The 144,179-nt window shown below is 33.2% G+C and overlaps 7 protein-coding genes, 2 long non-coding RNA genes and 1 pseudogene across 11 annotated transcripts; 6 read left to right on the plus strand and 4 right to left on the minus strand.

The window, feature by feature from the left end:
- Positions 1-934: 934 nt before the first annotated feature.
- On the minus strand, positions 935-2,695 carry LOC131627797 (F-box/kelch-repeat protein At3g23880-like). The gene is made up of 2 exons (XM_058898653.1): positions 1,419-2,695; positions 935-1,230 (listed from the first exon to the last, which is right to left on the minus strand). Exon 1 carries the CDS (start codon positions 2,672-2,674, stop codon positions 1,421-1,423), a length of 1,254 nt encoding a protein of 417 aa, XP_058754636.1. The 5' UTR covers positions 2,675-2,695; the 3' UTR covers positions 935-1,230; positions 1,419-1,420.
- A 7,099-nt stretch (positions 2,696-9,794) lies between these two features.
- Positions 9,795-11,949, minus strand: LOC131627798 (F-box/kelch-repeat protein At3g23880-like). The gene is made up of 2 exons (XM_058898655.1): positions 10,580-11,949; positions 9,795-10,145 (listed from the first exon to the last, which is right to left on the minus strand). Exon 1 carries the CDS (start codon positions 11,875-11,877, stop codon positions 10,582-10,584), a length of 1,296 nt encoding a protein of 431 aa, XP_058754638.1. The 5' UTR covers positions 11,878-11,949; the 3' UTR covers positions 9,795-10,145; positions 10,580-10,581.
- Positions 11,950-14,847: 2,898 nt separating this feature from the next.
- On the minus strand, positions 14,848-18,323 carry LOC131627817 (F-box/kelch-repeat protein At3g23880-like). The gene is made up of 2 exons (XM_058898680.1): positions 17,017-18,323; positions 14,848-16,284 (listed from the first exon to the last, which is right to left on the minus strand). The coding sequence occupies exon 1, from the start codon at positions 18,255-18,257 to the stop codon at positions 17,019-17,021; it is 1,239 nt and encodes a 412-aa protein (XP_058754663.1). The 5' UTR covers positions 18,258-18,323; the 3' UTR covers positions 14,848-16,284; positions 17,017-17,018.
- A 7,841-nt stretch (positions 18,324-26,164) lies between these two features.
- LOC131627818 (uncharacterized) lies at positions 26,165-34,876 on the minus strand. 3 transcript variants are annotated; one of them, XM_058898683.1, is made up of 11 exons: positions 33,943-34,876; positions 33,735-33,833; positions 33,420-33,622; positions 33,028-33,221; positions 32,724-32,829; positions 30,543-30,835; positions 29,080-29,493; positions 28,915-28,996; positions 28,571-28,720; positions 27,164-28,486; positions 26,165-26,461 (listed from the first exon to the last, which is right to left on the minus strand). In XM_058898683.1, exons 1-11 carry the CDS (start codon positions 34,002-34,004, stop codon positions 26,313-26,315), a joined length of 3,075 nt encoding a protein of 1,024 aa, XP_058754666.1. In that variant the 5' UTR covers positions 34,005-34,876; the 3' UTR covers positions 26,165-26,312. The 3 variants fall into 3 exon arrangements, with proteins under 3 accessions (XP_058754666.1, XP_058754665.1, XP_058754664.1); XM_058898682.1 differs by having other exon boundaries at positions 27,164-28,720; positions 28,915-28,993; positions 33,943-34,875; XM_058898681.1 differs by having other exon boundaries at positions 27,164-28,720; positions 33,943-34,875.
- Positions 34,877-47,483: 12,607 nt separating this feature from the next.
- On the plus strand, positions 47,484-49,597 carry LOC131627799 (large ribosomal subunit protein uL5c-like). The gene is made up of 3 exons (XM_058898656.1): positions 47,484-47,883; positions 48,137-48,337; positions 49,073-49,597. Exons 1-3 carry the CDS (start codon positions 47,620-47,622, stop codon positions 49,418-49,420), a joined length of 813 nt encoding a protein of 270 aa, XP_058754639.1. The 5' UTR covers positions 47,484-47,619; the 3' UTR covers positions 49,421-49,597.
- Positions 49,598-53,428: 3,831 nt separating this feature from the next.
- Positions 53,429-60,615, plus strand: LOC131627820 (CAAX prenyl protease 1 homolog). The gene is made up of 14 exons (XM_058898684.1): positions 53,429-53,567; positions 53,767-53,914; positions 54,069-54,153; positions 54,237-54,332; positions 55,085-55,150; positions 55,319-55,417; positions 55,622-55,735; positions 56,821-56,931; positions 57,042-57,104; positions 58,609-58,701; positions 59,081-59,194; positions 60,049-60,120; positions 60,264-60,329; positions 60,417-60,615. Exons 1-14 carry the CDS (start codon positions 53,537-53,539, stop codon positions 60,531-60,533), a joined length of 1,275 nt encoding a protein of 424 aa, XP_058754667.1. The 5' UTR covers positions 53,429-53,536; the 3' UTR covers positions 60,534-60,615.
- An 8,423-nt stretch (positions 60,616-69,038) lies between these two features.
- LOC131627821 (probable serine/threonine-protein kinase At1g01540) lies at positions 69,039-72,768 on the plus strand. Its single transcript, XM_058898686.1, has 7 exons — positions 69,039-70,094; positions 70,939-71,043; positions 71,161-71,283; positions 71,382-71,552; positions 71,669-71,798; positions 72,073-72,282; positions 72,375-72,768. Exons 1-7 carry the CDS (start codon positions 69,502-69,504, stop codon positions 72,534-72,536), a joined length of 1,494 nt encoding a protein of 497 aa, XP_058754669.1. The 5' UTR covers positions 69,039-69,501; the 3' UTR covers positions 72,537-72,768.
- A 5,506-nt stretch (positions 72,769-78,274) lies between these two features.
- Positions 78,275-79,505, plus strand: LOC131627822 (uncharacterized). The gene is made up of 3 exons (XR_009291567.1): positions 78,275-78,558; positions 78,883-79,028; positions 79,138-79,505. It is a non-coding gene; the product is annotated as an uncharacterized LOC131627822 (long non-coding RNA).
- Positions 79,506-95,372: 15,867 nt separating this feature from the next.
- On the plus strand, positions 95,373-95,762 carry LOC131627816 (uncharacterized). The gene is made up of 2 exons (XR_009291566.1): positions 95,373-95,473; positions 95,558-95,762. It is a non-coding gene; the product is annotated as an uncharacterized LOC131627816 (long non-coding RNA).
- Positions 95,763-99,891: 4,129 nt separating this feature from the next.
- On the plus strand, positions 99,892-105,654 carry LOC131627777 (furostanol glycoside 26-O-beta-glucosidase-like; annotated as a pseudogene).
- Positions 105,655-144,179: the final 38,525 nt, after the last annotated feature.

Consider the following 144,179-nt stretch of genomic DNA (forward strand, 5'->3'; position numbering starts at 1 on the left):
TAGAGGGGGGCGTCGTCGCAGGAATAGGGGGCATTACCGACTCGTGAACCGTCTACACGACCCATTAGACAACCTCAATGTGGATCGTACCATGGTCCACGTGGCGCGCAATAAGATTTTTATTTGTATCGTTAATGTATTTTGAGTTGTTTTTCATTTTAATGTATTTTGTGTTGGTTTTCAATTCAATGTAATTTGTATTTTGGTTATGTTTAATATATTGGTATTATATTTGCATCTTAAAAGATATAAAAAAACAACTAAAAATGTAATATAAAAAAACAGAAAAAAAAAAAGAAAAAAAAAACAGTTGAGAAAAATACCAAAAAAAAAAAATAGGGGGGTGTTGTCGCCAGGGGGGTGGCGACAACACCTAAAGGAAACAACATAGGCGCCAGTGGGCCTGGCGACTACTCTTAAGCCCACAACGTTGTCGCCACCCCCCCTGGCGACAACGTGTTATTTGTAGCAAAAAAATGACATTTTGGGAAATATTTTGAAAATCTTGTTATTTTTGGAATTTTTTTAAAAAAAATGGTTATTCAAAAAAAAAATTCTCTATATAATGGTTCGGTTTGGTTCAGCTTTCTGAAAGAACCGAACCATAAACAACCCTAATATCTAACAGGCCGGACCCATTTTGTGACCCTCAATCTTATAGCACACTTAATCATCTAATATACCATAGGAACATGGTGAATTGAACACTGGTTAGTACATAAGTGAATTAGAAATACTAACAAGAATAGATGAAAGTGTCAGTTGTGATATCAAACACAATAATTAAGGCTCTGTTTGGTAAAATTAGCTGATAGCTGATAGCTGGTAGCTTTTAGCTTGTAGCTGATAGCTTTTAGCTTGTAGCTGATAGCTTTTAGCTGGTAGCTGATAGCTGATAAGCTAATGTGAGTGTTTGGTAAATTAGCTGTTTCATTAGCTGATAGATACAAAATGACATTAATGACATTTTAATTAATGAGGATAATAATATAGGATTCCTTCTTCAAATGGTACAAGTCAATAAGAGTTATGCGTTTTTCTCACCAAGGTTTAAACAGAAACAAAAAAGTAATAAACATTGCAATGTAGTAATTTAATTTTAAAATCCTAACTAATTCAAATCATATTCCTTTGAATCCATCCTCCTTAGGCAGACCCTGCCTTAGCTGCTCTTCTTCTAAGCTTTTTAATTTCCACATTGTCTTAGTTGTTGGCAGTCCTTCTAATTCTCTGCAATCCCACACATGAAGTTAAGGAATATATTACTGTCATTTGCTGATACATAATAGATAGCCATTCAAAAATACAATCAACCTCACCAATAATAAAAGTAAACATTTACACAATTGATACATATGAAAACAACATATATAAATTAGCATAAACTCAAACATGTAAACTATGCAAGAGGAACTTACTTTCATAAAACTGAAACTAAGCTTTCAAAATAGTCCTCGTCTGTGCAACTGGCATTGTACATAGTTGTATCATCATTAACTGTTCTACTTGCATCAATTTCTATTTGCTCCACTCTATTATCTCTCCAACTATAAATAATCTCTTCAGATTTTATACCGCTTGTTATTATCAATGAATCACCGTCTTTAGAAAGGAATAACGGCTTCCATTGATAATAATATTTTAGATACTTGTCACTAAAGTCATAATCGATTTGAAGATTGTGATAACTAATTTTAAAGAATTGAGCCCAAGAATCTTCGGCTCCAAATTTTTCCATCTTCCATATAACAAAATAAGGTTCCTCGTTATGATAAGAAAAACAAAGATAACCCCCTAACACCCTAACAGTTGGCTCTGAAGGAGGAACCTCTTTGAAATCACGAGGCAATAAATACTTATTGCAAGTCTCCGTTCTCAAATCAAGCGAAGTGATAAAACATTGTTCAGCGGTAATATCCTTATAATTATACCGAAGATTATTTTGAATAGCAAACCAGTTAATAGTGCTTTTGAGATACACACCAGATCCCGAAATTAAGTCCAAATTCAAAGGATCAACAGGAAAACTTCCAATATCTCTCCAAACAGAATCACGAAAAGTTAGAATTCTGACATTACTTTTTAGTTCACGTTTACTATAACGTGAGGCCACTACCTTATAAGTTCCTGTAGAATCATCAAAACCGGAGTTGAATTGGTAATAGCCATCATCAGCGAGAGTATTGAGAAATAAGCGTAAGAATCCGAATTTTGGAGACGTTGTCTTGGTGGCTGGGTTCCATAATCGAAACCAACACTCATAATACTCGGGGGTGATGGAGTTACCCTCTAAACATATCAATCCATTGCACGAACCAATTAAACGGTAATTGAAGTTTTTCACCAAGTAATAAGGATCAATTTCAAGGGCAAAAGAGGGATTATCGATTAAACTGCATAAAGAATAGGGAATGAAAGCTTCATCAACGTCATATTCATCGTCACTGCCATAGGGGGACTCACCTGGGATATGTAGGTAGTGATCGGCCTGTAGTATGAATTGCGGATTTCGTGCTGCTGATCTCTTGAGATGAAGTTTTACAAAATTGGGATCGGAAACGAGATTATCGTAATACTTGCTAACGCATCTGAATCGCAGAATAGATTTCACGGGAAGAGCGGATAAGATCTCGCTAACTAGATCGTTGGGGAAAAACTTAGGTGATAGAGCCATGTTTGTCTAACGTGAATTTTAATGTTTAATTAATATTGTGAATTTTAATGTAATATAGAGAATTTGGTAATCATATAAAATCCATTGTATTTTACTTTAATTATTTATCATTGAAAATATATTGTCTGGTCAATAAAATATATAATTATTATTCTTATTATATATATGTTACTAATAATTTAAATAAAGAATTTTGTCTGTAAAATTCTTATTAAAAAAATTGTATTGCAAATAAAGAAGGGAGATGGGAATATAGAATCTTACCTAATAAAAAAATATTAAAACAATGACTTTTGCTTTAAACAAGAGGTTTGGAATGTAAATGATATAGTGTGGAAAATCAAGATTTTGGTGTGGAGATGGTCTTTCTTTGGTGATATTACTTATTCCAATTGTAACTTTAACGATTTTTGTAAAGACCCATTGTCTTTTTTATCGTGATTGTAATTAGTTTGTAATATCCTTTTTGTCGGACGTGTTCCGGTTTTGTGTATTAAGGTTGGAGAACCCTTAGTTCTTCCATTAATATAATTCTTGCTTACAAAAAAAATAGAATTTAGAAACAACATTCGTACATCACGTGCATAATCCAGCGAACCACCTATTCTGGTTTGGGTCGAGCAAGCCCAACCCCCATATTACAATCGAGCAGGTCCAATCTCCCATCCAGGTCGGGCAGGCCCAATTACATTAGGCCCAACAAAGGCTGTTGGTAATCGTTGTGGAATCAAGTCCAACGCGAGGGATTCAGGTAACCGCCTCCGATCCTTGCACGTGCTCACCCAGAATGTGGAACCACCTACTGACGCAGCCCTAACACAAGGGGTTCTGGCAGTTTCCTAGCACGTGCGCATCCAGTTGGATCTGGCCCAATTAGGAAACCTTGACCCATCGCTGGGGGCTATAAATAGCCTCTTTCACTAGAGGGTCGGGTATTCATTCTCTCTAAAACCTAGTACTTGCTCTCTCTGATTGTTTTTTTACTTTGGCATCGGAGTATCTTGCAGGTACCCCCTCCTCAATTCATCAAGTCCACCACAGCTGACCTTGACGATCCATTCTGATCAGGTAAGATCACCACATATGATGCAAATTAAAATATAAATAAAATAATATAATAGAGAATTGACGAGCATCAAACTCAAATTCTAAATACGAAAAATGAACTCATTTGTAACACATATAACAAATTCATTAACAAACAATTCACTTAGAAATTGCAACAAAAGAATCACAAACATTTTTGAAAAACAATTAATCTAAAATCACAACATACTAAAGCAGATTTTAAGACAACGAACTCGAACTAGAGCTATAATCCACGAACAACCCACGGTCCAAAAAAACCTAAAATCATGTGACGCGCTAGGGACAACTAAATCTTAAAACCTGCAAATCTAAACAGATCAGGAACCAAACAAACGTTTGGTGGTAAAAATGTCGACTTGCATTGAAGAAGATGGGTATGTAAGCACCAAAAGTATTAGATAGCAACGACCATTAACATTGAAAGAAAATAATAATTAAAAAAAATAAATACTCTAGTAACCTTGAACTTAATTGGATATTGATATTTTTGTTCAATCAAATACTATTATTCAATCGCACATTATTTTTTATAATTATTTTATTTTAAAAAAAGAATTCAAATTTTAAACCAATTTTTAAAAAAAGGTAAGGATACCCATTTACTTATTATGGATATCTAAGAATTTATCTAATAAAAATTTAAATTTATTTATAAAAGAGTGAGGGAAAGTTAGAATCACGATAGCCAAGCCCGGCCCTGTGCCTGTGCAACCAGTGCCACACTACAAGGCCCAAATGTCTAGTGGGCCTCAAAATAAAAATCTACATAGTATAGGAATTGGGATGTAGATGGTGTGGTGATATATACTTTTGCTACTTCTATCACGACACCCTAAAAAAATAAAGGGAAAAAAATCACCAACTCAAGCTTAGTTAACTTGGCTCATCGCCCTTACCATAATATACCTTTAAGTGCTTAGTGAAAATGTGTTGACATGAAAGATCGAATTTAAATAATCAGTCTATTAAAAATATACAACAACCTATATTGAAGTGCAAACAAAGTCTAGTACAAAAAAATTCTAACATCTCAGGTGTTCGTAAAATATTTTATAGGAGGTGAAAAAAACCTTTGAAAATTCGAAATGTCATCTCTAAAAATGTATCTCCGAAAATACTTTATTTATACTTGAACGTTAAATTTAAATATTCAGTGATATTTTCAGATATATATTTCCGAAAATATTCAAATTATACCAACTTGCTACATGAACTATTTCATTCTCCTCATTTCACCCCATAACCAAAATCCTCTAAAAAAATTGAAGCTAAATTCCCCCATATGTATGGATAAGGTCAACACTCATTGGAAAAGACTATGATTTGAAGACTACGGTCCGACAAATGACGGTACATCGAGTATAACCATCGTAATTGAGTTGGAAGTGATCATGGATAATTTTTCTAAAGCGGATGACACTATGAGATTGCACGTTAAAGAGCAGCTGGGGAAAATCGCATATCTAGAAAGCATTGATATGAAACCTCCTTCACAACCGGTAGAAATCAAAGATGCTCCTAAACGTATATTTAATTTGATAAAAAAATAAAATTAATATTCATATTTTTAAAATTTTAATAATTAATTTATTTAGTTACAAAATTATCCTTATGACAGTCATACATATTTTTTTTAAATTATTTATTAATATTTTTAATTTAATATCAAATTAATTTTTATTTTTATTTTGTCATATTTAATTTTTTAATTTAAATTATATTTTATAGGGGTAAATTAGTAAATCATTTTCTTATCCTATCCTGCCGAATTCTAACCCAGCTCATATTCAGGATAACAATTTGAACTAGTGAGGCAGGATAGGATAAGTTTCAGGATTAACTTATCATATCCTGTTGTGTCAGCAAACACTGGATTGAGATAGGATATGATACATATATCCTATCATGTCTCTTATCCTGCGCACCAAACGGGCCCTAAAGTTACGGTGATTAGCTTTAAGAGATGGTGGGATTTCGCTTGATCCCTAATAAATTTTTGAAAGAAAATTAATGAAAAGGACCATACTTTGTACACCGTAACTCTCCGCGATTCATTGGACATTAACAAGCAAATACATACACATTTTGGGAACATATAAGTGCATATCCTTTGGTTAAGTTCGCCAAAATTGTTTGATAACCTTCTTTGTTACTTCATCTACACTTAAATCACCAACTCAAGCTTTGTTAACTTGGTTCATCGCCCTTACCATAATATACCTTTAAGTGCTTAGTGAAAATGTGTTGACATGAAAGATTGAATTTAAATAATCAGTCCATTAAAAATATACAACAACCTATATTGAAGTGCCAACAAAGTCTAGTACAAAAAAATTCTAACATCTCAGGTGTTCGTACTCGTTGTCTGTGGCAGCAAATAAGGTGTGCTTGTATAGGGCACAACATCTACTGGCTTAATGGACTGTTGTTGGAAAGTAAAGAAATATAAGGAATCAAAATGAAGCATTTTCTTAAAAGGAATTTCTTAAAATATTTTATCGGGGTTGAAAAAAACCTTTGAAAATTCGAAATGTCATCTCTGAAAATGCATCTCCGATAATACTCTATTTATATTTGAACTTTAAATTTAAATATTCAGTGATATTTTCGAATATATATTTTCGAAAATATTCAGATTATACCAACTTGCTACATGAACTATTTCATTCTCCTCATTTCACCCCATAACCAAAACCGTCTAAAAAATTGAAGCTAAATTCCCTCATACATATGGATGAGGTCAACACTCATTGGAAAAGACTATGATTTAATGACTACGGTCCGACAAATGACAGTACATCGAGTATAACCATCGTAATTGAGTTGGAAGTGATCATGGATAATTTTTCTAAAGCGGATGACACTATGAAATTGCACGTTAAAGAGCAGCTGAGGAAAATCGCATATCTACAAAGCACTGATATGAAACATCCTTCACAACCAGTAAAAACAAAAGATACTCCTAAAAAGGGAAAAAAACACACAAGATGACAATTCGACAAAGCAGACTCCATCTTATAATAAAGTTGTTGATTCACATTTCTTGGATTTTCCAACCACTAAATCGCAAACAATTGTTTTTAAGAGAGCTCGCATTTTCAAACCACCTTGTACACCACTTATTAAAAAACCACCACTTACACCTCTGATTAAAAAACCACTAATCTCACCACCACTTATCCACATTGATGAGATGTCGCTTTTTTATGCACAAACACATTGAAAGAGTCGTAGATGTGAGGGAGATGGTAATTGCAGATTTTAGGCCGTATCTTGATTACTTTGTAAAGGAGATGAGAATCACACTCTTGTGCGCGAAATACTTATTTCGGAGTTGACGGCGCATAGGGAACTTTACACGCGAATATATGGGAAAAAGGAAGAATTCGATAAAATTCACAATGCTCTTTTTCCATGTGTTAGCGGTTCCACGCCACCTGTAAAGTGGATGTGCTTCCCTAAAATGAGTCATCTTATAACAAGTGCATATAATAGGCTGTGTGTCGATCTTACGAGTTTTGGATTTTCGGAGATGTTTTTTCCACTTCGGAGTCGCACACCTCAAGACAAATCCGGCTGCATCATTTGTATTGGGTATCTTAGAGCGCTCAATTTTGTTCAAGTTTATTTGAAATCGAGGCGTCATATTCCGGCTACATCAATGGAGTAGACAACACATTCCGCAAAAGAGGCGGAAACTTGGCTGGATCATTTTTTCGAAAGGATGACAGAGTTCACTAAATTGACGGGGCTTGAGAGAGAATCAAATAGGGAGAAGTCGAAAAAAGAACTGGTTTTAGATTTAAGCGGTGACAACTCGTTCCGTACATTTTAAAATGTAATTGAACCATTTTTTGTATGTATTATCGTACACAATATAAATTATATACGATTTAATACATATATAATATATCTATTCAACATTTTCTTTTATCGATCTAATATATCTATTAAACAAATTCTGGTAATGGTTCAGCATAATTAGGATATGTATATCCAAAAAGTTTTTTAGAAAAAACAATTAGGGAATGCTTCGGATATGCATATATGAAAACTCATATTTTCGTTAAAAAAAGGGTGAATTCGGAAGTGTATATCCGAAACATTACTCTGACATAAGATAAGAACGATTGGATCCAAATTGCTCTAAATCTTCTATAAATAGGGTTTCCAATCCATTTCTTCAACATCACACACACCACAAAACTGAGATGACACAAACATATTCTCACCTTGCTTTTGTTTACTTCAATGATGCGAAGCTGCCGCTTCAATATAGGTTTTCCGATGACACGCCTCTCGCCGAGCTGATTACCATATTGAATTCTCTCTTGCAATATCCAGAAAATCGGAAGATGGTCAAACTCAAGTATTATTCACCATCACTTGACACTGAAGGAAAGGTATATTTCACACAGTTTTCACTGAAGACGAATGACGATTTAAAAGTTATGTGAAGTACTTTTCACCGATACTCGACTAAGGATCCGATTGAAGGGGATGCGAAGATTCAGAGATCAGGAGAAGATGCTATCAAAATGTTGCATCGTCCTCGATTACCCGTTTATAACAACATGTAATGTTAAACTTTTGCTTCAATATCTATGTAATTTTGACTATCTATGTTAAATTTATACTAAGTTGCTTTGGTTTTAAGGTTCTGTTTTAAATAGCATTTCGTGTTTATTCCGGATATGTACTTCCGAAACCTACCTATAGGTCTATTCAAAAATTCATCTCCGAAAAACTCTAAAAAAATAAAATGAGGTGCGTTTGAAGATACATTTCCATGATTTCAATGAAGTATGAAGGCGGATTCTTATAATAGTTTTGATAATTGGTGTGGAATTGTAAAGCGCTTATTTGGAAGTGGTCTTTTATCGGGAAAATTACTCATCCCAATTGTAATTTCTATGAGTTTAGCAATAACTCATTGTTTTACTTAAGTTAGGAAACAATCAGTATGTAATTTTCTTTGTTGGCTTGTTGTCTTTGTACTTTGGTTGGTTGGTTTAATATATTTCTTGATTTAAAAAAAAAAGGCTAAATTACAGTTTTGGTCCCCCTGTTTTAGGTTTTTCATGATTTTGGTCCCCCTATTTTCTTTTTAAACAGTTTTGGTCCCCCATCTCAATTTTGTCCATGAACAGTACATGTCCGTACATGAACAGCGCATGAACAGTTGCATCAAAATTGGGATGAGGGACCAAAACTGTTTAAAAGAAAATAGGGGGACCAAAATCGTGAAAAACCCAAAACAGAGGGACCAAAACTGTAATTTAGCCCAAAAAAAAAAAAGTGTTTTGATCTTTGGTAATCACAAAATTTAATAGGAAGGAAAAAGATTGGAAATGAACCATAAAAGTTGTGCTCCCTCACCCTAACGAATTATCTCTTTGCTACAAGATTAACAAGATTATAATTGGACTACATTATACATATACTTTCCTTATGGTCTATAAGCATCATGTTTCCAACTAAAAATCATATTGACAAAAAAGTTCAACTGCTAAACTGAAGCCAGACAATAAGTATAACATCAGCACGATTTTATCCTCCCTAGTAGCAGACAAGACAATAATCTTTTTGATACAAGTTTTGTACCGAAAAAGAAAAACAATTTGTTTTGCTCCCTGTAAAAGTTAGCAAAGGAAGCACGTTCATCAACAACAGGAATCTACTTTTTTTCTCCATGAAATAAGTTATGAACTTGTGGTCTAACAATGTTTAACACATGATGGCGTTTATTGTAATAATCATACAAAATTACCCTCTAGCTTCTTGGGTGTATTTGGAAACCATTTGACACAAATTTTCAAAAGATTCATCACTTAAAAGTAACAAAAGAGATGTAACTTATAGAAAAACAGAGAAATTTCGCATTGTTTCTCCATTGATATGGATTGTTTACTTGATCCAAAGGAGCATGCTAACTTCAACACTTGTTAACACATAACTTATGTTACATAAGTGAATTAGGAACACATAATAACTAAAAAAGTAGAATTATTCCTTCTACAACATGTACAAGTTAATAAATGTTACGCACTTTTTTTCACCAAGGCTTAAAGTGAGACAAACAGGTAATAAACATTGCAATGCAGGAAATGCCTAAGCCTTTAGCACAAGTTTTTGAATATGCAAACCAAGATAAAAAAAAGCCAACATATAAGTAATAAACATAGTTTTATCAAAAAAAGAGGTTTATAACAAAGTACATAAAAATTCATGTCCCCGGGTAACTGGACAAATTTCATTCTAAAATCCTAACTAATTCTAACCAAGTTCCGCCGAACAATTCCTCTTTCAACCCTGCCATAGTTGTCGTTCCTCTAAGCTCTTAATTCCCATACTATATTAGCTCTTACTGGTTATCCTTATTCTGCAATCACACACATAAAAATAACATTTTATATGTTAATAACAAATGGATGTAAAAGAAGGAATACATATTGAAAATACTCTCAATGTTTTTATGACATCAAAGAATATAATTTCACTCCTATAGTTCCATCTACAAAATTATAAAATTGAATACCAAGTATTAAGAAAAAGACATTATGTAATTATAACATGACGAGATGAAAGGTCTACCAGTTGCAATTGCAATACATTCCATAAAACTATTCCTATTCAAATAATTCAATGTGGGAATGTTGTTACTACTTATGATAATACTGTTTTGTAATCATCTAGAAAATAAAATCAATCTAACCAGTCATAAAAAAAAGAGTATTCACACAATTGGTAATTATGAAAATAATATCTACAAATTAACATAAATTCTAACATGTAAACAATGGAAGAGGAACTTACTTTCAAAAAACTGAAACTAAGCTTTCAAAATAGTTCTCAGCCGCGCACAAGGCATCATCCCTAGTTCTATCATCAGTAATTCTTTTTCTTGCAGTAATGTCTGTTCGCTCTACTCGGCTATTTCTCCAATTATAGATGATATCTTGGGATACCTCTTGATTGCAATGAAGTATCAGTGCATCACCATCTTCAGAAAGAAATAACGGAACAATATTAAAAATATACATATATCCGTCACTATATTGATAGTTAATTTGAAGATTGTGATAACTAATTTTAAGAAATTGAATCCAAGAATCTTGAACCCCAAACTTCTTCATCTGCCATATGATAAGATGGGTTTGGTTATAACAATAAGAAAAAGAAAGACAGTCCCCCAAGACACCAACATTTGGTTCATAAGGCGGCACTTGATCAAAGCCACTAGGCGGTAGGTATAGACGATATGTCTCCGTTCCCAAATCAAGTGAAACAATAACAAATTGCTTAACTGTAATATTCTTAATATCCATACGATGATACCATAGTTTATTTTCAATAGCCAGCCAGTTAATACTGCTCTTGAAATACACACCACAATTATTAACAGAGATTTCTGAACCAGCTCCAAAATGCAAAGGAACAACTGGGAAACTTTGAATATCTCTCCAAATATTATCACCCATACTTAGAATTCTGACATCACTTCTCTGTTCACGTCTATTATAACGCGAGGCCACGACCTTATAAGTGTCGGTTGAATTATCATAACCAAAGAGGAAATTGTAATAGCCATCATGAGAGGAAGGGAAAACGGAACTACTGTGAAATAAGTGTAAGAACCCTAATTTTGGAGATGTCGTCCTGGTGGCTGGATTCCATAGTCGGAAAGAGTACTCATAATACTGACGGGTGACGGATCTACCAACCAAACAGATCAATCCGTTGCAGGAACCAACAATATTAGAGCATCCTTTGGGTTGCACCAGGTATTTGTCATCGACAGAAAGGGTGAAAGACGGATTGTCGAGTAAAGTGCTTACGGAGTAGGGAATGACACCATAGTCACGCACATATCTATCATCACTGCCATTCGATGACACACCAGGGATATCAGTTACATGTTGGGTGATGAGTAAGAAGTGAGTATTTCGTTTTGCTGATTTCTTGAGATGCAGTTTCACAAAGGTGGGATCTGAAAAGAGAGTGTTCCAAAACTTGCAAACACATTTGAATCGCAGAATAGATTTCACATCAAGAAAGGATAACACCTCGGCGATGAGATCATCGGGTAAAAACGGCAATGGGGATGGAGGCATGTTTGTATATACTATAAGGATTCTCCAGGTTTGTATTTATATATAATTTATTTTTATGAAATATTTTAAAGGAAATTTTTTAGTACCCATGAAGTTAATTTGGGTATAGTATCTTTATTCATGGTTATCGAATAAAACCCAAAAAATGCACAGATTTATGAAAGTATATTTCTGAAAGTTTTTCGGAAATATATGCTTCCAAACTATTTTTTTCATTTTCAAATGAATTTAGGGTGAGTTTCACGACGTGGTTTATTATGAAAATAGTGTTTTCGGATATGCATTTTTAAAATTGGGTGAGCATTGATAGGGTATTTTTTCCATCATATAGGGTGCATTAAGAAATATAATTTATAGTGGTTAGGACTTGTCCACAGTGTCGAGAACCCTGTATAGTGATGTTACGGTGGTTTTAGAGGACATGCTCATTTGGGGTAAATGGTTCTATATATTTGTGTTGGAGAAATTCTTAATACATGATCTTGTAGGGGTGAAATAAACCTTTGAAAACCCCAAAATAACTTTCGGAGATGCATATTCGAACACACCATAAAGTGGTTACTTCATCTCCGAAAGCATCTTTCATGCGTGAGAAAGGTGTTTCGATATGCATCTGCGAAAACCTGGACATAATGATGGTTTTTTTTAAATCACCAATGTCGGCACGTAATAAACACAAAGATTTGGTACGTAATTAGGTTAAAACGATAATAAAAATGCAAATGAAAAATGATTCGAAATAAAAACGATAATAAACGAAATAAATTGGTTTGAAATACTCTAAAATAATACATAAATTGTTCATAAATTGTTTTGAAATAAAAAAAGGCATAGCTTAATACATATTCTTAATCCTCATCCTTTGACCCCTTCTTTACCTTTTGTATCCTCCCGCACTCGCTACCTCCATAACCATCCTCTCTATAATGGCCCCCGCCTCAGGACCGCTCCTCTCAATGATCCCTAAGTCCAAAGCCTACTACTTAATCAAATGCATTCGCTGGCAGATCGGTAAGACAATAGTGGCATGGCCATCCTAGGTCTACTAGTTCTCCAATATCTCATAGCTGTTCTAGTGGACGTCCAAGAGCATTTGATATCATGATAAGGTGTGACACTGTGTAGAACCATGTCATGTATCCCTCTACACAATGCCAATTGTTGGATGTCGGCGTCATCTGAGACTCGTCTCGCACCATATGATGCTCGCAATCCTAAAAGATGTCATCGAGATCCCGACGGTTAATAGTTTCGGGAGCAGCCTGAAAGGGAGATCTGGGTATGGTCTGCACATAGCCAAGTTGTCGGATGCATCACTCTGGAAGATACTTGACCATAGTGCTAGTCCCACATGCCAGCCACCTAGAGTATAATAAGATGGGTCGAATGGGATATTCTCCCTTTGATCCTCGAACAACGTCCTTATGATGTCACAATGAACAAATTATAATCCCAGAAAAACGAATAAAAGTCATGCAAGAACAAATTATTAATAGCAAATTAAATTTAATAGTTGGAATGAAGGGTAGCACCAGCAGTGTGCAAAAGCCTGTCAGCTACCTCGTCCTCTAGTTAGAAGCTTCATTCACCTTTTGGTATAGGTATACCAAACAGCCGGTCCCCCAATTCCACTCCTACATTGTATCCAAATCCATGAAGTACCGGAGATGGGGTACATCCATGTAGTTTTCACTTTTTTCCATAAAAATGAACGTGTCAACCAAGAACATGGAGTGACACCTCAAAGCACACTGACGGTGATAATGAACAAAGAAGTCATCCCCCTCGGTCTTGGAATATACTGTCGCAGCCAGGTGGTCGTCATGTAGGTCCATCAGGAATGAGAACTTGGCATGAGCCCCATTAGTCGAGGAACACTGCTCAAATGCCTTTTCTGGTTGAGCACCCAAATAGTCAACCTTCCATTCAGTGACAACTTCAACAGTGATCCGGAAGTGGTTAAGTAACCTCCCTCTGATAGAAAGGTGTAGCATGCATATGACTTCATCAAGTGTGATCTTCGTATCCCAATAGGAAAGTGGAAAGATAGTGTCTCCTTGTGCGATCTCTTGACAAATGCCCCCTACATGTTGTGGCTGATAGTAACGTAACCGGAACAACAAAGTCTGGCAAGTCTGTGCCAAGAATGGCCTCCCTGAACCAATCCGCATTAGGATGTTACAGATCAAATATTTTCTGCGTGTAGTTCACGAACTTTAATGGCAAGTGTTCCTGTAAAGATAACATATTTTTGCATTTGTCGTTAACATATTTGTGCATAGATCATTTAAATGAAAAAGTGTAATAAAAAATATACCTCTTCATCCCAAACATGCCGAGCGACATAATCATAATAATAGATCAAGAGGGCCCTCTTGGATACTCCGGTTTGTGCAGCATTTGCCAGAACATGAACCTCCTCAGGTGCTAGAACCCGACCGCGTCCTCGAACTCACGCAGACTGCTCAACTCTCTCACGTCGAGTGGAGGCATTTTGGCTTAGCCTGCCAAGTCTCAATCTGTTGAGGTTCTCAGTCATTTTTATGGAAAAACAAATAATCAATATTCAAAGGGAAAGAACAAGAACAAGTTTGAAAAATTTTAAAAAAATCAACTCAGGCATATTTTCGAAGGTGCATATCTGAAACTCCTCAGAGGGGTTTTCAGATATGCACTTCCGAAAAAATCTGCGACTGCCATTTTCACTATTTTCGGACCTTCAACCTAAATCACCCAAAAACTTCATTTTCACACCCAAACAGTCACATTTTACAAGTTATGCTTCAACACAATGAATTTAAATGATTCTAAATAACCTATTATACATATGCAAAGTAGAACAATGGATTCGAAAAACTTACTCAAACTTGGAGCTTTGAGAGTTGTTGAAATGAGAAGTTGATATGAGTTGAAATGAGTTTGGAAAGTATGGAAGTTGGATTTTTGGGTTGTAGGTATTTGAGAGTTTGAGTGTTTGAAATGAGACAAAATAAAGGGTTTGTGTCGTGTAAGTAAATTAACCTAATTCAGAGATGCATCTCCGAAAAGTCTCTGAACTTAAAATAAGTGGATTTATTCGGAGATGCATCTCCGAAACCCCCTAATCTTGACAAAAGGTTGTTTCGGACATTCATATCTGAAAATCCCCTCAAAATATATAATGTGGTGAGTTCGGATATGCATGTTGGAATTTTGGGGGTATTTTGAAGATTCTCTTAGTGTTGTGCGTTGGGTATATGAATGTGTGAGTTGTGATATTTTCTTCTTCCGCGAAGGAAGAAGTATTTATTGATGTCTTTATATCTAGGGTTTCCTCTGATAAAATTATTTTATCTTTTTTATTTTTTATTTTTTTCTTTAATTTTTTCTTGGTAAAAATATTCAACAACTTAATCTTCATATTTTTCCTATAAATTTTATTTTATAAAATACAAAAGTCTAAAAAAAAAATTTAGAGGCCTACTTTATTAAAAAAAAGTAGGCTCTACAGTATTAAAAAAACATTTTTAGTTTATTATATTAATTAAATAAATATACTTATTTTTATTATTAATTTTTTTTACGAGGACATAAAATAGATGGTAAATTGGTGAAGATCATTAAGATAGCTCTTCTAAATGACAGAGGATGGCTTCAGCGTTTGTATAAGGTGTATTACAATATTAACGCTCCAACGCCTAAGTAAAGTTATAGAGATGGAATTTACAAGTGTGTCATGAATTCTACTTTAGTGTGACACATAGTCACAAGGTAAGAATCGTCACTAGAGGACATGGCGCTAGATGTAACACCCTGATAGGTCCGCAAATATATAGAAATATTGTAGTATTATAAAAAATGTTGAATCCACATAGACCAATTGTCAAGTACCGTTATCTTTTGTCACTTTGTTTATCTAAAGCTATCGATTATGGTTTTAGTTGTGCAAAGGGAAATGTATTATACCGCCGCTCATGCATCATTGTTATCTTACACTACTATAATCAGACTTCACAGAAAGCTTCTTAAAACCCAACCTTCAGAAAGGGAAGAAGAAACATAGTAATCGAATTCTCATTCAGCTTCCATTGACATTCACTCAGTTAGTATTACTATAGTAGAGGAGAATCACATGAACTCAATTTAACAAAGAACAACCTCTAACTGTTTATATCTATTAGCATGAACATGGTTTGTAGTATAAGTTAGTTATTTGATAACACGGTCCGACATAAACCCTGTACATAGTTCTGAAATTATAAAATTTGATGCTAACAAAAAGTGCCTGAAAAGAGATGCTAAAGTTGTTGAAACTTGAAAATATATTTGGTACCCATATCCTAAAGGTTGTGTAGATCAGAGTTCAGCTTCCTTCTGATATGAATGACAAAATCATCCCCCGTGCTAGTGTATGAGCTCTCTGCAGTCCTATATTACTCGTTCCATATCAAATAAATTACTCATTTCGATTCATCCAAGACATGTCTTCATGATTTCACAAAATATGAATGCTGGCTTTTATACTAGTGTGGAAAGTAATACAATAAATTTTTATGACAATGGGCGGCTGAAGACCGGAGGAAAAGGGGCATAAATTTAAAGAATAGACGTATATCATTCTTATGGAAATAAGAATGAATAATTCTCAAGTACAAAATCCCTACTGAAATGCTAGTATGCTAGTTTAGGAAGGGAAAAAAAATGTAGTGAAAGATACTGCAATTTAATGTAGCCTGCAGAACAGCTATTGACAAAAGTTTCAATACTGTTTATCTTTATGTCAAGATTGTCTATTAAAAATGACATTGGTATAACTTTTAGAAAGAAAATATGTTGATTCAGAGACACGCGGGATATCAGAACCTAGAGGAAATTACAGGATTACTTTTTGTAATTCATTTCACAAAACTAAGTCCTATTCAGCTAAGTCCACATGACAATGCTCATCAGATCTTATGATAACTAAATAGGTGCATTTACCAACTGAATATCATATCAAATCTGTTCTTTTTCTTCCATCTATTTCTTCTAAACTTAAATGTGAAAACATTTAAGTTTATATTCAATAAAATACAATCAATCTCAACAATCATAAATGTGAAAACAACAAATACAGCTTAACATAAATACAAATATGTAAACAATGGAAGAGGAACTTACACTCAAATAACTGAAAGTAAGCTTTCAAAATAGCCATTGGCCGAGCACGACACAAAATCGATGGTTCTATCATCCATAATCTTTTTTCTTGCAGTAATATTTGTTCGCACTACTCTATTATTTCTCCAATTATAAAGAATTTCTTGGTATTCATGATTGCTTTTAAGTACCAGTGTATCACCGTCTTTTGAAAGAAATAGCGGAACCAATTCAAAATTATACTTTGTATCTTCGTCACTATAGTCATAATCAATTTGAAGACTACAATAACTAATTTTAAGGAATTGAGTCCAAGAATCTTCAACTCCAAATTCCTCCATCTTCCATATAACAAAATCAGTTTCCTTGTAGCAATAAGAAAAACAAAGACAATCTCCCAACACACTAACGATAGGAGCTAGAGGAGGCACCTCATCAAAATCAGGAGGCAATAAGTATTGATTGTAAGTCTCAGTCCTCAAATCAAGCGAAACAATAACAAATTGTTCAACACTAATATCATTAATATCGTTAGAATCATACCAAAAATGATTTTGAATGGCCAGCCAGTTAATAGTGCTCTTGAAATACACACCAACATCACAAGTTTGATAAGCTGAGTTCAAATACATAGGATCAACAGGGAAACTTCCAATATCTCTCCAAACATTATCACCCAAACTTAGAATTCTGACATTGCTTCTCAGTTCCCGTTGATTGTAACGTAAGGCCACAGCCTTATAAGTTCCGGTAGAATTATCATAACCAAAGTTGAATTTGTAATAACCATCATTGGGATGATGGTGAAATACGCGTATGAACCCTAATTTTTGAGATTTTGTCCGGGTGGCTGGGTTCCATAATTGGAGCCAGAAGTTATAGTAGTCGCTAGTGAGATTTTCACCAACAAAACAGATGAATCCGTGGCAGGAACCAATGAAACGGTATTCATAGTTTTTCACTGTGAAGTAAGGATCGACTTGAATAGAGAAAGAGGGATTCTGGATTAAAGTGCAGACAGAGTAGGGAATGAAACCTTCATCCACCTGCGAGTCATTGGAATCGCATAGGATTTTGATGGTGTGATCAGTCTTTAGTATGAATTGCGGATTTCGTTTTGATGATCTCTTGAGATGAAATTTTACAAAATCGGGATCGGAAACGAGGTTACCGCAATACTTACTAACGTGTCTGAACCGTAGAATAGATTTCACGGGAAGACCGGAGAAGATCTCGCCGATGAGATCGTCAGGGATAAACATCGCAGACGGAAAACTATTGTCTAGCTTCAATTTTGAGATTTGGAAAACTAATGTCTTTGAATTTGATGAACCCTTGTGCTTTTAAAATGTTATAAATTATACTCCGGGTCCTTTATCTTATTTTTTTGTAACAAGGTGGTCTTTTAAGTTTATTTCGCTACAAAGTGGTCCTTTATCTTAACAAATGTTTGCACCGTTTACCTTTTCCACAAACTCCATTCCAAAAACGCTGATGTGTCACTTTCCATTTCTGATGTGTCATTTAACTCTGGTGAATAGATATTTGTCACATGCAAAAATAGGATTATCCCTAATTTCAGATTAACCCTAATTTCAACTTGGTGATTGAACCCAGAGCTTGGAGACGAAGACGAAGCAACTAGAGACGAACACGAAGCGACTGGAGACGAATACGAAGCGACTGGAGAATCATAACTCGTGTGAGCAAACGAAGTTGACCTAGGTAAGAAAGCTGCATTTTAAGTTTTTATTTTGTGTGTTTGATTGTATGTTTAGGTGTAATGTTACGTTGATAGTAGCTTTGATGTGTTGATGTTAGGGTTTGTTGTTTATTTGATTGTTGGGTCTGGAATTTCGTACTGTTAACAGGTAATGGATGTGTTTTATGTTGATTTCTACCATGGGGGTTATTTTGATGGTGACAAATATGAAGGAGGGGAACTGACTAACTGGACGTGTGATGGTGATAGATGGAGTTACTTTGAGATCTTATGGGTTGTGAAAGAGATGAAGTATGAAGGGGTCCTGGAGATGTGGTATGACTTTGCTGGAACATTGAAGCCGTTAGAAGATGACTTTGATGCAATAGAAGCACTTAACTGGTCCAAGACTAATGGGAAGGTAAAAATATACATTGTCCACCCTATATCTCAAACTGATATAATAGTGAACCCACCTGAGGATGACTCCTACTCACAAGCAGATCCTCAAGTTGAAATTCAGCCTGAGGAAGACCAAACTGAGGCCCAATTTGAGGCCCAAACTGAAACCCAACCTGAGGCCCAAAATGATAACCAACCTGAGGCCCAAAATGATTACCAACCTGATGCCCAACAAGATGACCAACATGAGGCCCAAGTTGATCCACAAGCTGATGTGCAACCTGAAATCCAAACTGATAACCAACCTGACAGTGATGATAGTGCATTGGGGCACAGGTTTGATGACTCAGATGATGAGGTCCTAAATGATGGATTTGATGAAGTATTGGTAGAAGAAGGTGTTCAACCCGTAGATGAAATACTAGTAGATGAAACACCTGTAAGTAGAAAGAGGAAGGGTGGGAGACCCAAGACCAGTAAGAGAGCAGGTAGTTCCAAGAAACATAAGGGAAGACCAAAGAAAAAAAAGGTGTCTGAACTTGGTACAAGGGAAGTAGATGTTGAACCACCAAGTGATGAGGATGTTCTTGAATTTGGAGTTAGGGAAAGGAGTACAGGTAAGAGGTCGTGTAATGGTTTGTCAGATTCTGACTATGTAATTGAAGAGCTAGAAACTGAAGATGAAATGAGTAGTGATTATTCAGATGAGGGTGAGAAGGTTAAGCATCCATCATTTGTTGCTCCTAAGAATTTTAATGACTATAAGTGGGTCTTAGGAGCATTATTTTCAACAAAGGAGGAGTTTAAAAAAGCTGTTGCAAGTTATGTTGTCCACAATGGTAGGGATTTAAGGTTTGTCAAGAATGACAAAACAAGGGTAAGAGTGGGCTGCAAGGAAGGATGTGCGTGGGTTGCTTTGTGTTCTAAATTGCCTAATGAGGATACATGGCAATTGAGAACATTAAATGAGAACCACACTTGTAATAGAGAGTTCAATGTAAGGATGTTTAACACCAACTGGCTTGGAAAGAAGTTATACTCAACTGTTAGAATTAACCCTCATGTGAAGTTAACTGCTATATGTGAGAAAGTGCATGAGAAATGGAATGCTGGTATGAATAGGATGAAGGCTTATAAGGCAAGGAAGGCAGCACTCAACATTGTTGAAGGTTCATTCAAAGAGCAATATAGAAGACTATATGACTACACATATGAGCTGTTAAAGTCTAACCCAAACAGCACCATCGAGTTGAATGTACAAGCAACTGAACAACAACCTGAAGAGCATGTTAGCAGACCACTACTTCCAAGCTTTCATAGATTGTACATGTGTCTGGATGCTTGCAAGAAAAGTTTTCGTATTTGTAGACCAATAATTGGAGTTGATGGATGTTTTCTAAAGGGTAATTATGGAGGTCAGATACTTGCAGCAGTTGGTAGAGACCCCAATGATCAAATGTTGCCCATTGCAGTGGCTGTTGTTGAAGCCGAGACTAAAGACTCTTGGGCATGGTTCTTTGAACTACTAGTCCAAGACTTGGGGGGTCCAGAAATTTGCAAGAATATCACATTCATTTCAGATCAGCAGAAGGTAAATTTTCAAGTCCTTAATGTTTTTAAGTTGTCACATATAGGTCCCTCTGTTTTTTAAAATGTAACAAATGTGTTAGTTTTGTGATGTTTTTTATATGTTTTCAATTGCATTTAATTAACAGGGGCTGTTACCTGCACTAGAGGAATTGTTACCTGGCGTTGACCAGAGATTTTGTGTAAGACATTTATACAGTAACTTTAGAAAGAAGTTTCCAGGAAAACAATTGAAGGAAATCATGTGGAGGGCAGCCAAGGCAACATATCCCCAAGCTTGGGAAAGGGAAATGAGGGAAATGAGGAAGGTTAATGAGGAGGCGTACAAATATTTGTTGAAGGTCCCCCCAAGATTTTGGAGTAAGTCTATGTTTAAGTATAGTACCAAAAGTGATGTGTTAGTCAACAATATGTCAGAGACCTTTAAAAGTGTTTTATTGGGTGCAAGACAAAAGCCTATTGTAACAATGTTAGAGGAAATCAGAGGGTACCTAATGGGTAGATGGGCAACTAACCGGGCAAAGATAGAGGATTACAGTGAATCTGTATTACCAAGAATTAAGAAGGGACTTTAAAGAAGACAAGAAATCTCAAGGTTCTTTATAGCAAGGTAATTTTTACCCTTTACTAAATATATGTTGATGATTTATTTAAGTTGATATCAGTAATTTGTTGTATAGGTTGTCAGGTGACATGATTTATGAAGTGAGACATACAAATATGACTGGAGAGAAATACACAGTTGATATAAAGAAGTTTGAGTGCTCTTGTAGGAGTTGGATGCTCACTGGCATTCCTTGCTATCATGCAATTACTTGCATCCAAAGTAGATCTGAAAGCCCAACTGACTACATTCCCTCCTTCTATAGGAAGGATACTTACCAGGCTTGCTACCAACCATTGATTTATCCAACAAATGGGGAAAACTTATGGGAGTTGACACCATATCCTGATATACTTCCACCACCAACCAGAAGAGCACCAGGTAGGCCAAAAAGAAGGAGAAACAAGGATGCTGATGAAAAGAGGAATGATGCAACACATGTTTCAAGAAAGGGGCTGCCAAACAAGTGCTCAGTATGTGGTATGTCTGGACACAACAAAGCATCTTGTCTAGTTGCTCCAAGGCAATCCCAAACTGCCACCAATATGGAATCACAAACTGCCACCAATGTTGAATCACAAACTGCCACCAATGTGGAATCACAAACTGTCCAATCTCAACCAACCCAAAAAATGCAAACAAGACAGTCATCTCTAAGCCAGCCCCAAGTTAGTGAAGCCCCAACAACAAGAGTCTAGACACGACAAACCATCACAGTTGCTCAGTTTCTTGCAATGAGAAGGGCAAGACAAGGACCAACTGCTGCATTTCAGCCACCAACAAGCCAGAGACCAAAGCTAGCCATAAAGAGAAAGGGAAAATAGAATCTTGTTGGATTGTTATTTTGTATTTTGGATCTTATATGATTCTAATTCTGTATTTTGGATCTCATATGGTTCTTATTTTGTATTTTGGTCCTAATATGGATCTATAACATATATGATTCTTATTTTGTATTTTGAGTACTATATCAATGTATTATGGATCTACAACATTGTGGATGTGTTTCAATCTATTAAGTTCTTCTTTATGTTATTTTTTAGGTACCAAATATATGAACAAAACCTGGAAATTATATTTAAGATTGTAACAAAGCAGGACTATTTGTTTTAAATTTGTAATGTAGTAACATAATTCGTACATTGGTCAATGCAGAATGTTATACAAATACAACACAAAATATGCAGAATTGATATAATCATTAGCTTCATGTTTTACACTGCAGTACAATTTGGTTATTCATTCACCGTTGCTTGATCAAAATAAACATCAACCCTACAACAAGCAAAACTAAAAACATATTGACATAGACTTGTAGCTTCATCATTTTTATCATATTCTTCAGCATCTCATTGTCATCCTTTGCAGAGGCCCTTCTAAGCATCTTTATTTCTACATCTTTTTCTTCACATTTGGAACAATTGGAAATTACTGAAGCATGAATCCCTGGATTGGTTTCATCATTGTAATGGTTCTCATACCACTCAAAAAAGTTGCACCCAACATTATCAGGTTCACTCTGTTTAAAAAACATGAACAAGTCAAGAAAATAAGTTAAATATGACTCAAGAAAATAAGTTAAACTTACCACAAAGTATCTACATCCCCAAAATAGCTTCCCAAGGTTCCTTCCTTTCTTCTTAACTGTTCTAATAACTGCTTTGGCTCCACACGAACAAGTGGGTGCAATTTCATATTGAGAAGCACCTGAAATGAATGTATTAGAGCTCTGACTTCTTCGATTTGGACCGCTACTACCATATGAGGTCATTGATTGAATTTGGGGAAGTTAGGGTTCTAAGCAATTTGAAATTGGGGATGTTAATGCTACGTATTTCAGTCCTAATATAGAATAAATATTATAATTAATGCTTATTCGCCACAGTTAAGTGACACATCAGCGACGTTACTGCCACATAAGCGTTTTTGAAACGGAGTTTGTCAAAAAGGTCAAACGTGCAAACGTTTGTTAAGATAAAGGACCACTTTGTAGCGAAATAAACTTAAAGGACCACCTTGTTACAAAAAAAAATAAGATAAAGAACCCTGCGTATAATTTTGCCTAGTTATTATTACTAACATAGTAACATGTATTATACGGTGCATTGATGTCTGTCGCGCATTTATTGATATATTTACAAAAATTATTAAGAAATTTTATTTACTAAATTTTTTAGTACCTATGAGTTTAAGTTTGGTATAAGTACCTTTAGTACAAATTGTATTTAAATTTTAATTTATTTTAAAATGAAATAAAATACAAAAATGATGTGGTATTGAACTCCACTATTTAGGTTGAAGATACTGGTACTCAATTAAACTCAAGGGCAGTGTTTTAAAAATCGGACCGGACCGGACAGTCGGATCGGTCGAACTGGGAACCGGCCAGATAACCGGTCTGGTTCAATAGCTGGATCGGGAATGTTATTGAACCGGTGTGAACCGGTCAAAACCGGTGTAAACCGCTAAAACCGAGAAAACTGGCGGTTTTTGTGAACCGGTGGTTTAAATGCATTTTTAAATTTTTAATTTTAAAAAATTTTAAAAAAATGTCATTTTGACTATTTTAATTAAAAATTAAAATAAAAAAATGTTGTAGATGCGGTTGATTTTGTTACAGATGATTTTGATATTGAAGAAGGAGATCCCAACATTGAAACAATTTTTCTTTTATTGAAATTAAATTTAGAAGACAATGGAATTATTTTGTTATAAATTATTCAAATAAATTATGTTGCGATTAAACTTTTTTTATATTTTATAATTATGTACTATTTGATTGTGTGTGATACATATGTGTAAAATTTGAATTTAAATTATGAATGTGTGTATTTTTTATAATATGATGTTTTCAAAAAATGTAAGTACTAGTTATATTTTGTAGGGACTGATTCATCTGGTTCGACAGATTTTATACCTATATAACTTTATTATAATGACCGGTCTATTCAACCGAGTTATCTGGTTTAACCCGGTTTAGTCATGCGGTTCGACCAGTGACCCAGTAGTTCGACCAATAAACCAGTGACCCAGTACCCTCACCGGTTTGATGTCCGATCCGGTTTTTAACACACTGCTCAAGAGTACTGGAGTGTAAAATTTTAATCAATATGTTTTTTTTGTTTCATACCAATTTTACAATAAAAAAAATTATTTTTAATTAACTTATATTTAACTAACAACTTACATAATTATAATTTTGTTCTAATATATAATCTACTACTTATTTTGTATTTCTCTTAATAATTTTATAATTTTTTTATTTATAATTAATAAAAGACAATATTATAAAATTATATATACAATGTTTATTTTTTATGCAAAATTAGTCATACTTTATGTGAAATATTTAAAATAGTTTATAATTTGAGACAGGGTAATATTTAAAAAATCATCTACATAATAATTTATAATTTGATCAAATTCTTAATCATCATTCATTCTCCATTTTTAATGACTTATATCTCGATTAATTATTTACTCACCAATTTTTGAAATTGGTTTTATTTTCCATAATTTCATATAATGTCAATAAATATTTATTTCCTATTATTTTAAAGATTCTTTATTTTTATTTTTATCATTAATTCTTTTATTTTGTATTTTATTTGTTTTACGTGGTTCTATTGAGAATTTGATTCTATTTAGGATAGATTCTATTTTGAATTTTATTTTAAGATTTGATTCTCTTTTAAATTAAAAGATTTGATTTCGTTTTAGATTATAAAAGTTTTATTTTTGTTTTGATTAAAAGTCAATTAGGGTCTTCTTAAGCCCATTAAGGTTATTTTGTTTTTTGTATTTAAAGAGTTTTAGCGTAGTCATAGGGATAGGGATATCTTTCATATAATAAAATTTGAAGTTTTCTTTATTCTTGATGGACTCCAAAGCTTATCTGACAGGTTTTATGCTTGCAACCCTGTTTTTCATTCTAGGTCTAGCGTTTGTTATTTCTTTAGGGCTTCAGACTGCGTCAGTTGGTATCATAGTCGATTTCTCATGTTCTTTTCACATTCTGATTTGAAGGTCAGAGTGCTAACTTTGTATCTACACCCCCGCTTCGTGGCATCGAAAGTTCTCCTCCGCAACTTTCATAACTCTCACTTTTATTCCTGGTTCCATGAAGGAACTGGATCTTTATACTTGCTACTTATTTCGCATATCTCAACGGAACTGGATCTTTATACTTGCTACTTATTTCGCATATCTCAACGGAACTGGATCTTTATACTTGCTACTTATTTCGCATATCTCAACGTAACAAATGTTTGTATTCTATTATAATCATTCCATGAAGGAACTGGATCTTTATACTTGCTACTTATTTTGCATATCTCAACGTAACAAATGTTTGTATTCTATTATAATCAGAAATCGACCTATCGATAACAATGTTGAATCCTAATTTAGCAATCTATGTCGGACTCATTGAAGCATATATTTGTGTACAGCGGTATCATTTTTCTAACATCCAAATGGACATCATATGGTTTAACATTCATAGATACAATAACTTTAGTATGATACACCATAACTACAACTAACAAAAAAGAAGACAATTTAAATTCAACATTAAAACAATTCGAATTTCAATTTCCAAGACATTCGTAAAAAGATCCAAATTTCAAAATTCAGACAAAACGTTCATATTTCAGACAAAAATAAACCAGTTTTCCTCGTGCTGAGGGTAAAACCAAATATTAAAATCTGGACTCTTTTTTTTGACAAAAATGGTGGTGTCTCTACTTGTATAATAATTCCGTCCAAATTTCAATCTCCATATGCACTTCTATAAAAAAAAATCCATTCAACTTCAATTATGTGTATATCATGGGAGCACTATGATTGTCTGTTTGACAAAAATTGAAATGTCATGAAGATGAAAATTGAAGAGCATTCATTAATTACAACAAAGAAAAACAACACAGTAAACCCATTATCATCTTTCATGCAGGAGAGGGTTATAGATCAACATTTGGAGAATACAATCTAGTTAGTATACACATCAACATTGATAATACACTATCTATATCCAAACCCCAAGTCTAGTTCATGAATCCCCCCCTGATTGTGCCCTGAACTATGGATTGGCTTTGAGTTTGACCTAAGCTCCATCTCAAAAAGCCTCTGAAGTGCTTCTGGATGATTCCTTCCACCAGCAACTCCTGGAGCTAATAAAATAACCAAAAAACATATCAGGAACTGAACATGATTAAAACTGATGATCATTATTCACTTGTATGATCCTAAAGCAGTTTTAAGGCAATAACCTAACAATCAACAGTTTGTCAGGCAATTTATACTTCCACACCAGTGCCACTAGATTATATATAATCAGCTAAACACAATCGTGTAAACCAGAACAAGCAATAACTGATTAATACATTATCTGATGAAACTGTGCAACTGTGAATGTGCATTTGCAAAAGGAAAAGGCGAGACTGTTGAAACATGTGCAAGCAGAAAAGTATCAAACAATATAGTGATTATGAAAAATAAGTCGCAATCAGAATTACAAATGACCCGTTGTCAAACTCATAATTCATGTTGTCTTCAACTAAAGAATAAAAGATTATAAATGCTCAATCTAAAATACTAAGATCAATCAATCCCAATAAGCATAAAATACAACCACTAAATTCCTTGTCATGAAAAAAAAACTATAACCACTGATCAAGTATCCAAAAATGAATTGTAACAGAATTGATATATCAATTAATCCATGCCCAATAACATTTTTCTACAAGTAAATTATTGAAAAACAATTCAGGATTAATATCTGTCTGACTCTGAAGCTATAATAATAAATATAAAAAAATTATTAAAAAAAAAGAAGCAAACATAGTAGCAATGCATATCAAATAATGCTTTACCTTGCAATTGCATTCCAGGGCCCCCTAAACCAGGATGCTGCTGGCCATTAAATGGGAAGCCTTGCATTGGGTTTGGCTCCTGCATAATACCAGACATCGGATTACTGGGATGAGGGGGCATAGCCCCGCCCCTCGGAAAACCTCGTAATAGATGAGGTGGAGGAAGGTTTCCTTGCATATGCATCTGCTGTAACAGAGGGTGATGAGCAGGAGGATCGAACCCAGTTACAACACTGTTTGGTTGATGGAAAGGAGGACGAAGCATATTTCCTGGAAATTGACGGTTGGATGGAGAATCATGATGAACCATACCTTCAGAAGTTGCATGGTTCATATAAGAACTAATATGAGGAGAGTGAGAGTCCGGTTGATTAAACATTGGACCAATGTGATTCAACTGATGGGATTGGAGCTGTGAAGGTCGGTGGGCATTAAGATTTTGATATGGATTACCGGGTTCCCTTATATCATAAGGACCACGAGGGTACGCTTGACCTTGATTTCTCATCATAAGTCGTTCGTCTCTAAATGCAGAATTCAGAGCTGCCAGTTTTCTAGTAATCTCAGCAGGTGTGTCTTGAGACAAATCTGCCTTAGCTGAATTTCCAACAGATAAAAAGGTTTGCAGAGGATCGCCAGCAGAAATCAAGCTATTTTCTTCAGGGAGGCGAAAATCGTGAGATCGATTGAAACCACTAGCCTTGGAAATTCCAGTTTGAAGTAGGGATGAATTAACATCTCCATGAGAATCACCATAACCTAACCACTGCTCTTCAAATCTATTTGATATGGGTTGATGAGTTTTTTCTGAAGGAAAGGCACCACCATTTCCATGACTGTTCAGTGTAAGCTCGCCGGTAGGAGGATTGACATTGTCTGAGGTAGGGAAGGGAAACAACTGAGACTCTGAAAAATCAGCACCTGCAGATCCAATTGAACTTCTTTGAACAGAAAGGGGTGCTCCAACTGATTGCAGCTCCTTCATAAAAGCTGATCCAAAAAGTGTTTCCAGCGTCAATGTTTTTGATGAATTAGAAGCATCTGCATGTACTTCCTCTGGATTATCAAGAAATTTTCCAGTAGTTGCTCTTTCAGTGTTATGCACCGTGTCAGTAGAATGTATAACAGATGATAGTTCCATATCTTTACGCAAGGGTCCTTTCTGTAACAAAGAAAGAATATGCTCGGAAGCATGACCATCAATTGAATTGGACTGCCCTGCCTTTGCACCAAAATCCTTGTCCTGCATTTGCTGCTGAGATGACGAACCATTTTCACTAACTTGTGATAGAATTGACTGTTCGAGATCTTCACATGTAAGAACTGCAGGTAAAATCTCAGGTACATCACTCTTGTATGATAGCTCGGAGTTACTAATAGTGGCATGTGTTACATTTACGCGCTCACCAGCAGGTTCAGGATTTTGGAAACTAGAATTTGGTGCAATATGATGGGTTGTCTCTACATTGGAAGCCTGCAACCCACCCTTTTCACCGCCAACAATAAGCGAGAGCAGGTCATTTGGCTTAGGTGTCAAGTCATCCATTGACTTCTTTTCTGCATTATGGTAAATGGGTAATGAAGAAAACAAGTTAACATAAAGTTACAAAGTACAACTGTAACACATCAAAAATTAGAAGCACTTACGAAGTACAACTGTAATGCATACAAACTTCGAAGCAGTTACGAAGTACAACTGTAATGCATTAAAACTTTGAACCATTTACGCATATATTTATTTACACGCATACCTTCTTCAGCAAACCAATGAGCAAACTTCGAAGATTGGATAGCATGTGGACTCCATGTCTCATCTGCTTTATGATCAGGCTGATACAGGAGCATAAAAAGTCAACTCATAGTAAAACAGTCTTGGCATCACAGTTATAAGAAATTCCAATAATTTCTTTAATTACCTCAACAGTACTGGTAGATATGCCACTGGTTAGCGTTGAAGCATTACCAAAAAGCTTGTATAGGATAGACTCGGAACTCTCAGGATGGAAAGCTGCTCCTACGGCCTCCTTTCCTTTCACTTCAGCCTTAAGTGGAATAAATGTATTGTCATCGGATGCTTCCAAGGCTTCTGAAAGAGCGTATCTCTTTCTTAGTTGATCATTAATTCCAATCTTAATGTTGGGGATATCCACAGAAGATGATAAATTAAAAGCATTTTCTTTCTCATTGTTGATTGAAACATTTATATCTGCCCTTTGAAGATTCTGTTGATTGTTATCCACTTGCATGGTTGATAAGTTTCCTTCTTTATTTTCAGGATTTATACTGAATACATGGCTACCTCGGGTATCTCCAGGCTCAGGTTTTCCAGCCTGCAGAAAAACAAGAGACATCAAACATTTATAAAAGAGCTGTGAATAGTTGCGCATAGCGAAAGTAACTAAAAACCCATTTTTTTCATTCAAGTTTAAACTTAGCTCTCAATGCCCTGGCTCCCTGTCTATATATGGGGAAAAGCAGCATTAAAGCAAGAAATAATGCACCAATATCCTATAATATCTTCCATGTTGATTTGGCATCCAATAAGTAATATAAAGACCGAAATTGTAATCCAGTTTAAGATTAAGACTCTCAATAGAAAACTTTTACCATACAAAATTTAAATGTCATTTGATATTAGAGGGTAGTATCAAATACTATATCACAATCTAATTGTTTCCTCCCTTACATTATTGATAACAATATGTCAAATTACAGTTCACGACCATTAACCATCTCTATGTCCATTTAATTCTTACATGGAAGTTGCTATATAAAATCCTACAAATTTCTTTCTAACTTTCCCTTTGATATTAGACAGTAACCCAACATTTGAAACAACAACACAGTCAAAACAAGCTGTTCTGTGAGACTATAATTTAATTGTTGACGTCAAATTTTCAGCAGAGAAAACTAGTGTGTCGTTTAATCAAGCTACCCTTTGCTTTCAAACTATAGAACTTTGCACGATTAAGCTTTCTCTTAAGACACCAAAAATATTATTCAGTAAACACACTTTGGAATGACAAAGGCTTTTGAAATTTCAAAATTTTCATGCTCCCAGAGAATTCATTGTGAACTGAACTACAAAATTTCATATTAATGATTACCATCCCAAAAACATGACATGCTAAGGACTCGGTTCTCCAATACAAAGTACCAACATTCCACACTATAAATCTGAATAATAACATCAAAAAAATCTCTATTCAGATACATAACATTTATAAAAGACAATATCAACATTTACAACTTTAAAAATTAATAGCAAATTGTATGCCAAGTTGAACGCTTCAGGCAATTGATCTTTGAGTTTAACATTCTAAAAATGACAGCATCAAAGGCCACAAACAAGGTAGATAAAAAAGTGTCAACTAATTACCTCTGCTACATGAGTGTTGGAGGATATTTTGCTACCCATATTCCTTTCCAACACTGTGTTTGCAAAACCAGGGGGTACAAGTGGTCTTGCTGAAGCATGTGAATGGGAAGAAGATTTCTCATCATTACTTAAACCTGCTAAAGTCAAAGGGGGCTCCATTGACTCATTGCTTCCAGCAACTAGCCTTTTTGAATCATCGTCGATAAGTGAAGAAAGGTCAAAATCCACTTTATTCTTGTCTGGATTCATCTTAAGCTTTTCAGTTTGCTCTTTTCTCATCAACTCGAAAGAGGCTGGCAAGAAAGTTGTCAATCATTGAATTTAAATTTATTATACATGATTTTACAAATGGGCCAAATTACAATGTTGAACAGAACATTAAAGTAATAAATAATGAAAACAAATACAGTCTCCCAAGTACCACAATATGCAAGCCTGACAACTGCAAAACAGCCCAGCCCTTTAAAACCTTGTGGCATCTTTTAAAATTCTAATGGATTTTATGTTGTGTACAGCGGCAGACAATGTGTTCCACTTAAGTGTATGCCAGACAATGGGCTTTCTATTTCGATTTTCAGATCAGCCTTCCCAAAGTAGAGTGTACCACCTTGGGAATTACAGAAGATGTCATCTTTAAATGAAAAGAATACCCTGAATTGTGTCTGTAAAGTTTCTATATTTGAAATAATTATGATGCAAAACTCATGGCACCAGAAAATTTCAGTGTTTATTTTAGTGGGATCATATTGGTGGCTTTTGTGTCGCACAAAGAGGTTCAGATTACCTCCTGGAAAACAGCCAGGGTGATTTCTCAATTCATGATTACTAGTTTTGTTTGATGATTTTCGCACTGAGCATTCAGCTATTATTTAAAATCTCTGTAGACTCGACTCATTATGATCTGACCTACCCAAGCCAGTTTATTCAGAGTTGATGGACATGTTCCTAAATCATTAGATTGGTTCACAACTCAGCACAACCTTACAAAGAATAGCAATTTCTAAATGGATAAAATGACAAAACAGAATTTGATACAACTAGAATGTAAGAACTATGAAGGGTGGGTTGTGTTCCCCTCATTGCAGTTGGATTCAGTTTAGTAGAGCTAGGTTTCATTCAGCTCAGCAGAGTTGGATTCTTTAATAACATTGTCCTGTTGGGTTCATTGCAAACTTACAATGATGTGTATGTTCGTGTTTTCTGGTTTGAGATGGAAACTGTGGAATTGAAACTGAATGCAACACCATTTGCTTCCTTTGCACGTTAAGATATTCTGTGCACTATAGAGATTAATATTTCAGCTGTTAGGATATTCTATGCACTATAAAGCTTAATCACTCAGCTAATGCATTTTGGGTATTTTATTTAGAAAAACAACGAACCACTATATAGACTTGCTCAATCGTCCACAAACTTGCCTATGAGAAACTGGGGACTGACGAGGCAGAGAGACATGTCAGAGAAAATAACCATTACGATATAGACTCGCTTAATCATTGTCAAACGTACTACTCTAAATATTGTGCTATGTCTACTATTTGTTGGGAGCATTAGTTAACTTTGCAGTTTATTAGCGATGCTTGAGTTAACTTACTCAATCCGACACCTCCCAACTCAGATAATAGTAAGGCTCATCAAACCCTATTGATCCAAATTTTCATGAGGATGCCAAAAAATATTGAGGTGTGTAGTGAGCCATATTCTACTCATGATGCTTTTACCATTCATGTTATCTCTTTTTCATACATCAACCCTTCAATTTGTCAATTTCTTAAACAAGTACATGCCTCTCGGCCTTGCCAGTCATCAGTTTCTCATAGAAAAATATATGTGCAGTAAAGCTAATCAATTTGAAGGGGATGTTAGTGGGCCATGTAATCACCCTAAATAGGGCTACAGCAACATTGTCTCAGGCCCCAACAAACTTTGAAGAGATTTTCTAACAGATTTTATATGCTGTGTAGTGCAGAATACAATATACTGCGTAGTACAACATGCATTTTGACATGATTAGCCTTAAAATAGACTTAGAGCATGTAGATCGTAAGAAACAGGAGAAAATCTCGTCCATAAATGGGAAGAATCCCCTAAGTTGTTTCTGTGCATTTTCTATATATTTCAAATAGAGTATTAGACATCATTCAAACAATTAGACAATATCTTCAAGAAAATAACATGTACCTCTTCTCTTTTTTTCCTCTTCTGCCCTGTCCTCACTTGTACACTCCAAAGAGCCAAAAGTTTCATCATTGAAAGTGTCATTAGTTTCTCTACGAGAGTGAGGTGCCTAGCAAGTATCCAAATTAACAAATTATAACAGACTCAGAGATAATAAATTGCTTATATCTCAACACTGTCCATAGCTTCAACACATCAAAAAAACATACATGATTGAGATTTGAGAATTTTTGGAAGTAATGAATACTAAACTATGGCTAATATACATCTGTCTGAGAAATATGTAACTACAGATAAGTGAAATAACCTTATAAGGACGAGGAGGATGATAGGGCTCATTAGACCGATTTGGCTGGTAATTGTCATTAGCTCGAAACTTAGGAGCAGACAACCCAGGTGCATACCCAGCAGGTCTTGGAAAAGAGCCACTACCTAGAAGTCCATCGTGCTCAGGACCTTGCAAAGATCTCCGAGACTGGTTGCCAATACGTTTTCCAGAATCTGTAAATTGACATTGACGATGAAATAGCAACATAAAACTCGACTTACATAAAACTTCTATCCCAACATCCATATAAATGGCAAGCACGGAATAATTCATATTTATCCAAATGTTTGTCACTTGTAGAGGCATTTAGAATTCTTGTATTTTAGAAACTAAAAAGAAATTAAGTATTTTTGTAGATCAAGTGTAAATACCTGAATCCCATTCTGATTGAGAATCACTGTCTCTGTCTGAACGTCCAGAAGAGCGAGAATCCCATTTTCCATGAGTTCCCCGCGAAAAGTTATTTGTATCCCCTCTGGTTGGAGGTGATGAACTGTACTCATTGCGTCTGAAACTATGTGTTGACAGAGCACCAGTACTTCTATGTCGATCCAGTGAAGCGTCTTCAAATTCACTGTTTTCAATGCAGAAAAGCAAAGCAAGACACATAAGAGATAGAGCTTAAATATATATAAGAAGGTTAAAAGGGAAATGTTAGCACACCGGCAATATAGCTTAATACATACCTTAAAAGTGATTGATCAAACCCACTAGGAAACTCTTTGCATACATCCAATCCACTAACAGATAACAAAAATTCTCTTGTGTATGAAATTTTCAACTTCCTGAGCAAATCCCAACAAATAAGCATTATAACATGCATCACATTTCAAATTATAAACATCATAAAAAATGTTATAAACAATAAGCTAATCATAGAATATAGAAGGTTACTTTTGCAATCCATTATCAGTTGCCTGATCCAACAAGTTCTGATCTTCGTTTTCTAAGCTCATTTTGTTCCCTCCACACAACACTTTTGCTAACAAAGTCGATAACCAATGTCAAATATTTTCAACCGATGAACAATGCAGAGTATTACTACAACCCACAAAGAGCACTAGCCCTCATCAATCATAGAACTCATAACACATGTTCAACACTCTTCTTGATAACTATATTTGACCAAATATTTCTGTTTCAACACCAAACACAGTACAGTACACAGATAAAAAAAACCCAAAATATCAGTATTATTGTTCTAGTTCAACTATAAGACCAACAATCCCTGCTTTTTCATCATTTATTTCTAAAAAAACCTTATACGAAAATCTTCAAAGCTATCAAAAAACCCAAAACCTACAAACAATCCCACTCACTGATCCAGCTCAATCAACGAGACCCGTCATCCAAAACCCTCTCAAGCTTCCTCTTTTGCGAAAATCGAGCAACACCACCCCGGAAAAAAGTTGAAAAAACTACTCTCTCCTTCAATGAAATTCCCGAAAGAAACGTAAAGATTGGTATATACAAATCATCACCCCTTGAGCAAAATTCAGAACACGGATTCACGGGAGATAGAGATTCAATTCAAAAATATTGTGGAGTATCCATGAAATTATGCTCCGAGAAAAAACTAAGGGACAACAATTATCGAGGGTTTGTGCAATAAAAAAAGGGGGAAAAACTAGGGTTAGGAATTTCTGAAGATTGGGGATGCGGATCGAAGGTTAGGTATAGAATTTGTGAATGGAATAGCGTGAAATTGATAATTTGGGGGTGATTTTGCAGAAATGGATCGCGATTGAGGAAGAGGAAGTGAGCGAGAGGAGAAGAGATTTGAAGAGAGAGAATGTAGAGAGAGATTGTTGCTATTATGGAGTTATTATTATTATCTATTTATTTATCTATCTATTAGATAGAACAACTAGCAAACAACCTATGGTTTTAACCAAATTATTAGTTAGATAATTATTAGAATTTTTTTTACAGTAATTTGAATTTATTTGAAATCTTGTTTTTCTCAAATATTATGACATTGTATTAAACTTTCTAGAAAACACATATCTAATTTCTTATGTGTGTTTTAAACTATTTTTTAATATAAAAAATTATATTTTAATATTGTTTAAAGAGTGAAAATTAAAAAAAAAATTATATATATATAAAATTATACACTTATGTCTTATAATATTTTTATTGAAAAATAGTAGTTTTTTGAGTGGTAGTGAGAGACCCTGTTTGATGTTTTTTGTAGCTATGGAAAGAACAAGCTCACATGAGGTGAAAAACTATGGGTTTACGTGGTATTTTGTGCATGTTATGATTTGTCCTTCTAAATTATAAGGTTGAGGTATATAATAGGCTTTTAGGCTAGGGTTCAAGGTGCTCCTAAGAAGCGGTAACTGTTTCCTCTTGACTAAGGGAATCCTTTACTGCCTACTTCTTAGGGAGACGTGTGCATGACTTCACAAGTGTGGTTATGAATTAGATAAATTTCATTACTCATGTTTACCTTTGAGACAAGCCCCCCACCTCGCGAGGGTTATAGCTCGGGCGACGAGTAAGGGGGCAGGCACCGGTGAGGAGAACATAATCCTAAAGCTCTGTTCGAAAATGGAAAGAGTCAACATGGCCACCACTGGCGGTTTATCTGCTCCCTATTTTTACTTTCACCTTCTTATTATTCATGAGCTGGAGGGTCTAATTCCTTTTACACCTTTTGAGACTGACTTCTTTACGACCTTTAATTTTGCCTCTTCCAAAGTCACACCCAATATGTGAAGCATTCTTAGGGCTTTCCAAATAATTTATTGTAATATGGGTGTCCCCTATTGTTTGGGGTATTCCTTTCTTTCTTTGGCATAGAGATCTTGTCCATTTGTTGTTGGGTAACTTTGCACGTCTTATCATGTAGGTGTTTGTTGGAACCCCTTACCCTTCGAGAATTAGAAAGATAGGTTTGTGCGGGTTAGAGGGCGAGATGACGCCTCTTTGGTAGCCACTTGGGCAAAAGATTCTATTGGCTTCGCTCTATCATAGACGACGGATCCTCAACCCATCAAAGGGATATACTTCAGTTGCCTTTCTCCCCTTGAACAAAATATGATCCAGGTTTTGTGTTGCTTCTAGCTCATGAATTCTCGTGCTATAATTACCACTAAGAAGACCGTGATAAGAAAGAGAAGCATATGGGTAAGTTGTATGGTATAAAATGAACCTTTTGGCGTGATCCCTTATTTAGTAATTTATATGTATTAACAACACCTTTTTGTAGAGGATATGATTGGAAAGGAGAAAGTGGTTGGTTCAAATGCAAGCAACACAACGACTTGGGATTATGCTCTCATCATTCCCTAGAGATTTAATTGTGGTTGGAGAAAAGAGGCAAGGTGAGACATCTCGTGAGGGAGAACCTCGCCCTCCCAAGAATCAAAGGTAGAGGGAGGGTCTTCTAGGACCTTCGGGAAGCCGCCAGACACCCATTGAAGTAGGAAAAACGGGTGGGGCACCTATTTCCTATAGTTGGAGCTCCTAAACCATCATTATGGAATGTAATTTTTTCCGCACAGTATTGTTTTTTGGGTGTGCATCTCTATTCTAGATAATATTCCAAATGACTATCAGACACTTCACAACCAGCCTCCCTTCTACTTAATGAATCTCCTGGAGATCCGGATGTTGAGGTACCTTCTTGTGGATAAAGTCCAACAGGAAAAACATCTCCAGACAACCTGAGAGTTGCAATTAGTGACGGACCTCATCATAAGTAGTGTTTATGAGTGTCATATTACGGTAATGTTAATGACAAAGGAATGTGATAACTCGTGGACCTTTTCTAACTGAGCGTTATTTGGAAAAACTTTTTGGTGTATGTTTGCATTTTCTTAGTACTTCAATAATTACTTTTGCGTATTTTATGTTATCTCATCAAAATAAGATTAAACACTAAAGTATAAAAACACATGAGCTTTTACATTGCTAGTTCCTTTCAATGTTGATCTTTGAATTTAACATGACTTAACTCAACATTGGAACTTGATCAACTTCACTATTTGATTTACTTGAATTTTCCCTTTCTTGATGATGCTCGTGATAATTTTTCTTATTTCCTTTTGTCATTATCAAAACATATTATATTTATTAAGAACATAAACCACACTGTAACACCCAATTTTCTACCCGACATTTATATTAAAAATCAGAGTGCTAAAATTTTCAAACATAAAACAGGATGTCACATTTCAACATAAAACAACAAAGCAACATGTATTTCTTTTAATATGATACATAGCATTCGGCTGAACAACTCACAACATATTTATTCATAGGAACATAACAACCTTTTTAATATTAAAACCACGGAATTACAACTTCCAACTTATAAATCAGTTAGCAACTTTATTCAACTAAAACATCGTTCAATTTATAATATTCAACAATTAGTAGTAACAGCAACTTAGAAACAACACATAACCATCCCCCGAGTGCTACGTATCAGAGCAAGACCAACTCGAACTAACAGCAACTAAAGACTTCATAAAGTTACTTCACTTCCACAGCTATTCTTGAGTACCTGCTCAATTACCCATAATAGGTAACATCATTACAGAAGGGGTGAGCTATCGAAAATTATAAACAAAAGTATGATAATCAATATATTAGATTAGAATTATACCAATTTCCTCGCTTCGTATGACAATCATATACCAACTACTAATAAACACTTAATAGCAACAACAAGGCAAATTCAATCGGTCAACGTGACACTTCAATCAGCACAATTTAATAACAGTAACTTGTATCAAACTGCAACAACAACTTATATCCAACAACAACAACTAATATCAAACAGCAAAGCGGCGCTCAACAAACAACTTAATAATAACAACGAATTTAATATACAAATCGAATGCGACTCAACTATGCAAATGCATGTGGTACCATTTGGAGCAGAACTCCCAACTTAAACACATGCCAGGTTATCGAGGCATTTCAACAACTTGAACAGAATGCCATCAAGGCCAACTTAAACGGGTGCCATCAAGGCCAACTTAAACAATGCAATGTATGCCATGCAATATCAACTTCAACAGCAAATTCACAATAATGCAACCACAACTTAAACCTGCATCAACTTAATCAACGCTGGTCATTCGACCTACAACTTAAACATGTTCATAAATCAGAATAATTCAACTTATTCAACATTGGCCATAGGCCTACAACATCATCAACGTATCAGCGGCAACTAATAACAAAAATAAACAACATATTCAACAACAATAATAGTTTATCAACTGCAACCTCGCAATTATTAACTACACACGGAACTAACCACGACAATTACTACACAAATTAACGGTTACGATTCTACACCTAAAACAACTTAATTACCGCTAATGCTATTAATTTATTATGCTTTACCTACTAAATTAATTAATTCATACAACCACTTAATTTTTCTATTAGTAAACCACCTACTATACTCATCATCCTCGACACAATTCCAATGCATCAGCCAACCAACAGCAACTACAACCGTTTATGAATTATCTGACAAAATTGCAACTAATTTCGATTAACCAAACTTACCGTCACCGATTAATTTACTGTCTGCTACTGTTGTATTACGTCCACTGATACTTCATAATTTCTTCTGCTCAATTCTTTATCAACATTACTAGTCTCTATTTCGTAAAATAATTCTCTTTTATGCTACTAATAATTAAACAGATAACTCTACTATATTAATTCTGCTAACATTACTATTATCACATTAATTATTATTATTAGTGACTACTTCAAAATTGGTTATACTATATATACACGCAGCAGTATATATATAATCAGCAATTCAACGAATTTCTACTAACACTATTATATAAATGAAGGCTACTGATATTCTATTAATATATATTGTTAAGATGTTATACTAATATCTTCCTATTCCTTTATCAAAATATATATATTAAAATAAAATGAAACCAAAGTGTGGTCTCCACCCTGAACCAAAATCCATAAGTTTATGCATACTGTGCTAACAGAGATATGTGATATATATGAATTATTCATGAAAGATTATTCATGAAATGATGTTACAATATATATTATATCACAATGAAACAATATATATGAATAAGAGTTGAATCCAAAACGCTACGTTATAAATCCATCGTTATATACTCAATGAATTTCGCTACTGTAGATAGGTGTCTATGTAAAGTTGAATGAAGAATCAGTTATATAAATAAATTACGAAGCACTATATGTTCATATAATTGAATGAAACATGATGTGAATATCCCCAATACGAATATTGATAGAGAATTATATGTATCAAATCACACCAAATTAACACCAATAAAATCAATAAAATTCAACAATCACAAAATCAGAGAAATTTAGGGATTTTAATCTAAACCCACATATCAACTATCATAATTCCGGTTATAAGATTCGAACCCCACCCTTACCTGGATTCACGGTCTCTCTATAATCTTTCCAGTCAAACTCCGAGTTTCTCCGCAGCTTCTAACTTTTTCCTCGCCTGTAACTTCTACGGTCAAATTCCGAAACTGCTTCTCTTTGCTCTTGCCTCTTTCTCCAAAATCCTATTTCTCTTGACGGCTACGTATGCTTATGTTTGTTCCCCTGATATTTTTCCAATATCACTTAAACCAATAATCTAATATTTGTTTATATTCTAATAAACCAAATAATATTAATTCTCAAAACTCCTTAATGGGCCAATTAATACACACCACCAAATTGTTATTCACCACACAACAATTCAATCCAATTCACTTAAATAAAGTAGTCCAATAAATAAATAATATTATTCTCAATATTATTTCTCTAACATAACCAATCTTATTAATCTTCTGACTATCGACTAAAATCCAAATTTAATTTAATAAACTAAACACGCCTCTTAACAAATAATACCGACAAATCCAACTACTTCGATAAATTCTCAACTTCTTCTAAATCCAATAATTAATTCCTTTAATAATTTAATTAAACAATTAATTAAATTCAGGGCGTTACACACACCCCCCCCCCCTTTTTTATCGTGATAAAGAATCTTCCAAGGAGGTGCCTTAAAAGAGAGGTTAAGAAGAAGATTTGGAGCATCCATATATAGATGGTATACTTTTTCCCATTTACCATTATCAAAAAGTGGGGTAACATATATTCATATAACAAGGCGAAAATAGTAGAATATATATAAACTAACCCGTATAAAGTAAAGTTGATGAGTTGCCTCGTACAAATAGAAAAATAAGCACATAAAGGCGCATTTAAGTTAAACATATGACCATATTCCTCTCTGTTAGAACAAGATTTGGTTCAGAAATATATTTATGAGTTTTAATGATAACAATGAGTATGTTTGCATGAACAATTTTGGTACTCTAATGTCTGCTACATTGAGCTTTCAACAAATAGGTTATGAATCTGATGAAAGGTCTGGCTCTGGCCAATACATCAGAAGATACCAATTTTCGCATATGCACTACAAAAGTTATGATGAACAATAGTAAAACGCTTCAGAAACATCTGAATTTGTCACTTTGTATAAAGTCTGGAGAAACCAATCTGAAGACCAAGTGCTGAAGACGCTGTTCTGAAGACTTTGAAGACTCAAAGCTCTGAAGATTCATATTTCTGAATATCAAGAGCTAAAGACTCTGAAGACGCAACTCTTAAGACTCTCAAAACTTGAAGTTCTGAAGACCCAAAAGCTTATTTTCTTTTCTTCCAACTCATGTTGTCAGCCTCTGAAGTTCAAGAAGAATAGAAGGTAATGTTATGTAGTACGAGGTACAAGGTATAGACGAATGTTTCGTTCCACTACTATGAAAGGACTGGCGTTGCGTACTATCTTGTCTCCCACTACAATCAAGCCGCCAAACTTTTAGAAATTCCAGAACTTCCCTCAAACGAATATATTATATTCGGTATAGAAAGACTTGAAGACTTAAAGAGGAAGCTGCTAATTCACGATCATATTCATTCTTGAAAGACTGTTCATAGCTTTATTATCTTTAAGTCTCGGATCTGAAAAATATTGTTTACATCCAGCTTGTGTAGAACCATTTATTTGTAAACAAACTCTTATTCAATTAGTTGTTTGATTGTTCCTCAAGAGCCAGTTGGCCAGTATTCTTGGGAAGTTTAGGACTAGTGTGTCTTACAGGTTGTTAGTCATTTGTAGGTAGCTTGTGAATTGTATTGTTAGTCACTTGCAGGTAGCTTGTGCAGTGTTAGTCATCGGCAGTTAGCCTATACAATTGTAATCAGTTTAGTTTTAGTGGATTAAGACCTCGTTTAAGAGAGGCGAAATCACATTGGCAGGTGGACTAGATTAGCTTGATAATTTTCAAGTGAACTAGTATAAACATAACTTGTTAATTCTCTTCCTACACTTTATTGTTATTATTAAGAGTGAAAATTTTGTGGTTTTTAAGGGGAGTTGTTTTCCATAAAACGTTTTGATGTTAAAAACCTATTCAAACCCCCCATTTCTAGTGTTTTTCACACCTTCAGTTGGCATCAGAGCTCCGATTCTGAGTGGTTATAAAGAGTTTGAATCTTTATCAAGCACCTAATAGTGTTCACTGTCAATCCAGATAGTGTGAAAAACATTGACTACCCCCACAGATACTCCTACCAACAATGTTATTGTTGATAATAACGATAGAGAGTGTTATAGTGCTAAACCTCCTATGTTTGATGGAGAAAAGTTTAACTATTGGAAAGATATAATTGAAACGTATTTCATGGTATTTGACTTTGATATACATTTGTTTTATAGTTTTAATTCCTTGCATATATTAAAGAATACTCTATTATTTTTGTCACATTATTTACTTAATATTAACATTAACTAAATTTGATTATAAACTTTCAAAAATCAAAATAACTCAAAGAAAGGATCAAGGCTCTTACAAATAGTATCAAAATCAACAATTTTACCATTGTTACCATAGGAAGAAAAGTCTTATTTCTTATGAGTAAAATAAGAAAAAATGTTTTTATTTTTAGCCATGTAATTTAAACATCCACTCTCAAGATATCATTTTGAGTTGTCGTACACATCTGCATTAACTTAACTCTTTAACCTTCGGTACCCAAATATTTTTGGGTCCTTTTGCATAGTAGAATAAAAAATATTTGTATAAGTTCCATCATAACTAGTATCATATAAGTAAGATGGAGAAGAAATATTTCTTATTTTATTTTCATTGTATTTCTTATAGAAATGAGATGAAGATGAAAAAGTGATTTTGTTTTCATGACTCTTTCTGATAAATCATGATAAAGTAATATTACAACTTTTACCATAATAGTTACATTTAGACATTATATATTTAGAAGTCCTATTAACATGACAAATATTACCAAAATCTTAGCATTGTTTTATTGGTTCATAACCTCATAAACCAACTTAGTTATATGGTTCTATTTGAATACCTAGATTAAGATTCAAGTTATCTCTCCTTTTGGTAAACTTATCAAGTGTGTTATGAAAGTTGTTATTTTTATTTTTTAAAAGGATTCATTTTTCATAATTGATATGTTCACCAGAATTTCCAAAAGAAAGAAAAGAAGAGTAAAGAGAATTTTGAATTAAAAGACTTTGTTTTTATCTAAGTCAATCTATTTCCTCTGACAGGTTTTTATTTTCTTTTTTCAAGAGAGTATATAGTTGACTTAGAGACATAAACGATGTATTTTAACTTACTTAACTCATTTTCTAACTTTTTATATATAAGAAAGAGTTCACTGTAGATACATTCATAAGTTGTTTTCTTACCTCATTTTATTTGTGGTTTGTCATATTACATAAGTGGTTTTCTTCCACTTTTTTCATATTCATCAAAGGAGTCGATTTAATTTTTGTCCCATAAAATGTAATATTTCTTTAAAAAAGTCGTGCTTTATTGTATCTTTTAAATTTTATTTAGTTTTGTAGACATTTTGGTTTTATGGGACTTTTCTGTCCATAGTGGAAGCAAGTTAAAATGAAGGTTGATCTTTCTTTATTTTGCTTTTAGAAATTTGGAGGATGTTTTTTCATGTTGTAGGAATTCGTTGAATTTGAGAAACATGAGATACATGTCTTCATCACATTCACTTTGACAGTCTGAAGGATAGAAAAACACTTAGAAAGGGGGGGGGGGGGTTTAATAAGTGTGACTTTAAAAACTCTTAAGATAAAAATAATGAACACAGTTATTTTTATCTTGGTTCGTTGTTATCGAAACTACTCCAGTCCACCCCCTTAGAGTGATTTACCTCAACTGAGGATTTAATCCACTAATCAATCTGATTACAATGGTTTTCCACTTAGAAACCCTCTAAGTCTTCTAGAGTATATTGATCACAACTTGATCACTATAGGAAATCACCACTTAGAAACTTCTAAGTCTCCTAGAGTCTACTGATCTCACTGATCACTCTAGGAATCTTTTACAATCAATGTAAAATAAATGTTACAAGAGTATGAATTGCTTCTTAATAAGCTATAATCACATCTGTGATATTTCTCTTAAGTTCTAAGCTTAACACTCACTAAATATTACAAGAGTTTGTGAGGTTGAAGATGAAGTTCGTGAGCTTCGATTTGAACAACGTTTCAGTATTTTTTTTGCAAGTGTTGTTTTTCTGCTTCTGATCAGAACTTCCATATTTATAGGCGTTTGAGAAGATGACAGTTGAGTTGCATTTAATGCATTGCATGCATAGTACAACTTTGCATTTAATGTTTCCACTGTTTTATCAACTACCTCAAGCCATGCTTTTCCTGCTTTTACTGACTTTGCCTTTTGTAGCTTCTAACGTTCCTTTTGTCAGTCAGAGATTAGACTTAATAGCCTGTCATCTAGTACTAGCTTCTGATCTCAGATTTGTGAATACAACGTTTGAATAATCAAAGTCAGAGCTTGGTGCAGAGCATCTTCTTGTCTTCTGACTTTGAAGTGCTTGAGCGTGATACCATAAGAACTTCAGTGCTTCTGCTTTTGACTTCACGTTCTTCTGATTCTTCATAGACCATGTTCTGATTCTGCTTGACCATCTTCTGATATCTTGCGAGAGCATGTTCTGATGTTGCAATCCTGAACCTTCTGAGTCAGTGCTTCTTAGCGCTGAATTGTGCATACTCTTTATATATTTCCTGAAATGGAAAATGCAAAGGATTAGAGTACCACATTGTCTTATATAAAATTCATATAAATTGTTATCATCAAAACAAGAATATTGATCAGAACAAATCTTGTTCTAACACAGTCTTCATCTTTTGACTTTATGTCTTTGACATTCGTAGCTTCTAGTGCAAAAAATTTATTGTTCCTATCACTTTTTTCACTTTCAGCTAGAATGTTTAGTTCAATCTCATGTTCCCTCAATTTGCCAAACAGAGTAGTTATAGAAGATAAAACCTTATATATTATAGTGACTTTAGGTTTCCAACTGCAATTTAGGCATCTAAGAACTTTGTTTAGTAAAGTTTCATTCGTAAAAAATTTGTCTAGAGTTCTTAAGTGATAAACAATGTGAATAAATTATTTATTCATATCTTATTTTTTTTTATGTTTCATTTAAAACAATTCATACTCATGGGTTAATGTGTACGTTCTTACCATTTTAAAGTTGAAATCTAACACCCGAGACAACCATGACTAAGGAGAAACTAGATTAACAACAACATACACTTTTAAAGACTAAAATAACTATTCTCATTTAATATTCTTAACCTCCGAGTAAATGTATATCTTCACAAGCTCTATAAAACTAATTCGCTTGTTATTTACTTCCGAAGAAACACAAACGCAACAACAAAAAAGGGGTCAGAATTCCATTCAAATAATTATTGGTGTATATCACTTGCTAAGGATTAGTATTCACAAAACAACCCAATAATCACATACACAATTAATTCACATAACAACATCCCGCACATACACTATGCACAATCCACATTTCAATTATGTATGCAAATCGCTCATCACGATACTATGCATGTGGTACCAACACAAACAATACGGTTCAAATATGTGAACCAGATTCCCGTCGGAATTCAGATAATTTTTAAGTGTTCCCCTGAATTGCGACTTATCTCCACACGACTCTATCCCGAGAGTCCGGACGAGACTAGGCACCCATCATGGATTCCCACCTAGGCTCATCTCCACGTAATGATATGAATGCATGATACACCATAAACACAAGCATAATAACATTATGCACACCACAATCCTCATTGTTCACCGTAATTCTCTCTCCAAATTACTCCAATACATAATAGTATTATAGAATTCGAGCTATCAAAATTCACCAAAAATAATTGCAGAATCATCGATTAAATATCACAAGTTCATCAATTCACCCATAAACACGCCGTAGTTCACAATTACGGTAACACTCACAAACATGTTGAAGCGTTGAAATTCTGACATGAGAATATTTTTAAATAAAAGTACGTTAAATCAACTTCCCAATGGTTCCCACGACGCGTCATTCGGACATATACCACTCAAGTTCCAAATTTTTGAAGTTTAAAATTATTTTGTCCAACTCAGTGGTAACCGGTGACCTCAAAATTGGTAACCAGTTACTACCCATTATTGTAGTTAACCCACACAAAAAGGCATTTTTCTGTATATTTTTCAAATACGAAATCATTCCTGGCACGTCCCAAAATCCCGATTTTATCAGATTAAAACACAAATTCGATTACGGGTCTGTTTTCCAATCAACACACAACAATCATATATTCATTCATACATCCAATTCTTCATTCTTTGCATATACACAACATCAATTCCAACACATTAAGAGGAACAACATGAAATTGCAATTCAACAACACCATTCATCATACCCACATAACACAACAATGAATTCACCCAATGACTACACGAACATACATGCAATTTCATAATTTAAGCATGTTACTAAAAATCCTAATAGGGGAAGGAACCATCACTGTCCTCTCATGTTCAATCACCATTAAAAGAACCCATTCTCATCCCTTACATCAACTTCAAGATTTGATTCAATTGACAATGGTGAAAGTAGTTACTTCTCTCTTCCTTGCCTTAGCTCTCCTCTTTCTCTTTTCACATAGAATCATTTCTAACTTTTCTCTTCTCTCCATTTATTCCCTAATTACTTGTTATTCTAATTATTAGTTGATTGTGCCAAGGTTTTTCAAAACTCTAGCTTTGAGAATAATAGCCTATTGCTCCACATTAGTCCTAAGATCCCAAACCAACTTTAGATTTGCTGCATCATTAAGCTGTAGCAAAGATATTAGCCCTAAACCTCCATGGTTTTTAGGCTTGCACATCTTATGCAAAGCAACCACACAAAACTTTTTCTTGACATTAAAATCAGTCCATATGAAGTTCCTTGCAACTTTCTCAATTTCTTTTAAAATAGCAACTGGCCAAGAATATGCAACAATGGTGTGAAGTGGAAGTTATTAAAGTATGCATTAAGTGGAAAATTTTGAAGTTAGTGGAGATTACTCAAATACAAGTGCATGCATCTTTGTTTATTTTAAGTTATTTTTATAGAAAAAGAAAATTCTCAACCTCTTTTCTTATGAGAAACAAAAATTTTCATGCTCCATCTTAACCGAAAAATAGCAAATAGAGCGTTACAAGTTCTTCGGACCTATACAAATGATTTGTTACAAAAAATTATAATCAGTCTTCTGCAATGACATACTCATCTATTTTAAAATTACAAAAAGTCATCAATAATAGTATATCACATACTCATCTATTTTTCTTATTTCCATGATTCTAAACAAATCATGGTTCAAGATTAATTTGAGATGGAAGCGAAATAATCATACATGAGAGCTTCGTGCAACTAACGTGTTATAAAACTAAAGAAAACAATATAGAAACCAAAGAGAGGAAGAGAAGAGAGAAAATAATATTGTATTATCTTTTTCAAAAGTACACTTTACATTGCAATATGGATCTTATTTATATGAGTCAAGATAGATGAAAAATCACAACTATTAATAGGGAATAAGAAGATGAAAAAGAAGAATAAGGATGAACATCCACTTTTATCTTTATTCATAACACTTATCATGTATAATTGATTTTAATACTAATATTTAATTATATTTAATTATGTTGTATGATTGATTTTAATTATATTTAATTATGTTGTATGATTGATTTTAATTATATTTAATTATGTTGTATTTATAATTATTTTTGAGTCATGCTAACGATTGCTCCATAAACACTCTTTAAAGTTTTCAAATAAAATAAAATATTGTTTAAATAAATAAATTATTTCAATTTTCAATTCATCGAAATGAATACAAGTATTTTCAATATAACATACATTTTTGTTCCTTAAAAAAATCAATTATTTGTATTTTTAATAATTTGAATACAAGTATTTTTACCAAAATATATAAAGTTCTATTTTGCGTCCCTTATCCACCGTCTCTTATCATCTTTTCCCGCATCTCATTCACTCTTTCGCAAAACTCGTAAATAAATTTCAAAACAAGGCCACTTTGTAACACCATACTAACCCCCCTTCCATTTTGCTTCAACCAACGCTATCCATATTTCCTCAATCCACAAAAATGGCTACAGCTCCTTCGCTTCTACACTCTTCCGCCTCCCCTTTTTTCGCTCAATTTCGAACTTTTCCAACCCAATTCTCTCCCTCTTCATCGCTTTCTAACAACCGGTTTGGAAGTACAGTGGTGTCCGTGAAGGCCTCGGCTTCTGGGGCTGTCTTGGTGGAGAAGTCTGAAGCAGAGAAGGTTTTTAGACTCAGAACAACTTACAAGGAGAAAATTGTTCCTTTGCTCATTGAAGAGTTCTCTTACACCAACATTCATCAGGTTTTGTGAAATTCTCTCTCTTTATTGTAATGGGCGTTTTTGTTTGGTTTATTATCAGTGAAAGTTTTAGCCTTTTTAGGTTTTGTGTTGATGGGGTTTTGAGGTTTTGGTACATTTGGTGGGGGAGAATGTTATAGAGACATGTAAATTTGTTTTGGTTGATGGGGTTTTTCAACTTTGGTATTTAAAGTGAAAAATGTGGTTTTTTTAGGCATGATAATATGTAAGATTGTTGAATATTGTTGTTTCTCAGGTGCCTAAAGTTGATAAGATTGTGGTAAACTGTGGTATTGGAGAAGCTGCACAGAATGCAAAAGGTTTGGATGCGGCGATTAATGATCTAGCACTTATCACTGGACAAAGACCTGTTAAGACTCGGGCGAGATTGGCTGTTGCCACCTTCAAGATCAGAGAAGGTCAACCACTTGGAATTGCTGTGACGTTGCGAGGAAAAGTGAGCATTTAGTATCCATTTGAAATTGGCATGAATTAGATGATAACTTAGTTGAGTTGCTTGACATTTTCTCACTTTTGATAATATTTAGAGCAATGTGGATACCATGAATCGTGATGTCGTTGAAATTTTGATTTTTGAGATTAGGCAGAAAATGTTAAGTTAAATTTGGTTTTTCTTCTGTGTAGTGTGTGGTAAGACTAGATGAAATAGAATGAGAAATGACAACATTAGATAGAGAGTTGGGGTAACACCTATATTAAAAAGATGCAGAAACTAGGATTATATGGTTTGACCATGTAGAGAGAAGATCTGTAAATTATGTAGTAAGTAGAGTAGATCAGATGGAGGATAGACAAACCGCTAGAGGTAGAAAAAGACCCAGAACAATTAATAGAGAAACTATTGAGAAACACCTTGAAATTATTGAGTTGGATAGAAGTATTGTATTTGATAGAACATTATGACATTGTTTGATCCATGTAGCTGACTCCGCTTACTAGGATATGACTTGATTTGATTGTTGTGTTGTTGTTGTGAAGGGTATAGATTTTTCAACAATTGGTGTTGAAAAAGGGTGCTTACTTACTAGGAATTTACTGAATGAGACTATATATGGAGTTTCAATTGTGTCAAACAAATTGATTATTTGTGGCAATGTATGTGAATCTGGTATCAGTTTGAACTTCTTGATATAAGGCCGAAATCTAATACCTATTGTTTGATTTTGGACAGATAATGTACTCATTTCTAGACCGCGTTATCAACTTAGGACTTCCTAGGACAAGAGATTTTCAAGGTGTGAATATAAGCAGCTTTGACGGGAATGGGAATTTCAACATTGGTATTAAGGACCAAACCGTGTTCCCAGAGCTGAAATCTGCTCTTGGTACACCTAGAGGAATGGACGTATGCATCTCAACAACTGCTAAAACTGATCAAGAAGGACAGAAATTACTAGCTCTCATGGGTATGCCCTTCAGAGAGGCAGTTGAAGCTACTCAAATAGTTCGCAAAAAGAAGTTGAAGTCTCATCATTTTGATGCAAAATCAAAGGGTAGAGGAGATAGAGCAAGGAAGTAAAATCTTTTTTATGAATGCAAAATCAGAGGAATCATGATCTAAGGTTGTAACCAGAAGAGACTGTGTTGTACCACTTGTTTTGTTTAGATGTAATGGAAGATTATTGATTCTTTTTGTAAGAGATATCAATGTTTTCATATTTGTCATGTTATTACAAGGTTGTATGTATTATGGTCATGCAGGTGATGCTTGCTTACTAAGCCCCAAGGATTGAGTTTGATCAATTAATTAATCTATATATTAAATATAAATTACATAATAGATTGAATAATTCATCATTTTAAAATAAATTCAACTTATTTTAAAGATCCAATTTTATAATAAAAAAAATGAAAAATAATACTTAATTTAATTTATACTCCCTCGTTTTTTTATTATAAGTCGTTTTGGAAAAAAATATTTGTATTTAAATATAAGTCGCTTTACAATTCCAATGAATAATTAATGCTACTTTTCCTATTATATCCTTAAATATTTATTATTCTCTCTACTTTCAATTATATAAATTTACCTTCCATATGTCATTAATGAAAGATAATTTTGTAAAAACCTTCGTAATTTCTCATTTTCATACAACAATTATTATTTTTCTTAAACTGTGTGAAAAGTCTAAAACGAATTATAATAAAAAAACGGAGGGAGTAATTTAATAAGGATGATTATCAACATTAGAGCTCTGCTTTGACATTTTATTCTTTATTAATAAAATATAATTAAATATATTTTCTGTATTTTCCCTTATTTTTTTAAATTTAATTTAATCTATTCAAAAATACTATATATTTATCATTCAATATATAATTCTATTAAAATTTACTCGTTAAAAGATATTGTTTATTATAAAATATAATTTAAGATAAATATTTCTAGATAAATTGGATCAATGTAAATCCATTGCAGAAATACTAATGAATAGATTGAGTCATTTTAATGATTAATATATGAGTTTGATTATATATTTTTATAATTTTTTAAATAGTTTGTAATAAATTAATAGATTGTTTGAGATATTCATTATTATCCAAATCTAAATCTATTTTATCTATGATATATCCATTTTACCACCCTACTAATTTTTATTTATTTTTAATTTGGCTTAGTGGTCTACTAGTTTTTCTGTTTATTTTCTATTAATTCTTCTACCAATTGCATTTTTTACTATCTATTTTTGAATTAAAATTTTATGCCAAAATTGGTAAAATTATGCAAGAAGTTGTAGTTGCATTGCCATGAGAAAAGAAGTTTTTTTTTAATAAAAATCATCCGTTTTCTATAAGTGGCTTTGAGTAACAAAAATTATATTAAAATATAAGTCATTTTACAATATTGAAGAATTATTAATGTTATTTATATTATACTTTTAAATATTTATTATTAGATATAATAAAAAAAATTTACTACATTTAATTCTTAACATGCTTTTCAAGGGTATATGTTAGTATTAGCATTCTATCTTTGCATATTATTAATGAAAAATAATTTTATAATTTCTTTTTATAATTTCTCTTTTGCATCTAACATTAATTACATTTTTTAATATGTGTGAAAAGTCTAAAATATTTTACAATAAAATCAAGGGAGTAAACCAAATACTTGAGCTCAAGTGGTTAATAAGTTCCGCTAGAACGATAGTCAGAGAGAATCTAAGTTTGATTCCTGTTGTAGAAATAATTTTTGGTGTAGTTTTTTTAACTCTATTGTATGAATACATTTTGGATATATAAGTTATTTAATAACCGTGTATAAGAAGAATATGACTTTTCTAACACATCAATAATTTAAACAAAGTGATATTAATGTATATAGAGATGGACAACAGGCCGATTCATGTAGTTCAAGTTCAAAACATCAATCCAACTCAAACCACGGGTGGTTATGCACTAGTCCAGTTCTTCCTATTTTCTCATTCGATTTGATCATGTTTCGAAGGGTGCGAATTTGCAAGTTTTTGAATAACCAACCTTTATGTTGTAATAAACAAAATTTCAACACAAATCAAAACCAAAAAATTAAAAAGAAAATTAAAATGCAAGTAAAAATTAAAAATTCAGTACCATTAACTTTATATCAAATCTATATTAACTTCATATCGAATCTATATCATCAATAGTTCAGTAAATAAATAAATAGCCAAATTTTAATATAAATAAAAAGTAAAAGAAATTAAATAGAGAAGAAGTAGAAGCACTAAAAAAAGAAAGAAGTCAAAGAAAAAGAAAAACATGATGATGTTTCTCTTATCGTTAGTTTTAAGTTGTCTTGTTTGAGTGATATGAAGAAATAATTGCGGTGTTAAACTTTAATGAGTTAGAGAGGGACGGTAGAAATTTTTCAACTATGAAAATTTAAGAGATATAGAGTGACACTACTGTGTAAACCATGTTAACCTAATAAGTAATATCATTTGACAAGAGATATAGAGGGACAATGTTGTGTAAACCATGTTAACCTAATAAGTAATGTCATTTGACGTGAAAATTAAATGCTAGCATTCTTAAGTTAAATAAAACTCTCATCTAATTTAATAGTATATGTCTATAACAACTCAAATCCAAACATAAAGCAAATGACCAAGGATAACATCGATATAGATTTGTAAAATAGATATTATACAACACCATGATCAATAAATATACATACAATCAGAGTAAACTTACATACAAAATCCAACAATAGAGAATACAAATAGAAGAGGGAAGAAGAATCAAACATCTCTCGCGGCGTCAGGATGATTGATGCAGCTCCAACTTCGGATCATCAAAATGCAACTTCCATTGTTGTTTCCTAAGCCTCTCATCCAAAGAACGAGTCTGATGGAGTTGGAAGAAAAAAAATCCACAAAACCATAACCTAAAAATTATTCTAAAACTATATATACAAGTTTCTGTACAGACAAATTCGCCCGATGCCCAAAATATTTGCCCGACGAAATGTTACTTTATTTTCAAAATGCAATACCAAAATACCAAATTCGTGTGGCGACCAAAAATTCGCCTAGCGGAATTGACAAATTCGCCCGGCGACTAGTAAGCGTGGAATTCGCCCCGAGATCGCCTGGCGAAATTGACAACAAAGAGAAAAAGCGGTTCTTGTTTTCACCATAACTCGTGAACCGTAACTCCGATTTACGCCCGGTCAGAAGCATTGAAAAGCTTATTCAATACTCTATATTACAATGACTAAATATCATTACTTGAATACTTACAAAAATAAGATAAAAACAATCAAACTCAATGATTTTACATGATAAGACGATATATACACTATAACGTAAATTATACCAAATATACACTAAAATTGAAGTTTATTGACAAAAAGAAAATGAATTAAGCCGAAGAGTGCTAATTATTCATACTCAAATTCACAACAATTTAGCACTCATCAAACTTTTCCCAACCTAGACTTGTTTGTCCTCAAACATGAAATAATCAACAAAAAGAAACAAAAGCAATCGCCGAGAATCATGATCATCAACAATTTATAAATGAAAAAGATAAGTAGTTACAAGGCCAAAAAAGAAACGATAAACAACAACTTTTAAAAATCAGTAGTTACAATTGAACCATGTCAGAATTTAGTCACAAATTATTTTAAACACAATTTAACTCTCATTTTAATAGGTGCCAAATTTAAAACAAAGGACAAAAATGAGTTTTTCATATATATATATATATATATATATATATATATATATATATATATATATATATATATATTTACTTTCTTATTTTATAGATTTAAGGGTAGTATATTATAAATAAAATTTAAGATAAAAGTGTGTTGTAACTTGTAACCCAATAGTGTATCTATGGGGTTTTATGTCTTGTGGTTTTACTTGTGAGTCTTTGTTTCTATATTCTTTAATCTATTCTTCCCTCAATACTAGTTTTTTAATAAACTTTCATCTATTCTTTGCTTAATATACTAATAAATGTTTTATTCTTTCTTTTTTTAATATAAAAATAAAAATGTATATTTTCTATTTTTATAGTACTACAATTTTGAACAAATAATTTTTTTTTTGATTTACTTTTATATATAAGCGATTTCTCTGCCTGTTTTCTCATTCTTGTTTTCTTAATAGCTAAGCTGAGTACATTACCGACTCTATCAGCCATGGCGTTTCCCTACATGGAAGCCGTTGTTGGTAAGCACCTTCATTTCATGTTTTCTTTTCCGTTTTATTCCGGGTCATGTTATTAGCCAATAAAGTTTCTATCTTTCTTCAAATTAGTTTTTTTTTTGTTGCAATAATTTAGGGTTTAGGGTTTATCTAGCTTCTGAATAGGGTTTTAAATTGGAATTTCAATTGTGATTGTGTATCTGATGTGCTGTTTTGTTTTCAGGGTTTATGGTGTTTATGTACATTTTTGAAACTTACTTGGATTTGCGACAACACTCTGCGCATAAACTTCCTTCTCTTCCTAAGTCTTTAGAAGGAGTTATCAGCCAAGAGAAGTTCGAGAAATCTAGAGCCTATAGTCTTGATAAAAGGTTTGATCTTTCTCGCGTATGAGTTTTATTCATTGGGTGATGGTATCGTGGTTTAATCTTTGAAGTTTCTATTAGGAGCTTTCTCACAATTGCAAATTTCTGTTACTGTGTTTCTTATTAGTGTTTTTACACGATTGTTTCTGTATTCTTGCAGCCGGTTTCATTTTGTTCACTCGTTTGTGACAATCGTGACAGACTCTACGATTTTGTACTTTAAAGTGTTACCATGGCTTTGGAAGGTGAGGATTTGGTGCGGTGTTTGTGAAGTATGAACTCATATGTTCTCAATGTATAATCTCTGTTTGATGTCTATTGATTGCAGAAATCAGGAGAGTTTGTGACACTAACCGGTCTCAATGCTGAAAATGAAATACTTCACACCCTTGGCTTTTTAGCTGGTTTGATGATCTGGTCACAGGTACGTTTTTGACATTTCTTATTGTTAGACTAAAGTGACTCTGGGTTTAATGACATATATAGGTTATTGGGTTACCTTTCCAAATCCAATTATGGGCATGAGGTTGGTGTTGAGATTTTAAATATGACTAAAGAGATAGTTGAAGTAGTCCTTAGAGCTTGAGCATTCTCTCCCCTTAACTTTACTTTTGGAGTTTAGTTAGTGTTTAGCACAAATTCTAAGATGGCATCAAGACCTATTTTAAATCACTTTTTCCACGCTCCAGATGTCTAGGTATGAGTTAGTACTATGTTGAGATCTCTGGTATTGGACCACCACTTCTATCCATGCTCCGGATATCTAATCTTAGGCGTGAGCTGGTGTCTTTTGGTCCCACATTGGCTAGAGTTATAGTTTAAGAAGTTGTTACAAAACTTGAGCAATTTGACCCCTTGAGTTAGCTTAGCTTCTAGACCTAACTCAAATTCTAAACTGGTCTATCATTTGTAATGGAGATTACCGGTTTTGCTACATGTTCAGCTTCACCAGGACTATTTGGATGCTTTGTAATCCAATATTCATCTACTTGATATTCTCCGGTTTTACTAAATTTTGTGTTTTGGAGGATAGAGTGTTCCATGGAAGTGTTCATGGATGGATGGCTACAGACTAGTTTTCTGGTGCTTGTGATAACTGTCTATTGGAAATCATTATCATTATCAATAATATATTTTTTCAATGAAATTTATTGTGCTCTTCTACCTTTTGTGCAGATAACTGATTTGCCCTTTTCTCTGTACAAAACTTTTGTGATTGAGGCTCGTCATGGTTTTAATAAGGTTCACATCCTTCTTTCAAATCTGCTTTCTATCTATGATCTCATCTACCTTTCAAGTTAACTACATTTGACTTGATTTAATATCTCCTTTTTCCTGATATTGATAAGTTTATCTGTTGTAAAATTCATATTTGTTTGCAACCTTACGTTTTTATCATCTTTCCTACAGCAAACACCATGGTTATTCTTCAGGGACATGATAAAAGGCATTTTTCTTTCCATAATTATTGGCCCTCCTATTGTGGCTGCAATCATTGTAATAGTACAGGTAAAATTCCACGCTTATGAAATTAATTGTCACCTACTCGAATGCCGAGCTTTAACTAATTTACTTTGTCTGTCTTAGCTCTCCTTTATTTACAGTCACCCTTGTCATGATATTTACTACTTTCTGTTGTGTGTTCGTTCTTCAATTTATTAGTCATCCTGGAATCTTTGTATTCTCTTCTAACGCTCGTTTGAATTTTTGCAGAAAGGAGGTCCATACTTGGCCATCTATCTCTGGGCATTTATGTTTGTTCTTTCTCTTGTGATGCTGACTATTTATCCAATTATAATTGCTCCACTCTTCAACAAGTTCACTCCTGTGAGAATTGCTAAACTTTCAATTTTTTTACAAAAAAATGATATATAATATTGCATGTTCTTTATTTGTTTATATTATGATTAAGATATATGGTTTATTACATTTAACTCTCATCGAAGTTACACTCAACCCTCCGTGATTGAATAATTACTCAAACACACCACCTTAAAATAGACATTAGGAATACTTGGTCATATGAGTGAAATGTCTATTTTAGTCCATCATAAAAACACACACCAGACACTCTCACTCTCGTCCGTCGCAAAAGGTTTCCGTTTGGTTTAGGTGGAGTTTGTGTTGACTTATAGAGGTGATGTACCAATTTTGGATTGATGGATTAATTGTGTAGCACAATGGTCTTTAGTCTTGAGTCTTGAGTCATGAGTTTGGAGGATATGGGGAGCTTATGTTTTCAATTTTGAGATTAGGAATAACACTTTTTAGGAGTCTGAAAATTATGGCACACTTGGCTTGCAGTAAGGCACCTAGTTCAATTTGAAGGGTTTTTTTATATACATAAAGAGTTGAGAACAGACAGTAATCCTTTGGCTTGATGGCACACAGCTCACAGCATTGGCAAAGACCAGTGACCCGCAGGGGTTGGTTAGAGTGGTTGTTTCCGATGGAATGCTGGTGCTTGGTTTTGAAATTCTGTTATATGCTTGTTGCTGGGAAATCATTATGACCTTTTTGGGTAGATGACGTGGGTCTGATTCATCTAACATTAGGGGGCGATGTTGTTTTTATACTGAGAATTTGTGTGTTGTATATTGTTGCACGAGATGTTTAAGCAACAGAGAGGGTTGGAGTTTGGGACGGTGGGTCAGGGAGGTTCTGGGAGATGCCGAGATGCAAAGGAACAAAAGTCTTTTACTTTATTTTGATAAAACTAAAAAAATACAAAACAAAATTCACATGTTTGTATATGTAATTTTTGAAATTAACTGTTGATTGTAATTTTTGAAGCTAGGATGGTGTAACTGTATTGAGTAAACATTGAAATTAACAGAGTTGATTGTAATTAATGTGTCTTTTGATTGATTTAATCTGTTATCTATTCCCTCATATGGTTTTCTCGTAATCAGCTTCCAGATGGTCCACTCAGGGAGAAAATTGAGAAACTTGCTTCCTCCCTCAAGTTTCCATTAAAGAAGTTGTTTGTTGTTGATGGATCCACTAGATCAAGTCACAGCAATGTAAGGAATAAATTCAGATCTAATATTTATACTTTATTCTAAAATATGCTCTTACTCATATAGCTTAAATGTTCATTCTTTGCTTCTCTATTTCTATAAATACTCTGCAGGCCTATATGTATGGATTCTTCAAGAACAAGAGGATTGTGCTCTATGACACATTAGTTCAACAGGTTAGAAAATACTCACTAGTCACTACTGACATTTGTTTCATCTTTCAGACTATTATACTGTTTAGAGTTTTAGAAGAGTAGTGGTTCCTAGGTTGTTAATCTCGGATAGCGGCGCGTAGCACCGGACCCCCAAAATGCTATAGCGGCATAGCCGATAGCGGGATGACCGCTATTGTGAGCTTTAAAAACCAGGGCAAATACTTAACATGAATACATAAATACTTAAAGTAAGTTCCAACAACATTCATAAATTCCAACACCATCAATATAAGTTCCCATTAAAATCAAATTATAAATGTACTCAAAATGATTAAACCAAGTTTTAAACGTAAACAAAATGACTAAATCACATCCCCGTCTGCCTCATCTTCACTTCTAAGTTCCACCACATTAATATCATTTTTCTCATCACTTATTCAAACTCTTTATAGGAGTTCCACTACCAACCTATATCAATATTGTCACCAATAGTTTGAAAAACCTTTGCTGTTGAACTTGAAAATGTGTCACACTTCCAGATGATGATGCCATGGTTGCTAATAAAAGGAGACAACATCACAGCAAAAGAAAGGAAAACAGAGGAGAAGGCACAGAGCAAAACAAAGGAGAAGGCAGAGAGTAAAACAGAGAAGAAATCAGTTGTGAATTGATGAGAAAGGTGAAGAAATAGATGAATATGTGAAGAACAGTGATGATTTTGGAAGAATGATAGGTGACTTGCTGATTTGCAAAGAAGAATGTCGAAGTTGTGCGAAGATGGTTTTCTAAATCGTGAACACACGAGTGAAGAGGGAAAAGGCAGAAAAACATGTGAAATGTCCTATAGCAATCACTTGTGCTTTTATACTAGGTCAAATAAAAGGGTGAAAAATACAAATTTGCCCTTAAAAAAAATCTGAGTTTACAAATTTACCCTCATCTTCACAATAGCGGTCTACAAACTGCTACAAAACTGCGATTGCTCCGCCATGACTACACAAATAGCGGCTGCTATTCACGCTATCGGGGATAGGGCTTAGCAGCCCAAAAGCGTCGTGGTGAAGTTCGGTTCCGCTATGCTCCACTGCCGCTATAGTGGGCTGGTTCTTTGTGAATGTTGTATTATCTTTCTACTAAATCTTACTAAATGAATACCTATATTTTATCACTCCAATTATGAATGCTGGGCAACATTGGTTTAATACATTGTTTACTCGAATCCTATGTTAAATTCAATATTTGGTGTCCAAATTTGTTTTTCTATACCTAACTGGATGTTTGTACTCCTAATAGGCAATATAATACTGTCTTGCCTATTGTTTTCTGATATATTATGTATTGATTCTTATATGCGCAATGGTTCTCTTTTAATCTATAAGAATGGAGCTATCAAAGTATCACCAAAGGGGAAAAGCTAGTTAATATATATGGTTGTTTTCCAGGAAATTATTGTGCACATGTTCTTATGCACATGTCTATTTTTTTAGATACAATTGATCTTTACATTATAAATGCTGTTATGCAGTGCAAAGACGATGAGGAAATTGTTGCTGTTATCGCCCATGAGCTTGGACACTGGAAGCTCAACCATACTGTGTTCACCTTCATTGCTATGCAGGTTTGTATAATAGTATTCATGAATTGAAAATGAATACTTAATGATTAGCCATTAGCCATGATAAATAAATTGTGCTGTTCACTTTGCGCAACTAACCGTAAACAGTTTATACGACTCGTTACGATTCCATTTGATGTAACTCTAAACAATTTATATGGCTAGGCCAGGTTGTGCTATGAACTTATAAATTCAATGATGATCCCCCTCTCTTGTTTTCTGTCTCTGTCAAACCCATAGCCCTTGCTCTAGTCTTTTTTCGTCATGTCAAGAAGAGTTAATATTAAAGGAAAGGGCATTGCAATATTTGGTTACGAGATAATGTTTAATTATTTACTCTATTGATGTTTGTGTGACATATTTTTCTTAAATTCTGATGTAGATTCTTACCCTCTTGCAATTTGGAGGATACACAATAGTGAGGAATTCAACTGATCTGTTCCAAAGTTTTGGGTTTGATTCACAGCCAGTTCTCATTGGACTCATCCTATTCCAGGTACATTTTAACATTATGGTTTACCTATCTATATGAAAGGGAAAAATGTTTTCCTGATTTCTATTTCAATAAACATCTTACTATAGCATATGATATGACCGTGAGATACACTGTCAAATTTGTGTGCTAACATTCCTATGATGTTGTTTTTTTCCTTTTGACATAATTTATATAATGTTTAAGCATTCAAATTTTAATGCCACAAAGATTATGCAGGTTACAAAGATGCATTTTTTTGCCTGCTCTCCTTCATAGTTACTATACTGTCAAAAACTGCAGTGTAAATGCTGATTTATACACACTAATTTATTGTCTAAGTTTCTTATTGTAGACACACACAAAAGGTTTATATGCACTTGCGGTTTTTGACACTATAGAAGGCAACATATATTGGACATATGATGGTTATACTTTAACCCCGCTAGGTTAAAGTCTCCAATAGAACCATTGTACTTATAATCCTCAGCTTATTTGACAAGTTGTATATATTGAGCTGCCTGGTAAAAATGGAATCTCCATTAAGGGCAGCAAGTGCAAATGCTGAATGTGTTCCAGTCTTTTCTTTTTTTTCCAATAGATAGTAAGTAGTATTGCAGTCTTCATATAAATCCTTGCTATTGTACTTATGGCATTGACTGATTCTAGAGCATCACAACTGTAAATACTTGATATCGGGTATCCCCTAATATTAGTTCCACTAGTTTCATGAAGAATACCAGGAGTGTTTCATTTATGCAGCCAGCTTGCAGGAGGCTCAAAGTTTGAACCTCCATGCCAGTATTCCTTCAATTTCATTCATCACGGAAGATTTTATTTCAAAAGCTTTAAAATCATATTCTCTTACTTATTTGCAGCATACGGTAATCCCGGTCCAGCAATTAGTCAGCTTTGGTATGAACCTTGTGAGCAGATCATTCGAGTTTCAGGTTACACTTCTTTTCATTCAAGTTTTCATGTTATTCAATCCGATTACATTGCCATTTCTTACGGTATCCTTTTTATTTCAACCAAAGCCAAGCTTGGACTTCCTTCTCCATTTGACTTTGTTTATTTGTATCATCCTATGCAGGCTGATGCCTTCGCTAATAAGCTTGGATATTCATCTTCGCTGCGAGCTGGTCTTGTGAGACTACAGGTAACATTTCAAAATCTGTGTTTTGCCTATGCTATGATTTTCTTGGTTTAATCCTGTAATAACATTATTCATCGTGCTGTCTTTCAGGAGGAGAATCTCTCATCCATGAATACAGATCCATGGTACTCTGCTTATCACTATTCTCATCCTCCCCTTGTTGAAAGATTAGCTGCACTTGACTTATCAGATAAGAAGTCAGACTAGTGCAAGCAAACTATAGACAATGAGTAGCCAAAAATCGTTGTATGATTGTACTGCAACTTGCAATGATTTGAATGCTACAATATGACGTTTGTGTTTAGTTGTTTGTTTTGCACAGGCCTCACCGGGTTATTATAACTTGATACAATACAATGCATTACGTTATCATGAGTAGTACTATATTATATAAGGCTTTTCTTTTAAATCCTTTGTTTGATTTGGTTTTTGAATTTGATATGAAAACTTTTCAATTACAACTCTACAAAATACAAATATTTGGTTGTTTTAAGCAACAACTTTTTTTCTTCTATTAATCTAACTATTTTTAATCAAATTATATGGATAAAACTGTATATTGTATTAAGATAAAATTTATACTAGTAATATTTACTTAAGAAATGAATTATAGACATAAGGGAAAAATTGAATGCAGTATAAATTTCATGAATAAATCTTTCAACACAAAATCAAAATATTTTTCTTAATGGAGAAAAACATAATGATTGTTGTTTTAGAAGCGTAAAGCTTAATTTTTTAATATATTTTTTTTATAGAATGTGATTTTTTAAAGAACACGATTATAATTAAATTAGACTTATTTAAAAAAAAGATGTGTTTGGAACAAAAATGGCAAGAATGACATAATACTCAAACGGTTAGTTGAGTCATATTCTTATTCTGGCAATGAAAAATCTTCAAGTAGGACCTATAAATGGGAATGGCTTGGGTAACTTCACTGTTGCATAACTTTTGTAATCTTATCCTATAAATAAGGTGTTATCTTTTGTCATATAGTATTTCAATATGGTGGTGATATTTAGACCTTTCTAAGAATCAGATACTGTTATACCTTAATAAAAATTGATTTTAAATATATAATTACTATAAAACAATATTCTATTTTCAAAACATAACTATACAAAATTCAACCCAAAGACATACCCTACACCACTTGTGCGCTCCCTAATTAATCCATTTTTGTCTTCTTTTGTTACTTGTATAAATTTTCTCCAATCCACTTCCTGTTGATAATATGCACACTTAAGTCAAAATGTAGTTGCAATAATAATTAAAAAACTAACGGCTTCATACATATCCTATGCTTTGTATCCAACGAATTAATTCATAACTAATTTAGAAATAAGTGGAAGTAATGAGATAGAGTAAACAATACTCAACTCATGTACTTTAAGAAATGCCAACTATCCCTACACAAAACAACAAAACAAATTAAATGCCTTTTCATGGTGGTGTTCATATTACTATATGCTAAGTGCTTTCTTTTATTTATTATTACATTTTAGTGGTTTGTTAAGATTCTGTACATTCTTGATTCTTGGCCACTTTATATTTTTCAGTGACAGAAAAGCAAGTGTTTTTACAATCATAGTGTTCTTGTATTTTTTTCTTCACCTTATCATGCATTCTTATTTCTTAGTCGAAAAGTAAACCAAAAAAGTACTATTCTTCTTGGCGAAGTTATAATATGTATTGGTTCTCTCACATTATCCACTAATAATGAGGGGAAAGGGGAGGAAGTTTATTATTTAAGTATCTTTAATATCACTCATACACACATAGAGCATACATAGGCATGCATAGAAAAAAATGAGATTCAATTTGGTCCCATCATTGACTTCACCTATATTTGTACAGTAATAATAATAAAAAAAAACTGGCAATTTGGTTTTTATAATAGAATTTTACAGATTAGCAAATATAATACTTAGTTGGTCACAAACTTAATATAAACATTGTGTTCAAATCTTATGACTACACAAATCTTCTTCCAGAGGTAAAGTCACATGAAGCTTTAAAATAAAAATTCTTATCATATTGGTTTTATACCCAAAAATATATAACAATAAATGATAGGTAAAGCCATTTAATATTAACATTTAATAATCACTCAATTGGATAGTAAGGAATATTCACTCCAGCTCACAACGAGTGAAAAAATTGATCATTTTACACATATTTAAAAAATTGTATAGATAAAAAGATTCATTAATTAAGGAGTATAATTAAAAATATTAATTAATATATATTACATATTGGAATTATTCATTTATTTTGATTTTTTTTTCAAGGTTAAATAATATGGACCTACGACTTATGCTACATAGATTAAAATTAGACCAATATTTTTTAATAGAGAAGCTGGAAATCTTTATAAGGGACAATTTTGATATTTGGGAATCTCTAAAGAATGATCTTTTTGATTCCATAACCAAGTTAATAGTGTTATGGTAAACAAAGAGGAAGATGATTTGACCAAAGAATTGTGCGACACCTTTCAAGTTGTCCAGAAAAGTAGAACTGCGGTTAAAGGTCATTGTATGAATTTATTAATTAAAGAATGTGAACTCGTCATAATCAAACATAAAGAAAACATTTATGATATGCATAAACTTTTTATCTACATTGTAAATCACATGAAAACTCTTGGAAAAGTTTTTTAAAATGAGGACTTAGCTATAAAAGTCCTTAGATAAACCATACTTGGCAACTTAAAGTCATTCTGATTTTTGAATCTAGGGATCTTTCATCCATGGACTTGGATATTCTTTTTGGTAACTGCATGAACACGATATATAGTTGAAGAGGCTACCCGATGTTGAAGAATGTGACAAGAAGAAAAAGAAAAGTATTCCTCTAAAATCTATAAATGTAAAAAAAATATGGAGTCAAAAGATGAAGACCAACAAAGAAAAAGTGATGAAGACATGAACTTCATGTTTCAAAAATTTAAAGAGTTTTTGAGACACGAAAAACAAACGCATAATTTAAAAAAGAACAAGATGATCAACAAAAATATGAAGGAAGGTCGTCATTCATTCCTACATACTTTTTAATGCGGAAATAAAGGGAACATAAGATCAAATTGCCTTTAAAAGTTAAAACCAAAGAAGAAACCAGAATTAGAGAAATTTCAAGAAACTTCAAAAAGAAGAAGAAAAAGCATACATCGTATGAGATGACAATGACATGGAATCTTCAGATGATGAATAAGGTAACATATGTCTCATGGAAGATTATGAATAAAACGAGATAAATTCACATTTCTTCTATTATGATATATTTTCCTTTTGCAAGAAGTTAAATAAAGATACAAGTAAGTAAAAACACATTGTCTCCACTCCTAAAAACACTATTTCTTCCATCGAATTTGAAAATAAAACCTTTTGGAAGAAATAGAAAATATTAAAGAAAGGCAAAATGTTTTAACTAAAATATTTTCCCCTTATCACAAATTATTAGATGAATCCATCAAGTGTGATCAATGTGATGTTTTGAAAAGTGACAATATGGATTTACAAAGCACACTTGATAAATTCACTAAGGAGAGACAATATGGATTTACAAAAAACACTTGAAAGAAAGCTTATAAGGATTGATGGATACTACCTATACCAACAAGATGCATCTTCTTTTCGGTAGCCTATTCAATAAGAACTCCATAGTTAATCCTGAAAAGACCCGTGTTAGTTTGTGTGGTCAGTCGGTAATCCTAAAAGCACTTTAGGGCATTACAAATCACCCCTCATACGCTTATACTTGAGCGCAACATCCATATACAAAGCCTTTCATCCCACGTGTGTAAGACTCATAAAACTACCGTAAAACACTACCGTACAAGGCTTCTCGCCATCGTGAGTAAGTCCTAATCACTATACAACATAATATATCTATTAATGCATCCAATTCCCTCCGCCCTTACACATCCTATCCAATCCAAAACATTTTTAAGGATATTTCTAACAGGGTCACGAATCAACATTCTCAATATATATATATATATATATATATATATATATATATATATATATAACTCTATGAATTTTTGTTTCCCAAATTGAATCTAAGAAAATTGATGATACTCTCTTGGACGAACATTGATATCTTACGATATAAGATGAATTAAATAAATTTGTGAGAAACAAACTTCATCTAATGTAATAATTTTTAGGCAAAATACCCTTTTTGGTCCCTTAAGTATACCCCTTGGTTCACTTTCGTCCCTCAATTAATTTTCGTGCCATTTTGGTCCTTTAAGTTTCTTATAATATCCACGTTTGTCTCTCCGTTAGTGAATCGTTAGTCAAAGTTCAAAAAAAGTGTCCAGCTGGCATTTTGTTTAATGACGCGGGCAAGTGGATTATAGATGGCAGTGAAATGCGTATGTGTACACCCTAATGTAAGAGTTATCCTCATTAAGTAGTATCAAAACGTAAAAACATCTAAGTCTGAAATAAGAGCAAGAGAAGGCGACTGCAAAGAAGAAGAAGAAGAGAATGCGACTGCGAAGAAGGAACGACTGCAAAGAAGAAGAAGACAATCGATTGAAGACAAAGACACAATACCAGATAAGTAATTTCTGCACGTTATTAGGGTTTGTTATAATTTAGGGTTCAACAATATTTAGGGTTTTGTTAGTTTTAAGGATTTATGTAGGTTTAGATTTTGGTAGATTGATGGGTTTGAAATATTGTTATTGAACTGTGTTAGGTGAGCATGGGCGAAATTTTGGAGCTCAAAATTCACCATAGAGGTCAATTCGTTGATTCTGAACTTGGTATGTATGAAGGAGGCGTGGTAGATAAGTTGAAAGTAGATGTTGATAAGTGGAGTTATTTTGAGTTAGTAGGTGTTCTGAAGGAATTAGGTTATAAGGATTTTGAGAAAATGTATTACAAGGATCCACAATTTGGGATGAATGCCCTAGTTGATGACACAAGTGCCTTAGAAATTGCAGACCTTTACATGATGCACCAAACTGTTGACATTTACATTCAACACACATTGTCTCAACCTGATTATTGTGATGGACTAGTGGATGATGTTGTTGTTGAGCGTGTAGATGAGGTTGAAGAGTTTCTTTATAAGTTACATGATGAAATAGTTGATAAATTGGATAAGATGAATGATGCTAATGTTGCTGTGGAAGAAGGAGAAGCTGGGCTGAATGGTGATAATGCTAATGTTTATGGAATAAGGAGAAGCTGGGATGAATGGTGAAAATGTTGATGTGGAAGAAGGAGATGCTGAGATAAATGGAAGAAATATTGTTGTGGAAGGAGAAGTTGGGCTGAATGGTGGTAATGCTAATATTGCCTCAAATAATGTTGAAGGCCATTTATAGCACCAGGACCAACAACAAGATTATCTTCTTCAAAGAATGTGATTGTCCCTACAACCAGAAGGACTACACCAACAAAGAGGCTCCCATCAAAGAAAACCACCTAATCTTAATTAGTTTTTGTACTGTATTTTGAAGTCATTTTGAACAATTTAGTTTATGGTTTTTGTACTGTTTGTTGAAGTCATTTTGAACAATTTGGTTTATGGTAAACATCCTACAATATTTTGAAGTCATTTTGAACATGTCTATGTAACCTGTCAAATGCATTTTGGAACAATGTGGAAATGTCCCTGTGTCTATCAACATTATCAATTAATGTCAGTTTGTGTTAGTCTGATTTGTTATACTGGGTTTGTTGTGTCATATTCATATGTCTTTGAGCCAAATATTTATAAACCAAATAAGCAACCAAATAATATGTTGCTAGCAAAAAATATGCCAAAAGATAATACTCATTTCATTCATAAACTGTGTTACAAGTACACATTCAAATAACTTATAGCCACTTTTAAAACATCCTACAAAACCAATCACATAACATTACAAAACACATAATCTTCCACTTGCACATCTTGTTCAATTAAACTTGAATTTCAGTCACAGCATTCCCTAATTCTTCATTTCTATTCTTCAGTTTTTCAAAATCCTTTGATAAGCTTTCCAATTTATTCAACAAATCTTGACATTTGTCTTCTGCAAATTCCTCATGGAACCACTTGAAAAAACCACATCCTCTTTGCAATGACCCCTGCAGCAAAAAAATTTGGATCAACACCACATGCTCTTTACCTTAGTTTAACATACTAACCCAAAATTAGGGCGTACCTTATAATTGTGACAATCCCAAAATTTATTTCTGAAATTCTTCTCAGTGTTTTCCTTACGAAGCACAACCCCATCTCCACAATGACAATTGGAATAGCTCATGCCATACTGAGAACACACGACTCACCACTTTCAGATTTGATCTCCTTCAAAAACTCAGAACCATGACTGACCTTCATCGTTGATGGAACAATACGTACGAAAATGGTAGAGAATCCAGAAACAACAGGTATGAAGAAGAGAACGATGGTGGGATTGTGGAAACGGTGAAAAGTATGAACGATGGTAACTCAACAATATTGAAAGAGATGGAAGCGATGGAGAACAACTCTAATATAAAGAAGAAGGTGACACCTGCTAGGTAGACAAACCAGAATAGCACAAAAATTAATTGGGGGACAAAATTGAACTAAGAGATATACTTAAGAGATCAAAATGAGTATTTTGCTTAATTTTTAAAAATGTTATTCTTAATATGCTAGAATATTTAAATCCTAAATACAATAATATAAAAAAAAGCAGCAGAAAGTAACATACTTGAAATATTTTTTTTGGTTGCAAAAAATAACTTTATCTATTATTTATAAAATGAACATCACATAAAATTAAAGAAAATTATTTGTTAAAAATGTGTGCGAAAAGCAAATAAGTTAGTATAAATAACCCCCGCGCCATATTCAAGAAATAATAATATTTTTCAACGTAGCATCAGATGCTTCCAAATGTTGCCATGTGCACACTGCCCCGGATTCAACAATTCTGAATTCGAACGTTGCTAATTCTCTTCTGTCTGTTTTTTTTTTCTTTCGCTTTCAAATCTTGTTGGAATTTTCTCATCCTTTTAATATATACTTTTATATATTAAAAACATGTTTATCCACTGTGTGTGATCAATGCAATGCTGTACCTTTTATTTTTTTTCTATAAATATTTTGTTTTAGAAATACTAATAAATGCTCTCAAAATATTAGCTAAGAAATAATTTTGGTTGGTGTGTGAATTTTGTCAGTTTTCAAAGTTTGGGTAATTGAATATGATTTTGAGTTTATCTATATTTCCTAATATTCGATGTGTTTTTAGTGTTTATCAAATTTATAAAAAAAAGTCCATTTTTAGTTCTTCAATGATGACATAGTATATAAATTATCAAAATTAAATACTAGCTAATGAAAAAGGACTAAAAAAAAAACTTAACTTTATAAATTTATAGCAAAACTAAAACAAAATTTGAATATATATAATTTAATATTTATTGAGGTGTACTATTTTCTAGACCAAGTCATATTATTATTTTCTAAAAGAGAAATACTAATAAGTGTCCTCATGACAATGATTAAAACTTTAAAATAATAAATTTATTTCGATAATATTCTTATTTAATATTTTGAAAATTAAATTATTAAATTTTTTATAAAATATATATTTTTTAAAATGCTTAACCATTGTCTTGGGGGCACTGGTTAACAAGACCTCTTTAAAAATATAAAATGTTGGTGTTAGATTTTGCCTTTAAGAGTTATTTTAGTTATTTTTTATAAATTATTAAATAAAAGAAAAAGTTAAAAAATAGTGTACTCACAGTGTAAAATAATTTTACACTATCATCCAATAGATTCTCATAAAATAAATATTAAAATGTAACATGTGATAGTAAAAGTTGTTTTAGTTATTTATTATAACATGTATAAAAATATTAAAATTGGTAAAATTTATAATTTAATTTTTAAAACTTATATTCTTAAAACACAAATTAATACGATCAAATTAAAAAAATTATAACAATTACATTAGTCAGGTTATATTATGTGAAGATTATTCAAATAAATATCCAAATCAATCTATTTTTTTTATATATATTTCAAATTTATTTATTTTCAAATAAGAAATTCTAATATAAAGAAAACGCCAATTTAATTACTAAAAGTGTATAATATATAAGAGAAGTCGTCAATTCAATTCACAACTTCTTTAATACTCTCTCTGTCCCAAATTATAAGAGAAAATCACTTTTTAGATTCATTGAATAATTAATGTATCTGGTCTATATATAGACCAGATACATTAATTATTCAATGAATCTAAAAAGTGATTTTCTCTTATAATTTGGAACGGAGGGAGTATCTTGTATGCTGTCGGGAATTAGTTAAAGCTTCATTTGTGTTGAATTTTTTTATTTAAAATTAAATTAATTTAAAAAATACATGAAAAAATGAGTTAGTTTGAATAGTTATTTAAAAGTGAGTTATTTAGATAAAAATTTCATGTGAATAAGATTACATATAAACAAAAAGTTACATTTTTGGTATGTGCATATAATATCTGCAAATAAAAATGAAATATATTATTTAGAATAAAGGAAATTTCAGTTAAGAATTAGTATTAGTTAGTAACTCTTTTTAAAAGTCAAAAGCTAAATGGAGAATCAAAACACCCTGTTTTAAACTTTAAAATTATTTTGAGAAACTGATTTAAAAAAGAAACCTTCCAAATAGGTTTTTATTTTTTAAATATTTAAAACTCCTAGCTGGCTTTAACCACCTACCTTTTCTCTCTCACTTCTTTCTTATTACACCCCTCTTTCTCTCTCACTACCTCTCTTTCTGATCTTTCTCTCTCTACTTTCTTCAATTTTTTTCTTCACTGTTTCCTCTGCATTTCAACCTTATAACTAGCCAATACCTTCGCCGCCAAACTGAACTCTTCTCTCAATTCCCGGCGAATTCACAACTTCACTAGTTCGCCGGAGAAATTATCTTACTCTTTTTTACTATTTTCCGGCAAAATCAATGCGACCCATATTTTAGAATCGCACTGTTAGATCCTCCCTCGCCGGAAAATCTTATCTTTTCTATTATTCCGGCGAATCCAATACGACCCTGTTTACAGAACATCACTCCGAGAGCCACATTCAACCAAAAAAAGCCAACTTTTTAGGATTTTCCGGCGACCCATTTCAAAGAAACTCACTCTGAGAGTATTTTCAGTCTATCTTGCTCTTCACCAATGTCGATCTTCGACGGAGCTTTCATCAACTCACAGCTCTCCAAACACACATCGATCTTCGGTCTCCGTTTATGGGTTGTCATCGGAATCTTAATCGGGGTCGCCATCGTTTTCATCCTCTTCCTCATCTCCCTCTGTGTAGTTTCCCGCCGCCGCAACCACCGCCGTACTGGCGACTACAAAATCACCGGCACCACTCCTGCAAAGGAAATCCAACAGATCGTGCACATTCCAGGTCCCCACATGCTCCGGCGACCAGCTCCGGCCAAAGTACCGGAGATCCACGTGGACATCGGTAGGCAAGAACACAGAGTGGTGGTTAAATCAGATAAGGTTTCAAGTGGTGAGAGTAGAGGAACAGCGGGAAGTGGGTGCGATACGACGTCGTCTTTTGGAAGTGGTAGCGTCGGTGGAATTGGACCTGAGGTATCACATCTTGGTTGGGGAAGATGGTACACTCTGAGAGAGCTTGAAGATGCTACTGGTGGGTTGTGTCCAGAAAATGTTCTTGGTGAAGGTGGCTATGGAATTGTTTATCATGGAGTACTCACTGATGGTACTAAAGTTGCTGTCAAAAACCTCTTGAATAACAAGTATGTCTTCTTTTTTCAGATTTTTCATTTCAGTTTCTTATTTGTGTTATTTGTGTTATTTGTGTTTTTGTCTGTGTACACTGAATAAAAAACATGTTTCTATGTTTGTGTCTGTTATTTAATGTTATGTCTTTTGTTCATAGCTGTGATCTTTCAGTTTCTTATTTGTGTGAAAATGTTTCTGTTAACATGTTTTCACTATCTCACTATGGTTATTAAGTTCTTTGTTGTCTTTAAAGTCTTCAATAATTTTGCCATAGTTGTTACATGGAAGGACAAAACAAATGAATTTTATGTTTTTGTTTTGTTCTGAAATGCTTAACTAAGTTTTTGCTCAAATCACGCACCGTGACGAAAGATAAATGGATGTTTGTGTGAAAATGTTTCTGTGAAATTCTTAAATAATTGCGTCTTCTATTATTTAAATTATCCAAGACATATAGTTGTGTTCTTTGCTGTCTTTAAATCTTCAATTATTTTCATGTTGGCTGGCAACTAACAAGATATATTCTGGGCAGTATATGGATTGGGCAGCGATGTCGACTTTTTTGATGTAGGCCAGTATTTTCTTTTTATTTTAACTAGTGGTTCCACTTTGTAACTATCTTTTTTTTTTTGTGCTATTCTTATCTTACACTCTTATGAGTTATCATTTAACTATTTAAGTGGGGGCTCCAAGTGAGGAAAGTAGTTAAGTTTCTTTTCGGCTTTTGGTTAGCGCATGGCTGGAGTTTTTACCTTTTAATTGCTTCAAGTTGCGGTTATTGAAGGTTCTTTGGTAGGGTCTTGCATTGTCTTTTATCTAGAAATCAGTATAAGTAGTTCATGTTTAACTTCTTCTCAGGGGCCAAGCTGAAAAAGAATTCAAAGTCGAGGTAGAAGCAATTGGTCGAGTACGTCACAAAAATCTTGTTAGGTTGCTTGGATACTGTGTTGAAGGGGCCTACAGGTACTTAATAAGTTTTTCTTATAAGTTGGAAGAGAAAAATTGATGCTACCACTTTTGTTTTGTTTTGTTTTGATTTTTGAAGAAATGCATGATTTGAGGTATGACATTGTTTTGCAGGATGCTTGTGTATGAATACGTCAACAATGGCAATCTAGAACAGTGGTTGCATGGAGATGTTGGACCTGTAAGCCCTTTGACATGGGAAATACGCATGAACGTTATATTGGGAACAGCTAGAGGGTATCGTATTTGTGATTTTTCTACACACATTGCAATTCATGTTGATTCATGAATGTTTTGATCACCGTGCTTATTTTATTTTTTTGGTATCTTTTCAGCTTGGCCTATCTTCACGAGGGTCTTGAACCGAAGGTTGTTCACCGAGATGTGAAATCAAGCAACATCCTCATTGATCGTCAATGGAATTCCAAGGTTTCTGATTTCGGGCTTGCCAAGCTTTTGTGTTCTGAGAATAGTTATGTCACGACTCGAGTAATGGGGACATTTGGGTTAGTAATTAGTATGATTAAGCTAAGCTATTCCTTGTTGTTGTTTCAATATTACTCTCGAGTTTTTGAAGGTCAAAAGATTGTGATCCCTTGTATATATCTTGTTCTTTTTGTAGTTATGTTGCACCAGAATACGCTTGCACTGGAATGCTGACTGAGAAGAGTGATGTTTATAGCTTTGGGATACTTATCATGGAGATAATTACTGGGAGAAGTCCCGTTGATTATGCTAGACCCCAAGGAGAGGTTAGAGACGACCACTAAACAATTTAGCGCTATGAAACACTGACACAAAGACACCTGATACGACACTAACGTTGGCACCCATAATAATTTAAGAAAATGTAAATTATTGGATGTAAAACCACCTTATCGGTGTCGTGTCAGTGTCAAACATCACCGGATACACCTTCAATTTGAAATGTCGGTGCTATATAGGTCTATAGACGGTTCCTACCACACTTATCGATGCAGTCTTCTCTCTTATTTGGTCTAACTATGTTTGTTGGAGTGATTACAGGTTAATTTAATAGAGTGGTTGAAGACTATGGTTGGTAATCGAAAAGCTGAAGAAGTAGTTGACCCTAAACTACCCGAGTTGCCATCATCAAAGGCTCTTAAACGCGCTCTACTAATCGCTCTTCGGTGTGTTGATCCAGATGCAACAAAAAGGCCTAAAATGGGACATGTCATTCACATGCTCGAGGCAGACGACCTATTATTCCACAATGTATGTTCTTCTTACCTTGTTAAAAATTACATTCTCGATATAATTGTGTAATCTGAGACTCACCAATCTTTTTCTGTCCATCTTGATTATAGGATCGCAAAACTGGAGGAGAGTCTTCGCGATCCTCCCTTCACGATTTTCAACAAGAGCACGAGAACTCAAGTTTGGACAAGAGAACAACAGATGAAGGAATCAGTGTTGAAAGTGAACATGGTAGTGGTAGAAGTAATCATCAACCTACTAGGGAGAGATGAAAATAGTGTGATAAATTATATAGAATTATGTATTTTTAGTTTTTTTATTAATATTTATTAGTTTGCCGTTATTTATTTTAATCTCAATTTATAAAAATGAAATCTGTATCTGTTTATTTGTTTTTCTCATTACACAAATTTTACCCCTGTTGTAACCAACCCCAATTTGGGATCCATAGTCAAGTGTATACTGTGATTTGTTATTGTAAAATAAAAAAGTTTATTATAATTAGTTTTTTTGTAATTGAATACTATGTAACTTTCATTAGTGTTGTTAAGCACTTTTTTCAGTTCTTGTACTCCTTTGTTTCTTGACACTTTTCCAAGTGTTAACTAAAATAGAATCAGTTCCCTACAGTTTATACATTTTGACTTTAGCATATTACATCTTGGTTCAGTCTAAAGACAGACTGTTTATGATGTTGCACATGTGTTTGGAATATTTAGACTATAATATGAGATTTTTTCCTTGGTCCCAATTAGGATGCTCGTTGAGCAACAGACCCATCTTCCAGCTATTTTGAGAGAAAGCAACAACATCATTGCCAACTCCACATGTATTTTTTGATCTGTTTTGTGTTGATTTTGATACGCATCAAATATGTAACAGAATGCATATGTTCTATTCTCATAATGTTACAAACCGTACACTCTACACTATAGTAATATAGTTAGTTACACACACTTTTTCTTACTATTATTTTCTTTCAATATTCAATTACCTTCTTCTCTGGACTAATTTAAATGTCTTTCAAAAAAATAAAAACATTACCTTAGTCCAACTAGTTAAGGTTGACTCTTGTGGGAAGAATTAACTTGCTACCCTTCAAATTAGTCCTGCAACCTTTCGAGGGGTATGTTTTTACCATTATATCCTTGTCTAAAGTCACAACTTTTTTAAAAATATGCATTTTTATCGGAAATTTGAGGGGTGTACCGAAAATTTCAAAAAAATATTTTGGTGTCCATAACATTTTTCTTTGATTTCAATTATAGAGATCTCACTGAATTTCTGAATGTTAGAGATAGAATTACTTTAGACTTTTTTTTTTCTTTCACATTTACTTTTCTTTTGTAACATTAATAATTAACACTTTTTGTTATAGTTTGGTTAGATAGCTATTAGTTGTTAACTAACGGTATCACTTAACTTGTAAACTTGTAAGTGTTCTGATAATATAATACTTGCACTATTGTAAATTCATAACAAACTCAATATACCATTCTTCTTATTTCGCTCTTGAGCTTCTATCTCTCATCTAACTACTTTAACAAAAGATGAACTATGAAATTCATTTTCAACATAGTATCAAAGCCTGGTTTTAGATGAAGCAATCGTTGTAGAGATTTCTTGTGATTGCACTGATTCTTTGACCACAGATGCTTGATTTTGTGTAAAATCCATTAATGAGATTTTTGGTACCGATTTTGCTGAAAACTCAACTGTGCATGCATAGAGGAAGGAGATCAAATCTAGATGCAGAGTTAGAGAAGCAGGAAGGATCGGAAAGAGCGAATGATACCTAACTATTTTCTAGGTATTGAAGTTAAGTTTCAAAACAATGGAACTTTGCTATTTACTCAGTCCAAATATACATAAAGGACCTCCTTTCAAAATTTAAGATGGAGAATGCTAATGTTGTTCCAACTCCCATGTTGAGTAGATGTAAGCTGAGCAAACATAGCACTAATCATTTTTCAGATCCTCAACTATGCAGATCGATAGGGGATGCTCTCCAGTATGTTACCTTGACAAGGCCAGACATTTCATTCAATGTCAACAAATCATGTCGATTCACGGTAGGCCCTCTTGACACTCACTGGCCAGTTATTAGAAGAATTATGCGTTACTTAATTGGTATTGTATCATATGGTATGTTGTTATCTCCCTCTATTTCAGTTTCCAGGTTCTCCCTCAGAGCATATAGTGACTCTAATTGGGTTAGTGATCCATATGACAGAAGATCAACTTTGGGATCATATATATTATATGGTCCTAATCTGGTTTCCTGGAGCTCCAAGTAGAAGTCCCTAGTGGTTCGCTCCAGCACAAAGGATGAATATAGAGCCTTGGCCCATACGACCTTATAATTCCTATGGTTAGAATATTTACTAGCTGAACTTCAGATTCCTTATCACACACCTACACTTGTATGAGATAATCTTAGTGTTATTTTACTTTCTCACAATCTTGTATTACCTGCTCGCACCAAACACATAGAGTTAGATATCCACTTTGTTAGAGAAATAGTGGTTGCCAAAAGATTGCAAATCTAACATGTTCCAACTGGTGTCCCGATTGCATGCACATTAACCAAGCCACTTGGATCAGGTGCATTTGATCAGTTAAGGAGCAAACTCAAGGTCCTTTGTCAAGAACAGTTCTCTTAAGTTTGAGGGGTGGTGGGGGGAGGGGTGTTTGAGATATCGTTGCATTAGGCATTTTTTTCACATTTGTTTTTCTTTTGTAGCAGTGATAGTTAACACTTTTATTTATAGTTTGGAAGGCCCGTCCTGGACCTGGGCAAGCATGCCCACAGCCCAGGGCCTCAAAATAAGCAGGGCCTAAATTTTTGATGATGGGATTTTGTAAATTAAATTGTAATATATTAAATATAATATATTATATTATCTATTCTATTCGCACGTTTGGCCAAGCGGTAGGAAATGTCAATTTGGTAATCAAGTTTTATTTAATGTGTGATGTGCTGGGTTCGATACCTAGCATTTTTGTTACAACAATTTATTTCTATTTACGACCTTTATTGATTTTATAACCCATATTTATAAATATGAAAATATTTAGAAATAAAAATGATTTCAAGTTAATAACTATTCTTAGTCACTTTTAAAAAATATATTAATTTTAAAAAATCATGTAATAAATATTTAAATAACTAGATATCAAAATTATTTTTTTAATTTATAAAAAAATTGAAAATATATGTTTCGAAGATACATCATTTGTTAATGAAGAAGCTTCATCAAAAAATAATATTTTGAACAATGAAAATGATGAAGAAGCTTTGGTCAGCAGAATCTATGAAAGAATAAATAATAAAGGATTTTATAAATAATGTCAAATGAAATCGAACTCATACAATTGAAAAATGCAAGTTCTACCATGACCAATCAAACTAATAAAAAAGTCAAAGTTAATTGTTCGATTTTTTACTAAGGGTCCTTTTTTTATTAATTGTCCCGGGCCTCTAAAATGTCAGGATCGGCCCTATAGTTTGGTTAGATGGCTATTAGTTATTAACTCTAACGATATCACTTAACTTGTAAGTGTTCCGATAATATAAAACTTACACTAATGTAAATTCATAACAAACTCAATATATCATTCTTCTTTCTTTCATTCTTGACCTTATATCTCTCATCTAACTGCTTTAACAGAAGAAGATGAACTATGAAATTCATTTTCAACATAGTATCATAGTCTGGTTTTAGATGAAGCAATCATTGTAGAGATTTCTAGTGATTGCACTGAATCTATGACCACATATGCTTAATTTTGTGTTAACTCCATTAATGAGCTTTGTGGTACCAATTTTGCTGAAAACTCAACTGTGCATGCATAGAGGAAGGAGATGAAATCTAGATGCAGAGTTAGGGAAACGAGAAGGATCAGAAAAAGAGAATGATACCTAACTATTTTCTAGGTATTTAAGTCAAGTTTCAAAACAACAGAACTCTTCTATTTACTCAATCCAAATATACATAAAGGACCTCCTCTCAATAATCAAGATGGAGAATGCTAATTTGTTCTAACTCCCATGTTGAATAGATGTAAGCTGAGCAAACATGGCACTAATCATTTTTCAGATCCTCAACTATGCAAATCAATAATGGGTTCTCTCTGGTATGTTACCTTGACAAGGCCAGACATTTCATTCAGTGTCAACAAAGAATGTCGATTCATGGTAGGCCCTCTTGACACTCACTAGACAGCTATTAGAAGAATTTTGTGTTACTTAATAGGTACTATATCATATGGTCTGTTGTTATCTCCCTCTATTTCAGTTTCGAGGTTCTCCCTCATAGTATATAGTGACTCTAATTGGACTAGTGATCCAGATGAAAGAAGATCGACTTTGAGATCATATATATTCTCTGGTCCTAATCTGGTTTCCTGGAGCTACAAGTAGAAGTCCCTAGTGGTTCACTCCAGCACAAAGACTGAATACAGAGCCTTGGTCCATATGACCTTAGAATTGCTATGGTTAGAATATTTACTAGTTGAACTCCAGATTCCCTATCACACACCTACACTTCTATGTGATAATCTTAGTGCTCTTTTACTTTCTCACAATCCGGTATTACATGCTCGCACCAAACACATAGAGTTAGATATCCACTTTCTTAGAGAAAAATGGTTGCCAAAAGAATGCAAATCTAAGATGTTTCAGCTGTTGTCCAGATTGTAGACACGTTAATCAAACCACTTGGATCAGGTGTATTTGAGCAGCTAAGGAGCAAACTCAAGGTCCTTTGTAATCCTCTTAAGTTTGAGAGGGGTGGTGGTGGTGGTGGTATGAGATATAGTTACATTAGGCATATTTTTACATTTGTTTTTCTTTTGTAACGGTGATAGTTGACACTTTATGTTATAGTTTGTTTAGATGGTTGTTAGCTATTAACTCTAACATCGGTTAACTTGTAAGTGTTCAGGTAATATAACACTTGCACTATTGTAAATTCATAACAAGTTCAATATACCATTCTTCTTCCTTCATTCTTGAGGGGAGGGGTGGTGGTGGTGGTGGTTTGAGATATAGTTACATTAGGCATAATTTTACACTTGTTTATCTTTTGTAACAGTGATAGTTGACACTTTATGTATAGTTTGGTTAGATGGTTGTTAGCCATTAACTCTAACATCGGTTAACTTGTAAGTGTTCAGGTAATATAACACCTGCACTATTGTAAATTCATATACCAATTCTTCTTCCTTCATTCTTGGGGGAGGGGTTGGGGTTTGGTGGTTTGAGATATAATTACATTAGGCATATTTTTATACTTGTTTTTCTTTTGTAACGGTGATAGTTGACACTTTATGTTATAGTTTGGTTAGATGGTTGTTAGTTATTAACTCTAACATCGGTTAACTTGTAAGTGTTCAGGTAATAATAGTTGGACATGTCAAATCTGTCTCTCAAATTTTTTTCAAAAGCACAAAAAAAAGTGAATTCCACAAAGTGTCATAATCAATTTTTTTTATTGGTTAATCTATCTGCATAGACATTTCTCTCACGAAAGATGTGAGATATCTTGAATCTAAAAAAATATAGTCTGTAAAATATTCTTCTATTTAATTAAAAGATGCTAAGAGATAATATCTATTTTAATATATAAAAATGCATTACCACCAAATTGCCTTAATTACCCTAATCACAAACAATTAAACATGGTTTTGCATACCCCTGAGCGTCATTTTACATCTAATCATGATTACATTTCAACAGTTTATTTAATGCAAAAGTTCTGTATTGGAATATGAAAAAACCTGCACTATCTTCTATACTGTTATTGCATTGGAACATACATATTAAAAAAACCCTACCTTTTCATTATTTCTCCCTATGTTTATATATTTAAGTCATTATTACTTTTAACTAATTAATTTGTAGATTTTTTATATTAATAATTGGACCGTTGGTTTTCCCCAAATATTGTTTCACGCGTAAAACAAATTATTTTGGCATTTCATCACTTCCAACGCTTCCTTCTCATTATTAAAGTCTCTATTATTTTCCAATGCACATCAATGGGAGCATTTGCTATAAGAATAACTACATGAATAACTCTCCTCATTCTCCAATTTTCTTTTTCCATTAAATTTATTCCCCTTCAACCTTTGGATGAGCGACTGTTTTTTTCAATTTTATTTTTAGGGTTGTATTTTCTTCTTCCTGTTTATTGATTTTTCCTAAATAGTGTTGTTGTTCTCTTTAGATTCGCACATTCAGTCCAGGGATCTGAACGAGAGGGTTGGAGAAATCAGATTCGCTTATGCAAGGTAAGTTATCTATGAATCTCATTCAATCCTCCTTTCAATCTTTAGTTTCTTTTTCTATTAGAAATCTCCTTTTCTCTCTACTTCATATATTTCAGTTCTTCTCCTAACTGATTATGAATTCTATTTTTAATCCCCATAACAAAAAACAAAAGCAACGCATTTTAGAAATTTGTTCAGAAACTTAAGTATTTCGTGTAACTAAAAATCGACCCCAAAGTCGATGTAAAGATAGTATTTTTAATTATTGTTAATCGATTTTGTTTAATTTTAGTGTTTTTAGTAATGTTTTCAAATGAGTTTTCTGCTATGTGTTGATTTTAACAGAAAAAAGAGGGAGGAAGAGATGGCTAAAGAGAAGGAGCAGAATAATTTATTCAAAGTTGTTGTCAGTCAGCTTAAAGTTCCAACTGGTTATTATTTCACTGTGTAATATTTTTTGGGATTATAGTTAATGGGTTTCTGTTATTCAGGTGATGATGATATGCTGTTCATTGATGTTGTTTGTTTGTTATTGTTTTGGTTTTGATGAGATTTCTTTTTCATTTTTTTCTTCTGTTGTTTTGGTCTGATGTTATTTAGATACAATGGAGAAATGGGATGCAGAAAGTATTGGAGGCGAAGCAAAATAATCAGAATAAATCGAAAGGAGTATAATCAGAACAAATCAAAAGGAGTATAATCAAAACAAATCAAAATGAGTATAATTAGAACAAATCAACTGACATCTTAGTTTAAGTTGGTTTTTTACAGTTTATGTTACAAATGATGAATGGTCCTAAATGACAAATACAGGGATTTCCATGTGTGAGCCGAATGTTGCTTAACAATGAATCTTATTGCGCCCACTGTGGAGAAGGGGATGAGATGTTTTTTTTTAATGTTTTGTCATACTTTTGTTTTCAGGGGCATAGTCAGGGAAAAAAAAGAAACTAATATATAATAATTTGTTGGACATCTACTTTAGTTTGTGTTATTATTATCAACCTATTTGGATTTTAGTATTTTAACTTATTAAAACTTTCAAACTTGCCTTTTTAGTATTCCAATAAATTGATATTCGAAATCATAATGTTCAATATTTGATAATTATGTTAATAAATAAAATAAGTATTCATGTATATGATCTAATTAATAAAATAAAATCAATAATTACATATTTCACCATTCATATTTGTACTTTTGAAATTTTCAAAGTTACGATATTTTTCAATATTTTTGTTAGCACAGGTAAACCAAAAGTTTGGTTTTGTCTCTTCATCTATATTAAAAAAATGAAAACAAAATTATTTTTAAAGTAATATATTGTAATTATTGTATTTTAGTATTTCAACAATAACTCTTTATATTCAAATTTCACAAACATTTATAGTCATCATTATTATTGTCATTAATATTTAACCTAATTATCTTTTTTTTTTTAAAATAAAAACGAATTTTTTAATACATGTATTTCAATTAATATATTTTATTATTCCAACAATATTGTATTATAAAAACATTTTTTTAATACATGTCTTCCAATTTATATATTTTATTATTCCAACAATATTGTATTTCAATTTTATTTATTTTTGTTGTTTGTTCCAATGTTAACCACCGTTCTTGAAAAAGTCATTTAATTTTATAAATTAAAATAAGAAAATCAATATTAAAATATTTTTGAATTTATGTTTAAAATATAATGGATTAATATTTCTTATCTAATATAATCATTACTACGATATTCTAAATATTTTTTTTATTTAATCTATAAAGTAACAATTGAAGTGTCTAATACTAATTATAGATTTATTTCTTAATAGTAATTATAAATTTATTGATTAATAGCATTTATTTTATTTTACAGTTGAAAGAAATTTAAAGGTTAAAAGAAATGTTAAGCTATAACTATTATTTATATCTATATGTGAACATTAATGTGATATTTTTTTTTACACCAATCACCTCTTTTACCGTAAAAGTATTCCAAGCATGTTTCATATCAATTTTCCACGCATGCTTTCTCTTCCAACAGGGGCGGATCCAGACGTCATATATTGGTGTGGCTAAATAAAAAAGAAAGTATAAACTAAAGAGAACAATAAAACTATTTAAAATATTTATTTATACTTTAAAGATTACGGTAAAATTAATTTATTATAAAGAAAACCATTTATGTGAAATTGAAAATTTTGATTTTTTTAAAGGGTTTTATGATTCAACTTTAAAAAGTAGAAAACATCGATTTAGAAATCTAATTTTGAGTTCTTTTATTTGTTTTAAAATTTTTTATAACATTCTAAAAATGTCAGCAAAATAATCTTTAAAAAATACACATTGGTTTAACATGAATGACTAAAATTACGTGCATAATAATTTTGTAAGGATCAAAACATGCAACTTTTTTAATAGGGACCGAAAATAAAATTTGATAATTTTATAGGGATAAAAAACATATTTAACTCATTTGAGTTTATATTTTGTACTATTTTATTGTGCGTGATGACTATATTTAGAACTTGAATTTAAAGAGTGATATTTCAAAATTTCAAAATTTATAGGTGTCGTGATATTTTTTAGCGATCGAGTCATCCGGTTTTATCAGTTTAATATTTATATAGTTGTTATAAAGACCAGTTGAACGAGTTATCTATATTAATCTAGTGTATTCATGCGATTTGACCAGAGATTTAGTAGTTTGACTAATGAACCAATGATCTAATATTTTCATCATTTTAATAACCGGTTCAGATTTTTAAATATTAGAGAAAAGTGAGGGAAATAATTACTGTGGGATAGAAATATGAGATAAAAGTGACTTAATAACATATAGTTTTATTAATTACTTTAATAAGTTTAAGTGTGTGTATATATAAAAAAAAAATTAATTATCTTAGTAATAAAACCTTAGTACATACTAGTATATAATATAAAAATAAAAAAAAATTGGTGTGGCTATAGCCACACCCTGCCCCAAGGTAAATCCGTCCATGTCTTCCAATGAGAATATTTTAACTTTTTAGTTTTCCATCATTGGGAAATATCACGAATTTGAAATACCACCCATTCCAATTCCTTCTCTACATCTATACATTCATACTCCTAACCAAATCTACCTAACACTTTTCTTTTTATATTATTCAGTAGCATTCTATCAAGCAGAAGGGTCTGTGTCTCTTTTCATCTTCCTTAACCCTATTTTTTTCTCCGGCTCCGCCGATTATACGGGACATAGGGATCCTTCTTCCTTCTTATAAGTTTTAAAACATAAATATAGGGATCCTTCTTCCTTCTTTTAAGTTTTCAATCCTACATTTTCAATATATCCTTTACTTTTCCCCTAAATTATTTCATCCTTTCTGATTTGCAGGTATGATTTGTTCTCTAATTTTAACAATCATATATTTTTCAACTATCGTATTTTTTATTAGATTTTTGTATGTTCTACTTATCTTTTTCACTCTGATATGAAACAATCCCCCCTCCTCAAAGTTACCGAAAATTGCTCAAAATTGTCGCTGCCATCATTTTATTTTGATTTAGTTTTCTGCAGTCTGTTCCTTCTATGAAAATCCAAAAATTTTCTCCTTCATTTGTGTATTCTATGTTTTAAGATTTTTCTTTTTTTTTTGTAATAGTTTGTGTATTTTATATTTTGAGGTTTTTTTAAGGGTTTTTCTTCTCAATATGTTTTTATTTTGACAAACAAAGTCATAAGTTTAACAGTTTGTTTTTAGGGAACAAAATAGAAATTTAACAATTTGATTTTGACAAAAAATCATTAAATAAACGTAAGAGAATACACAAACTATTGTATCTTTTTAAATGTCTCTTGCTCCAATCTAAACCTTTTAATTACTTATAAACAAGGGAAAGAAAAAGGTGAAGATGGTGGGCACGAGGGATGGCATAAGAGAGACAGCAGCGCAGTGAATTTGTTTCCATTTGTTCTTATAGGGAAATTGGAGTTGCCTTATTATTTTATGGAATTAATATGGTTGTTATTGTAAGAATACATTTACTTTATTTGCTTCAAGTAGATTGTTAGAAGAAATTAGAATTGCTATTGCTTTTATAAGAATACATTTTATTCTGTTATAAATATATGAATGTGTTGTAAGAATTTATTATTTCATGAAAATGATGGTTCTCTGATAATGGTTGCATAGCTTTTGGATGAGAATTGTTTCACGCCTGTGGCTTTATCTTTCACTTGGTTACTATTATGAGAATTGGTTTATTGTTCTTGGTGTATCAAAGCTATGTCAGTAATTTATTAGTACATTTAGTTTTATGAGAATTGATTTATAGAAATGTATGGTTCTTATTGTACCAAATGTAGATATATTGTTTAGAGGTTTTTTTTTTTTATAGAAAATTATGAATCGATGGAATTGTTGTTTGAAATTGTATTATGATTTTTTTTAATCATGAAAATAATGATTATTAATAAGAAAATTGATTTTTTTCCAAAAGAAAAGGGTGTGAAATTGATTATTTATTCATTCAACACAGATCTTATTCATAGCTTAACGGAAAATGCTTAGGGATATATTGTCTAATAAAGGGTCATATTTCTCTTTCTTCTAAAATAAATCATAATTAATTATTACAATTAATATTGTGTATATGGCATAATTAATAGCCATCAATATATTAATCATGCCCACTCACTTAAATAGGGTTTATTAATTTGCGATTTTATTGTAATTTTGGACTATTGGTTTAGTCAATATTTTGAGTTTATACAAAACATCAGTTTCTAATGCTTCTATACTATACACGTTTCTATATCATTATCCTCTAAGAAAATGTAAAGTCCCTCTTTTACCATGGCGTAGACTTTTTCTGTTCTGTTTCTATTTTTAATATAGGAAATTGAAAAGTTTTCCATTATTTATTTTCCACTATTTATACTCCTTCAAAATCTCATATTTGTCGAAGAAAGAGGGAATTTTTTTATTGGGCTTTTGATCTTTTATTTCCAATTTTTTATTAGACTTTTGAATATATGGTCTATATATAATTTATGATTATTATTATTTAAAATTTTAAATATTATAAATAATCTTGATCTGTGTTTAATAAATTTTAAGATGTTACTTTACATATATTTTTTTAAGTAATAAATATAATAACTATAATAAAATATATTAATTAAGTAAATCATTTGAAATTACAATTATATTATCGAAAAAAGTATGTTTTTATTTTTAATGGTTTTTAGAGGTTTCCATAATAACTACATTACTTCTATTTTTAATGGTTTTTATTTCCAAAGCATTTTATACTAAAGGTAACTCTACTCAACTTTTTGTGTTGGATAGATAAGAATTCACCTTTAAAAAATATTTGTATTAAATTATGTAATAAAGGATAATAATAATTATTAACATCATTTTGAAATATTTATATTTAAAAAATAACATCATAGTTTTTCTTATCTTTATATATAATAATAATAATAATAGTAATAATAATAATAATAATAACAATATAACAACAACAATAATAAAAATACTTTCTATAAAAAAATAAAATAATAATAATATTAATAATAATAATAATAATAATAATAATAATAATAATAATAATAATAATAATAATTTATTAGTATTGTAAATGGTGAATATTTATAGAATTTATTTTATATATTTATTACATATTAAATATTATAAAAAATTCTTAATTTGGAGAAATTTGTATGTATTAAATTGATAAAAAAGATGGATAACACAATTTTCTTATGAAAAACTCAAATTTGTTATTATTTTTATTTAATTTATTTTATTATGTATTCAATATTTATAAAAAAGATGGATAAATTCGTACTATATTTTTTGCATATATAAATTCATAATATATAAATTTTATATTCATATGAATTTTATACTCATATGATATCTTTTACAATTTACTTATCACATTGCATTTTATAAAAACTTTTTCTTTTAAATTTTTCAACAATGATTATTTGTTTAAAATTTGTCAGAGATTCCTTATAAAATTTACCTGTGTTTAAATTTATTTTCTATTAGATGATAAAATTATATATTATCAATAGAATTAATAAATTTACAATATAGAAATTTTAAAAATTATAGCATGCCCGACGGGCCTAACCTATTATTTTGACGGGCCGACAAAATATTTACTTAAATTGAACAAATATAGAGATCATATATTAATGAATTCTGAATTACTATAGCATATAACTTATAAATTACTACACAAATTTAACAAACATAATCAAATTGTGTTATCCATCTTTTTTTGGTGTATATTTTTTTTTTATTTTACATTAAATCTAATCAAATTATTAAACCAATATATTTTTTTGTTGTATAATATATTTTATTTTATAATATTGATAGAAATTGTAAAATTAAAATTATAAACAATTATAAAAATTATTGGCATGCCCGACGGACCAAACTTTTTTTCCCACCATATATTTGGTTTAATAGCAATTACCCAATCTATCTATATCCTAACAACTACTACAACTTAATAAATTAAATTAATATTTATATGACAATTAATATTGATTTTTTTCTGTTAATTCGTATAAATTAAAATACATTTTTTAACCATAACCATATTATATTTATTTAATATTTATACCAACTTTACGTGACCCGTGCGGACGCACGGGTCCTTTACTAGTTCAAATAAGAAAAATACACAAATGATCAGCATTGAATCAGTTTCAAGCCAAATATTTCTCTAATTATTCCTATTAACATATTCAATAGCAAGCATGACTCCATACAATTGAGCTCGAAAGGAGATGTAAACTTCAATCTTAGCTAAGAAAGCTCTCAAGAATGTTCCTAAATTATCCATAAATATGCCACCACAAATTGATATTCCAGGATTTCCTCTTAAAGCTGATAGATTTAATTGAATCGCGTAGACACAAATTATAGCATACTATTATATCATAGAAAAATCAAGAATAATTAGAACAGTGTACCTAGTATACCTGATAAGATTGATGAGATTGCGGTTGAGGGGAGAGATCTCTCATTGGACTTAACTGAAATGTCCAACCCATCACGGTCCATTCAGGCACAAAGTCTAATTAAACAATTCATCAATAAAGACCATAATTTATATTAATAATAATTTATAATAATTGATTAATGATAATCCATAATTGATTAATTAAATAATTAATCCAACATTTTTTAATTAATCAATTATGAATTATCATTAATCAATTATTATAATCTTTTTTTGGTAGCAATTATTATAAATTATTATTAATATAGATTATGGTCTATTATTGTTAAGCACTTATTGATGAATTATTTAATTGGGCTTTTGTGTCTGAATGGACCGTGATGGGTTGGACCATTCAGTTAAGCTCAATGAGAGGTCCTTGCCCTCAGCCGTTTAGTTATTTAAGCGTTGCCCTATTAAACAATTAATATTACACTGTAAAAAACCTTAGACAACAATGAGGATAGTAATACTCTCATACTCATTCTCTCTAACGGTGTCTCAATTCAAAAGATCTCTCAATCCTAAATTAAAGGTACACTGTTCTAATTATTCTTGATCATTCTATAATATTATAATATGCTAGAATTTATATATATAGATTCAATTAAATCTATCCATTGGTATCAGACCAGGTTAGATACATATTTCAGCTATTATTAAATTCTAAATTTTTGGCTATGGTTGATTTCTAATTTATATGACCCGATAGTTGGTATGTGTTATTTGTATTATTGTGATATGTAAATAAATAAACATATCCTTGATTATGATCATGAGTTCATATACACGAGGGTATATATTATGTTGTATTTTGTAAATAATGCTGAATGATATTGTTTTCATATTTTCCTTGAATCACAGCAATTTTTTCGATCTAAAATTCCTATACTTTTGTGAGGGAATTACAGTCTTTTATGAGAATTAGTCTTCGCCCCTGGGTCATCTTTCACTTCAAAGAATGCCACATAAGAGAGCATGTGATAAAAAATGGCTAACCCTATTATGAGATTATAATCACTATACCAAATTTGTCTTTTAGCAGCACCTCTACTAAAGCGCTTTTAGTAAAAAGCGCTGGTATAGGTTGCGCTAAAAACAAAATAAAAAAACACGCTAAAAAAGCGCTCTTAAAGGTGGGGGGTTACGAAAGCGCTTTCAAAAAGCGCTCTTATAGGCTGGGGTACGAAAGCGCTTTCAAAAAGCGCTCTTATAGTGGGGGGCTACGAAAGCGCTTTCTGAAAGCGCTCTTATAGGGGGCTTATGAAAGCGCTTTCAAAAGCGCTCTTATAGGGGGTGGGGTACAAGAGCGCTTTTATCCTAAAAAGCGCTGGTATAGCCTTAGTTACGAAAGCGCTTTTCAAAAGCGCTGTCATACCCTTTTTAAAATTAAAATTTTTAAAAACAAATTATACTAAACGCGCTTCATCGTTTCCAAATCCCTAATTTCTTCATTGCTGCCCACAGAAAACTGAAACCCAGAAAACTCAGAAAACTCGCTTCATCGTTTCCAAATCCCTCATTTCTTCATCGTTTCCATCCCTCATTTCTTCATTTCTTCATCGTTTCCATCGTTTTCATCTGAAACTCAGAAAGCTCACCATCTCATAAAATCGTGAGCCACCATTCTCCGTTCTCAATCGTCTTCTTCTCATCGTCTTCTGCTCTTTGCTTGTTCTTATCGTCTTCTGCTCTTTGCTTGTTCTCATCGTCTTCTGCTCTTTGCTTGTTCTCATCGTCTTCTTCTCAACGGCACTGCTCGTCGCTTGTTCAACTCTGGGCTTTTGTTCAAATTATTCGAGAGACACATACAGGTAAAGGTTCTTTCTCTGAGATACATTCAATTTACCTACTCTGTGGTTTAGACTATTTAGGAGTTTTAGAATGCATATATTTTCCCTACTTAGCTCCTAGTATGTAGTTTAAGTAGTTTAAGTTTTGAAAATGCATACACACTTGAAGTAAGTAGTTTAAGTTATGTATGCTCCATGTGACTGATTTAGTTGCCAATGATTGTTATGCAAGATGGAGAAAACGTATATTGCAATGCTTTTCATGAATTCTGTGTCTATGTCTTTCTTCTTCTATACTGTTTGTTCTTAAGTCCAACGTGTGAAGTGTTTGGTAATAAAGTGTAAAGTTGGAAAGTTTGTATTAAGGGAAAGAAAGACTGAAATCTCTAATGTCTAAATTAAGAAATCCTAGTATGTATCAGTGCTTCGTAAAACATCCCTTACCCACAATTCTTCTTTTATTATTCTTAAGTAAATTTTGCTGTTACCAAAATCCCACGTTTTTGTTTGATTAAAGATACCCAATTCAACCCTCTTTTCTTTCATTAGAATTCCGGTAAAGCTAACTACTATAACATAAAGAACTTGGCAGTTGTATTTCTAACCTTACTTTAGAGCACGCCTTCAATTCTCATGTTTTTGTTTGATTAAAGATACCCAATTCAACCCTCTTTTCTTTCATTAGAATTCCGGTAAAGCTAACTACTATAACATTTTTTGTTTGAAAATTGTGTTAGTTTGTGAGTTTACTTGAATTTGAATGCATTTGACATAATGATACAATGCTGATTTTTTTAAGCTATGGATTATGACCTAATTTTTATATTCTTCAATTAAGTTTTTTATTTTATATTTTTTAGGAATATCTTTGCTAGATAGGGGTTACTTGTGAAGAGTGAAAGTTTGATCTCATTCAAGAAGTTGCTTTCTACTATACAGGTAATTAATTGTTCTCTCTCGCCAAAGTAATATGTTGCGTTTTATTGCTTCTGATTCATTCCGTGTATCCTTTGCGTTTTGACAGAAACGCATTATACCGTTATGTTCCTTAATAATTAGTTGTTTTTGTTTAGCTTAATTAATTAAGACATGAGTGTAATACTCATTATTCCGACATGTGGAATATTCTCTGATTTTTAAGTGATGAACTTACTAACTTTGTAACTTTTAGATTATATTAAGTAATACTCAATATTCCGACATGTGGAATATTCTTGATGTCAATTTCGTTAATCGTTAAGTGATGAACTTACTAACTTTGTGAATTGAAATCGCCATAGGGGTTACTTGTGAAGAGTGAAAGTTTGACCGTTTTTGTTTAGCTTAATTAAGACATGGATAAGACATGGATGAATTCAAACCGATTGTCGAAAGAGTACGAGAAAGGGGTATGGAAATTCGTTGAGTTTGCGGTTGCGCACTCCGAAGACCCGCTTCGAATGCCGTGTCCTTGCTTGGGTTGCTGTTATGGGGGTAAGGTTGACGGGAATAAGTTGGCATCCCATTTACTACGGTTTGGAATTGATAGAAGTTATACATGTTGGACAATGCATGGTGAGAAAAGTAACGGGAATGCTGAGTCGAGTTGTAATAGGAAGTATGCTTCAAACGACGATTGCACAGACACATACGATTGCGATCGAGTCGAAGAGATTGCAGAAGCGCTTGAAGAAGATCTTGCGGATTGTCCCAAAATGTTTGAGAGGTTGGTAAGCGATGCAGAGAAACCGTTGTATGATGGTTGTTCAAAATTCACAAGATTGTCTGCGGTGTTAAAGTTGTACAACTTAAAGGCGGACAATGGATGGTCGGATAAAAGTTTCACAGAGTTATTAGCCCTTATGAAAGATATGCTACCAGAGGATAATGTTCTTCCCAATCGAACGTATGAAGCCAAAAAGATGTTGTCCTCTATTGGCATGAGCTATGATAAGATACATGCATGTCCAAACGATTGCGTTTTGTTTCGAAACGAGTATGCAGCGTTGAATGAGTGTCCTAAATGTGGTGCCCCTCGATATAAGAAAAAGTTGTCTCCTGCTAAAGTCTTATGGTATTTTCCTATAATTCCGAGATTTAGACGCATGTATCGTAGTGAGACCGATTCAAGACACTTGACTTGGCATGCAGATGAAAGAATTATTGATGGAAAGTTGCGACATCCGGCAGACTCACCACAATGGATGAAAGTTGATACTGATTATCCTGAATTTGGAAAAGAAGCAAGAAACCTTCGGTTGTCATTGTCTACTGATGGAATGAACCCGCATGGTATTCAAAGTATCTCGCATAGTACATGGCCTGTGATTCTTATGATCTATAACCTACCTCCGTGGCTATGTATGAAGCGTAAGTACATGATGTTATCTATGCTAATTTTTGGGCCTAAACAACCAGGGAATGACATAGACGTATACTTGGCACCCTTAATCGAAGATTTAAAGTTTTTGTGGGAGAACGGTGTGGAGGTTTACGATGGGTATAGGAAGGAAAGTTTCAACTTGAGGGCGATGTTGTTTGGAACAATTAATGATTTTCCAGCATACGGAAATCTATCCGGGTACAGCAATAAAGGTCAAAAGGCGTGTCCCGTTTGTGAAGATGAAACCGATACGACACGATTGGAGCTTTGTCAGAAGAATGTCTTTCTCGGCCATCGTAGATTCTTAAATTCTAATCATCACTACCGTGGGTGGAGAAAAGCATTCAACGGAAAGGCCGAACATGGTACAGCCCCGCCTTTTTTGTCAGGTGATCAAATTTTTGAAAAGGTGAAAGATGTGAGCACTCAGTTTGGCAAGCCTTTTGCACATTCACTTGTCAAGGGTGGGTGGAAGAAGAAGTCAATTTTTTTTGAACTTCCATATTGGAAGTCGTTGTACGTAAGACATTTCCTGGATGTTATGCATATTGAAAAAAATGTATTTGACAGCGTCATAGGTACGTTACTCAATATACAAGGAAAGTCTAAGGATGGCCTCAACATAAGGAAGGACATGGTAAACATGGGAATGAGAACTGAATTGGGACCCGTGACAAAAGGAAGACGAACATATCTGCCACCTGCTGTTTACACTTTATCTAGAAAGGAGAAGAAAACATTGTGTAAGTTCCTCAGTGAAGTTAAAGTTCCAGAAGGCTACTCTTCAGATATTAGAAGACTTGTGTCCATGAAAGACATCAAGTTAAAGAGTTTGAAGACGCATGATTGCCATGTTATAATGGAACACTTTTTACCAATAGGTATACGTTCTATTCTGCCAGAAAAAGTAAGAAGCACAATAACTAAGCTGTGTTTCTTCTTCAGGTCAATTTGCAGTAAGGTGGTCGATCCCGCGATCTTACCAACATTGCAAAAAGAGATAGTTGTTACTTTATGTGATCTTGAAATGTATTTTCCTCCCTCGTTTTTTGACATAATGGTTCATCTAGTCGTTCATCTTGTGAAAGAGACACAATTGTGCGGACCAGCTTATATGAGATGGATGTACCCTGCTGAACGTTATATGAAAATATTAAAAGGGTACGTGAAAAACAAAAGTCGACCGGAGGGCTGTATTGCCGAACGATACGTTGTTGAAGAAGCGGTTGAGTTTTGTACTGAATATCTGTCAAATGTTCAATCAATTGGACTCCCCAAATCTCATATTGTCGAAAAAAAAAAGAAGGAAAAAGGCTAATTGGAAATAAAGTTGTGACAGTATCAATGGTCGAACGGGATCAAGCGCACTTGTATGTTCTGCACAATGAGATTGAGGTTGAGCCGTATGTTGAAATGCACAAGGTTGTTCTCCGAGATTTAAATCCAAATAGAAATGAGAACTGGATAGTACGAGAGCACAATCGAAGTTTCATACCGTGGTTTAGGGATCATATTTATTCAAAGTATCGTTCAGATCCTGCTTCAGTAACAGAAAGGTTGAGATGTTTAGCCTATGGTCCAAGTGTAATTGTGCTTTCTTATAGCGCATACGCAATTAATGGATACACATTTTATACCAAAGAACAGGATGATAAAAGTACTATGCAAAATAGTGGTGTTACCTTGGTAGCTGAAGCAATGCACATATCAAGTGCGAATGACTTAAATCCGAAATTTGCAAATTTGTCATATTTTGGGGTTATCGAGCGCATTTTGGTGTTTGATTACGCGAAGTTTCAGATTCCTGTATTTGGTTGCAAGTGGGTTGAAAATAATAGTGGCATACGAATGGATAAGTCAGGATTTTTGCAAGTGGATCTCAATAGGGTAGGGTACAAAGATGAGCCTTTCATTCTAGCCTCTCAAGCTAAACAAGTGTTCTATGTCAATGATCCGACAAGTACGAAATGGTCTATAGTGCTTTTATCTAACAAAATAGTTGATGAAAACATTGAAGATCAAGGTGATATTGGTGTTGGCATTGAATCTTGTACAAGAAACGATCAAAATGAGAATGAATCGTGTACTAGAAATGATCATAATGAGGGTATTTGGATCAATCCAACCGTTCGCGTTGTTAAGAGACGCGTAGAACACAATCCTACCAAGAAAAGAAAGAGACGTTAGTGATAAAGGTAATAGTATACATATTCCGACAAATTTGCTTTATTCAATTTGTACCGATTGTTTTATTCAATAGTATAGTACTTATTCAATTTTGGTGCATATTCTCGTTTTGTACATAACTTTTGAACCATGTATCCGTTTGTTGACTTCTTTACATGTAACTATACTATTTTGACTATTCCGGAGCTGCTCATGCACTTATCTTTACATTTCGGGACTGTTTTTTATCGGTTTTGCTTCTGCCCGTAATCAAAAGTCGGGCTTAGGGTCTGAATTTCGGAAAACTGACTTTATTTTTTAGTCCGTGGGGACGTTTTACCATAGCCATGTAAATTTCGTTCAATTCCGACAACTTTCTTTTTTGACGCTTATTTTGATTTGTACCGATTTCGTTTCCGATTTACTTGTACATGCATGGTTTGACTTCCATTTGACTTGTATAGATTGTTAGCTTATTAATAGTGTACTAATGTGCTTTAGTTTGTTTGATACAGGTTCAATGGCTCCGGATAGAGATGCTCCACATGAAAACTCACAAGAAAACTCACAAGAAAGAGATGCTCAAGAAAGAGATGCCACGGATACAAATGCTCCACCTTGTACTGAAGCAAAAGAAGTTGCACGAGGCATCACCATTATGAAGGGAATCATTCGACATAGAGACCAAGGATTAGTATACCATTTGGATTGGAATTCTGATAAACAAGCAATTGGTCCAAATTCTGCAAAGTTGACAAGCTATATTGGTACACTTGTTCGTATGCATATTCCGGTCTCCATAGCTAAATGGAATCTGAAAAGCGAAGAGTTGGATGCGAAAAAAAAAGCGATTTGGGACGAGCTTCAGGTATATATGATCATATATGGTTAATTGTTGTTATTATCTTGACGATAAATTGTTTAAATTACTTATACTAACACACTATGCGTATGTTTTTTTGCAGAGGACTTTTGAGATACCAGATGATCGTAGACGATACATACTTAGTTTGGCCGGCAAAAGATATAGAGGGTGGAAAGCTTTTTTGACAAACACCTATCTTAAGGATAAAGATGGAAACTTTCTTGAAGAGGCACCGGGACGGCCAAAAAAGTATGAGATCTTCATTGATGAAAAAGATTGGGCTGAGTTTGTAAATCAAAGAGATGAAGATTTTCGGAAAAGGAGTGCCACGAATAGTGCGAGAGCATCCAAACCCGCGTATCCATACAAAAAAGGGCGTATGGGATATGCATGCTTAGAGGATAAACTTGTAAGTAAATAGAAATGCATTTTAATTAATTGTCTAAATGTGTTTTATTTGACGATTTTATCATTTGTGTCAATGCATAGTTAGAGGAGTCTAAAAGTGAGGAAACTTCACTTCCTGAACATGTGTTGTGGAAGGAAGCTCGTGTGGGCAAGAATCGAGCTGTCGATCCCGATGTTCAGAGAGTTTATGCTGAATGTGTAAGTATAATACTGTGTCTTTAATTAAATCAAATGTTTTTTAATATATAAATGATTTTTTATCTCCACTAATAATTATTGAAATGTAAATGAATTACAGGAGACATTGTCGCAATCGGTGTCCACCGGTGAGGACCAGGATGATAGGAGCATACTTAGTAGAGCACTAGATGCTCCTGAGTATCCCGGTCGGGTGAGGGGTAAGGGTCATGGTGTGACTCCAACCTCTTTTTACAAGCATCCTAGGAGAAGAAATCCGTCAAATGAAGAAGTGTTGAAAAAATTGGCAGAATTGCAAGCACAAGTCTCTGAATTGCAAAGAGATAAAGATATGTATATGAGAGAAAAGTGCAATACTGCATCGGTGAAAGAAACTAGTGATAAAGCTAGTTTCAACTGTCAAAGAAAACTTCCCGAGGTAATTATAAATTTCTTTTCCTTACAAATTGTTCTATTTTATTAACGATAATGACTTTATATTTACTATTGGTTTAGGGCATTTCTTCTTGCAAACTATACTTATCGTCACCGTCTTATCGCCTAGTTGACAAGGGAAAAGTGCACAACACTGTGGGAGATTTACTTCACCATAGACCGCTCCCGGATGGACACCTGAAAGTATCAGTGGATGTTGTATTAGATCATGATGCGGTGCTACCGGTACCTGACATGGTCTCAGAGACGACATTGCTGCGAGATGCAATAGGGTCATTTGTTGCATGGCCCTCGGAGCTCATTATCATTGGTGATGAGGTATATTCAAAACCATTATGAATCATTTAGTTTTCGAATGTCAATTTTGCACCGTTACGTTAATTATTTTTTACATTTTAATTTTAGACTGCTCCTACAAAACCCGCAATTAAGGGCAAAGGGATTTTACAGGAAGAGGAGTCTGTTGCATCACTAAAAGAGGTACATTTAAGGTGTTAATATATAATTTGAATGTAAAACTCCATGATTTTATATTTTATCGATCGTTATTTGATTTTTAGGCATCTGCTCGGGAGTCACAACAAGTGACACAGGTCGTTCGTAGCGTACCGCCTAAGGGTCCTCCGAAGCAAGCGGCAAAAAAAGGTAGTGCTTTTTTTCCTCGATATCGGACGACGCTCGGAACACTTGTTGATATGTCCGATTTGAAGGAAGGTGCTCTCCGTCAAATCAATATGGAGGAAGGTATCTTTGGTGTTAAATTCATTTCACATATTGCAATAGATGACTTGGAAGAGATTTTTACACAAGAACAACTAGGCGTCGCTAATATGCACTCGTACATCCGGTAATATTCACTCATCCGATATATTATTTAATTAGTCGAACAATGTATTTACACATTATGTTTATTATGTTTTTCACTCATCCGCTAATATGTTTATAATGTTTTTATTTAAGGTTGTTGCATGACAGAGTGTTGCGCGGGACTGCATTGTCAAACAGATTCCGTTTCGTGTCTTCCGCCCATTGCAGCGGAATGACAATTGATTCGGAACCGGAATCAGTTAGACAGCGCTTAGTCGATAGATTCATGTCATCCGGCAATTCAGAAAGTCTGATTCTTTGGGCGTATAATACCTGACCAGTAGGGTTAGTTTCTCATTCTTGGTACATTTAATCTTTGTTTCTTTTGCTTAGCAAAATTTTTATATAACCTATTGTTTTAATTTATAGAGCACACTGGTTGTTGCTTGCTATCAACTCGATAAGAGAAGTTGTATATTTTCTGAATTCGGTAGATGGTGAGTGGAGCAATTATCCGGCTATGAAGGAAATTATTGATTTGTAAGTGGGATCGTTCTAAATATTCTTGTATATTTATATATTTAATTATTTGTGAGATTGATCTAAATATATGCTTTTATATTTTTGTTAGATCAATACAAGTGTTCCGAAGTCAACGAGACGCACAGGTATCCCGGACTAAATCAAACAACATTACTTGGATCAAAGTGCAGGTACATTATTTTTCACAATTTTTCTTATAATATTTATGCTACTTGATAAAACAAGACAACTATAAATTCTTATTTGTTTTCTATGTAGTGTCCGATACAGCGGAACAGTTCAGACTGCGGATACTTTGTTTTGAGGTTTATGAAAGAAATCCTTCAAATGAATCAATTAGAGATTCCAATCACGGTATGGATTTATAACTTAATTAGATAACTTCTTATAATTTATTACATTTAACTAAATCATTCATATTATGTTTTTACTCTGTAGTACTTTGACGAATTCCGTGCTGCTTCTTACCCGAAACTTAAGTTGGAAGAAATCAAAGAGGAATTGTGTCAATTTTATATTCATCAGCTATTCATGTAGTAGGATTTGTGTCGATTTGAAGAGAATATTATAGTACTCCAGAATATATGGTTACTAACTTTGTTCATATTGTTGCCAATTAATATTTGAAGTATAATATTGTTGATGTTAGAGATTTAGTTTGATTGACATAATGATGTATATATATAATTTTGGATATTATAATGGTATTATATTAGTATATATATAGTCCTACCTATGGTTGAAAGCATATCGTCGAAAATATATTACTGGTCGAAAATATTACAGGTTGAAAATATATTACAGGTCGAAAATATTACAGGTTGAAAATATTACAGGTCGAAAATATTACAGGTCGATCTGGGAGGCTGAAATTATAGGCTGCACTTTAAAATATCTCATTTAGCAACGACAGCGCTTTTAAAAAGCGCTCTTAAAGGTCCCCCTACTAAAGCGCTTTGTTACAAAAAGCGCTGCCAAAGATCAAAAAAAAAAAGAAAAAAAAAAGCAACCTACCAAAGCGCTTTTGGAAAAGCGCTCTAGTAGGGGGGGCTACCAGAGCGCTTTTTCCAGAAAAAGCGCTCTGGTAGACCCTCCTATAAGAGCGCTTTTTCCAGAAAAAGCGCTCTTATAGGGGAGTCTACCAGAGCGCTTTTTCTGGAAAAAGCGCTCTCATAGGGGGGTCTACCAGAGCGCTTTTAGAAGTGCTTTCGTAGCCTACGCCAGCGCTGGCTTTGGCAGCGCTTTAAAGCGCTGTTAAAGGCAAAAAAAAGCGCTTTTAAAGCCCTTCCGTGTTGTAGTGAATTTTAAGATTAATTATTACAGTAAAAGGATATATATTAAATGAATATTTTTTATTCTGCAATTGATTGCAATATGCTATTTATATACTCTGCTTCATTTCCTAAAATGATCAATTAACTTAAACTACTTTAATTGACACACTGTAAATATTATTTCGGTAAAGTGAATATTGTTGAAACTAGGTCATACAACTGCCGAAGTAGTGCTGAGACACGTTTAAATTTTATCCTTCATTCTAAGTTGTTGGTTACTCTATTTGAGATATATTTAAAATGATGTTTCATAAAATATATAAATATTTTATCTCAGTATAAATCATATACTATGATCTGAGTTAAATTTCATTTTTTTACAAATTCTTCTTCAAAAAGGTAATATCAGTATAAATTAATCTCCAATTAAAGTGATATGATTGCAGAATTAATTATCTATCAATTTAATTGAATTTTTCAATTTGTTGATTTCCATATTAAATATTACATTCTTATTCCTAATAATTTTTATGATTAATTTATATATTGCCTAATTGTTTACATAATCACTCATATAATATTATAATTATTTTGAGCTATTCTAAAGGCAATTTAAATGATTTTATCTTTGCATTGTATTAATTTAAAATATCATTTTATATTTTGATATAACAATTTATGAGTTTTTAGATGATACTACAAGTTTACTCTTTGATCATGAAACATTTTGAGATGACATTGCAATATTATATAAGTCATCAATACATTGCAATACTCGTAGACTCTATTTGCAAGGATGAATACCACATTCTTGAAGGTTAGTCATAATTTATTTTCAATCTCTTGTGACTAATTATATAATTGCATCTAAGGAGAAATTTGTTTCTAGTTCATGTACTCCTTTGAAAATGATAAAATGTGCATTTATATGAAGTTATTATTACTTTTTCTAGAATATTACGAAAATTAAAACTCTCTATTTATTATGATAAGAGTCATGATCAGATTATGAATTTGAGAACTTCAACTTCTATAAAAGTAAAGTGTACCTGCATCTAAGAAATAAGTGGTCTGCGGTTTCCACATCATATATGCATTCCTCTTAGAATCAGGTTGTCTTTTATTGCCGTAACATTATGCATTAGTTTCCAAGTCACTAATGACTTAGCAGGTGGTATGTAGGGATGCCAAATGAACTTTTTCTAAGAAAGCTCAATGTGATCCCTCCTAATATAATTGCATGCATCTTTAAAAGATAGATAACTATTTGAAGATTTTGTCCAAATGAGTTTATCAACAATAGTATTATCAAGTGACAAGTCAATCTTCAAAATATCTTTAATGATTTGAGAATCCAAAATGGATAATCCACGAGGAATGTTCCAACTCATGTCTTGGATTATTGAATTGATGCTAGGAGTTTATATAAATTGAATATCCACCAGTAATACTACGTGTAAATCTTTAATTTTGTACCCCAATTCCCAAACCAATTGTCAGTCCTTAAATCAGTGTTATTTTAATTACTAACATGACATCTACTATGTTCCTCCAGAAAGGAAATGGAATGCTTAATGTCATACCATATTGAAGAAGAAATATGATGCATGCTTTGGTTTTTTGTGCATGAAATATCTACTAATAAGCACAAAAGACCATTGATTATTTATAGTCAACAACTTCCATCAAAGAGATAGACAATCAGACTTGTTGATTGTCTTAATATCTCTCAGACCAAGACCTTCTTTAGACAAATGTGAGCAAATAATCTTCCAAGATGTAGTAATCAACTTTCTAATTTCTATGCTATATGTCCATACAAAATTTTGAATGCAAGAATCTAGTTGTTAAGAAGATTGACTGCCATTCGTAAATTCTAAGAATATACAGAAGCATGTCCTGTATGATCAACTGGACCAATTGAATCATACACATCATAGAAAGAAGGCGTTTTTTTCAAGTAGCTAGCTTAACCAATACTCTATTTTTTATGGTATGGAGATGACGAGTTCTAGTATTACCTTTGAGTATAGGAATTCCAATATAGTTAAATGGTGTATGTCCTACAGTGAATCAAAATATATTTGCAATGTGTCTCAACCTAGATCCAAAAGTACCTCCATCATAAAGCTTACATTTAGTTAGTTTAGTTAGTTTGATGTGTTGCCATAATTCTAACCATATTCTTGAAGGAGATGGTTAATGACTTGAGCATTTTTCCTGATAAGATACATTTTGGAGTATGACAATGTGAACACTTGTAATATTATATAACTTCTACAATTTATTAACTACATAAGTAATATTAATTTTTGTGCCACAGAGTAATATAATTAAAAAATAATAATTGAAATTAACTAAAAATAATTAAATATCTTGATAATGATGACGCACAAGTGTAGATCATAGTTATAATTTATTTTGAATTAGTTTATAATTTATCCATTCTTTTTATATATATTTGTTTTAGAAAGAAAATAGTATATGCAAATGTATTATTAACGTGATGATATACACACAAAACAAATTAACTATTTTTAATATTCAAAAAATCTAACTACTAATGTCATTTTGTTGAAAAGTCTTTATATAGTAAGATTTGTGTCAACCAAGATCAAATAAACTCGTGGTTAGAAAAAGGTCAAATAAATTTCAGACAACACAATAATAAAATACTGTTGAAATATTTTAAAAGACTAATCTGGTCTTTTTAAAATTAGAAAGTGATCTAACGGATTTTCGTAGTGGTAGAAAGCTATATTTATTTGTTTTATCCACTATAAATAAGTAAAACTTTAAATTTATATCAAAACTAGCTTGATAATCTTTTTATTGTAGAAAATGGTGATTTTGTCATCTTTGAGAATTTTAAAAATTGCAATTACAATCTTGTTTTTTATTTTGCTTTTCAACATTCTTTCTCAAGCATCTTATTGTACGTATTATTATTTTTTGGATAATATTTATCATAATTTAAATTATTAAAACTAGAAAAATCAAAATTAAACATGTGTAATATATACAATTCAATATTTTATCTTCATCAAACCACGTTATTATATGCTCCTCTTATCTCTACATATTGAACTATTATTATTTTAAAAAAAATTATTTGTTCCTAAATATAAGATACTTTTAAAATTTTAGAAATATAACTCTTATTAGTATTATACGTTCATCATGAAATTTTTATAAGAAGGTCAACATAATATAACAAGCGATAATTTAGTAACCATATACAAATTGTACTTACTTATTATAAGATACAAAAGAACTCTTCATAATTGCAATGAAATTTGTGCTCTTCATTTTTCAATGTTTATTATTTAACTATATTTGTTGTCATAATTAGTTGTATATATTACTCCCTCCATTCTTTATTATAAGCAAAATTTACTTTTTAAATTCATTGAATAAATGATGTATTTGGTTCATATATAGTCTAAATACATCCTTTATTGAATGAATGTAAAAAGTCAATTTTGCTTATAAAAGAGAATGGAGGGAGTATGTTATTACTGCAGATCTGCTTAGATCTGCTTCACAAGCAAAAGACAATTAAATATGACTTATCTGCTTTACAGGTGCTTATAATTAAGTTAATTAGTTTATCCATAAACACAATAATATTAGTTGAGTCATAATTACTTCATTTTAGCTTATTTTATTAGTTAATATGTTTTTGTTGTTGTTGAGTTTTTATAGATTGGAGAAGGAAATGCATCTAATCCTTATGACTCTATATTGAAACTTCTAAATTCTTCAAGATTTTCAAATCGTAAATCTTTTTCTCATGGATTTTTGTTTGGTACTGGATCTTCTGCTCTTCAGGTGCATTCTAAAAAGTCATATACACTAAGATATATAATAATAACTCTAATTATTAAGAAAAGATATTTAATAGCTTGAAATTATAAAAGCTAATTTATTACTGACAAAATTGTGATAATATTAGATTGAAGGAGGATCTCACGAAGGAGGAAGGGGACTTGGTATATGGGATGATATAGTTGAACAAAACAAAGGTTTGAAACATATACTTATAGTAGGAATGTATATGTGAATATTTTGATACTTTAATATTTTGTTGGGTATGGTACCCAATATTCAATGATTTAGTTTAATTTTATCTTTTATATTTAATTATTTTAAAATAAATTTAAATTTTAATTCAATTGTATTTAGAGTATTAGTATTCAATAAAACTTCAATTTACCATAGAATTTTTATAATTAAATTATCAAAAGATGTTCATAGATAAGGTGACAAACAACTTTAAAATTGTAGAAAATTATAATAAATAATAGTGACATGTTCATTTTACAACTATCTCTCTTAAAATTTGAACTTCGTTCTTGGAATTAAAACAATCAAATTATTTGTGAGATAATATCTTAATTTTATGGTCATTTATTATATCATCCTCAATTTTAGTGGTTTGTTTTTCTATTCATCTTGGAATATATAGTATTTTCATTTGGTTGTTTCATTCCATCTTGAAATACAATCCTCATTATAATGGTTAAAATTAATCATTTTTTCTCTCTCAACAAGCAGGTCAGTATTTAGACGTTGATAAATTTTCATCAAAAATTGAACATTATAAAAGATATAAGGTGAGTTCACCAGATATAAGGTGAGTTCACCAAATATAAATTTAATTGTTTTCTTTTTGGATACACATTACTATTTTGATGAGAGTGAGAGTGCATCCATCTTTTGTCAAAATTTTGGACTCCAACCATCAACCTAACATTATTTCTCTATTTACTATACATTATAAATTAGAATTAATACATACATATTACTAATTAAATATAACAGATTGACAATATAGAAATAGATTAAAAAACTATACACCTTAAGATAATAATTTTTGGGAACTTTTTTTCTTTCTTGTATTTTGCATGGTCTTGTAGGAGGACGTGCAACATTTAAAGAAACTTGGAGTAAATTCTTATCGAATGTCCATCTCTTGGAGTAGAATATTGCCAGGTAATTTCTTCAAACTTACACAATATATTATAATATCTAAAACAATAAAATATTTTAAACATATTAATTTATATGATTGAATTTATAAAAAAAAATGAGTGGATACATTGCTAAAAAAATATCTACAAGAGTTTTTTTGTTAACATACAATCATATTTCGCAGAAGATGAATGTTAAGTGGATTAACATTTGAGTAATATTTGGTGTTTTGGTTCTTCCTTTTATTTCTATCTTTAAATCTATAATATCTTATGTTCGAGTATAAATTATGTTCTTCTTAATTAATTTTAAAAATGTGTTTTTTTTTTGTTCGATCTTTATATTTGATTTTCACCAGAACATTGATTAATATTTGAAGTGAAGAATATTAAACAAAATTTTAATTTGGAAATTAAACAAGAAATTTTATTTTTCTATGATTTTAAAAAAATTATAAATTATAATTTTAGTCGTTTAACTTGTTTTTAGATTTTACTTTGCTCTTTTAGATTTTTGTAATCCATTTCTTCCTCTTTAAGATACAAATCTTAGATATTTTAATCTCTTTAATTTATTTTGTATTCTATTTTGTTTTCTAAAATTCTAAGTATTATACATTTTGTTCTATTAATTTAAAAATATTAAACTCTTTATTTATTTTTGAAACTTTCAACCTTTATAACATGGATTAAAATAAAAGGGAAAATATAAGGATAAGAAAGTCAAAAATCTATAATCTAATGCATCAAAGTGAAATACAAAAAACTTAAAAAATAAACGTCAAACTTAAAATTGTAATTTAAATTATTTTTAAAAAATTAAGACAATTGTATTTGTGTTTACCTTATTACCACAATACAATTCTAACATTAATTTAAATTTTAAACAACAGTAATCCAAACACTAAATAATATTTAAATTTATTAATATAAATAGAATTTGATATGTTTAGGTAGGTTAGACTATTATTTTTTTTATTCCACTTATTTATTTTTGGATTTTAAATTTATTTTATAAGTTTTTTTTTGTTTCATTTTAAATATTAGAGACTTTAGCTCATTTTGTTGATACTTGTTTTGAATGTCTATAACATGTCATATTTGTGTAACATTTATGCTAAATTTGTAAATGTTTGTGTCTTTCTTCTCGAAATTATAATTTGATGTTTATTGTTGATGGTACTAAAGTTATCAGAAAAATAATCATTTTCAAATGCATAACAGTTAATGTTATAATGTATCTTTTTTGAAATACTTAATAATACAAATATACTTATCTTTTTATTTATTTTTAATGATCGATTATATAGATGGAACTTTGAAAGGAGGTATAAATCAAGAAGGTATCAACTTCTACAACAACTTGATCAATGAATTACTTAAAAATGGTATGGCTTGAAGTATATAATATTCATTGCAATAATCAGATTCAACGAGAATTTGTTAAAAATACATACACTTTTTTTTTTTGCTTTTACATGATCCATTTTTTATTTGAATGTGTAGGTATTGAACCTTTTGTGGGTATCATGCACTTTGACTATCCATTAACCCTTAAACAAAAGCATGGTGGCTTTTTAAATCGCTCCATTGTGTAAATTTTCCTCAATATCATCTCATTTTAATAATTTATTTTTGATTAACTTATTTGACCTTAAAGTTAGTGTACACCAAGATTATGAAATCTCAACATTTATGCTTATATTATTCATGTAAAAAAACAAATTTCAGTAAATATTACAAGGATTATAGTGAGCTCTTATTCAAAACATATGGAGATCGAGTGAAACATTGGACTACAATCAACGAGGCAGAGTTCACAGCTATAGTTCAATACATGTTCAATATTGATAATATATCTACTGATCAGACCTGCATAAATACTAAAATATGTACAGAGACATATACTCTAGTTCATAACTTCCTTCGGGCCCATGCTATAACATCAAAGCTATGCACAACAAAATTCCAAGTAAGATATATTTTAGACATTCTATGTTACATATATAGTATGAATATTAGATTAAAATATATGTAGATCAACAATTGAGATTCACAACATGAGTGAGTGGAATACAAACCATCGATAAAAGTATTGATAATAGTTATAATTCATTTGTTTAAATTTAAAAAATATTGCCTTGACAGTTAGTAACTTTAATCAAAGATTTATAAAATAAGGATAATTTTATATAAGAAATAAATTATTGTTATTTTTCTATTGAATATTTGATATAGGCCATACAAAGAGGAGAAATTGGACTTGTTATTTCATCAGGAAGATATGTTCCTTATAGTTCTAATCCAGAAGATGTGGTTGCTGCTCAACGACTAATGGATTTCTATTGGGGATGATAAGTCTCTTTTACTTACCCTACAAACAACACACCTAGTGTGCATTATCACGAGTTTGATGTTATGTTTATTTAATGTTTTATATCTAGCAACATTCCATTCCAACGTGTAGGATTTTAGATCCAGTGTTTCATGGAGATTATTTAATGTTTGTTTAATGTTACCTATACATATAAAATATATTTAGCAACATTCCATTCCAACGTGTAGGATTTTAGATCCAGTGTTTCATGGAGATTATCCAAGAATAATGAAAGAGTTGGTGGGAAATAGGCTACCAAAATTCACTAAAAAGGAGAAACATATGTTAAAAGGAAGCACAAATTTTATTGGGATCAATTATTATACTTCTCACTTTGCTAGACATGAATCAAACCGAACTAAGATTATGGCCGACAATTATGATGCTTTAGCAGTTTCGGAAGGTAAGTTTTTTCTTAAATTAAATTCTACTTTTATGGTGTAAAAATGGTATACAAAACACATCACTCTAGAAACAAGTATTAACAACACATATTCTACTAATAAAATTTCTCTTATTTTACGTGTAAGATTAAATTAGATTATAATAATTAATTATTAACTTTTTTGGGCCATTTACTTCATAATTGCAGATTCCAATGCAGGAGGAAAAATTCTTGGTTTCAAGGTGAGAAGATAACGATAAGAACTTAAATAATGATATATGTTAGGGGAATAACATTATTATGATATTTTTTATTTTTGTTCAATATTGATAATTTATAGGATCAATATGGTTGGAGCAATGTCTATCCCGAAGGATTATATAATTTTCTAATCTACATTAAGGAAAAGTACAAAAATCCGAAAGTCTACGTCACTGAAAATGGTTAGTGGTGCTTTTTATCACATTTAGAATATTATAAGAAATATCTTTAATTTATTGTACAAAAATATTAATTAGTATAATTTTTGTAAAATCATATTTATGTAGGTATTGCTTCTTCAAAAATCTCAAATCCATTGAAGGACGAACACCGAATTGCATATGTTGCCGCACATTTAAATGTTACCAAGAATCAAGACAGCAATTAAGTAAGTCATTTTTACTTATCCATAATTTTAATTATATTGATGATAAATAAATATATCATGATGCAGTTATTTATTTTTAAAATTGAATGTATTCCTTTTACCTATTAGACATGTGCGTATGTTTGGTTTATGCATGATTTATTATTGTTTTTGTGAGAATAATTGATTTAATATATTGTGTTTATATACCAAAAATGTTATTAATATTGTTACTTAAGTATAGAAGAGTAATAAAAAAATTAAAAAATGTTTCTTAACTATATTGTGTTGGTTTTTATAATGAATTGATTCAAGATCATTTTGGATGAAAGTAATGAAATTCTAACATGTTAAATTATAATAAAGGTCAATGATTTTGAATTAACAGTAAAAAGTATTCTTAAGTAGTTATTCAATAATCTTAATATTTAGATATTGTGTTCGGATTGTTTAAAAAATGATAAAATTAAATTGACATCATGATAAGATATAATTAAATGGCGCTGTAACAATTTTTAATTGTTCGAGATTAAATTTTATGCAATTTCTAAAAACTATTTACTTTTCTTAAAAGTGTATTGTTCACTTTAAGTATTTATAGTTTTTTTTTTGTTTTAACTGTCTATAATATAAAAAAGAAATCAAATTTAAAGTGATGAAACCTAAAAAATATCGGTATGACTCATCTTTCAAAAATTTCTATGTTTAAATTGATAGTGATGGCGTAAACGTTCAAGGTTACTTTTTGTGGTCTGCATTTGATACATTTGAATTTCAAGCTGGTTATTCTGGAAATTGGGGTCTTTATCATATCGATTTTAATGATAGTCTCAAGCGTATACCGACTGATACAGCAAAATGGTACAGAGAGTATCTTACAACTGATTTGAGACACTAAAATATACATTTGATTGAAATCATCATAAAAGAAAAGAAGATCATTATAAAAGGAGAATTGAGACATGAATCCCTATTTAAACGGGATTGTATATAATAAGTTGTTTATTTCCTTTATAGTTATTTCAATTTTTTAAATGTATTTACAAATGTAGTTAGAATTTATACTAGTGTATATACTCATGCAATGCATGTGAAACCCTATACTTCGAAATGACTTAGTTGTTGATATGTATCATAAAATTTGTTTCGAATAAATAAAAATTGAAAATATTAATAAAATATTTTATTTAAATCACCTTCAAATAAAGAGTACACCAATATTAATTATAATAGCACATAATAGTTTTCATCATTTAAAAATAAAAATCTTAAAATATCAAGTGACTTGGATAGAGCTTGAACAAACAATGGGAATTATGATAAATTTTCCAAATTCTAAGATCTTTCTTTAAAACTAAAATTCTTGTGAAGACACACACTCTATTCTATAAATCACTATTACTTGTAGATACTTTATAATTGAGAATTCGAGTTCAAACCATATAAGCAAATAAATAAAAACAATAGAATCAATTATACAATATCAATATCTTGCATTTGTCATATTAAAGACATGCTATGTACCACTTAAAAAATAACGATTAACAACATCACACAAACATAATTATTACTATCACTTAATAATTATGATCCTTCCATAAACGAATTAATGACCGGAAGTTGGTCTAGGATATCTAATCAAACTATTAAAAGTTATTCACTTTAGCTCTTTATTAATTTGGTTCTAATTGTCATACATTAATAACATGTTTTCTTAATCAAACACACACATTATTAAATCCTTTATATGAATTATTCAATGCAGGGATACCTAAGAATGATTATTAATATAGAAGTTATGTAAACTATTGACCATAGATTAATCTCGTATACTAATTAAGTATCTTCATTATCATTATAAAATAATCAACATTCAAACACCATTATCATTATTCAGACATATTCATCAACATCATCATCATCATCATCATTATAAAATCATAAACTAGAAATATATACATTATAAAGTTTATCATCGATTCATCTAATATCAATCATTACATGGTACAAAGTATTAATATTTATGGCTCAATCTACCAAAAACACAAGAAATTAGGAGTTTGAATTGTGTGTGACTTAAAAAAAACTTTCCTTTTAAAACTTATTTGAAATGAAGTAACTAAAAAAACTTTAAAAAAAGATATGGAAAGAATATGACACAAATATTTATCCTAATTAAGCATCCAACTTGGTAACTATGTCTAGTATTTTCACATTTGAAGGATTTTTTATTATAACTATAATTATTACAACCACTAGAGTATATTCCTTGACTGATAGACAATAATCTTCATTTTTATTACAAAGTTGCTAACTTAAATAAGTCATTTGTCTTCTAAAAAATACAAGCTTCAAATAAGCAGTTTAAGAAATTATAATTTTATAATGAAAGGGTGTTTGATTGTTTATGAAATCACTCTCACAAGAAGGACATAAAATAAGATAAATAGAAGTGATAAACTTTATATAGTTGTTGTGAGTATAATAGAGGTGAAATTGCCTTCGATTAGTCAAGCAACGACCTTTAGGTTTTCTTATCACAATTAGTGGTACATTGACCTAACCCTGGAGTTAGGTATTTATATCTTCACCCCTCCTCTCCCTAAGGATATTGGGTTTTTTTCTCTATAATGTCACCCATGTTCATCATGACTCTTGCCCACCTGGAGCAAAGCGGGTGACTTATTTCTCCAATATAGAAGACGTGGTTAAGGAACTTAATAAGGTTTAGGGATATTTTTTGTGATGGGACTTGCTAGTTTTAAGGAGGTTAACACACTTTGACGAGTCATCTCCTATAATAAATAAGGGAGCTTGGTGAGCTCTCCCATGTATTCAATACGTGTGTAACCTCGACTAAATCCTTTGCGGGCCTCTCTTACCATTTAAAGGCGAATGGGATGGGATTGATAATACAAAATGGGATTAGATCTTATTATAATAATCCACAATCCCTCAAGCCCTAGGCTTGTAAAGGAAAAGTGGTTAAAGGGAGAAATAATGATCCACATTCCCTCAAGCATGAGGCTTATAAGGGAGAAAATGGTTAAGGCGAGTTTGCATGACTCTTGATCACATTTGATTAAAACTATATTAATTTTAAACCATTTGATTATTTGGTGAAAAATCAATATACTAGTTGAGGGATTCGAATAAGTCCTTTAATTTTATCATTAAAGTTGTGATGAATAAGTTTTCTTGGGAAGTGTCATACCCATTTCATATGAAATTAAAAAAATATATATGTATGCGTTCATTTTGCGCGCTTCATTAGAGTTTCTGATTTATTAGCATTTTCCATTGATTTTTATTAACACTTTTAGATTTATAATTTTAATTCTTAATTCATTTTAGATTTAATTTGAATTTTGAATTAAAATTAATAAATCATTTTTATCCTATTATTTTTGTTATTTGTTTGTATTTTCTTTTTTTTTTGGTGGTGCAAATAAAGCCAAGAGGCCCATGTTCAATTGCAAAGCCCATAAGTCATTTGATCCAAGCTAAATCCAAGCCATCAAGCCAAACATTTGAGCCACTTTTGAGCCTTTATCATTTTAAGCCAAGTTGAGAAATGGAGACCCCACTTTGAGCAATGTTTGTCACGCAAAATTTCTTCAGCAAAACAAAATTGGATAAAAAATTTGAATTCAAGACAATCTCCTCCATTCATTCTATTTCATCAAGGGTGGAGAATTGTTACAAAAAAATTCACTTGAATCACAAGAAGGCTCACACGGTTTACATCAGCAAAGAGTATTTTCCACCTTTACCTCATGACCTCACTTGGGCACTACAGACAAACAACAAAAACAAACTTTCAGCTCTCAAGAAAAGGATTCACGCATTCCATCGGATTCTCCCACAAAATCAGCTGAAAATCACAACAAACTTTTTCCTTCTCATCCAATTCTTGACTCAAAATTATCATTCTACCCTCACTCTCTCCATCTATAAATAAGAGCTTGATCACACTGAAAAAGAGAGGAAGAAAATGGTAACGTTACTCTGCAAAAATTCATTCCTGACTCTTCCTCCAATCCACATATAACCTTCCTCCAAAACACTTTACATCAAAACCTGCATAATATCAATCATCTTCAACCATTCAGCCATAATAAAATCACCTCCAAAACTCTTCATCAATTTACCATCCATAAACCTTCAGCTTCCGTCAACTTTCATAAACCAAATTTGTGATAAACCGAATCGATCCATTTTCCAAATCGCATCAGCTTCATTCAACAACCTTCTCCAAACCGAACTCATATCATCAGTCATCACCTAAGCTTTACACTGAAACAACATCCATTAAACCTGTGACCGAAAATCCAAACAACAAATACAACACATAAATTGTCAAATGACTCACCAATCTCCTCCATCAAAACCGCATCGTTCATAAAATTCAACTCTCAGAATGGATTCACGCGACAACAAGTCTCAACGTCAGCAACCAACATCATCACCACCGACGCGACGAGACCACGACTTCTCTTCGCAACTTCGATTCACACGATTCTATTCGTTTTGCGTCTCAAATCGTTGATGTTTGTGACTGTTTGTTCTGAGAAATTGGTTTAGAAACTATTGATATGTGTTGTTGTGTTTGATTATTGCAGGTGTTCGTTCTTGTTTGATGAAGAATATGAGTTGAATTGGAATGAAGTGAACTGGTTTCTGAACAGAGGAGAGAAAAAGCGTGAAAAGAAATATTTGGAAGGGGACGGCCGAATGCTCCATATGACCTATTTTTTTGTTTAAAATTCTGTTTGGATCTGATGTTGGGCCATGAAAGTGAGCCCAATACAATTTGCTTGATGCACCATCATCCCAGCGCCTGCACCTCCCCCTTATTTGGGCCGATGAATTGATCTTGGGCCTAATACTTCTTTTTTTAACCTCCCTTTTATTTTGCTGTTTCTATTAGTTTTCTTTTAAAATTTTGTTTATGTTTTATTTCAAAAATACAAAAATATATATATTAGTATTAGTTTTCTCTATTTTATATCAAAAATATAAAAAATAGTTTTAATTTCTTTTTTGATTTAATACTTGATGATCCATTTGGTGAGAGTTTTGTGATGATTTTTCAATACATCTCTTTTCTTCTACTCCATTCTATTTTCTTTGAATCACAAAATTAGAGGCCTAATTCCTCTCTAATATCAATGGACTTAGGGCGTCGATAGGATGAGAATTCGAATCCGCAAAATTAAGTGATTGAACTTAGAGATGGAAGGAGCTTTTGAATGTGGTTCCATCTTTCACTTCTCTTTATTTTGATCGATGAAAGTTTTCAACGTCTCGAGAATTCTTATGGATTCTTGACGAAAACGAGATCGCTACCTATTTTCTTTTCGTGCGGTATTGCTTTCGGAGAACGATCTACATATCGTTTTCTAGCATGCATTAGCACAAAGATTGTTGACCGGCCTCGTTGTAGGGTGATTTCTACATAAATCACTTGGCGATCTGCTTAACATAGCGCAACATTTCGTGTCCCGAATAAAAAGATCAAATATGGAAGAGAATTGTATGCGGTTGATTTAAGACTTATGGAATTTTATCGTGTAGTCGCTATGATTTTATCAAGCTTCTGATAAAGTTCCATTGAATTTAAATCCGAGAACATCCTTCACTCACCATTGATCTTTATTACTAACTTTGATAACATACTTGACAAGTTTCAAGATGGTTATCTTTAACATCTAACAATTGACTTTAATTTCCGCACTTTATTATATCGCTCTTTTATTTTACGCTTTATTGCTTTATGCTTTATTTTATTATTCATATGTTTATGTTTCCGCTATTTTCTCTTTGTCCATTTAGACGTATGTTTATGTTTCCGCTATTTTCTTGTTGTCCACTTGGACCATACTATACTTTTGTGCTAAAATATTAATAAACAACTTAAAACGATAAAAAAGACACTTAAGGCTTTATGGACTATTGGTTACTATCCCGAGCATTTTGGAGACTTGGACTTGTTGGACTTAGCACCTCTGGACCCTGTTACTCTGTTATTACCCTGTCTGTTATTCTTTCTGGCATTGGATTGTTGTCTGTTTGTGTGTCCAGGTATTTCCTCGAAAGCCCTTGATGGTTAATTCCAAGGCGTCGTGATAAGGATTTTACCCTAAAACAGCTGTTACTCTGCCCGATTTTCGTTAGAATTTTAATGTGCTTAATGCAAAGTGGCGTTAAAGATAATAAGTTCATATGGATCCCCAAGTGGTAATGCGACGAACAAGTGTTGGCTTCTTATTCTGGTTAGATCGTTCTTTCCTTAAACTTTTATTTTTACGCACTAGGATAGCCTCTTCATCTCCTCCCACATCTTAAATTTTCAAAATCTTCTCCCTTTTTCCAAAATCTTCTTATGTTTGTAAAACCTCTTTTAAAATCTTTCTTTAAAACAATCTTTTGCCCTTAGTGGCTTTTCTTTCAAAGTTTAGACATGATTAATTGTAGTAGTGAGTTGCGATACCCCACGATTTTGAGATTGATTGATATAATGGGATCTTTTCCACGTGAGAGAGCTAGTGGCATACTCGTTGATTTTTATCCGAGTTGGAGCCCTTCTTTCATTTGTGATGCAAAGAATCCATTTGTTCTCATGATCAAGATCAATGGCTGAGTATTTCTCTCCGACGTTGATAAAGTGTTTATTCCTTTTAAAAAAAACGTTTTCCCTTTTAAGCGGAACTACATTAGCTCTGACTTCTCCATTGCACCGAGGAGGTATGTAGGCACAAGACATAGTCTTGCCGAGCTTATTTTAAAAAAATCAAACAAACCCTTTTTTTTCGCACACAATATCTTTTAATAAACACGGATTTTCAAAAAGGTTCCTGTGGAGTACCACAGATATGAGGGGTGCTTAAAACCTTCCCTTTGTATAATCAACACCCGTACCTAAGATCTCTTTTTGTTTTAAAAAACAAACTTTGGGTTTTCTTCGTTCTTTTCCCTTTTCCTTTGGAAACAATAAAGCGCGGTGGCGACTTTCACTGAAATATTGAGTCGAATCAATTTATGGCTCAGATCTCAGAATTTCCCCGCTACAGGAAGGGCCGCTCAATTTAAGCCCTTCATTCCTTTTCATGCCTATGAGTCGAACCTTTGATATTTTAACATAATAATGATCTCTACTAGGCCGGGGAATATTTATTTCATATAAATATAAAGATGTTTGCATGTAATTTTCATTTATCCTCTTTTCTATACTCTCATACAACAATTATATCATTTTGTCATTTCATCTTCCCTGTCAAATAAGATTTATTAAGCCACTCATGATGCCTTAGAGGATTATGTTCCTTAGAGATTGCAACGTTAGTGGTAATGTAATTAAGCCTAATACCCATGAAGAAAGGTTGGATTTATGGCATCTTTGTATTAAGAGTTCATAGCGAGAAGACAGTATAATGAAATAGATATATGTTGAAACATAGATGCTTGTGAGTAATGGTAGTAGTTCTAGGAGTATTTTTTTTATATCAACTCTTATTGTTGTTTTGGTTTCTTCTTACCCTTGACTGACAATACCAAATATGGCACCCTCAAACGCATGCTCGTACTTTTTTGTGATGAAGTGGTGAACATTAACTATCTATTTAATAAATAAACAAGGGTAAAGGAGTTACGCGGGGACTTTTACATATCGTCCACCAAAAATGAATAAAAATTCTTGTTGGCGCCTTGTGTGAGGACTTGTATATATTGTCTATTGAAAACGAAGATGACTTCTTGTAAGATGTATCCTCAATGGGAGGGGAGAAATATTTGTTCATGTAAGCATGTGTTATAGTTGATTTGGGGGGTGTATGCAATACCTTCACCATCTTTGAGGTTAGCGTTTTGAAGGCAAACAATGTCTTCCCCTCACAACTCCACCCAAATAGTTATGGTTTTGTGAAGGGATTCAAGATCTTATATAGGAACCTCGGGATCATGCGTATTAGACCATCTTCTTCAGGTTTTACAGTACAAGGGGTGACAAGGGAAACTGGATTTCCATAAGTACCCTTCCCAATAGATATGTACTATTCCTTTACTCGTCAAACAATAAAAGTTGAAAATACATACTCATCATGTTTATGTAGTTTTATCCTCAGTTCTCAATATTTATTCTTACTAAATAGAATGGCTCCCTTACTAGTCTTACATAGGAAAGCATACATTAGAAAGTGCCAACATACTACCAACTGTGATAGTTGCGTTTCTTGTAGGGTAACATACAACTCTATGGAGTCGTAACCAGAATGCTCATGATTAGTAAACATATTATGTAAGTCTTCGTTATCTTGGATCTCAACTTGGAAAAACTTCACTGGATGGTTTTCAATAACTCATTTTTCATCAAACACTCCATCTCTCTTCTTCACAACACTTAAACTTTTCATCTTCCAAGCAAGTTTTCGAGATTTCAAAGATGTCTCAACTTCTAACCATGGCTGAAAGGCACAGAGGAACTAAGGAAAACCTTCAGACATTTGTAAGTTCGTACATATATTCTTCCATACATCTATACTTATATGGTGTCTATACTCATTAATTTATATAATTTTTTTAGGATGTTTTGCGATTCCATTGTCGTTCTCACGGTTATGCCGCTCCTGACTCAATGATAGTTCTGTATCGGGAAGTAGCTGGCTTCAGACATGCGATCAATGTTTTTAACAACACCATTGATAAAAAATTCATATTTTCATTATTATAACGATGGAGACCTGAAACCCACACGATTCATCTTCCAACAAGTGAGTGTACAATCACACTAGAGGACATCCACATGTTGCCTAGTCTCCCGATTAAAGGGAAGGCGATTAATGGGCGTGTTCAACATGCAAATTCCCTATGTGAGAAGGTCTCGAGCAAGGATATTATTGAGGGAGACACGAATTTGAGGGGTCAAGGTATCAATCTAAAGACCCTTAAAAAGTATTATAAGTCTCTTAAGTTGGACGAGAACTTGATTGAGGAACAAATTTTTCATAAAACTAAGTGTTATCTTATGATACTGTTTGGTAACCTGTTATTTCCAGAGAGTACGTGTAACACTGTCAATTTTTATTTAAGTTTGTTTGACAACATTAATAAAATTAGAAAATATAGTTGAGGGTCCGCTGTTTTGACTATGCTTTATAGTTCCCTCTATAAGAACGTAAAAAACAATACTTGCACATTTTATGGATGCACGTTCTCGCTCCAAGTATGAGGTTGGTGGAGAGTGCCCAACTAGCCCCTGTAAGCAACGACCTCTACATGTTTCCTTATGCAGTAGAGTAAGCTTATAACTCTATTTCAATTTTCTCACTCTCTTCTAAAAAAAATTGTAAATAATCTGTTTTCTCTCTTTTTGTTTAAGATTCTATGTTAAAGGGATGGATCAAAGTAAGAACCTGAGGAGAAATATTGTACTGTATCGATAATTTTTGGATCACCTACGACTGGAGGGTGTATTACCACTAAAATTTTTAAGAATCATATTTGTAATATCAATCATTTTTCAAATAATATATTGTATCCTTTTTTCCTATGCAATTTTATTGGAGACCATATTTGGGTCTACAACATGAGCCGAACCCTGACGATGAATTTGTTTGGACTGCGACAACACCTATCACAAGGTTCAAAATTGTGGAGATGCACCAAAGTGATAGTGTGAAACTCCAATTTGGCATGCGTCAAGAAATCCTGTCTCTCCCGACATCTTTGGGTGAATAACATCTTAAAAGACTGAATCACCAATGGAATGTTTAAAATTTAAAAGAATGCACACCCGAATTTTATCAGATGTGGAAGGACCGTCATCGATTTTTTCTCCGGTTCCCCATTGCTCCATTTCCAATGAAACCAACTGAAGAATACATGAGTTGGTATATATCGGTTACCTCTCTTGAAGTGTATGTGTTCGACCCGTACTATTTACACGACCCCCGTCAACAAATATACAACCAACAACCAAACTCAATACCCTTACCAAGCAGATTATCAATCCCAACATCAATATCAATACCCTTACCACGCAGATTATCAAAATCCATACCAACAACAAAGTCAATACACCCAACACCATGAGGCGGACCCCTCCACATCCCAACCTAGCCCTGACTTGGGCCCACCTAAGGTATACGACCCAAGGGATCCAATAATCCTATAATTATCACTTTACTGTAGCACCCAACAACAAACATATGGCTACACCACACCCCAAGCAATAATGCCTTTTTACCAAGGCAATTCAAATGCAGAGTGCTACCAACCATATATGGCTACCCCAATACCACAACAAAACTTTGATGGCATGGGGAACCAACACTTTGACAGCAGGATCTCGAAGTACATGGACAACGAGCGCATGGAGGGGCTAATACAAGGCCCACCAACATAAACAAAACAGGAACCTCAAAGGGGTAGGGTTGACAACATGTTCGGGTAGCGCCTAGGTGCGAAACCGATGGCCATTACGGTGACAATTATCATTCGAATATTTGTATTTATTTTAAACTTGTAATGCTTGTTTTATCATTAGTATATATTTCCGTATATTCAATTATTTATTAAATATTGAACTTTATATAAAATAATAAAAAAGGGAAAAGGACATAGGCGTCACCTCACATGGCAACCCTAAATAGTTCGGCATTACGGCACCATCTAGGATGGTGCACAGACTTTAAAAATAACACTTAGGCGTCATGAGGAGCGATACGTGTAGGGCACCCCGCAAACCTGGTTACCCAGGTAACTTTTTCCAAAATATGATTTTTTTTGTATTTTTTTAAACTTGATTATTGGTATTTTTCCGAAAATTTAACCCATACGTCTGCATTTATTCTTATACCCTTACATTTTAGGCAAAATGTCAACTTTGTCCTAGTGTGTTTTTAACTAATTTACTATTTTACTTTTTAGTATTTTTTTAATATTTATTTTGTGTAGCGGAAGACTTTGCAAAAGAGTTTCGGTAGTCAATTTTTTTAATTATTTTTTAACTTTTATTTTGTATACCTGAAGACTTTGCAAAAGAGTTTCAGTAGTCATTTTTTAACAATGATTTTGTGTATCGACATACTTTGCAAAAAAGTTCCGGTAGTCTGTTTTTTAACATGTTTTAATTTTTATTTTTTGTACCGGAAGACGTTACAAAAGAATTTTGGTAGTCAGTTTTAACATTTTAAACTTTTATTTTATGTACTGGAATACTTTGCAAAAGAGTTTTGGTAGTCATTTTTTAAAATATTTTTTAACTTTTATTTTGTGTATCGGGTGATTTTATAAAAGAATTTCGGTAGTCAATTTTTCTTAACATTTTTTTACTTTTATTTTGTGTACCTGAAGACTTTGCAAAAGAGTTTCAGGAGTCCATGTTTTTAACTTTTAATGTACCGAAAGTTTTTACAAAAGAGTTTCGGTAGTTAGTTTTTTTAACTTTTATTTTGTGTATTGGAAGACTTTGCAAACGAGTTCTGAAATGAAAAACAATTTTGCAGGAAAAGTAAAATATTATGACTAATATACTATTTATATGAGTAATTTGGTAACAAAAATATAATATAGAAATAGGAGAATAAATGATGAGGTATGGAGTAAAATTTTCGAGGCACATATTGTCATTAACAACTTAAAAAAACATAACAACAACACATAGACACTTCCATATTGTTATTAATTTTATATTTTGTTATTATAGTTTATATTCAATTTTATTTTTATCTTCTATTCTTATTCAATTTTGATTGGTGCTGTGCTATTGAGGTATTATTCGTTTATGTGAGGTTCAAGTTCGACGTTGATATCGTTAGACTAAAAAATCAAAAGAACAATGCGAGGAACATAGAGAGCACGAAGAAAGGCACTACAAGTTAAAGAAGAAATTGAAGAAGAGAGAGGAAAGATGGAAAATCCACCATGAAAAATGATAGGGGGTGTTGCAGGAGGACTGATATCAGAAAGATATTTGTAGGTTTCCAACCAGCTAACCCTGCAACCTTTGATATTTAAAATTATGTACTTTTAGGTTTGAGGGATAACCCGTTTGATGGATAAGCTAGTAGAGACCTTGTGGAGCATCTCGCAAAATTTTATGAGACTTGTTCAATGTGCAAACTAAATGCGATAACCGACAATCATGTAAAATTATGTTTGTTTGGTTTTTCATTGATAAGTTGCGCTAAGGATTGGTTGCAATACATATTGAATAGTATGATTCAGACATAGAAGGAACTAGAGGACAAGTTTCAGGAGAGGTATTTTTCTAATGATCAGATTGTAGAAAGAAAATTTGAAATTTTAAACTTTGATTAAGGTGAATACGAGACACTAGTTGATGCATGGGAGAGATTGAAACTTTTATTAAGATGTCCAAATTATAACATGAGTTCTATGGAACAGATGACACACTTTATCAATGGGCTTAAAACTCCAACAAGAATTCTTCTTGATGCCTTAGTTGAACGTACCTTAGGAACTAGGAATGAATATGAGGAGAAAGTGGTAGATTTAAAATATGTGTCAGAATAAGTGTAGCTCAAGTGATCAAGAAGTAACACAAAAGGGTATTTTTGCAGTTGATTCGAACATATCAGTATTGGCTCAACTGGAGGCAATTTCAAAATAAATAGATGCATCATCATTGGGTCAAATATGAGTCAAGTTTAGACAATCAGGTGTAATTTATATGGGTGTCATACCCCAAAATTTTCCCACACATTTTGAGATAATTTATTTCAGGATCTTCTCAAGCTCACAAGCTTATTGGTGGCTCAAGACTACACATGAATTGGGCACACTTGCTTTTCTCCTAAACAAGGACCTCTGAGTTAGGGTTTTGTTTCTCATCAAGGATATGCAACTTCTAAGATCTCAAGTGGAATTCTTGGCTTCCTATATGCTGCAAAGAATCCCCATACCATTTTTCAAGCCTTGATTCACAGGATTGTTCAGTCAAATTGCTCAAAAGGTCAATAATCGATTATGCTAGGTTAAAAGTCAACTATGGTCAACCTATAGTCAAAACTCCTGATTTTTGGTCAAAATCAATATTTTGAAGTTAAATTCATCATTTGATCAAGGGTTTATCATGATTCATCAGGAAAAGATCCAAAATCATCAAAAGATAAAGTTTCTAAATTAGGGTTTTAAGGAGAAAGTCAACTGAAATTTGACTGGGTATAACTCTCACATGGTTCATCATAAATTGTCCAAACCAAGCTCATTCTCAAGGGAATTTAATTCTCTACAACTTTGATGTTGGGCCCAAGACCAAGAAATGCATCATTTGAGAGATATGAGCCAAAATATTACAGGTCCTTTTAAAAGTTCACAAAAAGCTATTTTTTGTCAAAGCAAATATCATCAAGATAAAATTTTCAAATGCAAAAAGATGTTCCAAAGTGGGTTGTAAAGGACATCTTAAGATTTCCAAAAAGTCCTATAACACCTTCATAGGAAAAATATTGAGTGAGTTATGATTGTCAGAAATTGGGAAAATTTTAGGAAAAGCATGAAACCCTACGTGATGCATTTTGTATTTTCAAGTAATGGGCCATGGGTTTTAAACTTTCCACGAGATAGTAAGCTCATTAGAGGCCCAAGAACTATTTGTTATTTATTTTATGATTTTATTATATTTATTTTCGGATTTATTTACTTAAATTTAATTTAAATCAAATAAAATTAAAAATAAATCAAATAAAATCATGTAAATACCATGGAATATTCCCATTCATTGAATCAAGTCCATATTCACCAAATAAATCATGGAAATGGCATGGAAATAGATTCAACCCAAAAAAGAAAGGTTTCATGCATAATTAAAACCAAATACTTTTTCAATCAATTTGCTTGCTCTCTCTCCAATATTTCTTGACCTAACTCATCCCATATATAAACACAAGAATGCGGCCTCACTCTCGACGAACCCTAGCATCAAAACACATTGCAAAACTCTTCCAAAAAGAAACCTAAACTAGGGCACGAGAAAGAAAAAAATTCATGAGGATTCAAGACCAACTAATTACCTCAATCAACCTTTGAGGTATTACAAGGTCCAACGTGCCATATTGGAACTTCGGGTTCTAAACTGTGATCCACCATTGTTGAGGGTTCAAACCTGCAAAGCTTCGAATCTTATGTTCCATGGCGTTTCAGGCCAAGCGGAGGCCATATTCATGATTAGGGAGTAATTTTAAGTCGATCCTGGCCTTTAGTTTCATTCGCCTTGAGCGTTTTCATGAGTTCCATGTTTGCAGATTTTTTTTCCTACGAAAACGTTGCAATTCCGCAGGTAAAACTGCAGCTAAAGCCGCAACAAAATCTGTAGATAAGAGGGAGAAGACGATGAATAGTATGGTTGAAAGCTTGATCACTCGCGTATGCCAATCCTATTCGCTGGTCAACAAATTTAACTCCTCTCTCCATCTCCTATTGGACGCGCGCACACGATAGGCCCCACATTTGACTTTGTAGATTTCAATGCACGTTTAATATTTCATTATTTCCACGCGTATTGTTTTCAGATGATGATAACGCATATGGTTAGATGGAGAAGCTTGCAATCCCTCAGACTTGAGTTCGATCCATGTTGAGGATATTTTATTTTTTTCTTCTCAAATTCCATGATCTCACGCCTCTTGCTCACGCATCCTCACGGTACAACCCCAACGCCAGCCAGGGGATCGTTGCGAAGGCACATCTGATGGACCAAGATACTGCTCCACACGATGCACCATCAAAGAGTTTACACACTCAACCATACTTGCTGGATTGGGTTTCTGTTTTGGGCCCAGCACCCTGCTTCTCAGCATGCACCCCCAGGCCCATGTATTTGTTTTTTATTTCTTTTTTTTAGTTACTTTCACTAACCCTTGTTTTTTTAAAATTAAAATCCACAAAAAAAATATAAAAAAACAAGTAGCTTAGTTTTGACTAATAATTTTTAGGTTAGTAATTAAAATTAATTAGACATTAGATTTTTAAATAAATTTTAGTATTTGTATATAATTAATTTAGTTAGGTTTTAATTAGAATAATTAACTTAGCATTAGGTTAACTTAGTGAATAAATTAATAATTAGGTCCTAATTAATCACACTTCAAACTTTTACTAACATCAAACTTCTCCCGATTCTTCTTCTCATCTCATACACCATTGTTTGACGCGTGTTTGTTTTAATTGTTACTATTTAATTGTTTATTTATTCACCCATTTGTTTTCTAGAAACTCCTGTATAGGTTGCAAGTTTTTGTTGTAATAGATTAAATTAGGATTTATTTCCCGCACTCCCAATTTTATTGTAACCCCCCTCCCCGAAGCCCTGTAATAGCTAGGATCTTTACTTTTTTGCACTTTATTCTCCTGTACTATATACCCGCGTGTGTTAGTAAAATAGGGTGTGAAAGAATTTAAACTCGATCTAGATCACTAATTGAAAAGATAAAATATTCTGAAAACAAAAACTTCTCACACACTCACCTCTAGGGTAATTCCCTCTTCGCCTTTCGAATAATAGTCAAGTTCCTCGAGCGTAGGGATACCTTAGCACATGTTGCCTTCGATTCAAATCATTATAGTCCCTCCGACAAAAGATCATAGTCCCTTCGAGTTGCCTACGATAAAATGATCTTGCCCATCGATGACACTCCGATTAAATAATGATAGTCCCTTCGGATTGCTAAGGTATCATTGCTTATTGCCTTATGACTATTCCCATCCTATGCATAGGACTTCCTACCCTCTTTATGGTATGGATAGCCCCTATGACTATACGATGACCCTCGATATTCCAAATACCTCCAATGTATAGGACTACCTGCCCCTATATGGTATGGATAATACTATCTCTCTAGGAAAGTATTTAGACTGGGAAATACCTTACGAATTTAGGGTAGGTAACTCTTAAGTGCTTGCTCACAACAAATCAAATGCTTTTCACACCCTGTTTTTTTAACATTGTCTTTTCAGACATTTTCAAAAATAAATTGTTTTTCTAAACACACACTACACTCTTTCAAACATTTCAAATAAACAAGTGAGCTAAGCAATTAAGAGCCCATGGATAACCAAGGATACAAAGGGTGCTTACACCTTTCCTTTGTATAACCTACCCCCCGAACCCAATCTTTCAAAAAAGGTCTTTCCTATTCTTTTAGCCTTTCCTAATTGGATAAAATAAAAGTCGGTGGCGACTCTTGCTCACCGCAACATTTGTTTGCGAAATATTAAAGTCAGTTCTCCCACCGTATTACAATGGTGAAGGAAATGTAAATATAAATTATGTAGAGGGAGTTGATAGTGCTGAAGCTCGGTTTGAAAATTTTCAGAAGAATAATCCTTATTCCACCAACTACAATCCTGGTTTGAGAGATCATCCAAAGTTTAAATGGAGCAATAATCAAACTTTGCATGCAAATTAGAGAGTCCAACAAGTTCCTCAAGCACCACAAAGGAAACTATCACCACTAGAGAAAACCTTATCCAACTTCATGAAAGCAACTTAAACCATTTTTGAATAGGTCGGAAAGACTCGGGAAGAAATGTTCGTGCCCAATAGGATATGGCAAAAAATTAAGATACCTTGAGAAAAAAACACCAAAATTTCAATAGAAAATTTGGAAATACAAATCGGCCAATTGTCTCGACAAGTGGCAACACAAGCTGGTTCGAGTGGGGGATTTGCTGAAAATACGACCGACGACCCGAAAAATGAGAGTTGCAAAGCCATTGAGTTGAGAAATAGATTAGAACCTTCGAACCCAAAAGTTAGTGACGAGAGATAAGAATCATGTGAGGGTGAGAAGAAAAATTGAAAAAGATAGTAGTTGTAAAAGAGGTTGAAAAAAATTCAAGTGAGAAAAGAGTGAGAAAAAAGGTGAAGATGAAGTTAGAGGAGATACCCTTGACAAACTCATCGATATAAACTTACCCTTGAGAAGGACTAAGAAACAAATCATGTATGAACCTAATCCATAGCTACTTGACTACATCAAAAAACCCTACCCGATCTTGAAAAAGAAATCAAAGAAAGAGATAGAAGTGGATTGAAATTTTGTTCCCAGGGACAGATGTTGGACACGATGTCTGGGACAATGTACAAAACCAATTTATGAGAGTTTAACTTGTACAAGATGATGAAGCAGAAAAGAAATAAAGAACAAAATAATTGGTAACCCACTTCGGTGCAACTACACCTACGTCTAGAGGGATGGCTTCCAACCCAAGAAAGGAAAATCACAATTTTGAATTAATACAATTAGTCTTATAAGAACAACAACCTCATGTTGTCCAATGCCTCTTCCTAATCCTAGAGACTTTTTTATTTAGGACTCCTCCTAAATATGAGAACTATAACATCCGGATTTTGATTATTTTATTTTAATTGAGTTTTAGAGTCTTTTTGACTTCTTTAATTATTTTATTTAAGTTATTGATTTTTGGATAGAGTTTTATTATATTTAAATTAAGAGTTAATATCACTTTACCCCCTGCCATATACGCGTATTTTGCTTTACCCCCCTAAAAAAAACTTATTGGACAAACCTTGCCAAATAAAGATTCCATCAAATTTGACCCTGGATCAAAATTCCAACAGAATCTGCATACGTGGCATGCGCATGTGGCATTTTTTTTTATTTTGTATTTGTTTTTAATTTCCACGTGGAATTTCGGTTTTTTTAAATAAAGTATAATATTTTTTTTAAAAAATTATTTTTAAAAATTATTTTTATTATATATAAATCCGCTGGTATTAGTAAATCCGCAGGTATTGTCAAATTCGCAGGTAAATCCGCAGGTATTGTCAAATCCGCAAGTATTTTTAAATCCGTGGGTAAATCCGCAGGTATTGTTGAATCCGCAGGTATTTTTAAATCCGTAGGTAAATCCGCAGGTATTGTCAAATCCGCAGGTAAATCCGCAAGTATTGTCAAATTCGCAGGTAAATCTGCAGGTATTTTTAAAGGATCCGCTGGTATTGTCAAATTCGTAGGTAAATCCGCAGGTATTGTCAAATATTTTTTTAAAAACGTAAAAAAAAAATTTAAAAAAACATTTAAAAAAAATTAAAAAAAATAATTTCCACGTAGCATTGCTGACTGTGTCACATCGCTTATGTGTTGTACAGTCAGCACTGCCAAAAATGCCACGTAGGCAAGATTCTAAGAATCTTGGCCAAAAATTTTGATCAGGGTTCTGTTTACGGTGATTTCCGGTAAACAACCGCTAGTCTTCCAAACTATAATAAATATGATTTGGTTACTCGCAGGATCGACTAGATTGATCCTAGGACACATAGTCAAGAAGATTGTTATCAATGTTCATTCGAACCATATTCATGATTTGTCTTCTCCAATAAGCGTTGTTCGATTAAAGAACAAATAGTCTTGATAATCACTTTGTTATATATGAATGTGACTTCAACGAAAAGATAAGCAACATAACATATGAAATTAAAAGGACTATTAAAACGTAAAGAATCTTAAACTGCAGAAACGTTAAAGACTTTGAAAGTAAATAACATGAAAGTAATTCGAAAGTAAATGACATTAAAGTAAAGATACAGAAATGTAAATGGCAAGAAGTAAACGAAATGCAGTAATTCTGGAAGATATTTGAAAACAAAAGATAATACACATGTATTAAAGTGGTGGTGTCATACGTACATTTTCTCAGCGAACTCTTTCTCTTAACGCTTGATACTTGAGTAAATATGTGAGTGATTTGTACAAAATGAACACACAGAATCCTAACATTAAGACTCATATTTATACTAGTTTCGACCTTAACGGTCCTACACTAATCTGCTGCCACGTTTCTCATAAGAACTTCTAGCGACGCCATCTGTTACTTGGACAGTTACGAAACCGTCTTCGAATTTCAAATCTTCCCGCCTGAGTCCGTCTTCGACGCGTGGCAGTGTATTAAAACACTACGAAAATACGCTAAGTAGTAATACTTGAATATATTTATAAATTTTGTCTAAGTCCCCGAAGACACATACTTTTCACTAGCTTTTAGTATTCATTATCTTCATAGCGAACTTAGAAATCTTTATTCTCGAAGCATGACCATCAGTAGCCATTCTTTTATTTTTAAGGGATGGCTATCAGTAACCATCTTTCCTTCGATTTTCTACTTCTTCGAAGGACAAATACTACAAAACGAAATCTTCAGCTAACAAATTGCCCCCAATAAATGCCTGTTTCGAGAGTCAACAGAAATAGGCGTTTCTTGTCATTATAAGATTTCGTTCTTTATTGATCTTTGAGAGTTCCAAGACTGCTGACTAACGTCATAATCATTGATGACCCTGTTTCCGAAACGTCTTGTCATTTTCAAAGATGTCTTCTCATAACTTACATTCCCACGTTTTAACCTTACTTCTTGATCATTACTCCTACATACTAGGAGTGAAGCTACCTTATTCGACCGCCGTTGGATTAAATCACCAGCCGCCACGTGTTCTTTGGATTTTACCCAAAAGATTTAAAAAGGGTTTCCGTTAAACCTTTAAATACTTGGTCTTGTACTTCTACACAACCTTTCATTCCTATTTCTTCATCTTCTTCAACAAAAACCAAACATCTTCAATCTCTTCAAAATCTCGCTCTCTTAATCAGGAATTTCTCTATGGCTTCATCTTCAAATGTTCTTCAACCTGCTCTGAAGCTCCAATCAACAACACGGTATGGGGAACAAGAGCACGTTCAAAACCCTAACACCGAAGAAATACGCGCTATTTACGCTTCCTAGGTAATCATTCCCTTTGAACTTTCTGGAAAATCTCTCGCTTTTATGGGTCCATTACCAGGTGAAAATATCCCATCTCTGAATAAATTCTTCCCTGCTTATTACAAGACTAGACCATTAGTTAGCAAAATTAGGATAGATGAAGATGGTTGTTCTCCCTCAGGAAAATCTGCTAACATGGAAGAAACTCCAACTGTAACTCCTTTACCTTTAGCGAAAATTAGGTTAAACTATATGACCAACTCTGTAAAAGTGTTTAGGTCAATTCCTTTAGCCAAAGATCCTGATTTGTACTATGCCTGGTTAGAAAAAGTAGAGAAACAGAAAGAATCCTTCTGGAAATCGTTAGGAATATACGATTTAATTCAACTGTCAAAGACAGGTTTAGAATACAACCAACCCATGTTAGTAGCAGCGGTTCACTTTTGGGATGCTTCTCACAACACTTTCCATCTCCCTTGTGGAATGGTTACCCCTACTCTTTTCGATGTGGCTGCGATTACAGGACTTCGACCAACTGGCGAAACCTTCGATCCCAACGAAATGGATAATGATACTATTGGTTTTAATGACTCACAAGTCACTTATACTGCATTCATCCAGAAACATCATATTACCACCGAAACGGCAGTATCCGATGAAGAGCATATTGCTTTCCTAGCGCTATGGCTCTCACGATGTGCCTTCTGCTCAAGATCTATTCAAGTTGCAAAGAGGTACCTTTGCATGGATAATCAGTTGCATGCAAGAATTTCAAATCCGGTAGTTTACTTTATGCTGGCCCTTTCTGGCTATTACAACTGTGGCTTAATGCTACATTCGAAACTCATCTTCCCTTTCGAGGAAACGTCAATGAGGAGGATAGCAAAATCAAAAATCGAACTATAGAAGGGACCAGGTTAGCTTACCTAACTCCAAAAGAAGAAATTGGAAAGCTTCGTGAACACTTCCTGGCGTATTCAATGATGTTTGCCCGGCGTAACCAGTTCGATCCTTCTATGGCCCCATTTGTACACAGAACAATAGGTCCCGAATGGTTTACTCGAAAATTCCCATCAACATCTCAGGATCAACAAACTGAGTCTATGGAAATTTGGGAAGCCTTTCTGACTCCAAGGTTATTTTCCCATCGCCTTCGACCATCAAAAGGTCAATGTATTCTCATGTGCTATCAACCAAATTTGGTCTCGAGACAGTTTGGGTTGGTTCAAATAAAACCCAAGTGTTTATATGAGAAAAGAAACCATATGTGTTTCCATACCTTGTACTTGACTGAAGAAGAATGTAAAACAAAAATCAACAAATACGTTGGCACCAACAATCTTTCTCCTGTCCCTTTCGAACCTGCTTTTTATTCTACACCAGACTTTCATCAATGGTGGACGGATTATTATAGCTCCCAAATCTTTGATGCTGATAGCCTTGCTCAAGAACTAACTGCAGCTTTTACTGATGTGCAGGAGAATTTTCAAAAAGGTACTTCAACTCATATTAAAGAAATCCAAGCTTTTCAAAAATTCTTTGAAACTATCTACAGGCCTGATGATCTTAGTCGGACCGTTCGTGAGGCTGCCGTCGTTTTGCGCGAAAAGTTTTCCGCCAAACTGGATAAGTTGAAATTGCCCTCGTATGTTCGACCAGAACTACGTTATGAAGTGGCTTTCAAACTTAATCCTCCAAAATTCCCTCCACTACCAAATGCTGATTTTGGTGTGGCTCTAAGTCCTCCTTTCCCAGACTGGTTCGTGTGTGGGAATGCTCTCAAAATTCTTCGAGAGAGTACCAAAAAACGCGCTGAACGAGTGGTTCCGACTAAGCATACCTTGGATACTTTCAAAGGACATCTTCATATAGATCTTAAACATGTTCGTGTCCTGACCCCAATACCTGAAGGTTTGGATTAAGACAATCTTTTCGACTGACTTTTCTTTTCTTTGCTGATATACTGATTTCAGTTTCAACTACAGCTGTTGCACGAAGGAGGAAGATCAAGGAAGCTTCTGCCCAAAAAGATTCTGGGACATCTAAGAGCAACAAACCAAGTGAAAGTGATTCCATCGTCACTGGCAAGAAGCCCACGGTACATACTCATCTCATATTCTTGATTTTGTACAGTCTGTGAGTAGTATCCATCTTACTTATCGTCTATTTGCCAGAGCTCGAAACCCCCAACAGGTTCGAAGCGGAAAGCTTCCTCGACAGCTGCCTCAGATGGCGAAGATAAATCCCCTCCCCAAACTAGACAAGGACACAAGAAGAGACAAAAAGCTGTTACCCCTTCAAGAAAAGGGAAAAGGATAAGTCCCTCTAAAGCTGCTTCTCCTGGCGATAAGGCATCCTCTGAAGAGTCTCATTTGAAAACTGCTAGTAATGCTTTCGTTGTGGAAAGTCATAATTCAAGTCCAGACAATATCCCAACCAAGGTATTTGGATTCCACCCCACATATTATTTTGTGATTTTAACCAAATAACTGAACTGACATTTACCTTGTTATTGCAGGATGACGCTGGCACTGCCACTTCAGGTTTCAAGGTCCATGGCTTTACCATTAATGTTGACAAACTTTACGGTAATTGTCAAACTTTAACTTTCGTCAACTAAACCCCTCAAAGGCTTATCTTTATGACTAACTTTTGCTTCGTTTAATATAGGTACCTCTCAAAACCAAACTCATGTTCTCTCGCCAGTCTTCGAAGATGTTAGGCCAATTGCTACCATATTGCCTAATGAACCAGTTGAAGAAAGTCACTCCACTGACGAATCCCCACCTACTCATCAAGACAAAAATTTGGAAGAAGATCATCCATTCTCCGGCAGCGACAATGTGAACCCCCAAACACATGACAGCGAAGATACTGCGTCGGAGCAAGATGCTATGGAAGAGATTTCTCAACCAGAAAAACAAGATCCCCAAGGGACTTCGACCCTTGATACAAAAACCATTCCTGAGACAACTTCGACGCTTGCCCCTGCGAAGCCTACTCCTTCGGAGCTGGAACAACTTAAGCAAATTGATCCTCTTAGTTTCTTAAAGGCTATCATGAATGCGAATACTTCTTCGCCTTCAGAACTTGATGTCTCTCCAGCTGTAATTGTAGCATCTAGTGATAAAGAAGATATTCCTAGCCTCCTCCGACAAATAAAAGAGAGATTCTTTGGGGTCAATCTTGTGGATGTTCTCAACCGGGAACCTATTAAGAGTCACAACTTAAATCAACTTCTAAAGAAGGTAGATTTGCTTCAAGTTTCCACAGAAGTTTCAGAGGTAATTGTTCTGCTAGGCTCTCTACTTGAGCAACTCCAGGCCAACATTCTTCGAAAGCAAAATGTCGAAAAAGAGCTATCTGAGATAATGGCCTCTCATGACTCTTCATGGAATTCTGCTGTGGACGCAACGAAACAAGGTGAGGCCCTCAAGCTTAAACATTCAGAAAATCAGAAGGCCTTTGATGATTATGAGAAGAACATCAACTCCTGGAAACAAGAGATAAAGGCACTCGAGGACAAGATAAAAGAAGCTGAACGTTGTCAGGCAGCCATACAAAAATCTAACCAACAAGATTTGCTCGAAGTGGTGCAGTCGGGAATTAAACATTTCGAGACTGCACAGAAATTAGTGCCAGAGATCGAAAGATTGAAGAAACAACGGGCACTAATTGAGCTTCGTATGTCTTCGTGGGAGACTCAATACTTGAAGATCAAAACGGATCTCCCTGAGGATTTTAACTAGATTTTTTCAGTCCTGTTACTTGTTGCACCTTTGTTTTGTAATCGAAACTATTGTAGACCCATAACATTTGTATGCTTGACTCCCATTTATATCTATAATGTTTGCCAGCATTACTTTTAGCGAATCTAAACATTTCTGCCAAAATATATCTTTAGATTTTCTACAGTGCTTTTATTTAATGCAACGTGTAGAACCTGAACATCTTTCGCAGCATCCTTGCCTCTAGACTTGACGTTTCCACTTCTCTAGCCATAATTATTATTGAACAGTGACGTCACTCTCTTCAAAACGTCAGTTTTAAGACGTGCGTGCATCAGTTTCATGATTACTTCTCAACTTCCAAGGGCGGGAAACGGCGGAAGCCATAACTTCTTTCTTTGGAAAACCAACCGCAGTCCAATCACTCATTAACAATTTAAAACCAACCTTCAGTATTCCCAGTCTATATAAAGGGTCTAATATTGCCTTCATTTCTTCATTCATGCGCTTTCTCTCCAAACCAAACACAGAAAAAGAAAACACACAACTTCTTTCTCAAAAAACCTTTCTTACCTCGCAATGGTTGAAACTCTTTCCTTTAACAACATCAAAGCCCTCATCAGAGGCGAGTTCAGACTCTCTGAGGATGAACTTGTTCCTCATTTTATCAATATCGAGAACCTCATTGTCAACCAAGAACTGGACTTCTATTTTGAAGAAGTCTTGGAGGGTGCTATCTACCCCAACATGGTGGCAGAATTTTGGATGAATGTGTCTTTACGCATAGATCCTGAAGGTAGGACCACCATTGATTCTGAAATTCGACACGCTCGTCTCAGCATCACTCCCACCACTATTGCCAACCTAATAAGATGCAATAATTCTGGGGCAACTTTTGATGACAACAGTTTCAGCATGACTACTCATCTCATGTTGAGAACTCTTATGGACAACGATCGCTTCAGCGCTAAAGTCATCAGGATCTGGCACCAGATGCTCGTGGGGAACTTCCAACCTCGGCGGATCGATGAAAACAACATCATGGTTGAAGACTTGGAGTTTATCCTCTGTGGTCTTCGAGGGAGGAAAATTAACATTCCTTTAATGATCTTTAAAGGACTTGTTAAAGCTGTCTCTATCGGTGTCGACCGTCGAGGGAGTGTGACCTGTCTTCCATACGGGAGACTCCTCAGTTACATTTTCCTTAAGAAAGGTGTAGTGAGGAGGATGCGTGATTCTGGAGCCAGGGATATGTTCGAAGCTGAACCCTCGCCTGTGCTGTCCTTGGAAGGTTTAGACCAAAGGATCAACTAGCTAGTTTTTACCTTAGGTTTTTTATGCCTTCTTTTTTTTCTTTTTTGTAATCTTGGATCCTGTTCTTTGGATCCTTTGTAATGCATGTACTTCTATGCTTTAAATGAAAAATATTTTGGTGTCTCCTTAGACTCTTTTCCTTCCATTTAAAATTTATTCTGATCGCAAAGCCATTTTGATCAATGTGGCGTATATGTTTTGGCACATGCCTGACCATTTTGGCTTTTCGTAGTACCCTGCGTATCTACGTTTTTGCAATCTTTACTTCGTACATACTTGGTTTATATCTCTTCAAATATTTCCCGTTTACTCTTAAGATCCTACGATCTTCTGCTAATTCTTCAATTTCGTAAGCATTGTTCGAGAATACTTTCAAGATTTGAAAGGGTCCTTCCCAATGTGGGGACCATTTACCAAGTGCCTGATTCTTTCGATCTACAGGTAAAATAACTTTCCAGACTAAGTCATTATTAACAAAAGTTTTACCTTTCACCTTTTTATTATATGCTCTGGACACTCTTTCCTTTTGCCTTTTTATCATTTCCAGTGCTCGAAGTCTGTCTTCGTCCAAATCTACTAACTCATTCATCATTAGCTCCCAGTATACGTTGGGAGGAATGTCTGCTTGTCTTTGTATTCTTACCGATTGCAAACATATCTCAATTGGGAGTACTGCATCATGTCCAAACGTCAACTGGAAAGGAGTTGTATTTGTAGCTTCTTTTGGAGATGTCCGACAAGCCCAGAGTGCTTGATCTAAAGTCTTATGCCAGCTCTTAGGTTTCTTTCCCACATGTTTCTTAATAAGGCCAATTATTATTTTGTTTGCTGCTTCAACCTGTCCATTTGCTTGAGCGTAGTAAGGTGTAGAAGTAAATAACTTGAAACCTATTTCTCTGGCAAAGTCTTGCATTTTTCGTCCAGTAAAGACTGATCCCTGATCGGTTGTTATACTTTCTGGGATTCCAAACCTATATATAATGTGTTTTTGAATAAACTCAATCACAGCCTCTTGATCCACATTTGCCAGTGGTATTGCTTCGACCCATTTTGTGAAATAGTCTATTCCTACCAAAATGTACCTTTGACCTTTAGATGACTTGGGGTGAATTTCTCCAATCAAATCTAATGCCCATCCCCTGAAAGGCCATGGTTTTACTATCGTGCTTAATTCGTTTGCTGGAGCGTGTTGGATACCTGCATGTTCTTGGCACTCTTGGCACCCTTTCGCAAACTCTATGCAATCCTTTAACATCGAAGGCCAATACATCCCATAACGAAACAAGAGCCATTTCATTTTGTGCCCTGCTTGATGTGCACCACATGCCCCACTATGTACGTTCGACAGAGTCAAATATGCTTCTGCTTCACCCAAGCATTTCAACAATACCCCTTCAGGAGTTTTCTTGAACAATTCATTTCCCATCAGAAAATATGACAATGCTCTATACTTGATTTTCCTGTCTGTATCCGTCGAAGGGTTTTTTAGGTAGTTAATAATTGGACTCCTCCAATCTGTGTCTGCCAACGAGTCTATATTTAATACTTCGAATTGTTCTTTGTTGGCATAACCCAATTGTGAGTTCTCTAGATCACTTGGCGAAAGTTTAGTAAACATTGCTCTTCCTCTTACTTCAATCAATTCTTCCAACTTTTCTTTTGATACTTTATATCCTGAAGCTAATTGTGCCAAGTCGTTTGCTTCCTGGTTATTCACCCTTGATACGTGTTTTAATTCCACATATTCGAATTTCTTGAGTAGCCTATTTGCGATGACAAAATACATGATCAAATTCTCTTTGATACACTTGTATTCCTTTGTCAATTGTTTAATGACCAATTCGGAGTCTCCTTTAATTTCGACTCTGGTTGCCCCCAATTCTAACAAAGCCTCAAGTCCAGTAATTAATGCTTCGTATTCAGCTTCATTGTTGGAGCATAATGGACCTTCGATTTTAAACTTGAGCTTTGTTGGAATTCCATCAGGAGAAATTATCAACATTCCAACCCCAGTACCCTCTCTATGCGTTGAACCATCGAAATATAACTTCCAAGGTTTTAAGTCCACATAATGCTGATGATTCTCAACCACCGCATGGTCGACAATGAAGTCTGACACAACCTGACCTTTCATTGCCTTGAGAGGCTGAAATATTAATGAATATTCAGTAAGGGCCAAAGCCCACTTGCCAATTCGACTATGTAGTATTGGCTTAGATAACATATGTTTAATAACATCACAATGAGATGAAACGTAAACATCAACTGGCTTTATATAATACTTAAGTTTGATACAAGAGAAATACAAACAAAGGCAGAGTTTTTCTATATCAGTGTATCTAGTCTCTGCATCATTGAGTACTCTACTTAAGTAATAAATGGCTCTTTCGATGCCATTCTCATCTTCCTGGGCCAGCATGCTGCCTATTGTTTTATCTGACGCTGAAATGTATAGGCGCATGTGCTTCTTCCCATTTGGGGGAGACAGAATTGGTGGACAAGTCAAGTATTGCTTTATCTGATCGAAAGCTTCTTGATGTTCAGCACGCCATTCGAATTTTTCTTGCTTAAGCCGAAGTAGAGGGGAGAAAGCCTGCGTGCGTCCACTCAAGTTAGAGATAAATCTCCTTAAGAAATTTATCTTACCCAATAATGATTGTAGTTCTTTCTTCGTGGATGGGGACTTGGTTTCCCTAATGGCTTTCGTCTTGTTCTGGTTAATTTCTATCCCTTTTTTGTGGACTACGAAACCCAAGAAATCACCTGCCTGCACAAAGAAAGCACATTTAAGAGGGTTCATCTTTAAGCCATATTTCCTCATTCTTTCGAATGATTGGCTCAGATGATCGAGATGACTCATACCCGAGGTAGATTTTACCACAATGTCATCTATATATACTTGCATGAATGTTTCTATAAAGTCATGAAATATAGAATTCATTGCTCTTTGATAAGTTGCCCCAGCGTTTTTCAAACCAAAAGGCATCACAACCCATTCGTAAGTGCCTATTGCCCCTGGGCAACGAAATGCTGTCTTGGATACATCATCTTCTGCTATAAAAATTTGATTGTATCCCGAATATCCATCCAACATGCTCAAATACTCAAAACCTGCGGCTGAGTCTACTAGCATTTCTGCTACAGGCATGGGATACTCGTCTTTAGGAGTAGCTGCATTAAGGTCACGAAAGTCTATGCATACTCTTAATGAGCCATTCTTTTTAATTACAGGTACTATATTAGCAATCCACTCAACATACCTTGTAGTTTGGATAAATTTGCAACGTAAGAGTCTTTCGACCTCTGCTTTAATCTTCGAGTGAATCTCTGGCGTGAATCTTCTGGGAGTTTGCTTTATGGGCTTCTTCCCTTCTTTTATTGGTAATTTTAGTTCGACTAAGTCCCTTCCTAGACCAGGCATCTCATCATAGTCCCAAGCAAAACAATCTTTGTTTTCTTTCAGCATTTTGATGACCGTTGCTTTCAATTTTGGTTCTAGTTTTGCGCTGATATATGTTATCCTTTTCTGATCATTGTCTCCAAGATTTACTTCTTCAAGTGGATCTTGGGCCAACATCTTTATGTTCGACGCCATTGGGTCTTTTTCGAATCCCAAAGGTTCCTCGTCGTATATTGCATCCAACCTTCGGTTTGGTTCTTCTCTTATGATCTCTTCGTCTGGAGCCGTGTGTTCAGGGAGTTCGAAACTCGTACGTATCTCCAATTCTGTTATTCCTTCTTTGGTTAGAACTGCATCTATCTTTGTATTTGATAGTTCGGTTTCGAGAGCCGCCTTCCTTTTATTCTCGGCCACATAGGCCGAAATCTTTTCGAAGAACGAAGACTCAGACATGATTAATGTCATCGTCCCAGCCTGTTGGCCGTACTGTCGGATAATTCTCCAATGGTGCTGTATCTGGTGGACCATCCATGATCTCTCTATCCCATTGGAATCCATTTGGGTGTAAAGTTAAATAGTACAATGCATTTTTATTTGGGGTATACATCTCTTCTGCAGCATGACAAGGGCCTATGTTTGCCAGGTTCCTATCGAAGTTGGTTTTGTTCACCTGGTTGACTTCAGCCATGTAGTAACTCTGATCACCTTCGATATTCTCCACTATACCATCTTCTCTCCAAATTGTCACCCTCTGATGCATTGTTGAGGGCACAGCTGCTACCCCATGAATCCATTCCCTACCAAGCAAAAGGTTGTAGTTTGCTTTTGCTGGTATAACCATGAACATGGTTGGCCTGGTAACTGAGCCTACTGTCAAATTGACTTGAACAACTCCCAGTGTTTGTCCTATTTTGCCTTCGTAGTTAGATAAAACCATGTTATGTGGCCTTATATCCGTATCGAACATACCAATTCTTTTTAGCATGTATTGAGGCATTAGGTTCACTGCTGCTCCCCCATCAACTAGGACTTTATTAATGCCAACGTTCTCAATCTTAGCCCTGATATAGAGTGGCTTCAAATGATTTCGCATACCCTCATCAGGCCTTTCGAAGAAAGCATTCTGTTCTTCTACTGCACCATTATTCAGCACATAGTAACACACAGGTCTGTGTTTTGTCATTTCTTCGATATCAGCCTCTTCACAGTCTTCCACTTCAGTTTCCTGATTAAACTCGTGAGGGAGTACGGAAACAACATTGCAATTCAAGTTTATAGATGACACTCCATCAGAATCAAAATCATTTGTCATTCTATCCTCTTCTTTCCAGGAATTTGAACGCATCTTTTCTTCTTCATCCAAGAGTTTTTCAGCTTCGAATAATCTGCGTTCCACCGGAGGTTTGTTTGACTTTGCCCCCTGGTATGGGACTTGGTTGCTACTAGATTCTCCAGCTTCTCTTGGCCTGTATTCCTTCTGAGCCTTTTTTATTCTCTGATGCCTTCTCCACTGGGACCGAGACATAGGATTTTTTCCTTTATAATTCTCCAATCGATACGCCTCTCGATTTGGTCTTTGAAATTGTTTCCTATATGCCATTGCAGGGATTTTGAAAGTTACCCTTCGAGCTCTGGGGTGTGGGCTATCAGGCCTCTTTGTTGGAGTCCATATGTCGAAACCGTACAGGTTAGGACGCAACCCCTGAGTTTCTCGACTCATGTAGCAGTACACACGTTCGAATGATCGTGCTAGCATTTCATCATAGACTGCCCCACATCTTGGGCACAGAGCAACTTCAGTGTTTTCTTTGTGGCATCTGACCAAAAATCCTACCAAGCCTTCCTCCATCTTTGGGTACAGTTGTAGTAGGGGATTTGGCTCTCTTCCTGGGTGTTCCCATCTTTCGCGTCGAACCCTTTCGAAGTTGGCTTCGACCCTTCGATTCAGCATGATCGAACACCTTGGACACATCCATTGCTTACCACCATTTCTCTCGTGGCAATTCCAGAGATATTCTTTGAGGCTTTCGGTTCTTGGGGAAACTTCGATGCCCCCATTTTGCCTCGTCAGCCATGTCTCTAGTTCGCCAAATTCAGACACTGGTCGTCTGGCGCTGACCATGTTAACCGCTGCTGGAGGAACTTCAGAGATCTGGATTTTCTGGAGTTTCATCCTGAGGTCTTCAGTGGCCTCACTGTTTTCTTCCTTCGATGCTTCAGTTATTTCTGTCTTGGAAGATTCTTCAACAACAGTGTTGAAGACTATGTCACCTTTTAGGCCTTCAGTAGCCTGCTTTCCATTGAACATTGCTTTAGTTTCCACAACTTCAACTTCAGATGCCTCCACCATGTTGATATCTTCTACCTCACAGAGGCTGGCGTCAGCAATGTTCAGGGGATTGGTATCGACCCTCATATGACTCTTGGTCTTGTCAGCAAACTTCAACCTTCCATCATTGAGAGCATTTTGAATTAGATCCCTGAAAAGAAAACATTGAGAAGTTTTATGGCCTAAAAACCCATGATATTTACAAAAACCTCTTTTCTTCCGTTGTTCCAACGGAGGAATTTTTGAATTTGGAGGTAGTATCATTTGGCCATCCTTTACCAATAAATCAAATATTTCATCACACTTGGTAATGTCGAATGTATAAGTTTTCTTAGGGAACCTATCATTCTTATCGTTTTCTACTGGGTTTTTTCCATTTGCAGGATTTAGCAATTTGCAAGCGTAAGGTGGCGCTTCTTTCAATTCAGCCAAGTCTATTTCGACTTCTTCAGGGCTATATGAGTCATTGAAAGACTCATCGTCAGCGTCCTCGGCTTCGACGTACGCTACTCTTTCTTTCTTATAACTTTTATTCGCCCTAACTTTTTCTGCCTTCAGGCGTTCGACTTGTCGAACCCTGTCTGCTAATTGGGCCATGTCCCTAAGGTATTGGGTATCTAGTTTCTTTCTTATTGAATAATCTAGACCACCTGCAGCCATTTCGACAAGTTCATGCTCTGGGACTGTTGTAAAACACCTTGATTTCAACAGACGGAACCTATTCAAATAATCATCAATTGTTTCTGTGAATTTTCTTTTAACACTGGCCAATTCTTTCAAACTTATCTTAGTTTGACCCATGTAGAATTGCTCATGGAAAAGCCTTTCCAAGTATGCCCATGCATCTATCGAATTTGGTGGCAAAGTAGTAAACCAAATGAAGGCATTCTTTGTCAGCGAACTAGGGAAATATTTGACCCTTAAATCCTCGTTTCCCGCTAAGTCTCCTGCTTCTGTCAAATATCTAGCAATATGTTCCACCGTTGACTCATTAGTTTCGCCTGAAAATTTTGTAAATTTGGGTACCTTAGTGCCCCTAGGCAATTCTGTCTGCATGATATAATCTGATATAGGGGATGTATAATTTGGACGTCTAAGTCCAGTACTAAGGCCATTATTGGCCATAACCCTTTCTATCATGGCAGTTAAGTTATTTTCTGTAGCCAGATTTTCTCTTCTGACTCTTTGAACAACCTCATCTGGGTGTTCGTTCCTACCCACAATCCTTAATCTGGGCCGCTCCTCCTCCGTTTCCTGTCGAACGGGGACGGCTCTTTGATTTGAAGCTTCTAAGTTAATTACTGGAGTTCCTTCGAACATCTCTGTTCTTCGTGAGGGGCCTACATCCCTAGTGGCTGTCCTAGATGACGGAACTATATCTTGTACACGTTCTAAAATGGGCCTCTCTTCTTGATTCAAAGGATGTTTGTCTTTCCTTTTAGGTGGTGTTACTCCCAGAAATTCCGCCATTCGATTCATTTGAGATGATATCTTTTGGAAAGTCTCCATGTTTTCTCTATTTGTAGTAGTAACATTTGCCATTAGTGGGCTTAAAACTGAAGTCAATTCTCTGGCCAAAACCCCTACCATATCATGGTTGCTTGCATCCATTTCTTGTCGAAATGCTGCTTGGTTATTTGTGGTAAAGTGGGGCACCTGGGTAGAAAAACTAGTGTTATGTGCACTTCGACCCACTGAACTAACATTCGGTGAAAATGTCGCATTGTTAGTTGGGGCATATATAGGTCCTGCCCCTCGTACGCCTGTTCCATATGGGTATGGCATTCCATATGAACTATTTGGTCTCCATTCGAAAGCAGAATTCGTGCCTTGACCAGACAAATTATTTGCAGCATTTGTCGAGGCAAACAATACGTCCTCTGCGCTTGTGGATGAGGGTGCGGTTGTCGACACTGAAACTGGAATAGTCCCTGAAGGCCCTGTATTATTTTCAGGCAAAGCCTGGGAATTATCTGCAGGTCTCGATCCATTTGGACCCGTTGCATCTCGTGTTCCTTGAGTAGAAGTCGAATTTGCCGCTCCTGATCCTGAACCTTGTGGGGGATCTCGATCACCCCCTGCACTGGCCGTAACGACCATTTTCTTGTTGTACCTTCGTTTGGGAATCGGTTGTGCACTGTTCTTTAATTTACCGTTCCTAAGGTTCATACAAGATCTTGATATTGTCTAGACAAAAATAAAGCAATTGATTAAAACAATCTGCTTGACACTGTCCCACTGGGCGTGCCAATTTGTTTACGGTGATTTCCGGTAAACAACCGCTAGTCTTCCAAACTATAATAAATATGATTTGGTTACTCGCAGGATCGACTAGATTGATCCTAGGACACATAGTCAAGAAGATTGTTATCAATGTTCATTCGAATCATATTCATGATTTGTCTTCTCCAATAAGCGTTGTTCGATTAAAGAACAAATAGTCTTGATAATCACTTTGTTATATATGAATGTGACTTCAACGAAAAGATAAGCAACATAACATATGAAATTAAAAGGACTATTAAAACGTAAAGAATCTTAAACTGCAGAAACGTTAAAGACTTTGAAAGTAAATAACATGAAAGTAATTCGAAAGTAAATGACATTAAAGTAAAGATACAGAAATGTAAATGGCAAGAAGTAAACGAAATGCAGTAATTCTGGAAGATATTTGAAAACAAAAGATAATACACATGTATTAAAGTGGTGGTGTCATACGTACATTTTCTCAACGAACTCTTTCTCTTAACGCTTGATACTTGAGTAAATATGTGAGTGATTTGTACAAAATGAACACACAGAATCCTAACATTAAGACTCCTATTTATACTAGTTTCGACCTTAACGGTCCTACACTAATCTGCTGCCACGTTTCTCATAAGAACTTCTAGCGACGCCATCTGTTACTTGGACAGTTACGAAACCGTCTTCGAATTTCAAATCTTCCCGCCTGAGTCCGTCTTCGACGCGTGGCAGTGTATTAAAACACTACGAAAATACGCTAAGTAGTAATACTTGAATATATTTATAAATTTTGTCTAAGTCCCCGAAGACACATACTTTTCACTAGCTTTCAGTATTCATTATCTTCATAGCGAACTTAGAAATCTTTATTCTCGAAGCATGACCATCAGTAGCCATTCTTTTATTTTTAAGGAATGGCTATCAATAACCATCTTTCCTTCGATTTTCTACTTCTTCGAAGGACAAATACTACAAAACGAAATCTTCAGCTAACAGGTTCTTATTGATGGAATCTTTATTTGGCAAGGTTTGTCCAATAAGTTTTTTTAGGGGGTAAAGCAAAACACGCGTATATGGCAGGAGGGTAAATTGGTATTAACCCTTAAATTAATGTAGCAGTCAGGAATGTTAGTTTAATATTAAATTAGAATTTTATTATATTTTTAATAATTTAATAAAATAAAAATCATAGATTTAAAATAGACTCTTTAAACTTTTTGAAACATATTCATTTGCTTGATTCTGACTCAGTTTGATATTTTAAATGATTATTCAAATTTGATGTATGACTAGTAAAAAATATGATTTTGGGGCTATTTTGATAAGATGCTATGTGAATAAAGTTGTTAATGTTTTAGGATACAAGACCAATATTTAAAATAAGAATTTGAAAATATGATTTTAGAGAAAATGGATGGTGCACTGACAGTGTAAATTATTTTTACACTGTCAACCAATGACAACCATGTAAAGCACCAAGTCACACTATAAAATTTAAAATACTTTTATTATTTGACACTTTAAAATGTTCTGATTGGATGTCTGTGTAAAAGTTTTTTACACTGACAGTGTACTACCATTAACCTCATGATTTTATTTTAAATATTTCATCATTTTGTTATAACTTTTTTTAATATCAAAATTTTAAAAAATTACTTAAATTTAAAATTATTTTGAATAATTTTTAATACATATTTTTTAATAACGTGTGAACATAAAAAATAATTTTTAAATTTATAAAAATGAATTTAAAATAAATTTATTATTTAAAAATTATAAAAAATTATTTTATAAATTATAAAATTATATTTTTTATAGTTAAAAAACAGACCCTATATTTTAAGAAAAATGCTGTACAAATAACACTTTGACAAAAATAAAACTAGTTGAGTAGGAGAGATTGATAATCATTATGTTATCATAATCTCTTATTCTAAACTGAAATAACATGTCCTCTACCCGTGTTATTCAATTCCAACCAAATTTTATAGTTTTCTTGCAATCGAAACACAACTAATTACAAAGCAATCCCTTCAAGAAACCAGCCACAGTTCTACCAAGTGCTTCATATTCAATCATCATTATTTTTAATGAATGAATTTAAGAATATAACATAACGTGTGATGTTGACATATAGTTGTAAAGGGAAGCATTTCCTTTCTTTTGAGCACTTTTTGTGATGTGCTAATTGACCCTTTTATGGGAAAAAGGTTGGCTCTTTATGCCTAATTTAGCTCAACTCCAGCTATTATCGCTTATTTTTTAAGTCATATACCACGTTGCAATTTATTTATGGGTTAAATGTTGTAAAATAAGGTACTTTTTTATACTCATTTGCCTCATCTTTGCTTAGGGACAACCCTGTAAACACAGGGATTAACTGAAAAGCTTTTAAGTTTGGTAAGAGTTCATGTATGTTCGTAGACAAACAAAATTGTTGATTCATCAAAACATAAAAAGGGACAAGTTTTCTCAAAAAGGGTGTATAATTGCTTATGTGTTGTATCTAAGAAGATAAAACTATAGATAGTATAGAACAGATAAAAAAAATATTGAAGTGTATAAATTATATCGAATAATATAAACATAAACAAAATATATAGATACAAACAAAAGGCTTTTGTGATCAATGTTAAGAGTCTTTCATCACAAAAAATATATGATATGAATATGTGTTTATAAATAAAAATAAATTTTATTTTATAAGTCAATTTTATAAGATTGGTTTAGTTAACCATATCATATTTATTAAGATAATTCAAAAAAATAATTTAAAATCTGTTGAGTCAGTGTTTTAAAAATCGGACCGGACATCAAACCGGTGAGGGCACTGGGTCACTGGTCTATTGGTCGAACCACTGGGTCACTGGTCGAATCGCATGACTAAACCGGATTAAACCAGATAACTCGGTTGAATAAACCGGTCGTTATAACAAAACTATATAAGTATAAAACATGTCGAACATGATGATTAGTCTCTACAATATACAACTGGCACTTAAATTTTTTAAAAATATCATATTCTAAATAAATTTACAAGTTATAATTTAAATTCAAATTTTAAACCTAGATATCACACATAATAAAATAGTACAAAATTACAAAGTATATATTTGTAAACAAAATTTAATCGCAAAATAATTTAATTAAATAAATTATAATAAAGTAACTTCATTGTCTACTAAATTTAATTTCAAAGAAAAAATTATTTCAATGTTGGTATCTCCTTCTTCAATATCAAAATCATCTGCAACAAAATCAACCGCATCCGAAACATCTTTATTTTTATTTTCTTTTTTCTTTTTTATTTTTATTTTTTTCTTATTTTTTATTTTAATTTTTTATTAAAATAATTAAAATGATGTTGTTTTAAGTTTTTAAAATAAAAAAAATTAAAAATGCATTTAAACCACCTGTTCTGGAAAACCGTCGGTTTTTCCCGTTTCACCGGTTTACACCGATTTTGACCGGTTCACACTAGTTCAATGACATATCCGATCCAACAATCGAACCAGACCGGTTACCTGTCTGATTTTCGGTTCAACCTATCCGACTGGCCGGTCCGGTCCGATTTTTAAAACACTGCGTTGAGTTGTCTACTATCGGATTAGTATCATTTATATTATAATCAAGTTAATTTTGCATTTTCATTTATATTATAATCAAGTTAATTAGTTGAATTATAGTCGCGTTTTCTTTTAGTCAAATTGAGTAATTATTACTTAAGTCATTTTATTTTGATAATGTATATAACTTTTCTAAGAAGAAATGATTGTGATTAGAAATGTCAATGATGATGTATTCTAAAGGGATCATTTGGTATTTCTAAAAATAGAAGAACAATGTATTCTACGTAATGATATTGATAATAGTCTAAAAAAGAATAGAAACCAACAAAAGCAATGGGCCTGGGTCACCCAATGTCGGATAGAGTTGGACCCACTTAATGACGTTTCTTCAACGGCCTTGATATTGTTGTACTTTTTTGGGAGGAGTTGAACTTAGAAATTAATAAGAATCGTTGATTAATGTCATAAAGAGAAACATGAACTGTGTGATACTTTGATTAAGGTAAAATATCCTTTTTGGTCCCTTATGTTAACCTCAGAGTTCATTTTGGTCCCTTAACTTCAAAAAGTGTCACATTGGTCCCTTAATTCTTCAAAAGGTGTCATTTTAGTCCTTTTTATCACATTAGCGACGAAAAAACTCAAAAATCGGTCGCTATTTCCGTCGCTAATATGACAAAAATGACTAAAACGACACCTTTTGAAGAGTTAAAGGACCAATATAACACTTTTTGAAGATAAGGGAGCAAAATGAACCCTGAGATTAACATAAGGGATAAAAAAAGTATTTTGCCTTTGATTAACTACCATTGAGAATTGTTGAGAATTACAAATAATTATAAAAATAAAATAAAAAAGTTTAATTGCTATGCCCTTTAAAATGAAAGGCCTTAATGTATTCAATGTATTTTTAAGTCTTCAATTTTTCTTCTTTTTAATTTTATTTAAAAATAATAATTTTTTGGTCGGTTTATTTAATATTTTTAAATTTATTTCAAATTTATATAGTTGACACTTAAACCTATGAGGCTATGATGTGGTTTTGAGATGACATTATGTATGTGAACTCACGTCACAATTTCTTTTATAAACGTCACATTTTTAAAAAGAAAAAGTAATTGTATATTAATTAATAGTTAATAAATTAAATAATATTTATTAAATAAATATCTTGTTAAACCAACTCAATTGATAGTTATGTAGGAACATCAAATACAGAGGCACTAGTTCGAACTTGCAACATCCTATTTATTCACTTTTAAAAGATAAATTTTAATCATTAGACTATTTGATAAAAAAAACAAAAAATTGTGACACGTGTTAACTTATCATTGATGGAATAATTTTTTTAACTTGTGATTTAAAAATGACCTTCTTTGCCATCCATACCAAATCACATCCTTACTATTTTACATTTTGTCAATGTATATATCATCTTTCAAATCACATAGTTGACACTTAAACCTATGACATGGATTTGAGATGACTTAAGATTTTAAAAAGATTTTTGGGAGGACATTAATAGCGATTTTTTTGAGAATGATGGCAGAACTTCACTCAAACAATAGGATGGTAAAAGGGGCAAACTGTTCATTCTTAGTATTGGTAACAAAAAAAAGAATTCGGTGAAAGTTGCAAATTTCAGGCCTATTTTGTTAATAGGATGCATATACAAATTCCCCTCTAAGGTGTTGGCAAATAGGCTAAAGAAAGTGATGGATAAAGTCATCTTTGAGTCCCAATCAACATTCCTAACGGGCAGACAAATTCTATATGGTATCCTGATAGCGAACAAGATAGTGGACGAAGCCAAGAAAAATGGCAAGGAAGTGGTCCTCTTTAAAGTGGACAAAGTCCTCTCTAAGGTGTTGGCAAATAGGCTAAAGAAAATGATGGATAAAGTCATCTCCGAGTCCTATTCATCATTCCTAACGGGAAGACAGAATCTAGATGTTATCCTAATAGCGAACGAGATAATGGACGAAGCCAAGAAAAAGGGAAAGGAAGTGGTCCTCTTTAAAGTGGACTTCGAAAAAGCATTTGAGTCGGTAGATTGGAACTACATTGATTTTGTGATGCAAAAAATGTGTTAGAACAATATTTGGTTCTACACTTTATCTCTAAGTTTTGATGATAACAACACATATATTTTATATGTAAACAATTTTGTTTCTAATGTTTCTTGAGTGTGCAGATCAGAAGCTCTTTGTGATTCATGACTATTGTCTAAAGAATCATCACATATGTTGTCGTCAGAAAGACTATTCTCTTCCACTTCTGAAAAAAGAATCAGTAGTTTTGAAGAATATTAAATGTTAATCAGAAAGAGGATCTCTTATGTACTTCTCAATAATATCTCAAGAGCATAAAACAAGTCTACATCAGATACAAGTCGTTGCTTCATAAGATCAGATGTCAAAATATGTTCATAAGAAGAGCTGTTGCTTTTTAACACTGATGACATAGTCAAGATTAGCTGATAAAGGTTAACATCAGAAATACTGATTAGTTGTCACGACTCTCTGTTCAGATATCAAGACTTGTATTCAGAAAAGTTATTGTTTTATATATCTGAAAACATTGTTCTATTTGTGAAAGACTCTGACACTATTGCGTGTAATGTTATATGATTTCTTTCTCTCTCATAAAATCATTTATCTTACTTCATATACGAATTTGATATAGGAAGTCCTGCGTCGCTCTTCAGAAAAGTTGTTGTTATTATTTCTGAAAGACAAAGTTTTTTTCCTAATGGTTCTGATGTTTTCATGCTATCATAAAAAAGTAGTTTCTGAACTACTCATCAAATAAATCATCAATAGAACAAAGATAAAAAAAAGTTGATCTTTTCCAAGCTTATTACTTCAGATCAGAAGTACATAATTTGAAGATAAGATCAAAAAAAGTTCTCAAGAAGATTTCAGTACAACGGCATGCTTGAACAAATCCACTATTATCAAGATGTTCGTACTATTCAGAAGCTGTCTTCCATGCTATCATGATAAAGCTACAAGCTACAGGCTAAGGAAGCAACTTGTTGTACTATCCAACATCTACACTTGAAACTATCTGTTGGCTCTAGAAATGACTCTTTTATCC

This window comes from Vicia villosa, unplaced genomic scaffold (genome assembly GCF_029867415.1).
Source record: "Vicia villosa cultivar HV-30 ecotype Madison, WI unplaced genomic scaffold, Vvil1.0 ctg.000402F_1_1, whole genome shotgun sequence".
Taxonomy (NCBI): domain Eukaryota; kingdom Viridiplantae; phylum Streptophyta; class Magnoliopsida; order Fabales; family Fabaceae; genus Vicia; species Vicia villosa.

Coding starts and splice junctions, on each gene's coding strand:
- LOC131627820 (XM_058898684.1), top strand. CDS start 53,537: ATGGCGTTTCCCTACATGGAAGCCGTTGTTG. Junction 57,105..58,608: donor ATGACACATTAGTTCAACAG/GTTAGAAAATAC, acceptor GCTGTTATGCAG/TGCAAAGACGATGAGGAAAT. Junction 60,330..60,416: donor CTGGTCTTGTGAGACTACAG/GTAACATTTCAA, acceptor GCTGTCTTTCAG/GAGGAGAATCTCTCATCCAT.
- LOC131627817 (XM_058898680.1), bottom strand. CDS start 18,257: ATGTTTATCCCTGACGATCTCATCGGCGAGATCTTCTCCGGTCTTCCC.
- LOC131627818 (XM_058898681.1), bottom strand. CDS start 34,004: ATGAGCTTAGAAAACGAAGATCAGAACTTGTTGGATCAGGCAACTGAT. Junction 33,623..33,734: donor TTTGATCAATCACTTTTAAG/GTATGTATTAAG, acceptor CATTGAAAACAG/TGAATTTGAAGACGCTTCAC. Junction 33,222..33,419: donor TCAATCAGAATGGGATTCAG/GTATTTACACTT, acceptor GTCAATTTACAG/ATTCTGGAAAACGTATTGGC.
- LOC131627821 (XM_058898686.1), top strand. CDS start 69,502: ATGTCGATCTTCGACGGAGCTTTCATCAACTCACAGCTCTCCAAACAC. Junction 71,553..71,668: donor CGAGTAATGGGGACATTTGG/GTTAGTAATTAG, acceptor TTCTTTTTGTAG/TTATGTTGCACCAGAATACG. Junction 71,799..72,072: donor ATGCTAGACCCCAAGGAGAG/GTTAGAGACGAC, acceptor GAGTGATTACAG/GTTAATTTAATAGAGTGGTT.
- LOC131627797 (XM_058898653.1), bottom strand. CDS start 2,674: ATGGCTCTATCACCTAAGTTTTTCCCCAACGATCTAGTTAGCGAGATC.
- LOC131627798 (XM_058898655.1), bottom strand. CDS start 11,877: ATGCCTCCATCCCCATTGCCGTTTTTACCCGATGATCTCATCGCCGAG.
- LOC131627799 (XM_058898656.1), top strand. CDS start 47,620: ATGGCTACAGCTCCTTCGCTTCTACACTCTTCCGCCTCCCCTTTTTTC. Junction 47,884..48,136: donor CTTACACCAACATTCATCAG/GTTTTGTGAAAT, acceptor GTTGTTTCTCAG/GTGCCTAAAGTTGATAAGAT. Junction 48,338..49,072: donor CTGTGACGTTGCGAGGAAAA/GTGAGCATTTAG, acceptor GATTTTGGACAG/ATAATGTACTCATTTCTAGA.